The sequence below is a fragment of the Globicephala melas genome, chromosome 15 (genome assembly GCF_963455315.2).
Source record: "Globicephala melas chromosome 15, mGloMel1.2, whole genome shotgun sequence".
NCBI lineage: Eukaryota > Metazoa > Chordata > Mammalia > Artiodactyla > Delphinidae > Globicephala > Globicephala melas.
Genome location: NC_083328.1, coordinates 54,961,431 through 55,105,609, shown reverse-complemented (window position 1 = coordinate 55,105,609; position 144,179 = coordinate 54,961,431). Strand labels below are relative to the sequence as shown.

Genomic DNA, 144,179 nt, shown 5'->3' with positions numbered 1-144,179 from the left:
TTATTTTATTTATTTATTTTTTGGCTGCGTTGGGTTTTCGTTGATGCACGTGGGTTTTCTCTAGTTGTGGTAAGCAGGGAGCTGCTCTTCATTATGGTGCATGGGCTTCTCATTGTGGTGACTTCTCTTGTTGTAGAGCACAGGCTCTAGATGCACAGGCTTCAGTAGTTGTGGCATGTGGGCTCAGTAGTTGTGGTGCACGGGCTTATTGCTCCGCGGCATGTGGGATCTTCCTGGACCAGGGCTCGAACCCATGTTCCCTGCATTGGCAGATGGATTCTTAACCACTGAGCCACCAGGGAAGCCCCATACTGTGGTTTTTTTGGGTTTTGATTTTGTTTTTTAGTCTAGTAAATAGTGTATGTTTCCAGTTTCCCTTGGATGCTGATTATAATCACATATTCTATGCTTCTAAAGGATAGGTGTTGATTTTTAATTCATAAATCATTTTTATTTATTAAGTATGGTATTCAGATCCTCTAGAGTGTTATTTATTGCTAATCTTCCTTGATAGGTTAATACTGAGAGTGAGGTAAATCTCTATAATTATTACCTTTTATTTACTTCCTCTTAAGATTGCAAACAATTTTTATTTCAAACATTTTAATGCATAATAGTAAAATTGTGAATTTTATCAATGTAACAAGACCACATTGAATCTTACCTGTTGATGTCAATTTACTACCTTGTTTTCTTTTTTGGTATTTCCCTGATAGAATTTGTTTTTGAATTTTATTTAATTTATTTTTTTATACAGTAGGTTCTTATTAGTTATCCATTTTATACTTATTAGTGTATATATGTTAATCCCAATCTCCCAATTCATCACACCATCCCCTTGCCCCTGCCGCTTTCCCCCCTTGGTGTCCATACGTTTGTTCGCTACATCTGTGTCTCAATTTCTGCCCTGCAAACTGGTTCATCTGTACCATTTTTCTAGGCTCCACATATGTGCATTAATATACGATATTTTTCTCTTTCTGACATAGTTCACTCTGTATAACAGTCTCTAGATTCATCCACGTCTCTACAAATGACCCAATTTCAGTCCTTTTTAAGGCTGAGTAATATTCCATTGAATATATGTACCACATCTTCTTTATCTATTCATCTATCGATGGGTATTTAGGTTGCATCCATGACCTAACTATTTTAAATAGTGCTGCAATGAACATTGGAGTGCATGTGTCTTTTTGAATTATGGTTTTCTCTTGCTATATGCCCAGTAGTGGGATTGCTGGGTTTTATGGTAATTCTATTTTTAGTTCTTTAAGGAACCTCCATACTGTTCTCCATAGCGGCTGTATCAATTTACATTCCCACCAACAGTAAAAGAGGGTTCCCTTGTCTCCACACTCTCTCCAACATTTGTTGTTTGTAGATTTTGTAGATGATGGCCATTCTGACTGGTGTGAGGTGATACCTCATTGTAGTTTTTATTTGCATTTCTCTAAAAGTTAGTGATGTTGAGCAGCTTTTCATGTGCTTCTTGGCCATCTGTATGTCTTCTTTGGAGAAATGTCTATTTAGGTCTTCTGCCCATTTTTTCATTGGCTTGTTTGTTTTTTTAATATTGAGCTGCATGAACTGTTTATATATTTTGGAGTTTAATCCTTTGTCTGTTGATTCGTTTGCAAATATATTCTCCCATTCTGAAGGTTGTCTTTTTGTCCTGTGTGTAGTTTCCTTTGCTTTGCAAAAGCTTTTAAGTTTCATTAGGTCACACTTGTTTATTTTTGTTTTTATTCCCATTATTCTAGGAGGTGGATCAAAAAAGATCTTTCTGTGATTTATGTCAAAGAGTGTTCTTCCTATGTTTTCCTCTAAGAGTTTTATAGTGTCCAGTCTTACATTTAGGTCTCTAATCCATTTTGTTTTTGTGTATGGTGTTAGAGAGTGTGCTAATTTCATTCTTTTACATGTAGCTGTCTAGTTTTCCCAGAATCACTTATTGAAGAGGCTGTCTTTTCTCCACTGTATATCCTTGCCTCCTTTGACATAGATTAGTTGACCATAGGTGTGAGGGTCTGTCTCTGGGCTTTCTATCCTGTTCCGTTGATCCCTATTTCTGTTTTTGTGCCAGTACCATACTGTCTTGATTACTGTAGCTTTGTAGTATAGTCTGAAGTCAGGGAGCCTGATTCCTTCAGCTCCGTTTTTTTCCCTCAAGACTGCTTTGGCTATTCGGGGTCTTTTCTGACTCCATACAAGTTTTAAGATTTTTTGTTCTAGTTCTGTAAAAAAATGCCATTGGTAATTTCATAGGGAACGCAATCCGTAGATTTCTTTGGGTAGTATAGTCATTTTCACAATATTGATTCATCCAATCCAAGAACATGGTATATCTCTACATCTCTTGGTATCATCTTTAATTTCTTTCATCAGTCTTACAGTTTTCTGCATACAGGTCTTTTGTCTCCCTAGGTAGGTTTACTCCTAGATTTTTTGGGGATTTTTTTGTTTGTTTTGTTTTTTGTGGTACGCGGGCCTCTCACTGTTGTGGCCTCTCCCATTGTGGAGCACAGGCTCTGGACGCGCAGGCTCAGCGGTCATGGCTCAGGGCACAGCCGCTCCATGGCATGTGGGATCTTCCTGGACCAGGGCATGAACCCGTGTCCCCTGCATCAGCAGGCGGACTCTCAACCACTGCACCACCAGGGAAGCTCTATTCCTAGGTATTTATTCTTTTCATTGCAGTAGTAAATGGGAGTGTTTCCTTCATTTCTTTTTCACATTTTTCATCACTCGTGTATAGGAATGCAAGAAATTTCTGTGCATTAATTTTGTATCCTGCAACCTTACCAAATTCATTGATTAGCTCTAGTAGTTTTCTGGTGGCATCTTTAGGATTCTCTATGTATAATATCATGTCATCTGCAAACTGTGACAGTTTTACTTCTTCTTTTCCAATTTGTATTCCCTTTATTTCCTTTTCTTCTCTGATTGCCGTGGCTAGGACTTCCCAAACTATGTTGAAGAATAGTGGTGAGAGTGGACGTACTTGTCTTTTTCCTGAGCTTAGAGGAAATGCTTTCAGTTTTTCACCTTTGAGAATGATGTTTGCTGTGGGTTTGTCATATATGGCCTTTATTATATTGAGGTAAGCTCCCTCTATGCCCACTTTCTGGAGAGTTTTTATCATAAATGGGTGTTGAATTTTGTCAAAACCTTGTCTGCATCTATTGTGATGATTGTATGGTTTTTCTTCTTCAGTTTGTTAATATGGTGTATCACATTGATTGATTTGTGTATATTGAAGAATCCTTGCATCCCTGTGGTAAATCCCACTTGATCATGGTTATGATCCTTTTAATGTGTTGTTGGATTCTGTTTGCTAGTATTTTGTTGAGGATTTTTGCATGTATGTTCAGTGATATTGGCTTGTAATTTTCTTTTTTTGTAGTATCTCTGTCTGCTTTATCAGGGTGGTGGTGGCCTTGTAGAATGAATTTGGAAGTATTCCTTCCTCTGCAAGTTTTTGGAAGAGTTTTAGAAGAATGGGTGTTAGCTCTTCTATAAATGTTTGATAGAATTCACCTGTGAAGCCATCTGGTCCTGGACTTTTATTTGTTGGAAGATTTTTAATCACAGTTTCAATTTCATTACTCGTGATTGGTCTGTTCATATTTTCTATGTCTTCCTGGTTCAGTCTTGGAAGGTTATACCTTTCTAAGAATTTGTCCATTTCTTCCAGGTTGTCCATTTTATTGGCATAGACTTGCTTGTAGTAGTCTCTTAGGATACTTTGTATTTCTGTGGTGTCTGTTGTAACTTCTCCTTTTTCATTACTAATTTTATTAATTTCAGTCCTCTCTTTTTCTCGATGAGTCTTTCGTTTATCTTCTCAAAGAACCGGTTTTAGTTTTATTGATCTTTGCTATTGTTTTCTTTGTTTCTGTTTCATTTATTTCTGCTCTGATCTTTATGATTTCTTTCCTTCTACTAACTTTCAGTTGTGTTTGTTCTTCTTTCTCTAGTTTCTTTAGGTGTAATGTTACATTGCTTATTTGAGATTTTTCTTGTTTCCTGAGGTAGGCTTGTATTGCTATAAACTTCCCTCTTAGAACTGCTTTTGGTGCATCCCATAGGTTTTGGATTGTTGTGCTTTTGTTGTAATTTCTTTCTAGGTATTTTTTGATTTCCTCTTTGATTTCTTCAGTGACCTCTTGGCTATTTAGTAATGTATCGTTTAGCCTCCATGTGTTTGTGTTTTTTACATTTTTTTCCCCTGTAATTGATTTCTAATCTCATAGCCTTGTGGTCAGAAAAGATGCCTGATATGACTTCATTTTTCATAAATTTACTGAGGCTTGATTTGTGACCCAAGATGTGATCTAACCTGTAGAATGTTCTATGTGCACTTGAGAAGAAAGTGCAATCTGCTGTTTTTGGATGGAATGTCCTATAAATATCAATTAAATCTTTCTGGTCTATTTTGTCATTTAAAGCTTGTGTTTCCTTACTAATTTTCTGTTTTCATGATCTTTCCATTGGTTTAAGTGAGGTGTTAAAGTCCCACACTATTACTGTGTTACTGATGATTTCCCCTTTTATAGCTGTTAGCTGTTGCCTTATGTATTGAGGTGCTCCTATGTTGGGTGCATATATATTTATAATTGTTATATCCTCTTTTTGGATTGATCCCTTGATCATTATGTTCTGTCCTTCCTTGTCTCTTGTAACATTCTTTATTTTAGAGTCTATTTTATGTGATATGAGTATTCCTACTCCAGCTTTCTTTTGATTTCCATTTGCATGGAATATCTTTTTCCATCCCCTCACTTTCAGTCTCTATGTGTCCCCAGATCTGAAGTGGGTCTCTTGTAGACAGCATATAGATGGATTCTGTTTTTGTATTAATTCAGCAAGCCTGTTTCTTTTGGTTGGAGCATTTAATCCATTCATGTTTAAGGTAATTATCGATATGTATGTTCCTATTACCATTTTCTTAATTGTTATGGTTTTGTTTTTTGTAGGTCCTTTTCTTCTCTTGCATTTCCCACTTAGAGGAGTTCCTTTAGTATTTGTTGTAGAGTTGGTTTGGTGGTGATGAATTCTCTTAGCTTTCGCTTGTCTGTAAACTTTTGATTTCTCCTTCGAATCTGAATGAAATCCTTGCTGGGTAGAGTAATCTTGTTTGTAGGTTCTTCCCTTTCATCACTTTAAATATATGGTGTCACTCCCTTCTGGCTTGTAGAGTTTCTGCTGAGAAATCAGCTGTTAACCTTATGGGAGTTCCCTGTATGTTATTTTTTGTTTTTCCCTTGTTGCTCTCAATAGTTTTTCTTTGTCTTTAATTTTTGTCAATTTGATTACTATGTGTCTCGGCTGTTTCTCCTTGGGTTTATCTTGCCTGGGACTCTCTGTGCTTCCTGGACTTGGATGGTTATTTCCTTTCCCATGTTAGAGATTTTTTCGACTATAATCTCTTCAAATATTTCCTTGGGTCCTTTCTCTCTCTCTTCTCCTTCTGGGACCCCTATAATGCAAATGTTGTTGCATTTACTGTTGTCCCAGAGGTCTCTTAGGCTGTCTTCATTTCTTTTCATTCTTTTTTCTTTATTCTGTTCTGCAGCAGTGAATTCCACCATTCTGTCTTCCAGGTCACTTATCCGTTCTTCTGCCTCAGTTATTCTGCTGTTGATTCCTTCTAGTGTAGTTTTCATTTCAGTTATTGTATTGTTTATCTCTCTTTGTTTATTCTTTAATTTTTCTAGATGTTTGTTCTTTAACTCTTCTAGGTTCTTGTTAAAAATTTCTTGCATCCTCTCAATCTTTGCCTCCATTCTTTTTCCAAGGTCCTGGATCATCTTCACTATCATTATTCTGAATTGTTTTTCTGGAAGGTTGCCTATCTCCACATTTAGTTTTTTTTCTGGGGTTTTATCTTGTTCCTTTATCTGGTACAAAGTCCTCTGCCTTTTCATTTTGTGTATCTTTCTGTGAATGTGGTTTTCCTTCCACAGCTGCAGAATTGTAGTTCTTCTTGCCTCTGCTGTCTGCCCTCTGGTAGATGAAGATATCTAAGAGGTTTGTTCAAGTTTCCTGATGGGAGGGACTGGTGGTTGGTAGGGCTGTGTGTTGCTCTGGTGGGCAGAGCTCAGTAAAACTTTAATCCACTTGTCTGCTGATGGTTGTTTGGCCTGAAGTGACCCAACACTGGAGCCTACCCAGCTCTTAGGTGGGGCTAATGGTGGGCTCTGGGAGGGCTCATGCCAAGGAGTACTTCACAGAACTTCTGCTTCCACTGTCCTTGTCCCCATGGTGAGCCACATCCACCCCCCGCCTCTGCAGGAGACCCTCCAACACTAGCAGGTAGTTCTGGTTCAGTCTCCTATGGGGTCACTGCTCCTTCCCCTGGGTCCTGATGCACACACTAATTTGTGTGTGCCGTCCAAGAGTGAAGTCTCTGTTTCCTCCAGTCCTGTCAAAGTCCTACAATCAAATCCCTCTAGGCTTCAAAGTCTGATTCTCTAGGAATTCCTCCTCCCATTGCTGGACCCCCAGGTTGGGAAACCTGACATGGGGCTCAGAACCTTCATTCCAGTGGGTGGACTTCTGTGGTATAAGTGTTCTCCATTGTGTGAGTTACCCACCCAGCAGTTATGGGATTTGAGTTTTTTGTGATTGCGCCCCTCGTGCCATCTCATCATGGCTTCTCCTTTGTCTTTGGATGTGGGGTATCTTTTTTGGTGAGTTCCTGTGTCTTCCTGTCGCTGATTGTTCAGCAGTTAGGTGTGATTCCAGTGCTCTCACAAGAGGGAGTGAATGCATGTCCTTTTACACTGCCATCTTCCCTCCTCCCTGATAGAATTTTTACTTGTCTTCCATTTTATACTTTTTTGGTACTTCATTATAGATGTGGCTTGTAAACCAGCATATGGTTATGATTTTGTGTCCCAATCTGCAAAGCATTGTTTTTAATAATATAACTTGGGACTCCCCTGGTGGCGTAGTGGTTAAGAATCTGCCTGCCAATGCAGGAGACACAGGTTTGAGCCCTGGTCTGGGGAGATTGCACATGCTGAGGAGCAACAAAGCCCCTGTGCCACAACTACTGCGCCTGCACTCTAGAGCCCACGAGCCACAACTACTGAAGCCCGCATGCCTAGAGCCCGTGCTCTGCAACAAGGGAAGCCACCACAAGAAGAAGCCCTTGCACCACAACAAAGAGTAGCCCCGCTCGCCACAACTAGAGAAAGCCTGTGCATAGCAAAGAAGAGCCAATGCAACCAAAAGAAAAAAAAGTAAAATAAAATAAAGGATGTATGGCTTAAAATTTATAGATAATAAAATATACAATACTGTTTATTGCAAATTCCACTTAGCCAATTGATTCTAACAGAAAACTTTCATTGATTTTTGCTGAACCCTTGTATCTGTAGCAAAATTATAGTTGCAATTGATGAGTGAGTATAGCTTCAACATGAATGTTTATGAACATGAATTTTCATTTATGTTACCAAGGAAGGTAAAAGTAAAACAACAAAAACATATTTCAAAACTTTACAAAAGGGGGCTTCTCTGGTGGCACAGTAGTTGAGAGTCCGCCTGCCAATGCAGGGGACATGGGTTCTTGCCCTGGTCCGGGAATATCCCACGTGCCATGGAGCAGCTAGGCCCGTGAGCCATGGCCGCTAAGCCTGCGTGTCCGGAGCCTGTGCTCTGCAACGGGAGAGGCCACAACAGTGAGAGGTCCACGTACCACAAAAAAAAAAAAAACTTTACAAAAAAATCTTTATATATTTATCAGTGACATGAGGACTTCTTTGCTGAAAAATATGATGGTTTTTGAACACTGTAAGAATATTTCCTCAAATTTTTGTGCTATTCCCAATGCAAAGCCTACATATATAAAAAATGTAAATTGTATACTATTTTGGAGTTCAAAATACACTATTTTAAGTTTAATTTTTTTTAATATTATTTATTTATTTTTTGGCTGCATCAGGTCTTAGTTGCAGCATGCGGGATCTTTTGTTGCAGCACACACGCTCTTTGTTGTGGTGTGTGGGCTTCACTCTAGTTGTGGCACGCAGGTTCCAGAGCACGTGGACTCTGTAGTTGTGGTGTGTGGGCTTAGTTGCCCAGCAGCATGTGGAATCTTAGTTCCCCGACCAGGGATCAAACCTATGTACCTTGCATTGCGAGACAGTTGGACCACTGGATCACCACGGAAGTCCCATTAAGTTTAATTTTTGAATGGGTAATACTTTCACGTGGTCTACTCTGCATTATTAACATTTTACTATTACTTTCTTAAGTTTTGACAATCAACAAAACAATGAATCAAGTCTTGATGATAATTTTTGCCAGTTTCTGTGGTGTAAATATTCCTATCATGGCCAATTTCAAGCTACAGACATGAAGATAAACCAAATGCAGACTTGGAAATAGATGCACAATGCTATACCATTATATCATATTTCCAACATACAGGTAAAATAGATACAAATAGCCTCCAGAGCATAGACAATAGAAAATGTAGTAAAATACATAATTAGGAATTGATGGCTTTCAAGTATTTATTACTTTCAGTTTTAATAAAATGTATGCTTGTTTTTTGTTTGTTTGTTTTGTTTCTTTGTTTGTTTGTGGTACTTGGGCCTTTCACTGTTGTGGCCTCTCCCGTTGCGGAGCACAGGCTCCGGACACGCAGGCTCAGCGGCCATGGCTCACGGGCCCAGCCGCTCCGCATTATGTGGGATCTTCCTGGACAGGGACATGAACCCGAGTCCCCTGCATTGGCAGGCGGACTCTCAACCACTGCACCACCAGGGAAGGCCAAATGTATGTATTTTTAATTTGTATAATTTAATTTTTAAAATTTATTTATTTTGGCTGCACTGGGTTTTTGTTGCTGTGTGTGGGCTTTCTCTAGTTGCAGCGAGTGGGAGCTTCTCTTTGTTGTGGTGCACGGGCTTCTCATTGTGGTGGCTTTTCTGGTTGGGGAGCACGGGCTCTAACTGCACAGTCTTCAGTAGTTGTGGTACACGAGCTCAGTAGCTGTGGCTCGCAGGCTCTAGAGTGCAGGCTCGGTAGTTCTGGTGCATGGGCTTAGTTGTTCTGCAGCATGTGGGATCTTCCTGGACAAGGGCTCCAACCGTGTCCCCTGCATTGGCAGGTGGATTCTTTTTTTTTTTTTTTAACATCTTTATTGGAGTATAATTGCTTTACAATGGTGTGTTAGTTTCTACTTTATAACAAAGTGAATCAGCTACACATATACATATATCCCCATATCTCCTCCCTCTTGCGTCTCCCTCCCACCCTCCCTTTCCACCCCTCTAGGTGGTCACAAAGAACAGAGCTGATCTCTCTGTGCTATGCGGCTGCTTCCCACTAGCTATGTATTTTACATTTAGTAGTATATATAAGTCTGTACATATACACTCTCATGGAGAGAGTCCATACCACTCTCACACTTTGTCCCAGCTTACTCTTCACCCTCCCTGTGTCCTCAAGTCCATTCTCTACGTCTGTGTCTTTATTCCTGTCCTGCCCCTAGGTTCTTCATAACAGTTTTTTGTTTGTTTGTTTTTTAGATTCCATATATGTTAGCATACGGTATTTGTTTTTCTCTTTCTGACTTACTTCACTCTGTGTGACAGACTTTATGTCCATCCACTTCACTACAAATAACTCAATTTCGTTTCTTTTTATGGTTGAGTAATATTCCATTGTATATATGTGCCACGACTTCTTTATCCTTTCATCTGTTAATGGACACTTAGGTTATTTCCATGTCCTGGCTATTGTAAATACAGCTGCAATGAACATTGTGGTGCGTGACTTTTTTTGAATTATGGTTTTCTCAGGGTATATGGCCAGTAGTGGGATTGCTGGGTTGTATGGTAGTTCTATTTTTAGATTTTTAAGAAACCTCCATACTGTTCTCCATAGTGGCTGTATAAATTTACATTCCCACTAACAGTGCAAGAGGGTTTCCTTTGCTCCACATCCTCTCCAACATTTATTGTTTGTAGATTTTTTGATGATGGCCATTCTGACTGGTGTGAGGTGATACCTCATTGTAGTTTTCATTTGCATTTCTCTAATAATTAGTGATGCTGAGCATTCTTTCATGTGTTTATTGGAAATCTGTATGTCTTCTTTGGAGAAATGTCTATTTAGGTCTTCTGCCCATTTTTGGATTGGGTTGTTTGTTTTTCCTGATATTGAGCTGCATGAGCTGCTTGTAAATTTTGGAGATTAATCCTTTGTCAGTTGCTTCATTTGCAAATATTTTCTCCCATTCTGAGGGTTGTCTTTTGGTTTTGTTTATGGTTTCCTTTGCTGTGCAAAAGCTTTGAAGTTTCATTAGGTCCCATTTGTTTGTTTTTATTTCCATTTCTCTAGGAGGTGGGTCAAAAAGGATCTTGCTGTGATTTATGTCATAGAGTGTTCTGCCTATGGTTTCCTCTAAGAGTGTGATAGTGTCTGGCCTTACATTTAGGTCTTTAATCCACTTTGAGCTTCTTTTTGTGTATGGTGTTAGGGAGTGATCTAGTTTCATTCTTTTACATGTAGCTGTCCAGTTTTCCCAGCACCACTTATTGAAGAGGCTGTCTTTTCTCCATTGAATATTCTTGCCTCCTTTATCAAAAATAAGGTGACCATATGTGTGTGGGTTTATCTCTGGGCTTTCTATCCTGTTCCATTGATCTATATTTCTGTTTTTGTTCCAGTATAATATTGTCTTGATTACTGTAGCTTTGCAGTATAGTCTGAAGTCAGGGAGCCTGATTACTCCAGCTCTTTATTTCTTTCTCAATATTGCTTTGGCTATTCAGGATCTTTTGTGTTTCCATACAAATTGTGAAATTTTTCATTCTAGTTCTGTGAAAAATGCCATTGGTAACTTAATAGGGATTGCATTGAATCTGTAGATTGCTTTGGGTAGTAGAGTCATTTTCACAATATTGATTCTTCCAATCCAAGAACGTGGTATATCTCTCCATCTGTTTGTATCATCTTTAATTTCTTTCATCAGTGTCTTATAGTTTTCTGCATATAGGTCTTTTATTTCCTTAGGTAAGCTTATTCCTAGGTATTTTATTCTTTTTGTTGCAATGGAAAATAGCAGTGTTTCCTTAATTTCTCTTTCTGATTTTTCATCATTAGTATATAGGAATGCAAGAGATTTCTGTGCATTAATTTTGTATCCTTTACTTTACCAAATTCATTGATTAGCTCTAGTAGTTTTCTGGTAGTGTCCTTAGGGTTCTCTATGTCATCTGCAAACAGTGACAGCTTTACCTCTTCTTTTGTGATTTGGATTCCTGTTATTTCTTTTTCTTCTCTGGTTGCTGTGGTTATAACTTCCAAAACTATGTTGAATAATAGTGGTGAGAGTGGGCAACCTTGTCTTGTTCCTGATCTTAGTGGAAATGGTTTCAGTTTTTCACCATGGAGAATGATGTTGGCTGTGGGTTTGTCATATATGGCCTTTATTATGTTGAGGTACATTCCCTCTGCCTACTTTCTGAAGGGTTTTTTTCATAAATGGGTGTTGAATTTTGTTGAAAGCTTTTTCTGCATCTATTGAGATGACCATATGGCTTTTATCCTTCAATTTTTTTATATGGTGTATCACATTGATTGATTTGTGTATATTGAAGAATCCTTGGCTGGTGGATTTTTAACCACTGCACCACCAGGGTAGTCCCTATATAATTTAATTTTTTTAATATACATTTAGTTTATTTATTTATTTTTGGCTGCAGTGGGTCTTTGTTGCTGCGTGCTGGTTTTTCTCTAGTTGTGGAGAGCGGGGTTACTCTTCATTGTGGTGCGTGGGGCTTTCATTGTGGTGGCTTCTCTTGTTGAGGAGCATGGGCTCTATGCACACGGGCTTCAGTAGTTGTGACACGTGGACTTCAGTAGTTGTGGCTTGTGGGCTCTAGAGTGCAGACTCAGTAGTTGTGGCGCACAGGCTTTGTTGCTCTGCAGCATGTGAGATCTTCCCGCACCAGAGCTCGAGCCCATGTCCCCTGCATGGGCAGGTGGATTCTTATCCACTGTGCCACCAGGGAAGCCCTATAATTTAATTTTTAATAATGAGTGTGTTTAAGAGCTAGACTACAAAATTCCTAAAAATAACAATTTTCTTTCAAGAGTCTGTAAGAGCTAGTTCCAGCATACCACTGTAGCCATCAGCAGTAAGGCCTAAGAAGCAGAGAAAGCCAATCTGCAGAGAAGAGAAAGAGAGAAGAAAGAGGGGGAGGAGGAGGAAGAGAAGGAAGACAAAGTAAAAGAGAATGAGAAGAACAAGAATGCAAAGAAAGGTAAAGGTAAGAGAGGTTAAGGGAACTATGGCCTGGATTCCTGACTTGTTCAACTTCTTAGTTCCAGTCCCTTCCTGCAGCCTAGTGCATTTCTGTATTGTAAAGATGTACCTCATATCCTTATAATAAATGCTTCCTTTAAAAAAAAATTTACACTTTACTAGGAACAATTTGCTGAACCCAAACCAGCTTAAGATTAATAATTAATACTTGGTGTTCGTGCGCTCAAATGTATGTCACATTTTTATTAGAATGCAGTGACAAAGATAATATATTTATATCATTAATATATAGAGTTATAGCCACCCAAGGTGCAAATATTCCTAAACATGTTTGACCCAAAGTGCTATACAGTATGTGTAGTGCTTGTTTATAACAGCAAAGTTTACTGTTCATATGTCTTGTTGATATTAATCTATAAATTTTTTTAACTTAGTTTTTGAATAAATTTTTCTCTTTATTAATTCTTCTTTTTAAAAATTAATTAATTAGTCTTATTTTTGGCTGCGTTGGGTCTTCATTGCTGCTCAAGTGCTTTCTCTAGTTGCAGCGAGCTGGGGCTACTCTTCGTTACAGTGCATGGGCTTCTCATTGCAGTGGCTTCTCTTGTTCCGGAGCATGGGCTCTAGGTGTGCAGGATTCAGTAATTGTGTCACGCAGCCTCAGTAGTTATGCCTCCAGGCTCTAGAGTGCAGGCTCAGTAGTTGTGGCACATGGGCTTAGTTGCTCCGGGGCATGTGGGATCTTCCTGGACCAGGGCTTGTACCTGTGTCCCCTGCTTTGGTAGGGGGATTCTTAACCATTGAGCCACCAGGGGAGTCCCTATTAATTCTTCTTGGCTTCAATTAAAGTACAGAAGTGTATGGTGCCTTTTTGTAAAACTATTAGGATTGACTTTGGTCCAGCTTGAAACCTTTTAATACCCACCCAGATTGCTCCTAATATCATCCTGCATCACTTACCCTTCTTTACTTACAGGAGACAGTCCATATTCCTTAGCATGGCTTTCAAGGCCCTTCCCAGACTGGCTCCTTCTCAACCTTCCAGTCCCCTGGACTCATCAGATGGTTGTTAATTCACGTTGCCTGCCCTCTCTGCCTAGAATGAATGCTTGTTTCCTGCCCTTGCATTCCCACTTCACCTGGGAAGACATTGCTTTTTCTCAAGGCCTCACCACCTGTGTGCCCCCATTCTGGTCCAAGCCCTCCAGCCCCATTATCACAGCATGGCAGGAACTGCTGTTTCACTACCCACTTATTAGTTGTATGCGAGGCTGCCTTTTCAGCTAAAATGTGGACTTTTGGAGGAAAAGCAGTATGACTTGTTCTTGGACCCCCAGAATCTCACACAGGACCTGTCACATAGCAGGTGTTCACTAAGTTTCTCATGAATTGAAGTAAACATGTTTTAGGGGCAGAAAGAGCCTGATTTTCCCCACGCATATGGTAGGAAGTCCTGGGATTTAGCCAGAAAAGCTTCTGGGAGAATTTTTTTGGTAAGTCTGGTAAGCAGGGCTTGTCCCTAACCTAACTTTCCATCTGTTTGCTACACTATCCCCTGCCAAATCTTCAACCTTAAGGATATTGATTAATGCCATGAGCTCAAGGACTTGTACATTAGTTACTATCACTGTGTAACAAATACTCTAAATTTAGTGGCTGAAGTGATAAATTTCATCTCCCATGGTTTCTGCCATGCAAGGATTTGGGAGTTGTTTGGCTTTGTGTTCCTGACTCAGGATCTCTTTTGAGGTCACAGATGTCAGCCGGGACTGCAGTGACCTGGAGGCTTGGCCAGGGCTCTCTCATGGCTGGCAAGTTGGTTCCTCTCCTTATGGGTTTCTCCATGAAGTTGCTGAATGGTCTTGTGGCATGGAGGCTGGCTTCTCCCAGAGCAAGCAATGTAAGAGGCCAAGGCAGAAGCTGTGTTGCCTTTTCTGATCTGGCTTTGGAAGACACCCACCATCACTTCTGTCATATTCTATTGATCACACAGGCCAGCCTTACTTCAAGATGGGAGGAGACTACACAAGGGCAAGAATACCATGAGGTGATTATCATGAGGACCCTCCTGAAAGCTGATGACTACAACTAGACTGAAAGATAAGATGTATCTTATTATATAACTACATGATAAAAGAAATAACACAATGTACCAAGTGATTAGCAGACCTTACGTGATACATTCCAAAGGTTGTTCCTAAAATCCTGAGGGCTGGAAAAAATTGTATGCATGTCCAGAAGGAAGAGAGAATTTCAGACACATCACCAGCAGTAATTATAGCTTAATCAATACTATCATTTATTTAACAATACTTCAAGATGCTCATGGATCTCAAAGATAAAAGCCCATAGCCTTACATAGTATCCCCTGCTACAAGCCAAATCCCAATACTTCCCAATACTTTTGTATGGTAATAAGCTATCTGAATTTGAGATAACTTTGTGCGCATAATCAAGAAATTGTGTGGATCCTTTGTTAAAGGAGTCTTACCTTAATACTCTTTAAAAGTGCCCCATGGAGGCCTGTACTGTCCTTGTCTGTTTAACGTATTAATCAGTGGTTTGGAATGAAAAAATGTTTATCAAATTGTAAATGACCCAAGCTTGAAGGAATAGTTACTACATGAGATGATAATACCAGGTTTTAGGGCAATTCCCATGGGCTAGAATGATGGACTGAACAAGTAAAAGCAAACTTAACAGGGACATATGAAGAGGCTGATATTCAGATCCACTTAGTTATGTAAGTCTTCTAAGTCCTCAACTCACATGTCCCTTCCATTAGAGAGCACGCATGGCCCAGTCACTCTTGGGAAATGCCCCCTCTTCCCTATTTCTGATACCCCATTCTGACAGGTAGACCCTCCTCCAGGTTCTGCATCCTTTCTCCAGGGCCAGACTAGGAGGGTCTTCAGGGTTATGGGGAAATAAATGCAGAGGAACTGGGTTAGAAAAACCCCTTCATGACTGAGTAGGCCTCATCAGCATCCTTTGTCCCTCTTCTAACTTCCATTCTTCTCCTCCCCATAAGGAAACATACTATCCCTCACCTAAGTCTACCTATGTGGAAATGTGTAAGATAGTCCTTTCCATAGATGACCATCCTTTTGGATTTTTCTTTAAACTTCACAGGATCTGACTTTCATCTTTTGGACACCTAAAGAAACCACCATGATCACTCATGGTCATTAATCTTTTCCTAGAGGGAATAGGTTAAAAGATGGATGTTTGAGTATGGTCATCAAAAGGAAAATAAGTACTTAGAGCTCAAGCCTTCATGAAACTGTGTGCTTGGAAAAATGAGGGCTCTGTTTTAGTCAGTATAGGTTAGGTAAAGCTGCAGTATCAAACAACAATCTAAGTGGCTCAAAACTAGAGTTTATTTTTCACTCACATAACATGTACATTGCAATTCAGGAAACAAGTTAACAGGGCTGCCCCATCTGAAACACCACTGGTCACCACCACAGAGAGAAAGGAAGATGGAGGACACGTACTGATTGTTAGTTGCTTTTTCCTAGATGTGGCACATGTCACTTTTGTCCTTATTTCATTAGCAAGAGCAAGTTGATGGTCATACCTAACTTTAAGGGGACAGGGAATTGGAATCCTCCCCTATGTCCAGATATGAGGGAGATTAGAAATTGGCAAATGGAATAATGTCAGTCACAGGCTCTATGTATAAGTAGAATGGTGCTATTTTTTAATTTGTGGAGCTGAGGGAGAGGTAGGCAATGGGAGATACTGGTTTCTAATTATTTTTAATAGAAAGAATCCCTCAATCTGAACTAAAGAAATAAAATGAAAAGTCAACCTGTCACTTGGATACTCCAACCACCAGTTCTCCTCTACAGGGCAATCATGATTACCAGTTTTCTGTGTCTCCTTCCCTCCAAATTATCTACAAATAATCACACATGTTTATAAAAATATGAGTTTGTTATATATAGTATGTGTTGTATATAGCATAAAGAAAAATGCAAAACAAGAAACAAAAAAACTTGCATGTAGAGTTTAACTAAAAAAAAAAACTCATCGGGGCTTCTCTGGTGGTGCAGTGGTTGAGAGTCTGCCTGCCGTTGCAGGGGACACTGCCCCGGTCCGGGAGGATACCACATGCCGCAGAGCGGCTGGGCCTGTGAGCCGTGGCCGCTGAGCCTGCGCGTCCGGTGCCTATGCTCCGCAACGGGAGAGGCCACAACAGTGAGAGGCCCGCGTACCGCAAAAAAAAAACAAACAAAAAAACAACTCATCAACACCCAGATGAAGGAATAGAAATGAGAAGTTCCCTTGCCAAATCTCCCTGTGTGCCCCTCCCTGGTCATAACTGACTCATCCTTTTAGGTGCCCATGATTCTGACTTTTGTGATAGTTACTTCCTTGCCTTAAAAAAAAAAAAATTAGCACCTTCATATATATCCCTAAGTGATATAATTTAATTTTTCCTGTTTTCAAAATTTACAAAATGGAGTCTGTATAATCCTTTGAGTCTTGTATTGTCTTTTGAGTCTTGTTTCTTTCAATCAACATTTTGTTTGTGATATTCATCCTCGCATAGCTGTAGTTTTGTCATTTTTATTACCATGTAGTATTTTGTTAGAAATTTACCACAAAACAAAACAATAAAACAACAAAAAAGAAACATCACAATTTCTCCATTTAAAAATTTTCTAATTTTTCCATCTTAATGTCCTCTTGATAGACATTTGAGTTGTCTGCAGTTGGGGCTGTTAAATGCAATGTTGCTGTGAACATCCTTGTCCATGGGTCTTGGTGCATAGGTGCATGAATTTCTCTCATGTGTGTACCCAGAAGGGAAATTACCGGGTTATAGAGTACAAACGCCTTCAACTTTAATAATAATGCCAGCTAGTTCTCCAAAGTGGTTATACCTGCTTATATTCTCACTAGCAGTATAAGAAATTTCTATAGCTTTATCAACTCTTGGTACTGTCAGAGTATATTATTATTTTACACAAATAGGAAAGTAGTGTAAAGTTCATTCTCCAACCTTGCCTTTTTTTTTTTTTTTTTGGTAATATAGCAGCATCATTTTATTTTGAATTCTTTGATTGGATAGTAACAGTTGATAAAAATTCCTATGATAAAACCTAATGACTCACTTCAGAAAAGATAGAGATGGGCCTTCCTAGCAAATATGGCAGAGAAAAGTCCAACTTTGCCTTTTTAAAAATATAAAAATACATCTTGGAATGTATGCCATCTAGAATATATAGACATCCATTTTCATGCTTGCTTAATGTTCTTAGTTATGACTTTTACTTTCTCTACTATCTTAAATAATAAATCATTTTCAACATAGAGAGAGAGCTGTAGGACAAAGATGGCATGTATTCACAACTCATTCCTCTGTTCATGGCACACATTACTAATTGATCATGGCACTCTTTCCCACTGAGCACAAATGTAGCCTTAGAATCCTTCTCAATTCAGTGCTCTAATACCTTACTACTCAAAATGTAGTCCCAGGGCTTGCAGCATTAGCATCACCTGGGAGCTTGTTGGCAATGCAGAATCTCAGACCCTACTCCAAACTTACTGAATCAGAGTCTGCATTTAAGAAATATTCCCAGGTAATTCACCTGCATAAGGAAGTATAAGAAGTTCTGGCTTAGGCAGCATCTACAAAATACCAGTGAAATGTGTGTGTCCTGCCTATTCCAGAGGCACACTGCAAGCCTCTGTCCTTGGTCCTGTTCTTCCAAAGCGTTTATCTGTGCACTTCATGGGAACATAGGTGGCAGGCTGATCTGATGTGTCTACAGTAAGAATTCTAGAGGGGTAGCAGAAACACTGGATTGCAGAATCATGATACAAGCACACCGAGAGGGTGGAGTGAAGTACAGGCTCTAACCATTGAGCTAAATAAAATTTGACCAAGACAAACAAAAGACTTCATAGGAGCATATCTGAAAATAGCAGTGGCATATAAACATTCATGTATGGGGCTTCCCTGGTGGCACAGTGGTTGAGAGTCCACCTGCCGATGCAGGGGACATGGGTTCGTGCCCCGGTCCAGGAAGATCCCACATGCTGTGGAGCAGCTAGGCCCGTGAGCCATGGCCGATGGGCCTGCGCGTCCGGAGCCTGTGCTCCACAACGAGAGAAGCCACAACAGTGAGAGGCCCGCATACCGCAAACACACACACACACACACACACACACACACAAAAATGTATGTATAATAATCATTTTGCTGTACACTTGAAACTAACACAACACTGTAAGTTAACTGTGCTTAAATTTTTAAAAGTAAAAATAAACATCTAATAACAACAACAAAAAAGAGAATAGCAGTGGCATGCAGTGTCTGTTATGAAACATTACCCTTGATGTCACACAGAAAGGCTGGGTTCCAGATTAGGTTGGGACACAAAACCATGCTCTTCCCTGCTCATATTAAGTCAATTAATGCACTAGAAAATACAGAGGCTCTGAGGTACCCATTGTAGTCAGTTCTCTTTGTTTAATTCAGCAGTCCCAAAACAGAACCCTTTCTGTATATCACCTATTAATATCTACAGGACTGATGTTATGGAACACAGTGTGGGAAACACTGGCTTGGGGTTTTAGTTTATGGTCTGGGCCATGAAAAAGACATAGCTGGGAAGAGGGGAAAGATGGCGGAAGAGTAAGACGCAGACATCACCTTCCTCCCCACAGATACATCAGAAATACATCTACACGTGGAACAACTCCTACAGAACATCTACTGAACGCTGGCGGAAGACCTCAGACCTCCCAAAAGGCAAGAAACTCCCCACGTACCTGGGTAGGGCAAAAGAAAAAAGAATAAACAGAGGCAAAAGAATAGGGACGAGACCTGCACCAGCGGTAGCGAGCCGTGAGGAAGAAAGTTTCCACACACTAGAAGCCCCTTTGCGGGCAGAGACTGCGGGTAGCTGAGGGGGAAAGCTTCGGAGCCACGGAGGAGAGCACAGCAACAGGGTGTGGGGGGCAAAGCGGAGAGATTCCCGCACAGAGGATCGGTGCCGACCGGCACTCACCAGCCAGAGAGGCTTGTCTGCTCACCCGCCGGGGCGGGCGGGGCTGGGAGCTGAGGCTTGGGCTTCGGTCGAAGCGCAGGGAGAGGACTGGCGGCATGAACACAGCCTGAAGGGGTTAGTGCACGGCTAGCAGGGAGGGAGTCCGGGAAAAAGTCTGGACCTGCCGAAGTGGCAAGAGACTTTTTCTTCCCTCTTTGTTTCCTGGTGCGCGAGGAGAGGGGATTAAGAGCGCTGCTTAAAGGAGCTCCAGAGACGAGCGCGAGCTGCGGCTAAAAGCGCGGACCCCAGAGACAGGCATGAGACGCTAAGGCCGCTGCTGCCGGCACCAAGAAGCCTGTGTGCGAGCACAGGCCACTATCCCCACCCCCGTTCCGGGGAGCCTGTGCAGCCCGCCACTGCCAGGGTCCCGGGATCCAGTGACAACTTCCCCGGTAGAACTCACGGCGCGCCTCAGGCTGGTGTAACGTCATGTTGGCCTCTGCTGCCGCACGGTCGCCCCGCACTCCGTACCCCTCACTCCCCCGGCCTGAGTGCGCCAGAGCCCCCGAATCAGCGGCTCCTTTAACCCCGTCCTGTCTGAGCGAAGAACAGACGCCCTCCCGGCGACCTACATGCAGAGGAGGGCCAAATCCAAAGGTGAACCTGGGAGCTGTGTGAACAAAGAAGACAAAGGGAAATCTCTCCCAGCAGCCTCAGGAACATCGGATTAAATCTCCACAATCAACTTGATGTACCCTGCATCTGTGGAATACCTGAATAGACAACGAATCATCCCAAATTGAGGAGGTGGACGTTGAGAGCAAGATTTATTATTTTCTCCCCTTCTCTTTTTGTGAGTGTGTATGTGTATGCTTCTGTGTGAGATTTTGTCTGTATAGCTTTGCTTTCACCATTTGTCCTAGGGTTCTATCCATCCTTTTTTTTTTTTTTTTTTACTTAAAAAATTTTTTTCTTCATAATTATTTTTTATTTTAATAAATTTATTTTACCTTACTTTATTTTATCCTCTTTCTTTCTACTTTTTCTCCCTTTTACTCTGAGCTGTGTGGATGAAAACCTCTTGGTGCTGCAGCCAGGAGTCAGTGCTGTGCCTCTGAGGTGGGAGAGCCAACTTCAGGACACTGGTCCACAAGAGACCTCCCAGCTCCTTGTAAAGTCAAACAGTGAAAATCTCCCAGAGATCTCCATCTCAACACCAACACGCAGCTTCACTCAACGACCAGCAAGCTACAGTGCAGGACACCCTATGCCAAACAACTAGCAAGACAGGAACACAACCCCACCCATTAGCAGAGAGGCTGCATAAAATCATAATAAGTCCACAGACACTCCAAAACACAAGACCAGACGTGGAACTGCCCGCCAGAAAGACAAGATCCAGCCTCATCCACCAGAATATAGGCACTAGTCCCCTCCACCAGGAAGCCTACCCAACACACTAAACCAACTTTAGCCACTGGGGACAGACACCCAAAACAACGGAAACTACGAACCTGCAGCCTGCAAAAAGGAGACCCTAAACACAGTAAGATAAGCAAAATGAGAAGACAAAAAACACACAGCAGATGAAGGAGCAACATAAAAACCGACCAGACCTAACAAATGAAGAGGAAATAGGCGGTCCACCTGAAAAAGAATTCAGAGTAAAGATAGCAAAGATGATCCAAAAGCTCAGAAATAGAATAGAGAAAATGCAAGAAACATTTAACAAGGACCTAGAAGAACTAAAGATGAAACAAGCAATGAAGAAAAACACAATAAATGAAATTAAAAATACTCTAGAAGGGATCAATAGCAGAATAACTGAGGCAGAAGAACATATAAGTGACCTAGAAGATAAAATAGTGGAAATAACTACTGCAGAGAAGAATAAAGAAAAAAGAATGAAAAGAACTGAGGACAGTCTCAGAGACCTCTGGGACAACATTAAATGCACCAACATTTGAATTATAGGGGTTCCAGAAGAAGAAGAGAAAAAGAAAGGGACTGAGAAAATATTTGAAGAGATTATAGTTGAAAACTTCCCTAATATGGGAAAGGAAATAGTTAATCAAGTCCAGGAAGCACAGACAGTCCCATACAGGATAAATCTGAGGAGAAACACATCAAGACATATATTAATCAAACTGTCATAAATTAAATACAAAGAAAACATATTAAAAGCAGCAAGGGAAAAACAACAAATAACACACAATGGAATCCCCATAAAGTTAACAGCTGATCTTTCAGCAGAAACTCTGAAAGCAGAAGGGACTGGCAGGACATCTTTAAAGTGATGAAGGAGAAAAAGCTACAACCAAGATTACTCTACCCAGCAAGGATCTCATTAAGATTTGATGGAGAAATTAAATCCCTTACAGACAAGCAAAAGCTGAGAGAGTTCAGCACCACAAAACCAGCTTTACAACAAATGCTACAGGATCTTCTATAGGCAAGAAACACAAGAGAAGGAAAAGACCTACAATAACAAACCCAAAACAATTAAGAAAATGGGAATAGGAACATACATACCAATAATTACCTTAAATGTAAATGGATTAAATTCTCCCACCAAAAGACACAGACTGGCTGAATGGATGCAAAAACAAGACCCATATATATACTGTCTACAAGAGACCCAGTTCAGACCTAGGGACACATACAGACTGAAAGTGAGGGGATGGAAAAAATATTCCATGTAAATGGAAACCAAAAGAAAGCTGGAGTAGCAATTCTCATATCAGCCAAAATAGGCTTTAAAGTAAAGACTATTAGAAGAGACAAAGAAGGACACTATATAATGATGAAGGGATTGATCCAAGAAGAAGATATAACAATTGTAAATATTTATGCACCCAACATAGGGGCACCTCAATACATAAGGCAAATACTAACAGCCATAAAAGGGGAAATCGACAGTAACACATTCATAGTAGAGGACTTTAATACTCCACTTTCACCAATGGATAGATCATCCAAAACGAAAATAAATAAGGAAACACAAGCTTTAAATGATACATGAAACAAGATGGACTTAATTGATGTTTATAGGACATTCCATCCAAAAACAACAGAATACACATTTTTCTCAAGTGCTCATGGAACATTCTCCAGGATAGATCATATAACAGGTCACAAATCAAGCTTTGGTAAATTTAAGAAAATTGAAATTGTATCAAGTATCCTTTCTGACCACAACGCTATGAGACTAGATATCAATTACAGGAAAAGATCTGTAAAAAATACAGATGGAAGCTAAACAATTCACTACTTAATAATGAAGTGATCACTGAAGAAATCAATGAGGAAATCAACAAATACCTAGAAACAAATGACAAAGGAGACACGATGACCCAAAACCTATGGGATGCAGCAAAAGCAGTTCTAAGAGGGAAGTTTATAGCAATACAATCCTAACTTAAGAAACAGGAAACATCTTGAATAAACAACCTAACCTTGCACCTAAAGCAACTAGAGAAAGAAGGAAAAATAACCAAAATTAGCAGAAAGAAAGAAATCATAAAGATCAGATCAGAAATAATTGAAAAATAAATGAAGGAAACGATAGCAAAGATCAATAAAACTAAAAGCTGTTTTTTTGAGAAGATAAACAAAATTGATAAACCATTAGCCAGACTCATCAAGAAAAAAAGGGAGAAGACTCAAATCAATAGAATTAAAAATGAAAAAGGAGAAGTAACAACTGACACTGCAGAAATACAAAAGATCATGAGAGATTACTACAAGCAACTCTATGCCAATAAAATGGACAATCTGGAAGAAATGGACAAACTCTTAGAAATGCACAACTTGACAAGACTGAATCAGGAAGAAATAGAAAATATGAACAGACCAATCACAAGCACAGAAATTGAAACTGTGATTAACAGTCTTACAAAAAACAAAAGCCCAGGACCAGATGGCTTCACAGGCGAATTCTATCAAACATTTAGAGAAGAGATAACACTTATCCTTCTCAAACTCTTCCAAAATATAGCAGAGGGAGGAACACTCCCAAACTCATTCTATGAGGCCACCATCACCCTGATAACAAAACCAGACAAAGATGTCACAAAGAAAGAAAACTACAGGCCAATATCACTGATGAACATAGATGCAAAAATCTTCAATAAAATACTAGCAAACAGAATCCAACAGCACATTAAAAGGATCATACACCATGATCAAGTGGGGTTTATTCCAGGAATGCAAGGATTCTTCAATATATGCAAATCAATCACTGTGATACACCATATAAACAAATTGAAGGAGAACAACCATATGATCATCTGAATAGATGCAGAGAAAGCTTTCAACAAAATTCAACACCCATTTATGATAAAAACCCTCCAGAAAGTAGGCATAGAGGGAACTTTCCTCAACATAATAAAGGCCATATATGACAAGCCCACAGCCAACATCATCCTAAATGGTGAAAAACTGAAAGCATTTCCACTAACATCAGGAACAAGACAAGGTTGCCCACTCTAACCACTCTTATTCAACATAGTTTTGGAAGTTTTAGCCACAGCAATCACAGAATAAAAAGAAATAAAAGGAATCCAAATTGCAAAAGAAGAAGTAAAGCTGTCACTGTTGACAGATGACATGATACTATACATAGAGTATCCTAAAGATGCTACCAGAATACTACTAGAGCTAATCAATGAATTTGGTAAAGTGGCAGGATACAAAATTAATGCACAGAAATCTCTGGCATTCCTATACACTAATGATGAAAAATCTGAAAGTGAAATCAAGAAAACACTCCCATTTACCACTGCAACAAAAAGAATAAAATATCTAGGAATAAACCTACCTAAGGAGACAAAAGACCTGTATGCAGAAAACTATAAGACACTGATGAAAGAAATTAAAGATGATACAAGCAGATGGAGAGATATACCATGTTCTTGGATTGGAAGAATCAACATTGTGAAAATGAATCTACTACACAAAGCAATCTATAGATTCAATGCAATCCCTATCAAACTACCACTGGCATTTTTCACAGAACTAGAACAAATGTTTTCACAATATGCGTGGAAACACAAAAGACCCAGAATAGCCAAAGCAATCTTGAGAACGAAAAACGGAGCTGGAGGAATCAGGCTCCCTGACTACATACTGTACTACAAAGCTACAGTAATCAAGACAGTATGGTACTGGCACAAAAACAGACATATAGATCAATGGAACAGGATAGAAAGCCCAGAGATAAACCCACGCACATATGGTCATCTTATCTTTGATAAAGGAGGCAAGAATATACAGTGGAGAAAAGACAGCCTCTTCAATAAGTGGTGCTGGGAAAACTGGGCAGGTACATGTAAAAGTATGAGATTAAAAAAAAAAAAGTATGAGATTAGATCATTCCTAAAACCATACACAAAAATAAGCTCAAAATGGATTAAAGACCTAAATGTAAGGCCAGAAACTATCAAACTCTTAGAGGAAAACATAGGCAGAACACTCTGTGATATAAATCACAGCAAGATCCTTTTTAACCTACCTCCTAGAGAAATGGAAATAAAAACAAAAATAAACAAATGGGACCCAATGAAACTTCAAAACTTTTGCACAGCAAAGGAAACCATAAACAAGACCAAAAGACAACCCTCAGAATGGGAGAAAATATTTGCAAATGAAGCAACTGACAAAGGATTAATCTCCCAAATTTATAAGCAGCTCATGCAGCTCAATAACAAAAAAACAAACAACCCAATCCAAAAATGGCCAGAAGACCTAGACATTTCTCCAAAGAAGATATACAGACTGCCAACAAACACATGAAAGAATGCTCAACATCATTAGTCATTAGAGAAATGCAAATCAAAACTACAATGAGATATCATCTCACAGCAGTCAGAATGGCCATCATCAAAAAATCTAGAAACAATAAATGCTGGAGAGGGTGTGGAGAGAAGGGAACACTCTTGCACTGCTGGCGGAAATGTGAATTGGTACAGCCACTATGGAGAACAGTATGGAGGTTCCTTAAAAAAACTACAAATAGAACTACCATATGACCCAGCAATCCCACTACTGGGCATATACCCTGAGAAAACCATAATTCAAAAAGAGTCATGTACCAAAATGTTCATTGCAGCTCTATTTACGATAGCCAGGAGATGGAAACAACCTAAGTGCCCATCATCAGATGAATGGATAAAGAAGATGTGGCACATATATGCAATGGACTATTACTCAGCCATAAAAAGAAACGAAATTGAGCTATTTGTAATGAGGTGGATAGACCTAGAGTCTCTCATGCAAAGTGAAGTAAGTCAGAAAGAGAACGACAAATGCCGTATGCTAACACATATATATGGAATTTAAGAAAAAAAAATGTCATGAAGAACCTAGGGGTAAGACAGGAATAAAGACACAGACCTACTAAAGAACGGACTTGAAGATATGGGGAGGGGGAAGGGTGAGCTGTGACAAAGCGAGAGGGAGGTATGGACATATATACACCACCAAACATAAGGTAGATAGCTAGTGGGAAGTAGCCGCATAGCACAGGGAGATCAGCTCGGTGCTTTGTGACCACCTGGAGGGGTGGGATAAGGAGGGTGGGAGGGAGGGAACGCAAGAGGAACTAGATATGGGAACATATGTATATGTATAACTTTGATTCACTTTGTTATAAAGCAGAAACTAACACACCATTGTAAAGCAATTATACCCCAATAAAGATGTTAAAAAAAATAAAATAATAAAGTAAAATAAAGCCCCTCCCAAGAAAAAGAGTAGCTCCCATTCACCGCAACTAGAGAAATCCCACACACAGCAACAAAGACCCAACACAGCCAAAAATTTAAGGAAAAAAAAAAAACTGTAAACACAGCAGGGAAAAAAAAGATGTTTTTAAAAAGCAGAAATGAATACAATGAAGACAAATGAAACCCCTAAATAAAACTAAATACTAATTGTTTGGAAGAAAAACAATAAAATAGACATGTTTGAAAAGTATTATCCAAGAAAAAAAGGAAAAAACAAAAATAACATTTGAAAAATGTTAATTAAGAACAAATTATTGGGACTTCCCTGGCAGTCCAGTGGTTAAGACTTGGCGCTGTGCTCCCTCTGCAGGGGGCATGGGTTCAATCCCTGGTCGGGTATGAATAGATAAAAAAAAATAATAAAAAAATAAATTAAAAAAATTGGCACAACTTTATAACAATAACTTTAAAAATTTGAACAAAATTTATGATATTTTGTGAATGAAATACAAATATACAATAAACATATGAAATGATGGAAAATATAGGAAAGCAGGTTTGGCTTCATTATAAGGAATAACTTCTTAACAAAGTGGAATTATTCATGAATGGCATGACCTATGTTGCTAAAGAAGGGAACATCTCAGGCTCAGATGCCTGAGAGGTGGACCAGACATGCGGTCTGAGAGGTGGACCAGACATTGCTCCTGATAAGGAGAAATGAGGCTGATGCTTTGTGTTGGTGGAGACTGGAAGAGAGAATTCTCTGTTTCTTTGATGTCCCTGATCCACCTCCCTTAGCAGTGTGTTGTTTTTACCAACAGCCCTTATTGTTACGGGCAGCAAAGTTGCTCTGATGATCTCCTAGAGACTAGCAGGCTGGGGACAGGCAGTTGGTATGGCCTGTTTGCCTGGGCCTAGAGGAGGCCAGGTGGCCAGAGCAGAGACCCCTTACTGCCACCAGCTTCTCAGGCTCCCTGGACTCACACGGGGATACTTTCGGAATAACTGGGTTAAAACCAGGGCCTAATGACTGAACTCTGGGGCAGGGCTCCAGAATGAAGGACAGGAAGTGACCAGCCCACGGACTGGACCACATAGGCTGTGACTCACTGGTTGTTCAGGTGCAGGTCATGCCCCTGGCATGCTGACACTACAACTGTAGGTCAGCTTGGAGTTGCACTGGGGATAGGCAATACCATGATGGGGGCTGGGCTGCACTGGAAACCCCATCCCTGTGAGGATCAGAGAAGCAAGAGCAAAACTGAGTAAGGGTAGCAAGAGGCCGCCATGTTGTAGCCCACAAAATTTCCCAGGTTTGGCATTCTGCCCAGGCCTCTGCCCTCACCCCCTGCTCTATTCTGCCTACACACCCACACTGGCCCAGACGGGGAAACTTCACAGCTTTGCTAAGTCATGGTCAGGCTAGTTATGGCCAGTAAACCAAGTAGGTGACACATCATTGCCAACGTGGCAGGCCTCCTTATGGACTGGGCTGGGACTGCCCTTGGGTCACTATGCTGGCCAGTCAGGATGGAGTCATTCTTCCTTGGAGGATGCTGCCTTTCCTGATGGAGGATGTGAAATGCTGCTCTGTCCTCCTAGAGTTCTGGAGCATTCCAGAAAAGGCAAGACTGGGAAGCAGAGGAAAAGAGCATGTGTTCAAAAACAAATATGTCAAAACCCCAAACATAACCAAAGAACCTCCTTCCAGAGTTACACACACCTGTGATTCATGAAATTTACACCTTGAATGTTTCTGGGATCAGACAGAACATCACTGACTTGGGTTGGCTTTCATCACCCCTCTCGGACATGAGCGTCTTCATCTCCTGACTGACCTCTTTGTTTAACATCTCCTGATCGCTAGGGTCCCCAGCTGCCAACTCACACATATCTGAGCCCCTGTTTAAAGCTTCTAGGTGCTCCCATTGACCTCCAGCCAGTCTTAGTTTGAGTTCCTACAAAAGTAGGTTCTGTGTATGTGTAGTTTGTCTGGAAGTGATTCCAGGAAGAAGTGGGGAAGTGATACAGGGAAAGAAGGAAATCTAAGGAAGAGAATCCTGAAGAAGTTGTCTTGATTACCCAGGCATCTGACTGGTGAGAAAGCACAGCCCAGCACCTACTCTGCCATACCCCTGTTCCAGGTGCACTAGCGCTAAGGGCTGTGGCAGGTGACAGGTGGTACTCTTCCACCACATTGGCTCCATTCATCCAGGTAGAAGTGGAAAGCAGTATTTAATTATTGAGTGGGAGAAGACTTAACAAATATTTGCATAAAAGGATTTTACTCCTCTTGGGCAAATAGCTGGCAGGTTTTGTTTGTTTGTTACTATTGTTGCTGGTTGCTCTGGAGCAAATGTGGCAGAGGAAAAGAAATAGACTTCTCAGAAGATGTATGGGATTTTTTGTTTGTTTTTTTGTTCTTTCTTATTTGTTAGGAGCTGACAATGTCTTGTTTCCAGGTGAATGGCAATGGAGTGGTTGTCAGGAGGTACTCAAAAATCAGAAGATCACATCTGTAGATGCCCGGTAAAACTTGGATGGTAAAATTTGGAAGTGGGAATATATTTGACTCCAGTCATTAGGGAATGTCTCAGCTCAGGAAGTATGGATCACTAGACTATGTGTGGCTTAATGCAGGGCAGGAGCAAGTCAAGAACACACAAATACACAGACAGATGCAGAAACGGGTGTGGAGATGGGGAGCTGGAGAAAGACTGGGACCTGAATATACATGTAAGAATATATAGATTCATAATTATAGCAATTATATATATATGTGTGTATATATATATACATATATATCAAGATGAATATAGATATCAATATGTGCATGTAGAGAGATAGACAGAAAAGTATTACGAAGTGTTATATATATGAGAGTTTATTTCCCTACATATGGTGAAATTGCAGGTAAATGTTTTTCCCTTTTGCTCATCTAATATATTCTGTTTTTTGTAAAATGAACTTGCATCATTTATCCAAAAAGAAAGTTGTTTTTTTTTTAAGAAAAGACTAAAGATACAGAAAAAGTATAAAACACTTTGTAGGAAAGGCTTCCGACTAGCAGACACATTTAGTTATCTCCCATCTAGTTAGGGTGTCGAGGCAAATAGAGGGCTTCCAGCATCAGGAAAAAGGGGAAATTTTTAAAGCTATGTCCTAATTATGTAAGCTAATAATGTACCTAGTTATGTTTTATTTCTGTGAAATTTTTCTACTGAAAAATGACTGTCTATGATAAATATCCAGTTTTCAACCAAGCTGTTTCAGGAGTATAGTAGTGATTCTTTGTGGGTATTCCTGATCCAAAAAGGCTTTTTTTACATGCACATTGCTTTCAGAATCTGTGGCACATCGTTTAATTAATGATAACACACAAATAGGTCCATGATAAAATGGATTCACCTTATTGTAAACAATTCTCATCCTTTGCAGAAGGATTTGAAATATGAAGCATCAAAAATTATTACTAACCATATATGAGAACTAAGATGGTTGAGAAGAGGCATTGTATTAGTTGCCTGTTGCTGCATAAAAATTACCATAAACTTAACAGCTTAAAACACCTCTTTATTATCTTACACTTCTCTATAGATCAGGCATCTGGGCAGATTTGGCTGGTTCTTCAGCTCAGGGTCTCACAAGGTTGAAATTGAAGTGTGGGCAGGTCTACATTCCTCTCTGGTGGTTCTACTGGGGCAGAATCTACTTCCAAGCTCCTTCGGGTGTGGGCAGAATTCAATTTCTTGTTGTTAGAGGGCTGAGGACTTGTTCCTCACTGGCTGCTGACTCTCAGTTCTTTAATGCCACTCACATTTTTCTCATGTGGTCCCCACAGTCTTCAAACCAGGAATGACATGTAAAGTCATTCTTATGCGAAGAATCTTTTTTTCTTCTGCCTTCTTCTGCTGCTTTTTAAAGGGCCTGTGGGATTTGATCAGGCTTACCCAGACAACCTCTGTATTTTAACGGTTCTCCAGATTGGGAACTTGAAACAAGACTGGGATAGAAGGTTAAGAGGGCTGGTAATTTTAAAAGTATTTCTAAAAGTTTTTTTTTTTTTTTTTTTACTGTTGTTAGGTTATCTTTTCAAGCAACCTGAAAATTAATTAATGCCAAGTTTAAAAAATGGTACAGAATAGCATGTGTGCTATTAATACAATTACGTACAAAAATACGTTCCAGTGACAAAAACTGGAATCAAATACGAAACATGTGGGATTGTGTTAAGGGAAAGGGCTGAGGGTAATTTTTCTTTTTTTTTTCAGCTGCACTGCGCAGCTTGCAGAATCTTAGTTTCCCAACCAGGGATTGAACCTGGGACCTTGGCAGTGAAAGCACTGAGTCCTAATCACTGGACTGCCAGGGAATTCCCTGAGGGTAATTATTTTTATGCATAATTTTTTAATGTTACATTATTCTTCAATAACAATTTAAAAGCAAAAGGGAAAAAGAAGAAAGAAAATTAAACATTGAAATTTAAAAATCTGGCTCACCCAAGAAGGAGCCGTGGCCTGCCTTGATGCTGCCTCTTATGTGTCTCAAGACCCAGGATTCACTAAGTTTGGCCTCTAAGTTCACTGGAGCAACTTTAGCATGGTGACGGGCAGACTCTGGCCACGTGGAGGTTTTCTGAGTCCTTCTGTAGGAAACCATGCCAAAGAGTAAACACAAGAAAGCTTTGACTCATTCATGCTCTTGTTCCTCCATTTTAGGGGGTTTGACTGGCCTACATTTGGGCTGCACAAAGCCAGCAGACCTTGGCCTTCTGTGGTCTGTGTTGGGACCATCTACATGCCCAGAATAGCCCTTGGACCACCCATCCTTGTGGACCTTTGTGATACTTTCAAGGGCAGCTTAACCTCTCCCAAGGCCCAGGAATCAGGGTCAGGGATGTCAATAATAGGGATGCCCACAGAGACAGAGCTGTGAATGGAGCTGAGGCTAAGAAACAGTGGGAGAAACAGTACCTAGACGTGCCGAACTGCAGACCTGGGGTCACCTTAATTCCAGAAGATAGAAGGTTATCGTCTGAGGACATTCTTAAGGGGCTGTGGCTCTACCCGCTGAATTGCACTGCCCTGTCTTCAAGGTCCCTCCTAACCTGCCAAATCTGCTAGAGGGTACAGAGAAACATTTGGGCCTGGTACCATGTGAACTTGGTTGGCTACAAAAGTGACTTTCATTTACTTTGTACATCCTCTTCCCATCTCCAGTTTGTCACACCTACTACCATGAAATAATCTTGCTAAAATACAAATATACTTATACCACTTCCCTGATCAAAAACCTTCAAGGACTCCTCAGTGCCTGCTGGATAGTCTAATTATTTTCCTAGTCTGTCATCATCTGACACTAACCAACTCTGCATGTACTTGACTTCAGTTAAATCAATCTGGTCAGCACCCCATTGAGGTAGATGCTCTTTCCTCCCTACCTTTGGGACTGTGTGCACAGATCTCTCCACCTCTCCAAAGCTGACCCAGTTTGGGGCCTACACAAAAGTTTTAGTAGAAACAAACTGAAAAATGACCATACGTATAGTAGTTATCTTTGTTAATGTAGGAGTTACAATGGAAAAATGTCAATTAGAGAGCCGGAGAAAAAGATGACCCTTTTTGAAGATAATATTTTCCAACTGGTTTCCTGAAAACACTCCTCATGGAGATGTCAGTAAGTGTGAATGCAATCTGTGTCCTCCCGGGTGTGTCATAGTGTCCATGAGGGCATCACAGAAGTCATGTGATTAAAACAACAACAACAACAAGAACCCCTAGCATTTAGCCCATCATTTCCCAAATGAATTTGATCATGGAACTCTGATTCCCTGTCACACCTATTAGCATGCCTTAGAAGAAGCATTTTGTAAGATGTGACTGAGAAATATTACTTTAAGTTGGTCCTTTTTCACTGTGGCTTATCAACCAATTTTTTTGAATCCCAGTAGTCTTTTCCCTAAATGCCCATAAATATAATATTTGGAAATAGTCTTGGAGACGAGTTGTCTCCCAATATTTCTTCCCTCTTCCTTCCAGAATAACAATTTTTAGTTGGGCACATGGCTGCCAAGAATAAAGTCAGCTCTGCCCAGCTTCCTTTGCAGCTAGATGGGGCCATGGGACTCAGTGCTGGATTGTGCTCATAAAGAGGAGTATACTCTCCCCCTCTTCTTTCCCCCTTCCTCCACTACAGTGATGGAATGCAGAGGGCTGGGGAGCCATATTGAATCATGTGTTCAAAAGCAACACAGAGCAGGAAGGGCAGAGCAAGAAGTGAGAAGGAGCCAGAGCTTCTGGCAACATGATAGAGCTGAGATGTTATACCAACTTGGACCTTTTCATGAGAGAAAAAAAACCATTTCTATCTGTTTAAGGTGGTATTATTTTTGGTCTCTGTCACTTGCAGCCAAGCCTATATTCTCACAGGTGCAGTTACCATTTATTGTTTTGTCTGGCCAGAACAGCTCCACTGTCATTTAGGAAATGCTTCCCTATTTTCTAACTATGTAGTTCTTGGGGAGTTTGCAAAACCCCATTTTCCTGTCCATGGTGATGGTTGCAGGGATGGAGACATGATCCACACTGGCCAAGCAGAACACTCTCTGGGATTTTTCTACCTGAAGCTGGCAGGGAAGAGCCTTTTACTTTTCTGGTCATGAGGCTGTAAGAGCATGAGCTGGAGCTTCCTAAAGATCTAGTTCTGAAACAGGATCGAAGAGGGCAGGGAACAACCTTTAAAAGAATGACATAGCCTTGGGACATGACATAAATGGTTAGAACCAACTAGGTCCAAGATGGCGGACGAGACTTCCACTAGAACTTAAGCCTCAGTAAACACTCCTTGTAACACATCAGCATGCTAAATGACACACCCACAGGCGCCATGACTGTTCCAAGGCCGACCATAAGATGTCAACAAATGGGCGGAGGCCCAATTTCTGGAAATCCCCACCCCTTCCCCAAAATAGCTGGAATACTCCTCCCACTCATTAGCCTATGAAATTACCCACCGCTATAAAAACTGACAACCCCATACCCTAGTGCCTCTCTCGCTTTCTGAGATGGCCCACACTCTATGGAGTGTGTTTCTCTCTAAATAAATCCACTTCTTACCTATCATTTTGTCTCTCACTGAATTCTTTCTGTAACTAGACATCAAGAACCTGAGCTTCATTAAGTCCTGAGACCAGGTGTGTGGTCTCAATCAAAAGACCATGGGTTCAAGCCCCAATCTGAGTTGCACAGTTCCAGCCTCCTTGTGGGGTTGATGCACCAAGGTGAGGGAAACTGGAAAAGGGCTCCCTTGTCCCCCTTGCTCTTGACTGTCCCTCTCGACACCACATTTTGCTCTTCTCCGTTCCACAACTACATTCTTTTTAAAAAAATATTTATTTATTTATTTTTGGCTGAGTTGGGTCTTCCTTGCTGCGCGGGCTTTCTCAAGTTGCGGTGAGCAGGGGCTGCTCTTCGTTGCAGTGCGTGGGCTTCTCATTGCGGTGGCTTCTCTTGTTGCAGAGCGTGGGCTCTAGGCACATGGGCTTCAGAAGTTGTGGCACATGGGCTCAGTAGTTGTGGCTCCCGGGCTCTAGAGCACAGGCTCAGTAGTTGTGGTGCCCAGGCTTAGTTGCTCCACAGCATGTGGGATCTTCCCAGACCAGGGATCAAACCCGTGTCCCCTGCATTGGCAGGCGGATTCTTAACCATTGTGCCACCAGGGAAGTCCCCAAGTCCTTGGAATTTTTAATTTCAAATGTCTACCAGATTTAGAAAAGCATATGTGGAGGTGACCAAGCCTTTGAATCAAGTTACTGATTGTGGCCTCTGGACCATGGCTGGTCCATGAGTTGTTTGTCACTGGCCCATGATGAGTTAAGTACAGATATCAAGAGCAAGCATTTATAACCCTTTACAGCAATTTGTTGCTGCCACAACATCCAAATGCATGATTGGCAGACTCATCTCATTGAACAGTGGTATAAACCAAAATTATTAACTCACGACAATTGGAAGTTAAACTAAAGGTTACTCACTACAAATTATTTGATGTTTAGATGAATGTGCTTTAGTTTAGTGTTTCTTTAGATTAAATAAAAGGCTCTGGATTCAGAGAAAAGAGAAGAGTTAGAGGGAAGCAACTGGGTTCAAAACTTCAATGTGTCCCTGCATCCATCCTGTCCCCCTCTCCCAGAAGCCCAAGCATTGACATAAATGGAGGGTGGGGGGTGGAAGGGAAGAGCTGCCAGCAGGAGAACAAGAGGTATCCTTGATAGACTGGGAAATTGGAATCAGAAGGGATCCATGCCCTTTCTCTAGGTAGAGCCTGAAAAGCAGCATATCTGTATAATTTCTTTGAGAAATGAAAAGGCTATGGGCAGAGCTGGGCAACTGGACTGGAGAAAGCCCACACAATTCCCATGCACCCCAGCATGGGGGTGGGAGCAGCAAAATAATTTGACGTGTGTCCAGAAGGAGCCCAAAGGCAGTGACGAACCTGAGACACTCCCACAATGGAGGCACAAGGGTCACCTAACGTTCTCAGGTGCCCAAATGGGGTGCAGAAGGAGCTGAGAGACAGAACTTAAGAAACTGTGCAGCTGAGAACAAGCAACAACACCACAGCTACATGTATGGACTAACATCTGAGGTTTAGACAAAACAAAGTTCATCACAGCAAATGCCACTGTGGATACACATGGGCCAGATGCTTCCTTTCCCTGGTATTGGATACCTCCCCACTCCAACTGAGATGGCAAATCTGGCAGGAAGGGGAACTCTCATAATGACCAAGAGTAAATTTCGATAATCTGGTATATATAACAGTGACTCATGATTGAAATTCAATGAAATTATTTAAAAAGCAGAAAAAAAAACTGGAACACCTAACTTCTTGCAAACTTGAGTCTATGAGCTGAGATTTATGCCTGCTTTTGCTTTAACCAGAACAACAGGTGTTAGTGAGCACCTTGACCTTATTTCTGATTTTAATTAGAATGCACCTGGTATTTTACTCTATAGCATTTGCTGTTGATTTTTCATATTCTTTATGATGCTAAGGTCTACCTCTTTGAAGCTGAGCAGAGAGTTTTAATTCCTTTTGTTACTAAATCAGGAATACATGTTGAATTTTATCTAATGCCTTTTGGCATCTATCAACAGGGTTATATTATTTTTTTCCTTTAATGTAATGAAGTACATCACAGATTTTTTAACATCTTTATTAGAGTATAACTGCTTTAAAATAGTGTGTTAGTTTCTGCTTTATAACAAAGTGAATCAGTTATACACATACATATGTTCCCATATCTCTTCCCCCTTATATCTCCCTCCCTCCCACCCTATCTATCCCACCCCTCTAGGTGGTCACAAACTACCCAGTTAATCTCCCTGTGCTATGCGGCTGCTTCCCACTAGCTAACTATTTTATATTTGGTAGTGTATATATGTCCTTGCTACTCTCGCACTTTGTCACAGCTTACCCTTACCCCTCCCCATATGAAGTCCCTTCCCTAGTAGGTCTGTGTCTTTATTCCTGGCTTGCCCCTAGGTTCTTCATGAACTTTATTTTTTTTCTTAGATTCCATATATATGTGTTAGCATACGGTATTTGTTTTTCTCTTTCTGACTTAATTCACTCTGTATGACAGATTCTAGGTCCATCCACCTCACTACAAAAAACTCAATTTTGTTTCTTTTTATGACTGAGTAATATTCCATTGTATATATGTGCCACATCTTCTTTATCCATTCATCTGTCGATGGACATTTAGGTTGTTTCCATCTCCTGGCTATTGTAAATAGAGCTGCAATGAACATTTTGGAATATAACTCTTTTTGAATTATGGTTTTCTCAGGGTATATGCCCAGTAGATGGATTGCTGGGTCATATGGTAGTTCTATTTGTAGTTTCTTAAGGAAACTCCATACTGTTCTCCATAGTGGCTGTATCAATTTACATTCCCACCAACAGTGCAAGAGTGTTCCCTTTTCACCACACCCTCTCCAGTAGTTATTGTTTCTAGATTTTTTGATGATGGCTGTTCTGACCGGTGTGAGATGATATCTCATTGTAGTTTTGATTTGCATTTCTCTAATGACTAATGATGCTGAGCATTTGTTCATGTGTTTGTTGGAAATCTGTATATCTTCTTTGGAGAAACGTCTATTTAGGTCTTCTGTCCAGTTTTGAATTGGGTTGTTTGTTTTTCCTGATACTGAGCTGCATGAGCCGCTTGTATATTTTGGAGATTAATCTTTTGTCAGTTGTTTCATTAGCAAATATTTTCTCCCATTCTAAGGGTTGTCTTTTGGTCTTGTTTATGGTTTCCTTTGCTGTGCAAAAGCTTTGAAGTTTCATTAGGTCCCATTTGTTTATTTTTGTTTTTATTTCCATTTCTCTAGGAGGTGGATCAAAAAGGATCTTGCTGTGATTTATGTCATAGAGTGTTCTGCGTATGTTTTCCTCTAAGAGTTTGATAGTTTCTGGCCTTACATTTAGGTCTATATTCCATTTTGAGTTTATTTTTGTGTATGGTGTTAGGGAGTGTTCTAATTTCATACTTTTACATGTACCTGTCCAGTTTTCCCAGAACCACTTACTAAAGAGGCTATCTTTTCTCCACTGTATATTTTTGCCTCCTTTATCAAAGGTAAGGTGACCATATGTGCGTGGGTTTATCTCTGGGCTTTCTATCCTGTTCCATTGAGCTATCTTCTGTTTATGTGCCAGTACCATACTGACTTGATTACTGTAGCTTTGTAGTACAGTCTGAGTCAGGGAGCCTGATTCCTCCAGCTCCATTTTTCTTTCTCAAGATTGCTTTTGCTATTCGGGGTCTTTTGTGTTTTTATATAAATTGTGAAATTATTTTGTTCTACTTCTGTGAAAAATTCCAGTGGTAGTTTGATAGGGATTGCATTAAATCTGTAGATTCCTTTGGGTAGTAGAGTCATTTTCACAGTGTTGATTCTTCCAATATAAGAACATGGTATATCTCTCCATCTATTTGTATCATCTTTAATTTTTTCATCAGTGTTTTATAATTTTCTGCATACAGGCCTTTTGACTCCTTAGGTAGGTTTATTCCTAGATATTTTATTCTTCTTGTTGCAGTGGTAAATGGGAGTGTTTTATAATTTCACTTTCAGATTTTTCATCACTAGTGTATAGGAATGCAAGAGATTTCTCTGCATTAATTTTGTATCCTGCTACTATACCAAATTCATTAATTAGCTCTAGTAGTTTTCTGGTAGCATCTTTAGGATTCTCTATGTATAGTATCATGTCATCTGCAAACAGTGACAGGTTTATTTCTTCTTTTGCAATTTGGATTCCTTTTATTTCTTTTTCTTCTCTGATTGCTGTGGCTAAAACTTCCAAAACCATGTTGAATAAGAGTGGTGAGAGTGGGCAACCTTGTCTTGTTCCTGATCTTAGTGTAAATGGTTTCAGTTTTTCATCATTGAGAACAATGTTGACTGTGGGTTTGTCGTATATGGCCTTTATTATGTTGGGAAAGTTCCCTCTATGCCTACTTTCTGGAGGGTTTTTATCATAAATGGGTGTTGAATTTGTGAAAAGCTTTCTCTGCCTCTATTCAGATGATTATATGGTTGTTCTCCTTCAATTTGTTTATATGGTGTATCACATTGATTGATTTGCATATATTGAAGACCCCTTGCATTCATGTAATAAACCCCACCTGATCATGGTGTATGATCATTTTAATGTGCTGTTGGATTCTGTTTGCTTTGGGGTATTTTTGTTCTTCTTTCTCTAATTGCTTTAGGTGCAAGGTTAGGTTGTTCATTCGAGATGTTTCCTGTTTCTTAAGGTAGGATTCTGTTGCTATAAACTTTCCTCTTAGAACTGCTTTTGCTGCATTCCATAGGTTTTGGGTCGTTTTGTCTCCATTGTCATTTGTTTCTAGGTATTTGTTGATTTCTGCTTTGATTTCTTCACTGATCACTTCGTTATTAAGTAGTGTATTGTTTAGCCTCCATGTGTTTGTATGTTTTACAGATCTTTTCCTGTAATTGATATCTAGTCTCATAGCATTGTGGTCAGAAAAGATACTTGATACAACTTAAATTTTCTTAAATTTACCAAGGCTTCATTTGTGACCCAAGATATGATCTATCCTGGAGAATGTTCCATGAGTATTTGAGAAGAATGTGTATTCTGTTGTTTTTGGATGGAATGTCCTATAAATATCAATTAACTCCATCTTGTTGAATGTATCATTTAAAGCTTTTGTTTCCTTATTTATTTTCGGTTTGGATGATCTGTCCGTTGGTGAAAGTGGGGTGTTAAAGTCCCCTACTATGAATGTGTTACTGTCGATTTCCCCTTTTATGGCTGTTAGTATTTGCCTTATGTATTGAGGTGCTCCTATGTTGGGTGCATAAATATTTACAATTGTTGTATCTTCTTCTTGGATCGATCCCTTGATCATTATGTAGTGTCCTTCTTTGTCTCTTGTAATAGTCTTTATTTTAAAGTCTATTTTGTCTGATATGAGAATTGCTACTCCAGCTTTCTTCTGATTTCCATTTGCATGGAATATCTTTTTCCACCCCCTCACTTTCAGTCTGTATGTGTCCCTAGGTCTGAACTGGGTCTCTTGAAGACAGCATATATACGGGTCTTGTTTCTGTATCCATTCAGTGAGTCTGTGTCTTTTGGTGGGAGTATTTAATCCCTTTACATTTAAGGTAATTATTCATATGTATGTTCCTATTCCCATTTTCTTAATTGTTTTGGGTTTGTTATTGTAGGTCTTTTCCTTCTCTTGTGTTTCTTGCCTATAGAAGATCCTGTAGCATTTGTTGTAAAGCTGGTTTGGTGGTGCTGAACTCTCTCAGCTTTTGCTTGTCTGCAAAGATTTTAATTTCTCCATTAAATCTGAATGAGATCCTTGCTGGGTAATCTTCGTTGTAGTTTTTTCTCCTTCATCACTTTAAATATGTCCTGCCAGTCCCTTTTGGCTTGCAGAGTTTCTGCTGAAAGATCAGCTGTTAACCTTATGGGGATTCCATTGTGTGTTATTTGTTGTTTTTCCCTTGCTGCTTTTAATATGTTTTCTTTGTATTTAATATTTGATAGTTTGATTAGTATGTGTCTTGGTGTGTTTCTCTTTGGATTTACCCTGTATGGGACTGTTTGTGCTTCCTGGACTTGATTAACTATTTCCTTTCCCATATTAGGGAAGTTTTCAACTATAATCTCTTCAAATATTTTCTCAGTCCCTTTCTTTTTCTCTTTTTCTTCTGGGACCCCTATAATTCGAATGCTGGTGTGTTTAATGTTGTCCCAGAGGTCTCTGAGACTGTCCTCAGTTCTTTTCATTCATTTTCTTTATTCTGTTCTGCAGTAGTTATTTCCACTATTTTATCTTCCAGGTCACTTATCCGTTCTTCTGCCTCAGTTATTCTGCCGTTGATCCCTTCTATAGAATTTTTAATTTCATTTGTTTTGTTGTTCATCATTGTTTGTTTGCTCTTTAGTTCTTCTAGGTCATTGTTCAAGTTTTCCTGTATTTTCTCTATTTTATTTCCAAGATTTTGGATCATCTTTACTATCATTATTCTGAATTCTTTTTCAGGTAGACTGACTATTTCCTCTTCATTTATTAGGTCTGGTGAGTTTTTACCTTGCTCCTTCATCTGTTGTGTGTTTTTCTGTCTTTCATTTTGCTTAACTCACTGTTTGGGGTATCCTTTTCGCAGGCTGCAGGGTTGCAGTTCCCATTGTTTTTGGTGTCTGTCCCCAGTGTCTAAGGTTGGTTCAGTGGGTTGTGTAGGCTTGCTGGTGGAGGGGACTACTGCCTGTATTCTGGTGGATAAGCCTGAATCTTGTCCTTCTGTTGGGCAGGTTCATGTCTGGTTGTGTGTTTTGGGGTGTCTGTGGCCTTATTATTACTTTAGGCAGCCTCTGTGCTAATGGATGGGGTTATGTTCCTGTCTTGCTAGTTGTTTGGCATATGGTATCCTGCACTGTAGCTTGCTGGTCATTGAGTGGAGCTGGGTCTGGGCATTGAGATGGAGATCTCTGGGCGATTTTCGCCGTTTGTTATGACATTGAGTTGGGAGGTCTCTTGTGGACCAGTGTCCTGAACTTGGCTCTCCCACCTCAGTGGCACAGCCCTGACGCCTGGCTAGAGCACCAAGAGCCTGTCCTCCACATGGCTCAGAATAAAAGAGAGGAAAAAACAGAAAGAAGAAGGTAAAATAAAATAATATAAAGTAAAATAGTTATTAAAATAAAAATTAAAAAATTATTAAGAAAAAAAATTTTAAGTAATTAAAAAAAACGGACAAATGGAACCCTAGGATAAATGGTAAAAGCAAAGCTATACAGACAAAATCACACACAGAAGCATACACATACACACTCACAAAAAGAGAAAAAGGGGAAAAAATATATATATCTTTGCTCCCAAAGTTCACCTCCTCGATTTGGGATGATTTGTCGTCTATTCAGGTATTCCAAAGATGCAGGGTACATCAAGTTGATTGTGGATATTTAATCCGCTGCTCCTGAGGCTGCTGGGAGAAATTTCCCTTTCTCTTCTTTATTCGCACAGCTTCCAGGGTTCAGCTTTAGATTTGGACCCGCCTCTGCGTGTAGGTCGCCTGAGGGCCTCTGTTCTTCACTCAGATAGGACGGGTTTAAAGGAGCAGCTGATCTGGGGGCTCTGGCTCACTCAAGCCACGGGGAGGGAGGGGTATGGAAGCAGGGCGAGCCTGTGGCTGCAGAGGCCGGCATGACGTTGCACCAGCCTGAAGAGCACCATGCGTTCTCCTGGGAAAGTTGTCCCTGAATCACTGGACCCTGGCAGTGGCGAGCTGCACAGGCTCCCGGGAGGGGAGATGTGGATAGTGACCTGTGCTTGCATACAGGCTTATTGGTGGCGGCAGCAGCAGCCTTAGCGTCTCATGCCTGTCTCTGGGGTCCACGCTGATAGCCGCGGCTTGCGCCCGTCTCTGGAGCTCCTTCAAGCAGCGCTCTTAATCCCCTCTCCTCACGCACCAGGAAACAAAGAGGGAAGAAAAAGTCCCTTGCCTCTTCGGCAGTTCCAGACCTTTTCCCGGACTCCCTCCCGGCTAGCTGTGGCGCACTAGCCTCCTTCAGGCTGTGTTCACGCCGCCAACCCCAGTCCTCTCCCTGGGATCCGACCGAAGCCCAAGCCTCAGCTCCCAGCCCCCCTCCGCCCTGGCGGGTGAGCAGACAAGCCTCTCGGGCTGGTGAGTGCTGCTCGTCACCGGTCCTCTGTGCGGGAATCTCACCGCTTTGCCCTCCGCACCCGTGTTGCTGCGCTCTCCTCCGCGGCTCTGCAGCTCCCCCCTCCACCACCCGCAGTCTCTGCCCACGAAGGGGCTTCCTAGTGTATGGAAACCTTTCCTCCTTCACAGCTGCCTCCCACTGGTGCAGGTCCCGTCCCTATTCTTTGTCTGTTTTTTCATTTTACTTTTGCCCTACCCAGGTACGTGGGGAGCTTCTTGCCTTTTGGGAGGTCTGAGGTCTTCTGCCAGTGTTCAGTGGGTGTTCTATAGGAGCATTTTCCACATGTAGATGTATTTCTGATGTATCTGTGGGGAGGAAGGTGATCTCCGCGTCTTACTCTTCCGCCATCTTGAAGCTGCCCCTCGGATTTTGTTAATATAAATTTGACTTTGCTTATTTGTTTTAATCCACAGCTGGATTTGGTCTTATAATTTATTTACAATTTAAAAATCAATATTCATAAGTAAGATTGATGTATACTTTTTAAAAATATTCATTTGGGGCTTCCCTGGTGGCGCAGTGGTTGAGAGTCCGCCTGCCGATGCAGGGGACACGGGTTCGTTCCCTGGTCTGGGAAGATCCCACGTGCCGTGGAGCGGCTAGGCCCGTGAGCCATGGCTGCTGAGCCTGCGAGTCCGGAGCCTGTGCTCCGCAACGGGAGAGGCCACAACAGTGAGAGGCCCACGTACCTCCAAAAAAAAAAAGAAAATTCATTTGGACAAGCTTTGATATTGGGGTTATACTAGGGTTATAAAATGAATAGTGATGCTTCTAAATTTTTCTCATGCTGTAGATTCTATAACGTAAAATTTATCTTTCTTGAGTGGATAGAGAAGATGCAGTACATGTATACAATGGAATACTACTCAGCCATAAAAAAGAATGAAATAACGCCATTTGTAGCAACGTGGGTGGACCTAGAGATTATCATATCAAGTGAAGTAAGTCAGAGAGACAAATACCATATGGTACCACTTATATGTGGAATCTAAAATATGACACAAGTGAACCTGTCCATGAAACAGAAACAGACTCATAGACATAGAGAACAGACTTGTGGTTGCCAAGGGGGAGTGGGGTGGGGGAAGGGATGGAGTGGGAGTTTGGGGTTTGCCGATGCAAACTAGTATATATAGAATGAGTAAACTATAAGGTCCTACTGATTAGCACAGGGAACTATATTCAGTATCCTGTGATAAACCATAATGAAAAAGAATATGAAAAAGAATGTATATAAATGTATAACTGAATCACTTTGCTGTACAGCAGAAATTAACACAACCTTGTAAATCAACTATATTTCAATAAAATAAATTTTTAAAAAAGAATGAGGAGGACTTCCCTGGTGGTCCAGTGATTAGGACTCTGCGCTTCCACTGCAGGGGCCATGGGTTCAATCCCTGGTCAGGGAACTAAGATCCCTCATGCCACATGGGGTGGCCCCCAAAAAAAAAGAATGAACAAGAAATCACTTTCATGACAAAAATTGTAACTAAAAGGGAAAAAATAATAAAATATGCCTGGGGAAAAATTTTTTTTAATTACCTTTCTTGAAGATTTTGCCAAAAATTTTCCATACTATTGTCCAACCTGAAAATTTGGGCAGCTAAAACCTTTGAGGACCCTTTTCCTATCCTCTAGAGTTAGTGGGTCTATTCAGATTTTCTATTTCTTCCTGGGTCAATTTTAGTAATTTATATTTTTAATAATACATTTCATTTCCATTTATAAACTCTCACATAAAATCGTACCTAATATTCTCTTCTCTGAGTGTCTACCTCTGAATCCTGAGATTCACCTGAAAGTACAATTATGAATCTTCCTTTTGTACAAGTTTCCCCTGTTACTGGAAGCCTCTCTCCTCCACTTCTGATCCATTTTCTTTTGTGTTCTTGAATCTTTTCATGAGCCAAGTGCCTCTTCTCATCTTTTACCCAAAGGAGTCTGTTTTTGTCCAGTGTCAGAGGAGTTTGATGAGCTTGATCAAAAAATGAGGTTTCCTGTTCTAATCTTCTAGTCTCAGACACAGAAGAAAAGTCATACTTTCTCTAGTATGACCTGAGAGTGAAGAGAAGGGCTGGATCCCCAGCTGGGATAGGGGACAGTAAGCTAGACTCTCTCCCATGGCACAGAGAGCTCTCCAAGATCTCACCTGCCTGAATCCTCTCCCAAGGCCTCTCCTATTACAACCTACCAGCCATAAAGAAGCCTGGTAGTTCTCAGGCCATGACTGCTTTGTTGCTTCTTACCATGCTGCCTGTGCTGCTCCATCTCTCTGGGATGCCCATGTCGTGCTTCTTGACCTGGAAGGTACTTCCTCGAGTTTTCACTTTTATGATAAAAATTTAAGCCATACATTTATGTTTTGTGCACTTTTCTTTTTTAAAATTTAATTTAATTATCATTATTTTTTAACATCTTTATTGGAGTATAATTGCTTTACAGTGGTGTATTAAGTTTCTGCTGTATAACAAAGTTAATCAGATATACATATACATATATCCCCATATGGCCTCCCTCTTGCATCTCTCTCCCACCCCACTTTTCTGTATATGTATTATATTTCACAATGAAAAGAGTTTAAAAAGTATCTGTATATAGTTTTATATTTGAATTTTTTTGGAAGAATACAAGGGCATACTGTTTATAAAGGAGGTCTTTACTCTTTTATTTAATATAATTCCACATTTAAATAAATTAAGTTATTAATTTTCAAAGCCTGAAAATTGGCCAGGTAGTAGGAAAACCCTGGGCTGAACCCTGGTGACCAGAAATACTACCACAGTCTTGGCTGTGTCCAGAGAGATTTTAACATGGAGCTGGTTCCTTCAAGATTTTGCTCAAATTGCATATTCTCAGTAAGACCTTCCCTGGCCTCTCTGTTTAATACTGCAGCCTACTCACATTTCCATCACATCCATCCCTAGCATCAGCATTCCTCATCTCCCTTCTGCTCAACTCTTCTTCCGTAGCAATTGTCACTTTCTAACTCACTGTTACTTTTTTCTGCATTCTAGGCAGAAGGAACCGCTAAACCCAAGGCTCTAAGTTGGGAGCAGGCTCAGAGAAGTCAAGGAGCACTGAGAAGGCTGGTGTGGCTGAAGCAGAGTGAACAAGAGGTAGAGCAGCCGATGACAGGGAGGTGAGGGGGAGACCGTGTTGGGCCCCATCGCATTGCAGGGATGCAGGCTTTTCCTGTGAGTCAGATGTGGAGCTGCTGTGGAATTTTAAGAGAAATGACATGATGTGACATATTTTAAAAGGGTCACTCTGACTACTGTGCTGATAAGTGAAGACTTTATGTTGATAGGAGAACATATTGAGATAAGAAAAGATGTTACAGCCACAAAATAAAAATTGCTTGCTACAAAAATAACACCCAGAATGTAAAAGAGTCCTTAGACCTCAAAACCATGATAGCAAAAAAATAAAAAGTATAGCAGAAGAGCTGGAACATAAAGCTGAGGAAATCTTCCATAAAGGAGATCAAAAAGATAAAATATGGAAAAAAGACAAAAATATGGAAAATAGGAGAGAAAAAATAAAGACTAACTTTTAAGGAAACAATTCCAGAAATAGGAAACAGAGACATCTGAGTGAATGAAATTATAGGATGAATTGATTTCAGAAAACTCCTTTACACTGAAAGACAGGAGTTCCTAGACTGAAAGTATCTGGAACACCTGGTGTAATGGATAATGGGTGCTGGATAAAAAATGGACCAACAATAAGACACATCATCGTGAGATTTCAGTACAGTGAAAACAATCCTATAAGCATCTAGAAAGAAAAATAATAGCAAAATAAAGAACCTAGAATCAGAGTGTTACCAGACATCTCCACATATGTCACACAGGACGCCCAAAGGAACTGCAGTCACATCCTCACCTGTGAAGTAGCATGAGCAGGTGGAGAACAGGGCAGCAGGCTCTGGACAGAGCTCTTCAAGATGAAATAGACGAAATACTAGGAGATATATACAAATGGTAACAATTTGAATTAGTGATAGATACATAGAAAATTATGCAAACAAACAAAGCAAGATTGTTAATTCCAGGAAAAACTAAAGTTGTGTCAGAAAGGAGAAGTAAGTCATAAGTATCTGTCCTAGCTTAGCTGCAAATAAGGTCTATGTATTCTTGGTAATATCAACATTTAATATTGATCCAACCAAAATGACACAATTATATGGAGAAAATGGAGGGCCTGGAAGTATGTGAGTATCATGGGAGACGATGAGGGAACAGAGCAAAATCTCCACCTCCCACTGGATAAAATCAATTGATTAGGCCTAATACTGAAATATTGTTAAGTGGTAATATATTTCATGTGGAGATAGTGAAGTCAATACAAAAAGTTTCAGCTGGAAGAATTGAAGGTGATTATTTCTTGGGGAGCAAGGGAAGAGGGGTTGCAGAGTACTACTGATTTTCATGACAAGCCTGGTGGAATCATTTGACTTTTTAAAGTATGTGCATTGATAATTTTGAGAAAAATAAAACGAAATTTAAAAAGAAAGCTATCAAAGTTCCTCATTCCTTAGCTGGTCACAACCTAGTTCTGTGTCACTCTGGCAACCTTAATCCCCAGCTCTCCCAATGCCCAGCCTGGGCACCCAGACCACAGTACCCATTACCAGTTTGGGACCAGGCCAAGTTTCCCTCCCACCTGCCTGTGGTCTAGCTTGAGCCTTGTCTCAGCCAGATGCTTTTCAGAGCCTGCTAAGCCTCCTTTCCTCTCCAATCCACTTAGCAGAGAAAAAACTTTCTAAATTACTCATTTATTAATATTACTTATTGCATTTGTTTAGCTAGTTCACGTATGGACCTCTTTCTCTCTAAGTATGTTGCGAACTTCTGGAGGAAGTGGACATTCCTTTTTGAGGCCTAGCAAATGTTCATAGTGGGTGCCCCAAATATTTCATGGATAAACTTAAAAGTAGAATTCAAGGTGAATTAATAGGCAAATTTAAATCAAAGTCTGGAGATAAAACAAAGGTTAAAGCTGTGACCAATAAGACACATGGAAGATCTAACTGTATCAAGATAGACTTGGGAATACCCTGGCGGTCCAGTGGTTAGGCCTTGGCACTTTCACTGCTGTGGCCCAGGTTCAATCCCTGGTTGGGGAACTAAGATCCTACAAGCCGCATGGTACAATCAAAAACAAACAAACAAACAAAAAGATAGACTTGTTTACAAAGCTTGTGGTCTACTTTTTTGGTTAATGTTTGAGATGTTTTAATAAAGAGATATTTTGCCCCCAAAGTCCTCTCAAGGTTCAAGTTTTGGTGACTGAGGCTTGGTAGGTAAATGTGGATCCACTCTGCCAACACTGCATGTGACTTCATAGACTTTGTGCCTACCTTGCTTTTCTAGACTGCAAAATCTGAATCTTTGCAACTTGAGAAGTTAACTTCTTTTACTTCCATTAATATGAAATGAGACTGGAGGAGAGAGAAGACTCCCTGGCTCCTTCCTGGAGGCAGGATGCAAACAGCTGAGAGAGCAACACAATGGAATGCCACCTTGAGTCAATGCTCAGAATGAGCAGGAGTCCTTGATCTGGGGCCAGCATCATTCCATGGCTCTTTTGGTCTCACTGTGGTTTCAGACTCCATTAAATGGGGAAAAGACTTGGCAATATCTGACATCCCCAAGAAGCAGAAACTTAGAGCTCTCAGCAAGTCTCCTGTCAGTAACCTCTTAAGTTAAAATGTTCAGATCACAGTCCAGGGGCAGGAGCCGGGAGCTATGTCCACAAAGATCTGACTTTCCCCAGCTCCTCAAGGTCATTCCTCCCACCTGCGACAAGTCATCTTCTTAACTCTGCCAGGCCACAAACCCTCCGAGGCTGTGTTGGTGATTCTGCTGCTGCCAGCTTTTTAGTTGTAGGGGGATAGTGGTCCTGTGGGTGGTGATCTCAGAGCAAACTCGGCAGCCATCAATCCGAGAGAAAACCCTTTCAAAGGATTAGCATCTTGGCCAAGAACCTTTATCTCCCAGACTGGAGCATTTTCTAGTGGCTCTTCCCAAGTTAGTGAGAGGAATGAAATACTGGAGGCATTAGAGACCCATGGAGACAGGGAGGAAAGCCAGCACTTCAGTGTTCAGGGTAAATTCCTGAGCCACCAGGTCTGCCTCCCCCAGAAACCGAGACAAAACATCCTGTCTCTCATTGGGTCATAAAGTACACTTTGTCCCTTCCCCTGGCCTTCAGAGCACCAAAGCATGCTTCCACTCCTGCCACAGACCTTCCCCATCTGTGGGACTTCTCTTTTGATTTCTCACTGCTCACAAAAATGGATCTTCACAAAGCTTTCCTGCATTGTTTCTGTGCCATTTCTATGAAGCTTCCCCAAGACACTGGTGGTTACTGTTTTAGCTGGAGAATAATGGTGGATGGAGGAGGAGGGACTAACCTTCTAGGTGCCCCTACTCCTAGCCATTGGCACTACCAGAGGAGGTCCAGTCCTAAAGGGAGGGAATGGACTGAGGCACGGGATACCCCAGATCAGTGCTTCTCAGACACTGACAGGTAATGGTCCCCCAGAGGTCTTGTTGGAATGCAGGTTCTGGTTTAGCAGTCTGGGGCAGGCCCAAGATTCTGCCTACCCAACGAGCTCCAGGATGCTGTTGATGCTGCTGGTCCGCAGACCACACTTTGAATAGCAAGGGGCAAGACTGAGAAGGGGAAGTGCAGGAAGAGAAGAGGTGCAAACAGGGTCCATGGGAGAAAGGGAGGGAAGAACAAGCTCCAGGGAGAGGTGGTCTGACCATACTCCAGCTGCATCATCTCATCTGCACAGCCTTCCCTGCAGGGCCTCTGGTGGCCCACGTGTTGGCTACAGTGGGATGCTTTGGTCCTCCCCTTCCTCTCTTGTTCAACCAGAGAAGGACTGGAGAAGCTGCATGCTGGAGAAGGGCAGGGTCTAGAGACCTCCTCACCCCCTCCCACAGGCAGCTGTCAGGGAAGGGAGCCCTGCCTTGGTGGGACTGACTGCTGTGCTGGCTCTGGCCCCTGGCTCCGGGGTCGCTCCGCCATGGAACAGCAGGTTCTTCAGGTTGGCATCAGGGATAACAGATGGGCTCTCTCCTCCCCTCCTCAGCTTCACCCCAGGCACTACTCCCTGAAGCCAAAGGAGTGAACGTCTTCACTCTCAAACAGCAGCTTCCACTTACTGAGTGCTAGGCTCTGTGCAAAGCACCTTCCCACGTTGTTTTATTTACTCCTCACAATTACCCTACGGGGTAGGAACTGGTTTATCCCCACATTACAAGGTAACTGAGGCTCCAGAAGTAATTTGTGCAATACCTTGTGGCAAATAAGACTCAGTCTATGCCCTTCCCACCCTGGCACTAAGCCATAACTGACCACACATGTGAGGCCAGGAGCCTCGGGATGGGAAATTAGATGACAGAGCAAGGCAAATAAGGTGAGTTGATTTGGTTTATGGCCCTTTGAAGCTCAGCAGAAAATCAAGGCTGTTCTTGTCCCTTTACCAGCTTCCCTCACTGCACCAGTAACGGATGCTCCTCTGTGCCAGCCAGCAGGGACACTGCATGACCCTGGAGGAGGGGACTTGCAGGTGGTTGTGAACTGGGCTCAATGGCCTGAGCAGAGGGTGCCGTGAAGAGAGTTGTCTCACCAGGGAGCACCACATCTGTCTACAGAGTAGCTGCCCTCCCAGGCAGCTGACATAGGGTCATTTAGGAAAGTCTGAATCAAATGGTACCAGCCCATCTGTCGGTACCTCAAAGGAACACTGTGTCCTGGGACAGAAACACACTCTTGACTTTGATTCTTCATTCAATAAACCTAAATCCCCACAAGCACTGTGCTAGACTTTGTGGGACTGTAAGACCCACTCTTTGCCCTTAATGAAGAAAACTAGAAGGTTTGGTACAAAAGTAACCAAGCAGTGGTGGGGCCTGCAGTGAACTAGAGAACTCTGCTCAAAGCTGCTTCACTACTACTTTGCTCCAGTTGGTTGCCTCTCAGCAAGAAAAATCTATTGATTTTCCAGAAAAAGCCCCAAATCAAGATCAGGTGAACTTTACCATTTTTAAAACAATTCTGGCCAACATCTGTGGCCACTAGTTTGCAACCTCTGCTCCTCACCGACCAAGTCTTATCCTTTCCTATTGTACCCTCAGCACCTAAAATTCTGGGCAGAAAGGAAGCAATCAATATGCTTCTGGCACACTGACCAGGTGAATCTTATCCAGAAGAAATGGGTCTGAAACTGCCATCATATGTAGAATAGCTGATGCAACTGGGGAGGACTTAGCTTTGGAAATGACTAATGAAAGACATAATTATTGTTGCAAATAAGAAAATCCTTATATTGGACTTCCCTGGTGGCACAGTGATTAAGAATCAATGCAGGGGACACGGGTTTGAGCCTTGGTCCAGGAAGATCCCACATGCTGCAGAGCAACTGAACCCATACGCCACAACTACTGAGTCTGTGCTCTAGAGCCCGCGAGCCACAACTGCTGAGCCCCCGTGCCACAACTACTGAAGCCCGTGTGCCTAGAGCCCATGCTCTGCAATGAAGAGAAGCCACCACAATGAGAAGCCCATGCACCGCAATGGAGAGTAGCCCCTGCTCAACATAACTAAAGAAAGCCCGCGCACAGCAACGAAGACCCAGTGCAGCCAATAAATAAATAGAAAATCTTTATAAAGCTAGGGCACATGGTTTGGCCAACGCTTTAGAAGGAGCAGGAAGGCTGCTTTTAGATAAAATATACATTTGACAATTGACCTTGGTTCCCGTTGATCCTACCCATCCCTCTGCCCTCCATTCCTTTACTTGTCCAGTCCCTAAAGGTATTTGGCTTTCATACTTGGTAAGGGAAACTCAGGCTTTGCTTAAATGTGAGTCCCAAATATCAACTTACTACCTAAGAATCTTACCCAACTCAGGGCTTTTCCAAGTATTAAAATCAAATAGAGGGACATCCCTGGTGGTCCAGTGGGTAAGACTCTGCATTCCCAAGGCAGGGGGCCTGGGTTCAATCCCTGGTCGGGGAACTAAGATCCCACAAGCCACATGATGCAGCCAAAAAAAAAAAAAAAAAAAGATATGGCTGACCTCTGTGGATATGGCAAGATACACAAAATAGAGTAAGTGGGAAACAATGGAGCTATACAATGCGAGTCCGAGTTTTTGTTTTTGTTTTATGAAAGAAGGATATGTGCTTAGAACATTTCTAGAAGGGTATACAAGAAACTTAATTAGACAACCTTGGGAATGGACTGTTTACCGCCCCCCCCACCGTTCCATTTTGATTTTTTCTCCCCTTTACTAGCAGCATCATTACCCTTATAAAAAGGACCAAATAGCGGCTTCCCTAGTGGCGCAGTGGTTGAGAGTCCACCTGCTGATGCAGGGGACACGGGTTCGTGTCCCGGTCCGGGAAGATCCCACATGCCGCGAAGCGGCTAGGCACGTGAGCCATGGCCGCTGAGCCTGCACGTCCGGAGCCTGGGCTCCGTAACGTGAGAGGCCACAACAGTGAGAGGCGCGCGTACCGCAAAAAAAAAAAAAAAAAAAAAAAAAAAGGACCACATAATTTAGTTTGGCCAAAACCTTCTGGTCTTAGCTTTGCTTTGCAAACACTGGCCAGGATAAAGCTTTATATATTTCCTCACATCTTCACTGTCAAGGCCCAAGAACTTTAATTAGACTACCGGACTCCCCAGCCAACCCTCCCATTACCAAATGTACCTATCCTTGAAGGCTGCTTCCGATCACCCTCTCTTTGTCTCTCACTTCCTGAGTCCTAGCCTAGCTTTTTTTCCCATTTGTACTCACTCCGTGGGTAATCTCATCCAGCCCCACAGCCCTTAGATATTGCCCCAACACTGACTCCCAAATTTCTAACTATAGCATAGACTCCCTTCCTGAACTCCAAACTGCACATTGCAATTGCCTACTCAACATCTCCACTTGGATGTCAAGTAGACATCTAAATTTAATACATCCAAAGTTGAAGTCATCTTCCCCAATAACCTTGCTCTACCCACGGCCCTCCAAATCTCAGCTAATGGCACTTGCAGGCTTCTAATCATCCAAGTCCATAACTTCAGAGTAAAAGAATGACTGGAAAACAGTCTAATGCACAATGCCAGTTATCTAAAAATGAAGGTAGTCCTAGGTATTGGGATCAAAGATATCATATAATCACTAAAATGTTTTCTAAAATAGGTTTAAAGTTATCTTTTAAGTCTAGGATTTAGATTTTGACATTTTAATTTCTTTTGAATACAAGCCACTTTTTGCAAGCTAGGAAACAGAATCAAACTAAGGCAGTCTTGTCCTCTACAGATCCAGGCCAGTTCTTACAATCTTCAGCAGAATGACATCATAATACGAGGTGCTAACAACAGGGTTAAAAACTATAAATAATAACCACTTATCTACATTTTTTCCTTAGGAAACAGCCAAAAGTCTCGTCCTTAAAGGTATGATATACAGAACATCTAGATTTACAAAGGACAGAATGATCCAAATTATATGCTGGCCAACCTGTCAGTGAACCAGATCAGAGCTGGCCAAGGACTGGTGAACAGAGAATGTGTTTACAGTTTGAAAATTTGCTGAGGTTTAAAAAATTCCTAGTTGCTGTTAATAAGAAAGCAAGTAAAAAATATTAGAGATGCACCACACTGATACTTGATTTTACCACGGTTTTACACTAGAACACAAAGTTAGAGTATGGGGATAAGACACTTACGTATTTTCAAAATAAATTACTTAGTAATAAGAAATCTGACATACTGCGTTCTTCCATTTGCCACAAGAACATATTAACAATGAGGACTATTTAAAAGAATGCTCAACTCTAAAAAGGGTGGTGGCAGCAACACCTTCCACTACAGAATAACCTCCCACTTTCCCATACAATTAACATTGCTACTTTTCATGATACATATTCATGTGGAAAAACTTGTCAGGAGCTTTTGCCAGGGCCAGGAGATGAAAAATAGAGACTGTCCTGATGACATGGATAGCTATAAGCTCAGTTAACATCTTTAGGATGGACCCATAAAATCTGGCCACTGTTTTGTTAAACATCTGCAAATCGCAGAACTCCTTAGCCCTTAGCCATAGTATCTGCTCAATGTCTTAAAGCTGGGCTCAGTCCCATCTATCACTCTTTTCTTTAGGGCTGAGGTGTGTGCTAGTCATCAAAGTCTGGAATGTCATCGTAGGAGTATCCCCGGTAGCCTTTGGATGCGTAGTAGGCGATGCGCAGGTGGTAAAATCCTGGCAGGAACACCAGGATGCCAATGATCAGGACGGGAACGGCCCGGTCTGCCCCCTGGTGGCAGAAGGAGGCAAACACATCAGTACCATGCAAGTTATAAATTTTAAAATAAAATAAAGCCATGGGTCCAATCCATGGATCAGTTATCATATACTTTTCAGAGCACTTTATTTTGGTAATACACTACCAAGGCAAAAGATTTACATCTCTTTGCCTCCTTATCAATTGCAGAAAAACTACAAAGTACTAAAAATTATAAAGAAATTATCCATGTTCAACCATAGATATCTACTTCCCATAAAGAAACCAGAGCTCCTTAGAGAAATTGCTGTTTATGAGTTGAGGGGGCAGGGAATGTACAGATGGGCCTGGGATAACTTGCTGAGCCAGAAAACAAGAAAGCTATCAAAGGCTCACCTAGGTCAGCTTTAAAAGACAGGAGTAGGGGGCTTCCCTGGTGGCAGAGTGGTTAACACTCCACGCTCCTAATGCAGGGGACCTGGGTTTGATCCCTGGTCAGGGAACTAGATCCCACATGCATGATGCAATGAACTGCCACAACTAAGGAGCCCACCTGCCACAACTAAGACCCAGCACAACCAAATAAAGAAAGAAAGAAATATTTTTTTTAAAAAAAGGAAAAAAGACAGGAGTAACCTGCAGAGGCTCCTATTGACCAAATATGGGACAATTTATATGTTAAAAAGAATATAGACTACAGTTGACTGAAGCACAAATATGTAAAAAGATGATACGCTTACAGTGATACTAACAATTCTTTGGTTACCTTTTGAGGTTGCTAGGTGTATTTTTATAAAAATTTGATAATTAAAGAGAAATAATCAAACATTTTTCCTACCTTCACTATACTATTGTATTTCAGGGTAACCAAATAATGGTTTTGAGAAAGTTCCAGAAGAATTTTCGCTGACAAACGTGGAAAATGATAGAGCTGGATTCCTTAGTGAAAAGGGTAATGCATTTTATAATAAATGAATTAGGCTGAAGACACTTGAACCCAGTAATCAATCTTAATATCAACTAAAAATTAGGACAACCATTTTGTGCCTCCTAATGTAATGCTATAGCAATGGTTCTCAAAATGTGGCCATGGAACACCAGCATCACCGGGGAACTTGTTAGAAATGCAAATTCTCACACCTCACCCTAGACCTACAAAACTGGAATCTCTGGGAGCAGGGTCAAGGAACCTGTGTGTTAACAAGTCTGCCAAGTGATTCTGATAGATGCTGAAGTTTGAGAACCCATGTGCAATAGCAAATACACAACACCCCTATGAAATATTCTTTCTGAAACAAAGCTAAAGTAGAACTAAATCTAAGCAAGTCCCTAAATCTAACAGCATGCAAGAAATATGAGGAATAGAAAAACAGGTAAATGGTATCAAGACAACACCCCTAGATTAATGTAAAAACTGTTAGAGATGCACACTTACAGATTTACAAGCAAATGTAAATCTGGTATTTGCTTTAGTATACAGGAAAAAAAGTTGGGGATAGATGAAACAAAACATTCATAAATGTTGATGCCTAGTTTTGGATACACGGTGGGGGTTCATATTATTCCATCTACTTGTTTTGTTTGAAATGTCTGCAATAATAGTGAAAAAAACCCCAAACTAAAAACCAAAACAATCTATGGGTGATTTTCTTAATTAACACCTTTATCCTTATTTATAAAGTAGTCTTTTACAAACCACACAAGGTGAAGTGATATTTGTTGCATGTGGATCTCACCTCCACTCTAAATTTTCACATCATTAATAGAACCTTGACTATACCCCTGGGATTAACAATGCATGCTGCAATGAAAGTTAACTGAAGGCACAGTCCTGAAGTTAGATGTTCAAATTTAGATGGCACCAAGTATGCCTCTGGTGGCCACATAATAGTTTAGGACCTGAGGCAACTTGGATACAGGTCTCAAAAGCCAAAAGTAGCCATTTTATTGTGACAGTGTTTAATATTCCCAGTTCCAAGGATAATGCCCAGAGTTTTAGCTCTTGGCTTTGTTCCTTCTGTAGACCAATGTGACCATCATCCCCTGGCCTGGTGTGTGTTGAAGAACAGATGTGAACTATGGTCAGTATTACTTTAGAACAATTTAGACGCTGTGTATAAGCATCTGTATACAATCCAAAAGAAAGAACCACAAAAAACTACTTTAGGTTACTAAGGTATCACAGTGAAGCTCAATAGGAACTCCAACCAAATCCAATTTAAGAAAGATCTGATCCATGAGCCAAAAGTCCTGGCTTGGTCAGTGGCCCCAGACCTATATAAGCCTCACTGCTTCTCCCCAAACACTAAGTACAGCAGTATAACTGCAAAGTCATAATAACAGCATTCTACTCCAGTTATAGCCTTTATCAGTCAGAAATCCTCAACGCTAGGCTCAGTTTTGCTGTTCCAAACTAAGATGGTGGGAAAACTGCCCAACATCTCAGAGGGAAAATTTGCCTACCTGCTACACCCACCTCATAGGAACTGTGGGAGAAGTTTGTTTGAAGCTCAAAGGAAGAAATAAGTCTTGTTATCTGAGAACAAAATCTAAAAAAAGAAACCCTTTTCTCCTTTCTGCTGGAATATACTGAATATAAAAATGTGAGTCCTGGCTCACATTTTAAACATCTCATGGCAATCCCACAAGCCCCTCAGCTTACCCCTTTGCTGATATAGCCTGCCAGCAGGAGGGAGCCTATGATAATGAGGAAGGCGCCAATCAAAAACAGCACCGTAGCAAGAGCAATGGCCTTATATGGAATCTTAGGAGGGCTTTTCTTAAACTGAAAGAGAAACAAAAACAGACAAGGAAGAGCATTATGAATACACCAGGGCTCAGACACTTTAAAGCAGAGAGGATAAGAGGAACCAATCTTGGTGTGTCCTGAAGTAAGTCCTACTACCCAATGCAGCTCTGGGAGAGAAAGGAAAAAGGACTGGCAGGAGATGAAGGTCTAGTTATTGCTCTAACAGTAAGTTGAGGGAGGGAGTCCCAGAATGTTATTCTTTCTCGTTTTAGTCTCATTCCACAGACCATTCACTGTACCGTAAAAAAATTATTTTCTTACAAAAACAAAAGATACTTTACGGTCATTCATTGATTAGACATGTTTTTAATAAACATGTCTTGGCACATGGAAGGCTGTACTAATCTACAGGGATTAAGAGTGTACATCATGCTCTGGAAAATAAGAAAGAAAATAAGTGATTTCTGGCATTCAAAGTTAAGCTGGCATATAGTCAAAGGTTTTAAAAAAAACTTTTTCGGGCTTCCCTGGTGGTGCCGTGGTTGAGAGTCCGCCTACCAATGCAGGGGACACGGGTTCGTGCCCCGGTCTGGTAAGATCCCACATGCCGCAGAGCTGCTGGGCCCGTGAGCCATGGCCGCTGAGCCTGCGCGTCCAGAGCCTGTGCTCCGCGACAGGAGAGGCCACAACAGTGAGAGGCCCGCGTACCGCAAAAAATTTAAAAAAAAAAACAAAAACAACTATTCCTAAAGCATTAGTTGCCTGCCCCACAAGGCAAATAACCTGCCTTATTAACAAGTTCAATTCAAGGTTAAGATTCAGAAACAAATTCCTAAGGTTTGGCTCATGGTTGTGTCTGACCTAACCGACTGGAAGCTTTGCAGACGCACTTAAAAACAAAACAAAAAAAACCCCAAAACTCTCTCCTTCAAGTGTGGGTCCAAAAAGTACAAAGAATAATTGATTTGTTTATATTTAAAAGGATGGGTTCCTGCCACTTCCTCTTCGGTCCTGGTTCCACCTAAAGGGAAGTGGGTAAAAGGAGATGCTACACCATTAACTATTTTATAAACAATGATCAGGGTAGGACACAAACTTAATAAATATTCTCTGTTTTACTTATTGTTTGTCACAAAGAATATCTTTAATAAATTGGATCTCATGACATCAGGAAAGAAGGAAGATTCCCACAATCTGTTGGCTTTAGCAGTTAGTTTCTCCCTTAAAAGATGAACTGGTCTTGACTGAAGTGTAAACAAACTGATTCTACTTAACAAAAGACAATCTGATTATTTCCAGATTAACTAAATAGAATTTGCAACTACTGAACTCTGGCATTACAACTAAAATTTCTTAGACAATATTTATATTGGTTCGAAACTGCTCTGCCAAGGTCCTTCCTTCTGCAGGCTATGGCTGAAAATCTCAGAGCAGAGTTTCTTTCCTGCTGCTCCCTCTAATATCTAGGGACAGTGAGCAAAACCTCTACCTGGAAGGTTTCCCTGCTAACTCAGCAGAAACAGAGCCAGCCAATCTCATCAGGTCCCTTCTGCATTTACCTGAAGGTCAATGTAGCCATCGTCTGTACTGGAGAGCCTTGAGTATTTCACTTTACTACTGGGGATTCCAGTAGCCAGGTTGGTACGAGACGGCATCATAACACGCTGACACAGCTACAGTCTGAAAACAAAGAAAAGTATTATTGTCTGCAGGCTACAACAATGTGTTTGTTATATGTATTGGAGTTCTGGGCTGCAATGTCATACTAGCAACTGGCAATTTAGGCTCCATTGCTCTTAGAACCTGATATTCCTTTGACAAGTGAAAGCATTCTCATTATGCATCTACTGTGGTTTGTCCTGGTAGAATAAGAATCAAGACATTTGCCAAGAACCAGACCTCATGTTTATGTTGCCACCAATGTTTCTCTGCCTCCTAATTTTTCCAAAGTCACACGGCGAGTAGGTGAAAGGGTGGTGACTTAAATCCAAGTCCATCTGACATTTCAACCATTCTGCTATAGTATAGTATTGCCTGTCCTCCGTCCCTGCTTCCAGAAAAAGCAAGAGGAGCATATACTCAAGGATTCTCTTATTTGTCAGGGAGAGAGGAGAGAGGGTGGGAAATGGAATACATTCACATCAGCATTTTGCCTATTTCCCTCTGATAGATATCATCCTTTTAATACAAAAGATCTGTAAAACTTCTTGTTGTAAATTTGGATAAGCTACTGGCTACCAGTGTTGTACCAGTGTCCTCTGATTTGCCTGCCTCTCTGCTCCACCCCAAGCACTGAAAGCAGCGATTGCACTTTCCAGGTTACTTCTACAGCTACATTAAAAACAAATTTAAAAAAACCCTGAATAAATACCTGGTTTTTGTTCAAAATAGTCAAAGCTGACTATAGTAATGAGATCACGGTTATTATGTCACCAGCTTAAACACAGTAGATAAGATTTAAAAACAATGACATTTAAATTGAAAAAACATTTGTAATTTGTGTACTTTTCCTCCATAAAATCACAAAGTTATGCGAATGAAACAAGTAAATCTATTTTAATCATGAAACTATTTGATTTCTAAAAGTGAAACATATCTTTAAAAAAAGAAAATTAAGTATTTCAATAGGGCAACATAAAAAAAAAAAACATAAAGACCGGCCTTCCTCTGGTATGACATTTTGCAAATAATCATCATCATTATAATGGCAGTTAACAATTACCTAGTATTAAGTGACGGGTACTGTTTTAAGTGCTTTATATATACTTAATATTAATGAGCTGTTTTAAGTGGCCCACAGTCAACCTAAACTAACTAGCATTATAAAGGAATTGGTGCTAAATGTTCATGTCCCTTTTTAGTAATTATATACTGGAGCAGAAATCAAGTATTAAAAAAATAAGAGTATGCTTACTTACATGCTTTTCTAAAAGGGTTAGATCAAATTCCGTCAAATACTATGTTTTTAGGTGTTGCGATCCCGACTACACGATAATCTAAATTTAATTCTATAAAACTTAAAGTCCAAACTACCAATAATGGGCGGTTTGAGAGCATTTAATCACCTCTGATTTGTATTAGTCTTAAAAAAATAGTTTACATACTCTGACATTAACTTCATACACCGCATCAAAACATAAAAAAGCGCACGGCGTGCAGGAGAGGGGAGACGAATGCTTATTGGTAGCAAAGAGCAATAATTCTAAAAGAGGGGAAAGGAAAAACGTAAATCAATGTTTTCCGGGTACCAGCCCAAGTTCCCAACAGGCTTTTTTACCAGCCTCACCGCAACCCCAAAATATCCTCAGCACTTGAATGTTGCAAGAATTTTGAAAGCATCAGCAAAGCACTTAGCACAGTGCCTTGCACTACGAGCCTCTACACACTACTTCCCTGCCCGCCTCCAGAGCGAGCCAACAAGAGAAATAAGGACCAACATGATTTTAGAAGGAAAACAAAGTCCAGTTTCTGGAGAAAGGCCAGCCGTGCCCCGGGAGGACGAACGCTCCACACCGAGGACTCGGGGCTTGATTTCGGCAGATAGCGCAGTCTGGGCCGCGCCGCGAACGTGAGTCGAGCTCTTCCGCTCCCGCCCCGCCGCACGAACGCCTTACCGGAGCCCGGGCCCGGCAGCCCTTGCGCAGACAGCTAGCTCACGGTTCGCAGCTGATGAGCCAGAGACCTCACAGTACGCCCCACCACTGCGTCCCCGCCCCAGACCAGCTGGGAGCCGGAAATGGCGTGTCGCAAGGCAGCGCGCCGGACGTGGCGTCACCGGGAGCGACGCCTCCTCGTTCCACTCTCCGTCCGGTTTCGGGCGTGTGCCCGGTGTGCTAGGGCGCCGTGGGGTTTCGGGAGGCGCTGTGGGCTGGGCTGGCTGCCGACCACCTCCGCCGCGGCGGGCGAGTGCCTAGCTAACCGGGCTGCGTGGGTCACAGGTCCAGGGCTAGCCGGCTACGTGTTTCTTTCCGGCCCCTAGGGTAGTGTAGGGAGTTCAGTGGCGCCTCGAGAGGCGGAAGCCGAGCCGGCGAAGCTCCCTGAAGGCCGGGGCTGTCAGGTCTCCCTATGCCCAGGGAAGGCTGCCTTCCCGGGCCGCGCCGCAGCCTCTGCCGCCCTGTACCCCACCCGCAACTCTCGAGTAGCCCCACATTCTTGCGCTTCAGTTTCCCCGCTCCTCGTCTTCAGGCCTTACCCGGGCAAGAGGTCTGGCCACAAGGGACATTTTGCAACACGTGAAACTTTTTAAAATGTCGAGCTTTATTAAGTATAATTTACATATGATAAAGTACAATTGGATTAGTTTTGACAGATACATATAGTCTTGGAGCCATCATCACAATGTAGATAAAATATTTTCATCACTCCAGAAATTTCCATCAGGCCCCTTTGCAGCCAATATCCTTCCCCAACCCCAGGCACACAGAAAGGTAATGAATAGTTACCTACGGGATACAGTGAGTTCTACCGTCACTGCAAGTACGACAGAAATGTCATTTAATCCACCAAACACAAAATACACCGGAAAAAGGACTACAATAAAGGAATTCTCAATATGCAGCATGCCAACTTGTGACCTTGTAGCACAATTACTGCTGGGCCTTTTTCACTTTCTTGGTTGAATCCAACATCCATGGAATTAAGCCACCTTCATCCTTTAAGGGAATAAGTCCCCACAAAAGGCTACTTACGCTAGAGAAATTATTTTTGCACAAACATACTCCTTGGGACCTATCAGATCTACTAAAACTTCCAAGACTCCTGTACAAGGCTCCCTAGGCTAATGAAACACTGCCCTGTAACAATGCTAGTCTTATAAAGCTGACAGAACTCTGGGTACATTAAGCTTCTGTAAATGCAAGCAAAAATGACAAAATATTATATATTTGTTCTACTCTCCCCTTTTCATTTCTTGAGCTCAAGTCAGAATACCAAGTTTGGCAAATAAATCCCCCAAAATACTTTGTCACCTGCTGTATCTGGAATACTTTTTATCACTGTATCTAATGTCATATCAACCTGCTCTAGACTGAAACAATAAGCTCATTTACATGAGCTGCTTGAATTGTGAATTCTCTAGGATACTTGCAACCATCGTGGTCCAAATGAAGGCACTGTCCTGTGATGTTTGAAATTCAAATGACTTTTATTTAAATTGAAAACAATACTTAAAACTGCATTTAGAGTCAAAACCCTTTTGTTTATAAAAATTATAAGGAGTATTCCTAGGTAAGGCAAAGTTGTTACTCAGTTAACAAGACCAGATTTGACTTTGGACTTTACTTTTTGAACAAACTGTAGAGAATGGAGAAAAGAAAAAGTTATTTACAGAAAACAATATCTACATATGTACTCAGAGGTACAAAGACAAAACAGACTTAAGTATGTGCTAGCATCTCAGAAGCAGTTCTCAAAGAGCTTAGTTTTATTTCCTTGAATTTTAAGAATGTCTAAGATCCTTCTTCATCCTCGATCTTGGGAGCCAAATAGTACTTTAAATGTCCCATATCAGCAATTTTATACTCTACGACTGAAAGAAAACAGGAATATAATTAATTACTGAGAAGTACCACATACACTACCTACAAAACAAGATTCAACAAGTTTATTATCTTACCAAGGGGTACATCTGCAGACATACTGAGTGTTACTGTAGGAGAGAGTGGAGTGGCTTTTGTAAAGAAGTTCAGGTACCTCAGTGCAAAAGTTAGCTGAACTGGTTCATTCATGTCTATGGTAACCTTAGGGAGAAAACAAAAAGATTCATCATACTGAAAAACATCAAGAAAGCTGCAACTCATTCATTTCTAATATACATTGACAAATGACTTAGTTTCTTCAACAAATAAAATTGTAATAGAGGGAAAACGAAATTGAAGAGAGAACCAATGGACTAAAAGAAATTTAAGGAGCGTATCTCAATGAACTGTAATGTACGGACCTTATTAAAATCTTGATTCAAACAAACTGAAATAACCAAGGAAGTAGGAACACTGAAAAATTCCTTAATATAATTTTCTTAGATGTCATAAAATGTTTACACTACGAATAAATTAAAATATTTATGAGTGAATTTTTTCTTTTTTTAAAAGTTTCTAGCTGCACGGCTTTAGGGATGTTAGTTCCCTGATGAGGGATCGAACCCACACCCTTGTCAGTGAAAGTGCGGAGTCCTAACCACTGGACCGCCAGAAAATTCCCTATGGGTTAAGTAACATTTGAGAGAAGAACAAAAATCAAGATTGGCAGGGGAGTGAAATGTAATTTAGGAGAAAAGAATCAGCCCCTGGAGTTTTGTTACTAATATATATTTGTTACTAATATATGTATTTTTAAACTGTTTATTTAAAAGTTAATATAAGGATTACACAACAGCTAGATTTTACCCCCAACTAGATCCTACTGGGTTGCTCAATTATTTGGTAAAAACATAGTAAGTACCTCCAGAAAGCTAAAGCTAGCCTCCCAAGCCTATCCTTAAGAGTATGTGTGGGTTTGATACACAAACCCATTGTTCTACAGTTCATAAAGGTTGCACTAAATTTGCATTCCCTTCTCACAAATTTAAGTTAGATGGCATCTATAAGATCACTTGCAGATTTCAAAAGTTTCAATTCTCACATATTAGTTACTTGGAAATGCAAATTCTGTCTGTTTTTCTTTAGAGCTTTCTTTAATTTTAGCAATTACCTTGCTAAAGACTGAATGTTTGTGGCCCCCCCACCACCCCAATTCACGTTAAAGCCAAATTCACAATATGGTGGTATTGGAGGTGGGGCCTTTGGGAGGTGCTTAGTGTTAGGAAGGCAGAGCCCTCATGAATGGGATTAATGCCCTTATAAAAGAGACCCCAGAGAACTCCCTTTCCCTTTCCACCAGGTAAGAAGGCTGCTGTCTGTGAACCAAGAAGCAGGCCCTCGTCAGACAACAAATCTGCCAGCTTCCGAGTCTCCAAAACTGTGAATAATAAACTTCCGTTGTTTAGAAGCCACTCAGTCTATGGTATTTTGTTATAGAAGCCTTAGCAGACTAAGATATAACCTAATATTCTTCTTCAAGGTATTTTGTTTACTTAAAAACTACTTACAGCCTCCTCTTCTTTATCAACATTACTCGTTTGTGACAACTTAATATTTCCATTTCCAAGTTCTCCACTTGCAGAAAATTTCACTCCATCTTTTGCACAAGAAATTACAACAGCATCTCCAATATGACTGAGATCTCGGCATATACGTGCAAATTCACCAGAAGGCATCTTTACTACACAGCTGTACTCTTGTTCCTGTAAAACAAAGAATTTTTTTTTTTTTTTTTTTTGCGGTACGCGGGCCTCTCACTGCTGTGGCCCCTCCCGCTGCGGAGCACAGGCTCCAGATGTGCAGGCTCAGCGGCTGTGGCTCACAGGCCCAGCCGCTCCGCGGCATGCGGGATCCTCCCGGACCGGGGCACGAACCCACGTCCCCTGCATAGGCAGGCAGACTCTGAACCACTGCGCCACCAGGGAAGCCCCAAAACAGAGAAATTTAAATGTCATGGAAATAAAAGATTTGGCACCCTCACTTTCTGAAGACTCAGCATCTAAACAAGAACTCAGAATTCAAGATTTTCTGATTACTTTGAAATATCACTCATTGTGTAATTTCTTAACACTCTAACCACTCAAAAAATAAATGCAGATATAAAACAAGTATGCTGTAAGAATAACCATACTAAAAAAACAAATTAGAGCTTCAACTTTTAACAGTAAATGCACTATCCCGGGAACAAGAGCCTCCACCTAATCACCCTACAGTAGGGCTAAATCAAGAGGCCATTAGGGTATGGCATACAGTGATGATGGCGCAAACAGGTCTGCTTTCCAAAACAAGAGAATATGATGTTAGGCATTTTAAACATACGAACACCTCCTCTCACTTTTGATGTTGATAAACCTAACCATAATGAATTTCTGCTAAAATGGCTTTAAGATCTTCTCTCAATAAAAATCAAGCACTCGGGTTTCTCTGGTGGCACAGTGGTTAAGATCTGCCTGCCAATGCAGGGGACACAGGTTCAAGCCCTGGTCCGGGAAGATCCCACATGCCGTGGAGCAACTAAGCCCGTGCACCACAACTACTGAGCCTGCACTCTAGAGCCCATGAGCCACAACTACTGAACCCGAGTACCACAACTACTGAAGCCTGCACACCTAGAGCCCATGCTCCACAAGAGAAGCCGCCTCAATGAGAAGCCTGCGCACCGCAATGAAGAGTAGCGCCCCCCTCCCCAGCTAGAGAAAAGCCCACATGCAGCAATGAAGACCCAACACAGCCAAAAATAAATTAAAAAAATAAAGATCTACAAAAAAACCAAAAAAAAATCAAGCACTCTAGGAATAATAATTTAAAAAAAGATGCAGAGGTTAATGTAAATATTCACTCGGCAGAAATAAATTCAAACCAATGAGCCACTGTAGAACTCCATAACTTAATAAAATGACAAATATGTCAGTCTTAAACACCCGACTTTGGAACATGCATAAGCAGATATACAGAAAAAGTTCTGTTAGGAAATAGGCTTTAAATTATTATATTAATATATCTTATGTAACTTTCAAGACTGTACAGTATGCTCAATCAGAAACTTTGATACTCACTGGAATTCCAAGTTGTTCAACATCTAAATCCATTAACTTCATTTCATAGTCTGAAACCTTTTCTTGATCTACCAAAAGAAACCAAATGTTGAAGAAGAACATGTAAGTTTACAGATGTCAGGTATATTTTACAGCCATCACAAACATTATCTTAAATTTCTCTCAGCCTTGGGAAATACTGACACTACATTTTAATTTCTTCTAGCATAAGTCAGTAGAAGGGTGCGACTTACTTGGAGCTTCAAATACAAGTGCCAAGGTGTCCGCATTATCTTCAGCCCTTAGTGTAATGATGTCTTCATTGCCAGCACATTTCAGTATTTTGGACATGCTAGAACACAGAAGAACAAAGCGTTTAAAATCAACAAATTAAAACCAGGAGGTACCACTTTTAACCATTAGACCATCTGCCGAATTGGTGAGTTAGGATGTGTAAGCCGGTCCAGCCATTTGGAATGCAATCTGGTAGTATTTATACTTAAACTAAACAGCCCCCCCCCACCAAGAGCAATTTCACTTCTGGATATAAATAAAACAGCAGTATTTTATGAACTGCAAATCCCTTTGGTGGGTGAAGTTAATTATTGGGACAACGATCTTTAAAAACGATTTAATAAACCAGTTAAAACACGCTGTATGTAGTAGGGGTAAATATTTCTCACAAGCTTTAAGATTTAAACATGTGTATGTACTAGACAGGTAGTGGTCAAAAGTTGAAAGCATTGCCCTGGGATAAATTTTCCTCAAACCGGGATCTTGGGGTGCTCAGCGCAACTCTGTAGTAAAAGAAATACTCTTGTCGCTCGTTAGGGCGAATGAACTAGGACACATGATAAAGCAGTTAAAGTCAATCAGGACCAAGGTTTCTCATCCAAGGCCGCCTGCCCTTAATGACCAAAGAGCTCTGCAACAGTCTTTTCCTGGCACCGCAAAGAAGTCCGTCATTTTCCCGCCACCACCCGCTTTGTGACTTTGGCGCGGAAAGAGCCGGTTCGCGCTGCAGCTAGCGCGGGCTTTCCGAACCGCGCGTTTCGCTTGGGTCCCGCCCCACTAGTGCCGCAGGCCAATGAGAAGGCGCAGATGGCCCACTCCAGCCAATGAGGGCCCGGCCCGGAGGCGCTCCCGCCAAGAGCCAGAGGAGGTGGATCACGGCCCGGCTATCCGCTGCTTAGGGGCTCACCTAGTGAGGTTCACGCCCATGGCCAAGTTGCGGTCGCAGCGGTACGTGTCGAAGCCCTCGGAGCGCAGGGTGAGCTGCACCAAAGAGACATGGGACGAGTCCATGCTCTGCAGGTTCACGCCGCTCGAGCTGATGTCCCAGCAGGCCTCGTTGATGAGGTCCTTAAGCGCCTCAAGCACCTTCTTCAAGATGGAGCCCTGGACCAGGCGCGCCTCGAACATGGTGGCGGAGTCGCAACGACACGGCTGCTGGCGGAAGAAAGGAGGAAGGTATAGCCGGCTTAGGCTTCAGAAGATGAGAGCGAGCGACGGAAACAACTCACGAACGGTTGAGACGGAGGAAGCCCACAACCAGCCCGCCGCGCCTGCAGCAGTTTAATACTGCCGCGTCTGCGAGCGCGCGCTACGACCCCGCGCCCCTCGCGGAGACGTCACCACGCTGCCCCGCCTGCTGCCTGGGCGGAGAGACTACAGAGCCAATCGTGTACCCGCTCCGCACGAAGTCCGCCCCACCCCTAACATCTATTGGAGGGTGCGGACTGGGGACGGGGCGTGAGCGCTGCGCCTTCTGAGGGCCGGCTGATAGGCGACCGGCGGGAATCCCCGCCTTTTTGTCACGTTCCGGAACCGGACGTTAGGAAAGTCCGGCCGACTGTGAAGGTCAGGCCTATAGTGGGGGTGGGGGGGGTCGTTGAACTGCGTCTTTGTGGTGCTTCATCTCCCTCTTGAGGGGTAGGGAATTTCCGGCCTCGAAAGTGAAACGCAAATCCAGCCTGCTAGGAGAAAGAGCCACCTTGTAGCCTAAAGAGTTGTCTTGACCACCAGCTCTTAAACCTCCTCCGCCACATACACACCAAACTCGTATCATTTACCGTATGCAACTTTCTAAGCTTTTTTATTTTCTCTACAAATATACTTTTTTTAAAAAAACAAATGACTTTATACCGTAGACCCTTTTGCAAAGTACTTAATAAAGCATGTGTAATTTTATGCCAGGTACATGTTTTCTATATCAGCACCTCTTAAAAAGATGGCATAATATCCTACGTATGTAACTAACTTAAAAAGTGCTTGTAATTTGGGCAACTCCTTGAAGTATTGCTGGATCGAAGAGCATACACATTAAAATTTTGATTAATGTTACTAAATTGACTTCTAAAAGATTGCAATTTACATTTCAGCCAAAACTACGAGCATGCTCATTTCGCCTAATTTTTCTTTCTATAGATATTAGCAATCTCGTTTTTAAATCTGTGCTCATATGGAAATTTCAGTTTGTGTATTAAAAGATTGGCGCAAGTTGGATATCGTTCATATAGTTCTTGACCACTGTCTTATTGATTAAAAGGAGCACTTCATATATTAATAATCTTATTATTATAAATATCCCTCCTTTGTTTCTTTTTTGCTTTGTTTACAGCATTTCTCTTTAGTTGCTTCTAATATTTTACCTTGGTCTGTAGAATTCTTTAGTTTTTCTACCGTGTATCTTGGTGTGGATTTAGTTTTATTTTTCCTGTTCAGGAAATTTTGTATTCCTCAATCAGAAGATTCATGTATTTCATCAAGTCTAGAATATTGTCAACCATTATGGCTTCAAAAATTGCCTTTCTCTACTCTATTCTCTCCCTCTAGAACTTTCTTTTTTTTTTTTAATTTTATTTTTTTGCAGTACGCGGGCCTCTCACCGTTGTGGCCTCTCCCTTTGCGGAGCACAGGCTCCGGACACGCAGGCCCAGCAGCCATGGCTCACGGGCCTAGCCGCTCCGCGGCATGTGGGATCTTCCTGGATCCGGGCACGAACCCGTGTTTCTCTGCATCGGTAGGCGGACTCTCAACCACTGCGCTACCAGGGAAGCCCCTCCCTCTAGCGCTTTTATTAGGTGTATCTATGCACTGAATTTAAGGTACCTTCAATTGTAAGATGCCCCATTTTATGTAGCACAAGAAAATAAAATGTCAAACTATCATATGATTTATCATTTAGAATGTCTATTTTGTAATTATCAAAAGAACTTTTAGACTTTTAAAAACATTTGTATCATATATCATTCATGTGCGTAATATGTACACACTATATATATATTGGTTAAAGCACTTGTAATATATCTTCACATTCAGTCTCTCACTCAGTTACTGATACTGCTGTTTTTCCATATATCATACTCTGTCGTCAATGGTGTGGATGATGCAGCATTCTTAAGAGTGCTCCTCTATTGTCTCTGGAATTTCTTCCAAGTCTCTGCCACCCATTCGTAAATTTTGATACTAGCACTTCCTTTATGTATAATCAACTATCCTTTTGCATACATCTTTATATCAAAACACAACGGTTTCATCTATTTGTAGGTATTTTCCTTTCCAGGTCCTTTTATTTATTTTAAAAAATATTTATTTATTTATTCATTTATTTATGGCTGCGTTGGGTCTTCGTTGCCGCTCACGGGCTTTCTCTAGTTGTGGTGAGCTGGACTACTCTTCATTGCGGTGCTCAGGCTTCTCATTGCAGTGGCTTCTCTTGTTGCAGAGCATGGGCTCTAGGCATGCGGGCTTCAGTAGTTGTGACGCACAGTCTCAGTAGTTGTGGCACATGGGCTTAGCTGCTCTGCAGCATGTGGGATCATCCCAGACCAGGGGTCGAACCCATGTCCCCTGCATTGGCAGGCAGATTCTTAACCACTGCACCACCAGGGAAGTCCCTCCAGGTCCTTTTAGTGTCTCAGTTCCTTTGCAAAATGTGGAATGTATTCATTCCTCCAGTGAGAAACATTTGCTTCACTAATAACGAATGTATACTCTACTACTCTGTTTCTGTGCTTTCTGCTTACATAATAACATTTTGGTTTAATGCCAAATCGAAGTGTTGATTTGAAGGTATTTTAAATGGCAATTAAACTCCACCCATGACTTAAGAATGGCTATGACCTGTCGTCAGGGAAGGCCTTCTGCGGAGGTAGCAGGTTACCAGAGAAACTAGCTGTTTGGAGAGTGGGAGAAAGTATTCTAGGCTGAAAGAATAACATGTTTTAAAAGGACAGCATGCTTAGAAAGTGTTCAGATAGTAGTTTGTTTTAAAATTCAAAGCTTTTTTTATAAGTATTTTTCCCCAGTTTTATTGAGATGTAATTGACATACAATAGGACTCAAAGACTGATGTGTCCAGAACACACTGAACAATGGGGAGAGTGGTGCAAGGTGAGGTTGCAAAGAGAGTCAGGGCTGAGATCTTATAGCCCTTTACAAACCCTCTATAAGTGAAAAGGAAAGTTATCAAAGGGTCTTTGGCATGAGACAATTTCTGTTTTGTTTTTTTAAAAATTAATTAATTAATTAATTAATTTATGGCTGTGTTGGGTCTTTGTTGCTGCTCACGGACTTTCTCTAGTTGCGGAGAGTGGGGGCTACTCTTCATTGCCGTGCGCGGGCTGCTCATCACAGTGGCTTCTCTTGTTGCGGAGCACGGGCTCTAGGCGAGCAGACTTCAGTAGTTGTGGCATGCAGGCTCAGTAGTTGTGGCGTGCGGGCTTAGTTGCTCCGCGGCATGTGAGATCTTCCCCCGCCAGGGATCGAACCCGTGTCCCCTGCATTGGCAGGTGGATTCTTAACCACTGCGCCACTAGGGAAGTCCCCAATTTCGGTTTTAAGAGGATTACTCTAACAACTAGTAAAGGTGCTATTTCAATCAGTGAGAAAAAGAATGAATTAAATTATGACCAAACAATTCGTTAAACTTCTAGGAAAAAGTAAAGCTATAGACTCTTCCTAATAACTGTTTACTGAAATAATTTCCAGATAGATTAAATAATTAAAATTCAAATAAATGTAAACCCAATAAGAAATGGAAAAATATTTTGGTAAATATTTAAGAGATCTTGCTGTGGGCTTCTAAACATAAAAGGAAAAAAAACCCATAAAACATAGGAATGACTACATAAGTTTTAAAACTTCAGTGTGCCTAAAAACTTGTGTTGGTTAATATACTTTGTTTCCACAACAGAGAACCCAATTCAAACTGAATAAAAGGGCACTTTATGTATCTAAACAAAATCCAGAGGTCCCTGGCTTCTAGTGCCTAAGGTCCAGTCTTAGTAAATGTATGAAAAATGGTTAGCATATTAATAAGCAAAGAAACATAAATTGAAGGGAGATAAAATTTTAATCTACCAAATTAATAAAAATTGTGTTAACACCCATTTCTTAGGAAGGATATAAGGAAGTGAGTACTTTCATGACTTGAAGATGAGAGTATAAATTGGTATAATTTTTCCAGTGGGAATTTGGAAATATGTATGAAAATCCTTGGAATTTTTTATTTAGTCTTTGACACAGAAATTCAATCTATAGGATTTTTTTTCCCCAAAGAAGTAATCAGAGTTACTTACCACGATGAGGCATGTTTAAGAATGTTTCTTATAGAATTATTAACAATTCCCCTGAAATTGGAAATAATCTTGAGGTCTAACAATATGGTCTTTGTTAGGTAAATTATGGTAAATCTGTAAGATGGAATACTATAAAGCTGTTCAAGTACCATTCTCGGGCTTCCCTGGTGGCGCAGTGGTTGAGACTCCGCCTGCTGATGCAGGGGACACGGGTGCCCCGGTCCGGGAAGATCCCACATGCCGTGGAGCGGCTAGACCCGTTAGCGATGGGCGCTGAGCCTGCGCGTCCAGAGCCTGTGCTCCACAACGGGAGAGGCCAGAACAGTGAGAGGCCCGCGTACCGCAAAAAAAAAAAAAAAAAAAAAAAAAAGTACCGTTCTCAAAGGGCATTTGATGTTAAAACGTCGAGTTATGAAACGGTATAAACAATAGTATCCCAACTTTCTAAAATTATTATATCTGAGTGTAAGTGCACAGAAAATAGAATAAAAAGGCAATAATATGGATGTTAACAGTAATTATCTATGGCTGATGCTACCACAAATGATCTTAATATTTTTCGTTATGCTTTTCTGCATTTCCCACAATTTCTTCATCAAACATATATTGTTGGTCTGAAAATGTTAATGCATGCTGGGAGAGAAAAATGCTGTGAACTATTTAATATAATTTCTGGCAAATTTCTTTACAAGGTGATATCACATATTAAACTGAGTCTCATTCCTGGCTGCACATTAGACTCATCTGGAGAGCTTAACAAAATGAAAGAAACAAGCCTATTTCCTCTAGGTTCCATCTCTAGAGATTCTTATTTAGTTGGTCTAGGATGGGCCATCCATTGGCATTTTTAGAAGCTCCCCAGGTAATTCTAATAAATAATTAGGACTGAAAAGTACTGTTTCAGCATGTGTGATCAATTGATGAATATTTATGCTTAAAGCCACCTGCACCTCCATATAGACTGTTGGTTTGAAAAAGTAAGACCTATGCTTTGTCAGAGAGAAGACTGAAATTATAGTTTAAATGGACTGTGTAATAATCTAATAGGTCTACAAGTTTGTGGGAATGCAGGATTTGTATTTTTGAAACTTTAAGATGTTATACAGTTCTGCCTAGCCCATTCTCAATTCCATTTTGCATGTCATCTCATTAAACTGAATAAGAAGTTTTAGCTTTCTGAGAACACTTGTCAAGATAAGATCTAGAAAGGCAATATGAAGGACAAGAAAAAGAGCAGATCAAGTCTGTTTTTGTTTATGGACAATTTTTTAAAAAATGTATTGTTTAAATAATTCATTTATTGACAGTTCTTCCCCTCTAAGAGAGGAAAAACACTATTCGGGGAACTGAAGAATTTTCTTGTCACTTGTACCAATGCAGTTTTCAAATTATCAAGAAGGTGGGAGGTGTTTTTATTATAGAATGATAATAATTATAGCAATACCTGCCCACTTATGCTGAGCTTGCAGTCAGCCTGCACACTCTGGGGGACTAAAAATCTCATGCTAGTTACCTATACTAATCCTATACATATACTAAGTATATGTATAGGAGTGCAATAGAAGGAGTACAATGAAAAGAATCACCATATACAAGATATGTCACAAGCCTGGAAGAAATGACCCTAGAGGAAAGAGCTATTATGAGGTATTTCTATTGAAGGGCAAAATCAGGGGTAGAGGAGGAGGTGTAACGTAATGTAAAAGAACAAAATTCTTCTTTGGGCTGGAGGTGAGGGAAATTTTTTACTTTTAATTTCTTCCTACAGTTGAGGGAGAGGCTCTAAAGCTTGCCTAAATACCTGTTAACATGACTTCCAGAGGTCTGAATATCTGATCCCTGTTTACCACAGTACCGACTTCAGAATTGTACCTGGTCTGAGCTCCATTAGCTTGGGAGGGCTGAGTATGACAGATAAGAAGTTTGTTCGGGCCAAACTGTAGGGAGTTATCTACCCTAGTAATTATACTGTGCGTTCTGAAACTCTGATCTACGTGCACTGGTTCTCCAGTTAGGCTGTGTTTCAAAGCAAACAGCTGAGGTTCCAGGAGGACTGATGTGATGCTTACTCGGATGTGACCTATCACAAATATGTTCCATAAAGGTGAGAATCTGGTTACTAACACTTCCACCTGTCTTAAAGGTGTTGACATCCTTCTAGATCCTTTAGATAATAAACCTTGCTTAATTTACCCAAGAAGTGTCTGGTCTTTATTTCAAGAAGTGATCACTGACATTAGTCAAAATGGTGGTCACACAGTCTCCAACAGATTAAAAGAGTTTTAAAATTACCATCAGCATGTTATTTACTTTTTAAAAATAAGTTATTTTTTACTTTTAAAAAATATTTATTTATTTATTTTGGCTGTGCCGGGTCTTAGTTGCGGCACGCGGGATCTTCATTGTAGCATGCAGGCTCATAGTTGCAACGTGTGGACTTCTTAGTTGCGGCATGCATGCGGGATCTAGTTCCCCACCAGGGATGGAACCCAGGTCCCCTGCATTGGGAGCTGGAGTCTTAACCACTGGACCACCAGGGAAGTCCCATGTTATTTACTTTTATAAATAAGATTAAAACAAAAGACAAATAAAACAAAAGAGCACAGCTTTCTCTAAATAAATTATGGCCTAAAGGGGGTGGTCTGTTTCTCTAAAAAAAACAAGTATTTGTGCGTTAATAGGGAACAAAGCATACCCTGAGTTCAGTGTTCCTCTATACCTATTTTATTGTCACTTTGAAGGAGTGTTATAGGCACTTGGGAATATACTTTTATAGAAATCAAGAAAATATAACACCCTTTTCAGAATTCCCACTACTTTCCCCAAACCTTACAGTTCAGGTCAAAATTGCTAACACAAAATTGCAGCTCCTATGTGTGCAAATTTCTCTCCTTGTTAAATTACAATATGCTTAAGGGAAGGGGCCCTGTCTTATACTTGTTTTACATCACTTAAAGGCAGTGAACAGGAACTGTTGAAGGCAATGCTGAGCAACACAGGTATTAACAATGAATTTAGGAAGGCCAGGAGTATGTTAAAGAGTGCGTTGGTAACAGATCTGTGTTCGTATTCTTAGTGGGCACTTTCTAGCCGTGAGACCTTGGTTAAATCATTTTCTTTCAGGAGAAACTTTAAATCTATTAAATAGGTACTTGGGATGCGTCAGGTACATAGGAGATTGGGCTCTGAACAAAGCAGGCAGCATTCCTGTCCAAAAATGTCCTTCAATAGTCCAGAAGAGAGAAAAGAAAGCTGAATAACCGTGGAAGACCCTAGCTGTAAAATAAAAATCATATCCATTTCCAAGCGTTGTACAGATTAAATGAGATGCATTAAAGAGACTACATAGTTCAGTGCCCAGCACATAATTAACGCTCACTAAATAGAAGATAACTTGGCAAAGCAACGCAGACTTAAGTTTGGCTTTCACTTCCTTATCACGTAATCTCCTCCTTTTACACAGGTGCGTTCCCCAGGCCTTTCCGCTCAGGGCCTAACAAGCGTCTACTTATCAGTGAAAGGGAAGAGCCCTGGCTATTGAACACAAAAAGCCGAAGGCAGCAAGCAGTAGGCCGGCTGGAGGCTCGGGGCTGCAGCCCATGGCCCCCAGCAACCTGTTATCTCTAAGACCACGGGCTCCAGTTCCCGAGCTCCCATCGAGTAGTCCCCCTCAGAAAAGCACGCCTTTTCCAGCCCTCTTAGGCTGCTATCCAATGCACGCCTCTCCGATCCTCTCCGCTTGCCCCGCCCCCGCCCCGCCTCCCTGACGGATTCGCGCCATTGGTGTAGTTCCGGGGCTGTGATGGCAGCGGTGCGCGTGCGCGCTTGTTCGGGGCCCTCCCGAGAAAAGGAGTTGGTGGGGCAGGGCTGGAGGAGGTTGGTCGCGCTCTGCCCGGGTGAAAGGGCGGTGGCTGCACCGGGCGGGGCCAAGTTTCAGGGCTGGCGGCCGGGCTGCGGTGGCGTCGGGAGCCGCTGCGAAGCTGCGCGCTGCTTAGGCGACGGGGGGCTGGCCGAGCAGAGTCCGCGCGCGCCCGCGCTGAGCTGCCGGCCTCGGCGGCTGCGCCACTCGGCCGCAGCGACGAAGCGCTGGTGTTTCCAGCATGACGGAGCTAAGGCAGAGGATGGCCCGCGAGCCGGACGCACCGCCCGAGGAAAAGGTAGCGGCAGCATCGGTTGGGCGCGGCCGGGGCAGCGGAGTCCCCCGGAGGTCCGTGCGGGGCGCGCGCAGAGGGGTCGTCTTGCCATCTTCTGCGCGGCCGTCGGCGGCCCCGGGCCTGGTCTGCGGGAAGGGTCCTCGGGTGCTGGGCCCCGCGGAGCTCGCGGCAGGGTTCAGGAGGTCGGGGTCCCGGGGACATGGCTCTGGGGTCCAGTTGGGGGTGGTATCTCCGGGGCCCAGGAAGGAGAGCGCGGGGGTTGCGCACGTCCGCAGCCCTCGCAGGGCTGGTTGCGGGGTCCTACGCCAATCCACTTCCCCGAGGCCTTCCTGGGTGTGAAGACGTCGAGACCCCGGAAAGACTCCTCAGAGCGTGACTTAGCCTCTCTGAACTTCTTTAAAATGTTATTTGGGGGCTGGAGGTGTAACAAGACAAGGCCATGTGATTTGCCTGTTAGGAGATTTAAACTCCTTCTCGAAAGTTAAATCTGTTGGCTTTAAGCAGAGAAGTCTCTTAATTCATGTAGTCAGCAGGTGTTGGAAGGTATATTCCCCAAAGATGGGCTTGTTTACTGCTTCAGATGTGGGCGTTGATGGGGTAGAGGAGGAGGGTAGAACAGAGGCCATCTTGGCAGGGACGTAGCTGGTTGGGGTTGAGATATGAGGGCAGCAGACTTAATTGGTTGAAGTGAAAGGTTGTGTAAGGGAGTTGAGGAAGGTGAGGAGTCATTATGTTACTGTGGACATTGAATGACAGCATAAACTTAGTGGTAGTATTTCGAGCCTGGAGTTAGTGGTCAGGAGCAGTGTTATTTGGTAAATTGATCTGACAGTGATGTGTAGACTGGACTGAGGGAGCATGGACCAGAATGAAACAGATTGGCTGACTCGCGGGTTGCCAACAGGTGACCTGCAGTTGTTTTCTTTGGTCCCTGTGTTGCTTTAAAAACCAGAATATTTCTCCCAACAGTCTGAATTTATTGCCTATTTTGGATCATTGGAAGATCTGCCATCACATTCCCACCTGATTAACGTTTGGCTGGAACTGAGGAACAGCTGTTCCCACCAATCCCTGTTGCTCTACACCAGGTCCACAGCACCCATTTATGTAGCTTTCCATTTTTGGTAACTGGAGGAAAGGAACATTAGGGAGATATCAGGAAGGAGGAAGGCACAAGATTAGGTGTCAGGGTGTCAACAGCAGTTATACTGGAAGGAGTGTTTTGGGTATGGGATGTAATGGGATTTTAAACAATTTTTTTGGTTATGACAGTGGATCACCCAAGGAGAACTCTCCATACTGATGTTTACAATATGTTTTGGAGAAAATTTAGGGCTTGGGTGCAAGTTTAGGAGTCGCTTACAGAGACAAGGTACTTTGAAGTTTCTACTCTTCCCATTAAATACCCTAGCTGGGCCTGGGGGAGTTTACAGATATTTGGAGGCTGTGTAGCCCTGTTTAAGGTTGAGAAATCAGACTTGATGTTAATGGGACTTTGTTGTTTTAGAAGGTGTGAGAAGAGGTAGAAAAAAAGAAGGCATTATACCTAATGGGCTGTACTTTTGAAAGCTATTTGTAATAATTAGACTTACTCAGTGGTAAAAACAAGCAAAGCCACATACCCAAAAACCATGAGATTATGAGGTGAAACAGTTTCTACCCTCCCCACCTAACTACTTGGATCCATCTCCCAGACAAAAGTGCCAGTTGATTCTTTTTTTTTTTACTTCTTTATTAGAGTATAATTGCTTTACAATGGTGTGTTAGTTTCTGCTTTATAACAAAGTGAATCAGTTATACATATACATATGTTCCCATATCTCTTCCCTCTTGCGTCTCCCTCCCGCCCACCCTCCCTATCCCACCCCTCCAGGCGGTCACAAAGCACCAAGTTGATCTCCCTGTGCTACGCAGCTGCTTCCCACTAGCTATCTACCTTACATTTGGTAGTGTATATATATCCATGCCTCTCTTTCGCTTTGTCACAGCTTACCCTTCCCCCTCCCCATATCCTCAAGTCCATTCTCTAGTAGGTCTGTGTCTTTATTCCTGTCTTACCCCTAGGTTCTTCATGACATTTTTTCCCCTTAAATTCCATATATATGTGTTAGCATACGGTATTTGTCTTTCTCTTTCTGACTTACTTCACTCTGCATGACAGACTCTAGGTCTATCCACCTCATTACAAATAGCTCAATTCCGTTTCTTTTTATGGCTGAGTAATATTCCATTGCATATATGTGCCACATCTTCTTTATCCGTTCATCTGATGATGGGCACTTAGGTTGTTTCCATCTTCGGGCTATTGTAAATAGAGCTGCAATGAACATTTTGGTACATGATTCTTTTTGAATTATGGTTTTCTCAGGGTATATGCCCAGTAGTGGGATTGCTGGGTTGTATGGTAGTTCTATTTGTAGTTTTTTAAGGAACCTCCATACTGTTCTCCATAGTGGCTGTACCAATTCACATTCCCACCAGCAGTGCAAGAGTGTTCCCTTTTCTCCACACTCTCTCCAGCATTTATTGTTTCTAGATTTTTTGATGATGGCCATTCTGACTGCTGTGAGATGATATCTCATTGTAGTTTTGATTTGCATTTCTCTAATGACTAATGATGTTGAGCATTCATTCATGTGTTTGTTGGCAGTCTGTATATCTTCTTTGGAGAAATGTCTATTTAGGTCTTCTGGCCATTTTTGGATTGGGTTGTTTGTTTTTTTGTTATTGAGCTGCATGAGCTGCTTATAAATTTAGGAGATTAATCCTTTGTCAGTTGCTTCATTTGCAAATATTTTCTCCCATTCTGAGGGTTGTCTTTTGGTCTTGTTTATGGTCTCCTTTGCTGTGCAAAAGCTTTGAAGTTTCATTAGGTCCCATTTGTTTATTTTTGGTTTTATTTCTATTTCTCTGGGAGGTGGGTCAAAAAGGATCTTGCTGTGATTTATGTCATAGTGTCCTGCCTATGTTTTCCGCTAAGAGTTTGATAGTTTCTGGCCTTACATTTAGGTCTTTAATCCATTTTGAGCTTATTTTTGTGTATGGTGTTAGGGAGTGATCTAATCTCATACTTTTACATGACCTATCCAGTTTTCCCAGCACCACTTATTGAAGAGGCTGTACATTCCTGCCTCCTTTATAAAAGATAAGGTGACCATATGTGCATGGGTTTATCTCTGGGCTTTCTATCCTGTTCCATTGATCTATCTCTCTGTTTTTGTGCCAGTACCATACTGTCTTGATTACTGTAGCTTTGTAGTATAGTCTGAAGTCAGGGAGCCTGATTCCTCCAGATCCTTTTTTCGTTCTCAAGATTGCTTTGGTTATTCGGGGTCTTTTGTGTTTCCATACAAATTGTGAAATGTTTTGTTGTAGTTCTCTGAAAAATGCCATTGGTAGTTTGATAGGGATTGCATTGAATCTGTAGATTGCTTTGGGTAGTAGAGTCATTTTCACAATGTTGATTCTTCCAATCCAAGAACATGGTATATCTCTCCATCTATTTGTATCATCTTTAATTTCTTTCATCAGTGTCTTATAATTTTCTGCATACAGGTCTTTTGACTCTTTAGGTAGGTTTATTCCTAGATATTTTATTCTTTTTGTTGCAATGGTAAATGGGAGTGTTTTCCTGATTTCACTTTCAGATTTTTCATCATTAGTGTATAGGAATGCCAGAGATTTCTGTGCATTAATTTTGTATCTGCTACTTTACCAAATTCATTGATTAGCTCTAGTAGTTTTCTGGTAGCATCTTAAGGATTCTCTATGTATAGTATCATGTCATCTGCAAAGAGTGACAGCTTTACTTCTTCTTTTCCGATTTGGATTCCTTTTATTTCCTTTTATTCTGTGATTGCTGTGGCTAAAACTTCCAAAACTATGTTGAATAAGAGTGGTGAGACTGGGCAACCTTGTCTTCTTCCTGATCTTAGTGGATCTTAGTTTTTCACCATTGAGGATGATGTTGGCTGTGGGTTTGTCGTATATGGCCTTTATTATGTTGAGGAAAGTTCCCTCTATGCCTACTTTCTGCAGGGCTTTTCTCATAAATGGGTGTTGAATTTTGTTGAAAGCTTTCTCTGCATCTGTTGAGGTGATCATATGGTTTTTCTCCTTCAATTTGTTAATATGGTGTATCACATTAATTGTTTTCCGTATATTGAAGAATCCTTGCATTCCTGGAATAAACCCCACTTGATCATGGTGTATGATCCTTTTAATGTGCTGTTGGATTCTGTTTGCTAGTATTTTGTTGAGGATTTTTGCATCTATGTTCATCAGTGATATAGGCCTGTAGTTTTCTTTCTTTGTGACATCCTTGTCTGGTTTTGGTATCAAGGTGATGGTGGCCTCGTAGAATGAGTTTGGGAGTGTTCCTCCCTCTGCTATATTTTGGAAGAGTTTGAGAAGGATAGGTGTTAGCTCTTCTCTAAATGTTTGATAGAATTTGCCTGTGTAGCCATCTGGTCTTGGGTGGTTGATTCTTAAGTACTTTCCCATCCGTTGTTGTAGGTAGGGAGGATATGAGGAACTATCCAGCTAAAGTTACCTTAATTTTTTACAACTGCACTTAAACTGCTTCTATGATGACAGAATGCCTGGGGCTTAGAGGTTCACTAAGTGCTTGTTGCTCTGCTCCACAAACACAGCACCTACTTGCCTTCTGTTAAAAGCCTAATGTAGTCCATTAGCCCAGAACAAGACAGTTGCTCCATTGCTCAATATTTCTGATTATCATGCATGGGATTTCAAACTTCCATGATTCTGGCTTTGCTGATATTCTTAGGTTAAAATTTAAGAAAATTAGAAATAATAAAACAAGGATATCTTTTTAGGGAAATAAATGGTGAAATGGGAACTTTCTTATTTTATAGTAGAAGAATTCAGAAAACAGTATTAGGTCAATTCGTTAAAAGAACTGGAACAAATTTGAAAGATTTAAAAAAATGTTTCAGTTGCTTAACTGTTGTGGCAAAGTGTCCTACAAATAAGCAGACAAAATAATCTGGGGAATGTGTTTATTATAAAAGTCAGAAGGTATTTTGTTACATTTAGCATCCTAGAATGGAATTGTCAAAGCCAGTTGCTAATAAAGGAAACGTTTTCCTCTGGGAACCGTGCTTATAATTTTAAATTCCAAAAGCACAGTGTTGTTGCCAAACTAAGAAACTTGGAATTTAAGCTTTGGAAGTGGTCTTCCTGCCACCGATCCATGTTTTTCCAGTGGTGCTTAGGAAAGACAAGAATGAAATGTGGGCCAAAAGATTGCCATCATAAAATTTATGATTGGGTTGGCATTTCAGGAGACTTTGAATGCATCTAGGAAACTTTTGAAATGACTCTCCTAACTAATTTCACAGTACAAATAATCACCCTTTAAGCTGTTTGAAAAAAATGTGCATCACTATTTCTGATTTGTGCACTCTGCTGTCTTTCCCGGGATCCACACAGGTGAAGTGTATTGAATTCGTTAGTTTTGCAGAGAGCTTGCTGAGTAATTCTGCTGCACACAGCTTCTTAACCTGCTCCCTGTGCTGTGACAGCCTTCCCAGCCTTCCTGACTGGTGCTAGAGGCTGCTGGGGGTGACAGAGCACAGCCTTTCACTTACAGACTGCCTCTGGTTTGGAAAAGAGACTCCTGACTGTTAATTTTGCCAGGCTCTCCTTGGAAGAATACTGATTTGTTCCTGGGGTTGGGCTGAGTTCCTGCCTTCCATGCCTTGCCACGCAGTGGTTGCTTGGTTGGGGCAGTGATGTGGTGCCAACCAGGGCAGACCTGGTCCCCATTAGGCAGCTTGCCCTGCCAGTCCATGATCTTTGTTCTTGTGCTGTTTGCCTCATCAGTGGGGATGGCATAGGGCCCACTCAGTTGAGTGACCTTTTAAAGAAAGTTAAACTTTATGTTATCTTGACTAGACAGTGCGTGCGTGGTTCAGAATTTGAAAGGTGCAGAGCGTACACTGTGAACGTCTCCTTGATGCCTCCCTGGTTCTCCTCCCCAGCAGCAGCACACCCCTGCCAGGGTGCTCACAAGCATCTGCTGCTGGTGTGAAAGGACCTGAACTGTCCTTTGGATTTGTTGCCCTTTGGCAGCAGCTCTTTTATATTAGAGTCACCACAGGGCCAGCCTGGGGCTTCTCTGTGAAGACTTTGCTGCGTTTTTGAAAGAGCTCTTGAGACCTGGGATTTACTGGCAACATTCTCTGCCCTTGCGTGAGATTTTGAGAGGATATCTCTCACTGACCTGGATCCCTCAGTGGACGACTCTCAGAGCCTTGTCCCCACAGTCTGTGTCCTGCTAGTCCTGTGGTTTCGGTGATCTGCAGGAAATTCCTAGGTATACGTCCCTCAGTCAACGCAAACTTAGTTTGTCTCAAATTTGACTTTTCTCGTTTTAGACGTTGACCTTCCTCCTCCCGTCTGCTCTGCTCCAGCTTGAAATCCGTTAGTCCCTGTGTCTCTGCTCCCTCATCCAGTCCAGGTCACAGGTTCTCATCAGATAACACCTGGATTCCTTATCTGTTGCTTTGGCGTATTTCAGATAGTTCAGGACTTGATGCCTGAACTGTTATAAATCCTTCTAATTGAGCTCCCTCCCTTCAGGATTTGTTCTCAGCCCCTTCTAGTCCACCTGACCTTTCTTTGTACAATTCTGAAACTTCCCTATGAGTTACAGAAGGGAAAAAAATTTTTAGCCCCTGTTTCAGATCTCTTAAATTTGGTCCTTTATGGCCTTGTTTCTTAACCAGCCCCTTTTCCTGCTTGGAGCCTCTGTGACTTGGATCTTGGCTCTTGCTATTTCCAACCGTAGGAAATGTGCTCATTTTCTGTCACCCCTCTTTCCACCTCTACCTATTTAAGTCCTATTTTCTCAAAGTCCATTTTAGATCTTCCCCATTTCAATACTTCATCAGGCATGTATGTATTGTAGAAATCACAGGAATGTGTGCAAATGAGAATGAAATCCACCTACAATCCCATCATTCAGAGAAACAACCATTGTTCAAATGCATATCCCTCCTGTGCAGATTGCTACGTGGCTGTAATGCTACCATGCATGGTCTGATAGCTTGCCTTTTTTTCTTTATTAATTGAAATATAGTTGATTTACAATGTTGTGTTAGTTTCAGGTATACAGCAAAGTGATTCATAAATCTATACTGTTTTTTTTAAAATTAATTTTTATTATTTGGGTGCGTTGGGTCTTTGTTGCTGCATGTGGGCTTTCTCTAGTTGTGATGAGCGGGGGCTACTCTTTGTTGCGGTGCGTGGGCTTCCAATTGCGGTGGCTTCTTGTTGCGGAGCATGGGCTCTAGGTACACGGGCTTCAGTAGCTGTAGCGCACAGGCTCAGTAGTTGTGGTTTGTGGGCTCTAGAGTGCAGGCTCAGTAGTTGTGGCACATGGGCTTAGTTGCTCCGCGGCATGTGGGATCTTCCCGGACCAGGGCTCGAACCCGTGTCACCTGCATTGGCAGGCGGATTCTTAGCCACTGCGCCACCAGGGAAGTCCGTATGAATTTTTTACATTCCTTTCCATTATAGGTTATTAGAAAATGTGAAATAGAGTTCCCTGTGCTATACAGTAGGTCCTTGTTGTTTATTTTATATATGGTAGTGTGTATCTGTTAATCCCAAACTCCTAATTTATCCCTCCTCTCCTCCCTTCCCCTTTGGTAACCATAAGTTTGTTTTCTGTATCTGTGAGTCAGTTTCTGCTTTGTAAATAAGTTCATTAATATTATTTATATTATTTTTTTAGATTCCACATATAAGTGATATATGATATTTGTCTTTCTTTTTCTGACTTATTTCACTTAGTATGATAATCTCTCGGTCCATCCACGTTGCTGAAAATGGCATTATTTCATTCTTTTTTATGGCTGATTAATATTCCATTGTATATACGTAACACATCTTCTTTATCCATTCATCTGCCAACGGACATTTAGGTTGCTTCCACGTCTTGGCTATTGTAAAGCTGCAGTGAACATTGGGGTGCATGCATCTTTTTGAGTTAGAGTTTTTGTCTTTTCCAGATAAAGCCCAGGAGTGGGATTGCTGGATAATATGGTAACTCTGTTTTTAGTTTTTTAAGGAACCTCTATACTGTTCTCCATAGTGGCTGCACCAGTTTACATTCCCACCAACAGTGTAGGAAGGTTCCCTTTTCTCCATACCCTCTCCAGCATTTATTATTTTTAGACTTTTTGATGATCGCCATTCTGAATGGTGTGAGATGATACCTCATTGTAGTTTTGATTTGCATTTCTCTAATAATTAGCAATGTTGAGCATCTTTTCATGTGCCTGTTGGCCATCTGTATGTGTTTTTTGGAGAAATGTCTATTTAGGTCTTCTGCCCATTTTTTGATTGGGTTTTTTTTTGATATTGAGCTGTTTGTATATTTTGGAAATGAAGCCCTTGTCAGTTGCATGGTTTGCAAATATTTGCAAATATTTTCTCTCATTCTGTAGGTTGTTTTTTCATTTTGTTTATGGGTTCCTTTGCTGTGCAAGAGCTTATACCTTTGACTAAGTTCCATTTGTTTATTTTTGCATTTATTTCTTGCCTTGAGAGACTGATCGAAGAAAGTATTGCTGGGATTTATGTCAGAATTTTTGCCTTTGGTCTCTATCAAATTACCCATGACATTTTTTTTTGAATTTTATTTTATTTATTTATTTTACAGCAGGTTCTTATTATCTATTTTATTTTTTATTTTTTATTATTTTGCGGTACACGGGCCTCCTCTCACTGTTGTGGCCTCTCCCGTTGCAGAGCACAGGCTCCAGACGCACAGGCTCAGTGGCCATGGCTCACGGGCCTAGCGGCTCCGCGGCATGTGGAATCTTCCCGGACCGGGGCACGAACCCGTGTCTCCTGCATCGGCAGGCGGACTCTCAACCACTGCGCCACCAGGGAAGCCCTAGTTATCTATTTTATACATATTAGTGTATACATGTCAATCAAAGTCATCACACCACCCCCACACACACCCCCCCCCGGCACTTCCCCCCTTGGTGTCCATACGTTTGTTCTCTACATCTGTGTCTCTATTCCTGCCCTGCAAACCGGTTCATCTGTACCATTTTTCAAGGTTCCACGTATATGCATTAATATACGATATTTGTTTTTCTCTTTCTGACTTACTTTGTATGACAGTCTCTAGATCCATCCACATCTCTACAAATGACCCAGTTTCGTTCCTTTTTATGGCTGAGTAATATTCCATTGTATATACGTACCACATCTTTATCCATTTGTCTGTCGATGGTATTGCTTCCATGACCTGGCTATTGTAAATACTGCTGCAGTGAACATTGGGGTGCATGTGTCTTTTTGAATTATGGTGTTCTCTGGGTATATGCCCAGTAGTGGGATTGCTGGGTCATATGGTAATTCTATTTTTAGTTTTTTAAGGAACCTCCATACTGTTCTCCATAGTGACTGTATCAATTTACTTTCCCACCAACAGTGCAGGAGGATTCCCTTTTCTCCACAGTCTCTCCAGCATTTGTTGTTTGTAGATTTTCTGATGATGCCCATTCTAATTGCTGTAAAGTGATACCTCATTGTAGTTTTGATTTGCATTTCTCTAATAATTAGTGACGTTGAGCAGCTTTTCATGTGCTTCTTGGCCATCTGTATGTCTTCTTTGGAGAAATGTGTATTTAGGTCTTCTGCCCATTTTTTGATTGGGTTGTTTATTTAATATTGAGCTGTATGAGCTGTTTATATATTTTGGAGATTAATCCTTTGTCCGTTGATTCATTTGCAAATATTTTCTCCCATTCTGAGGGTTGTATTTTAATCTTGTTTGTAGTTTCCTTTGCTTTGCAAAAGCTTTTAAGTTTCATTAGGTCCCATTTGTTTATTTTTGTTTTTATTTCCATCACTCTAGGAAGTGGATCAAAAAAGATCTTGCTGTGATTTATGTCAAAGAGTGTTCTTCCTATGTTTTCATGCAAGAGTTTTATAGTGTCCAGTTTTACATTTAGGTCTTTAAACCATTTTGAGTTTATTTTTGTGTATGGTGTTAGGGAGTGTTCTAATTTCATTCTTTTACATGTAGTTGTCCAGTTTTCCCAGCACCACTTATTGAAGAAACTGTCTTTTCTCTGTTGTATATCCTTACCTCTTTTGTCATAGATTAGTTGACCATAGGTGCGTGGGTTTATCTCTGGGCTTTCTGTCCTGTTCTGTTGATCTATATTTCTGTTTTTGTGCCAGTACCATATTGTCTTGATTACTGTAGCTTTATAGTATAGTTTGAAGTCAGGGAGTTTGATTCCTCCAACTCCGTATTTTTTTCCTCAAGACCACTTTGACTATTTGGGGTCTTTTGTGTCTCCATACAACTTTTAAGATTTTTTGTTCCACTTCTGTAAAAAAACAAAAATGCCACTGGTAATTTGATAGGGATTGCATTGAATCTGTAGGTTGCTTTGTGTAGTATAGTCATTTTCACCATATTGATTCTTCCAGTCCAAGAACATGGTATGTCTGTCCATAGGTTTGTGTCATCTTTGATTTCTTTCATCAGTGTCTTACAGTTTTCTGAGTACAGGTCTTTTAACTCCTTAGGTAGTTTTTTTTCCTAGGTATTTTATTCTTTTTGTTCAAATGGTGAATGGGATTGTTTCCTTAATTTCTCTTTCTGATCATTCGTTGTTAGTGTATAGGAATGCAAGAGATTTCTGTGCATTAATTTTGTACCCTGCAACTTTACCAAATTCATTGATTACCTCTAGTAGTCTTCTGGTAGCATCTTTAGGATTCCCTATGTATAGTATCATGTCATCTGCAAACAGTGACAGCTTTACTTCTTCTTTTCCAATTTGTATTCCTTTTATTTCTTTTTCTTCTCTGATTGCTGTGGCTAGGACTTCCAAAATTATGTTGAATAATAGTGGTGAGATTGGACATCTTTGTCTTGTTTCTGATCTGAGCGGAAATGCTTTCAGTTTTTCACCGTTGAGAATGAGGTTTGCTGTGGGTTTGTCATATATGGTCTATGTTGAGGTAGGTTCCCTCTGTGCCCACTTTCTGGTGAGTTTTTATCATAAATGGGTGTTGAATTTTGTCAAAAGCTTTTTCTGCATGTATTGAGATGACCATATCCTTTTTTTTCATTTCGTTAATATGGTGTATCACATTGATTTATTTGCATATATTGAAGAATCCTTGTATCCCTGGGATAAATCCCACTTGATCATGAAGTATGATCCTTTTAATGTGTTGTTGGATTCTGTTTGCTAGTATTTTGTTGAGGATTTTTCATCTGTATTCATCAGTGATATTGGTCTGTAATTTCCTTTTTCTGTAGTGTATTTGTCTGATTTTGGTATCAGGGTGATGGTGGCCTCATAGAATGAGTTTGGGAGTGTTCCTCCCTCTGCAATTTTTTGAAGAGTTTAAGAAGGATGGGTGTTAGCTCTTTTCTGAATGTGTGATAGAATTCACCTGTGAAGCCATCTGGTCCTCGACTTTTGTTTGTTGGAAGATTTTTAATCACAGTTTCAATTTCATTACTTGTGATTGGTCTGTTCACGTTTTCTATTTCTTCCTGGTTCAGTCTTGGCAGGTTATACCTTTCTAAGAATCTGTCCATTTCTTCCAGGTTGTCCATTTAATTGGCATAGAGTTTCTTGTAGTAGTCTCTTAGGATGCTTTGTATTTCTGCGCTGTCTGTTGTAACTTCTCCTTTTTCATTTCTAATTTTATTGATTTGAGTCCTCTCCCTCTTTTTCTTGATGAGTTTGGCTAAAGGTTTATCAATTTTATCTACTCAGAGAACCAGTTTTTAGTTTTATTGATCTTTCCTGTTGTGTTCTCTGTTTCATTTATTTCTGCTTTGATCTTTATGATTTCTTTCCTTCTACTAACATTGGGTTTTTTTTTGTTTTTCTTTCCCTAGTTACTTTAGGTGTAAGCTTAGATTGTTTATTTGAGATTTTTCTTGTTTCTTGAGGTAGGCTATAAACTTTTGCTATAAACTTCCTTCTTAGAACTGTCTTTGCTGCATCCCATAGGTTATGGATCGTCATGTTTTCATTGTAATTTGTCTCTAGGTATTTTTTGATTTGCTCTTTGATTTCTTTGGTGATTTCTTGGTTATTTAGTAACGTATTGTTTAGCCTCCATATGTTTGTGTTTTTTATTTTTTTTCCCTGTAACTGATTTCTAATCTCATAGTGTTGTGGTTGGAAAAGATGCTCGTTACGATTTCAGTTTTCTTAAATGTACCGAGGCTTGATTTGTGACCCTAGATGTGATCTATCCTGCAGAAAGTTCTGTGTGCACTTGAGAAGAAAGTGTAATCTGCTGTTTTTGGATGGAATGTCTTAGAAATATCAAATAAATTTATCTGGTCTATTGTGTAATTAATTTTATTTATTTTTATTTAATTTTATTTATTTTTGGCTGCATTGGGTCTTTGTTGCTGCGCGCGAGCTTTTTCTAGTTGTGGCGAGGGGGGCTACTCTTCGTTGTGGTGCGTGGGCTTCTCATTGAGGTGGCTTCTCTTGTTGCAGAGCATGGGCTCTAGATGCACGGGCTTCAGTAGTTGTGGCATGTGGCTCAGTAGTTGTGGCTCTCAGGCTCTAGAGCACAGGCTCAGTATTTGTGGCACACGAGCTTAGTTGCTCCGTGGCATGTGGGATCTTCCTGGACCAGGCCTCCAACCCGTGTTCCCTGCATTGGCAGGTGGATTCTTAACCACTGCACCACCAGGGAAGCCCTATTGTGTCATTTAAAGCTTGTGTTTACTTATTATTTTTCTGTCTGTATGACTTGTCCATTGGTGTAAGTGAGGTGTAAAGTCCCCCACTACTACTGTGTTACTGTTGATTTCCTCTTTTCTAGCTGTTAGCAGTTGTCTTATTTATTGAGGTGCTTCTATGTTGGGTGCATATATATTTATAATTGTTATTTTTTTTTTCTTGGATTGATCCCTTGATCATTATGTAGTGTGCTTCCTTGTCTCTTATAACATTCTTTATTTTAAAGTCTATTTTATCTCATATGAGTATTGCTACTCTTGCTTCCTTTTAATTTCCATTTGCATGGAATATCTTCTTCCATTCCCTCACTTTCAGTATGTATGTGTCGCTAAGGTCTGAAGTGGGTCTGTTGTAGACAGCATATAGATGGGTCTTGTTTTTGTATTCATTCATCAATCGTGTGTCTTTTGGTTGGAGCATTTAATCCATTCACGTTAAAGGTAATTATCGATATGTATTTTCCTCTGACCATTTTCTTAATTGTTTTGGGTTTGTTTTAGTAGGTCCTTTTCTTCTCTTGTGTTTCCCACTTAGAGAAGTTCCTTTAGCATTTGTTGTAGAGCTGGTTTGGTGGTGCTGAATTTTCTTAGCTTTTGCTTCTCGGTAAAGCTTTTGATTTCTCCATCAAATCTGAATGAGATCCTTGCTGGGTAGAGTAATCTTGGTTGTAGGTTCTTCCCTTTCATCACTTGAAGTATATCATGCCACTCCCTTCTGGCTTGTAGTTTCTGCTGAGAAATCAGCTGTTAACTTAACTTTATGGGAGTTCCCTTGTATGTTATTTGTCGTTTTTCCCTTGCTGCTTTTAATAATTTTTCTTTGTCTTTAATTTTTGCCAGTTTGATTACTATGTGTTTTGGAGTGTTTCTCCTTGGGTTTATCCTGTATGGGACTCGCTGAGCTTCCTGGACTTGGGTGGCTGCTTTCTTTCCCATGTTAGGGAAGTTTTCGACTATAATCTCTTCAGATATTTTCTCTGGTCCTTTCTCTCTCTCTTCTCCTTCTGGGACCCCTATAATGCAAATGTTGTTGCGTTTAATGTTGTCCCAGTGGTCTCTTAGGCTGTCTTCATTTCTTTTCATTCTTTTTTCTTTATTCTGTTCTGCAGCAGTGAATTCCACCATTCTGTCTTCCAGGTCACTTATCCATTCTTCTGCCTCAGTTATTCTGCTATTGATTCCTTCTAGTGTAGTTTTCAGTTATTGTATTGTTCATCTCTGTTTGTTTGTTCTTTAATTCTTCAAGGTCTTTATTAAACATTTCTTGCATCTTCTTGATCTTTGCCTCCATTCTTTTTCTGGGGTCCTGGATCATCTTCACTATCATTATTCTGAATTCTTTTTCTGGAAGGTTGCCTATCTCAACTTCATTTAGTGTTTTTTCTGGGGTTTTATCTTGTTCCTTCATTTGGTACATAGCCCTCTGCCTTTTCATCTTGTCTGTCTTTCTGTGAATGTGGTTTTTGTTCCACAGGCTGCAGGATTGTAGTTCTTCTTGCTTCTGCTGTCTCTGTGTTTGTTCTTTAATTCTTCTAGGTCTTTGTTAAACATTTCTTGCATCTTCTTGATCTTTGCCTCCATTCTTTTCCCAAGGTCCTGGATCATCTTCACTGTCATTATTCCGAATTCTTTTTCTGGAAGGTTGCCTATTTCCACTTCATTTAGTTGTTTTTCTGGGGGTTTATCTTGTTCCTTCATCTGGTACAAAGTCTTCTGCATTTTCATTTTGTCTGTCTTTCTGTGAATATGGTTTTCCTTCCACAGGCTGCAGAATTGTAGTTCTTCTTGATTCTGTTGTCTGCTCTCTGGTGGATGAGGCTAACTAAGAGGCTGTGCAGGCTTCCTGATGGGAGGGACTGGTGGTGAGTAGAGCTGGGTGTTGCTCTGGTTCCCAGAGCTCAGTAAAACTTCAATCTGCTTGTCTGCTGATGGTTGTTTGGCCTGAGGTGACCCAACACTGGAGCCTACTTGGCTCTTTGGTGGGACTACTGGGAGGGCTCATGTGAAGGAGTACTTCCCAGAACTTCTGCTTCCAGTGTCCTTGTCCCCATGGTGAGCCACAGCCACCCCCTGCCTCTGCAGGAGACCCTCCAATACTAGCAGGTGGGTCTGGTTCTGTCTGCTGTGGGGTCACTGCTCCTTCTCTTGGGTCCCAGTGCGCACACTACTTTGTGTGTGCCTTCCAAGAGTGGAGTCTCTGTTTACCCCAGTCCTCTCGAAGTCCTGCAGTCAAATCCCACTAGCTTTCAAAGTCTGATTCTCTAGGAATTCCTCCTCCCATTGCTGGACTCCCAGGTTGGGTAGCCTGATGTGAGACTCAGAACCTTCACTCCAGTGGGTGGTCTTTTGTGGTGTAAGTGTTTTCCAGTTTGTGAGTCAGCCACCCAGCAGTTATAGGATTTGATTTTATTGTGATTGCATCCCTCCTACCATCTCATTGTGGCTTCTCCTTCGTCTTTGGATGTGGGGTATCTTTTTTGGTGAGTTCCAGTGTCTTCTTGTCTTTGATTGTTCAGCAGTTAGTTGTGATTCCGGTGCTGTCTCAAGAGGGAGTGATCCCATGACGTTTTTACGGAACTAGAACAGAATAATCCTAAAATTCGTATGGAACCGTACAGGACCCAGAATTGCCAAAGCAATCCTGGAGAAAAAGAACAAAGTTGGAGGCATAACCCTCCCAGACTTCAGACAATACTACAAAGCTACTGTAACCAAAACAGTGTGGTATTGGCACAAAAACAGATATATAGATCAATGGAACAGAATAGAGAGCCCAGAAATAAACCCACGCACCTACAGTCAATTAATCTTCAACAAAAGAGGCAAGTATATACAATGGAGAAAAGACAGTCTCTTCAAGTAGTGTTGGGAAACCTGGACAGCTATACGTAAATCAGTGAAATTAGAACACTCCCTCACACCATACACACGAATAAACTCAAAATTGCTTAAAGACTTAAATATAGGGACTTCCCTGGTGGTGCAGTGGTTAGGAATCTGCCTGCCAATGCAGGGGACGTGGGTTTGAGCCCTGGTCTGGGAAGATCCCACATGCTGTGGAGCACCTAAGCCCGTGAGCCACAAGTACTGAGCCTGCATGCCACAACTACTGAAGCCCGTGTGCCTAGATCCCATGCTCCCCAACAAAAGAAGCCATTACAATGAGAAGCCTGTGCACCGCAATGAAGAGTAGCCCCCACTTGCTGCAACTAGAGAAAGTTTGCACACAGCAATGAAGACCCAACGCAGCCAAAAAAAAAAAAAAAAAAAAAAATTAAAAATCTGTTGGGGGAAAAAAGACTTAAATATAAGATATGACATCATAGAGCTCGTAGATGATAGCTTGCCTTTTTATGCTGTCAGGAACTTTTTCCCACATCGTTAAGGTTCATAAAGGTTCTTTTCAAACAGTATTTCAAACTTTTTTTTTTAATTATGAAAGGCATAGGTGAAAACAAAAGATAATCATTGTAAAAGCACAAAAAAGAAATCACTGTAATCCTGCCACTCAGAGATAACCACTGTTAATATTTATTTTTATACACACTGCGCATTCCTGCACTATGTGTACTATTGTAACTCACTTTTAACAGAAGAATATGCCCTAAATATAGTTCAGGTCTTTAAACATTTTGACCTGCTATCATTTTTAGTGGTTTTGTGTCATTTTGCTGAGGCTGTACCTTAACTTATTGAACCAATCAGGCGTTTAAGTTGTTTTAAGTTTTTTGCTGTTTTAAGCAAGGTGTAGCAAATACCCTCGATTTAACACACACACACACACACACACACACACACACACACACACACCTTTCTGCACATGCATATTCTTAGATAAGTTCTATGTTTAGAACTACCAACTCAAAAAGGATGTACATTATTTAAGCTTTTGTTACAAATAATATATTTTCTTCTGCAGTAAATTTGTAGTCACCGTAACTGCATGAGAGTATTTGACCTTGTGGTCTCCCCCCAGAAAGGAATACTGAGTATTCACTTGTTTCTTGATTTTAGGAGAGGAATTTTGGCCTAGTGGTTACAAGCACAAATCCTCAAGTTGGACTGCTTGGTTTATAACTTGACTCTACCACTAATGTGCTTAAGTTTTCTCATCTCAACAATAGGGCTTAGAGTGGGGTTGTTCTGAGGCATTATGCCTTTCTTGTATGAACTGTACCTTCGAGTAACCAAATAGTTGATTAAAAGTTTCTCTTTATAGAATAATTGGAAAAGGAGTAATAGAATATTAATATTTCCACACCCCATTGGATTAATTGAAATGAGGCAATAACCATCAGTGCTACTACCATCACAGACAACCAGTTATTGTGTATTTCCTGATGGAAGTATACGTACAATACTACTGATGGAGGAATCTTGTCAAAAAAATCATACCCCAAACTCTTCAAGACTCTAGTTCTAACTGCTAGTTTACAGGAGATTCAAGGAACGATGAGAAACAGCACTGGACAAATGACCTGGTAGCTGTAGAAAATAAATGGCAAGGAGACCCACCTCCCCCACTTAAAAAAAAAAAGGGGGGGGGAAGCAATAGATATAGATATATGGAGGATAAAACCTACAAATGAGAAGACTTAAGACAGATTAATGATTTCTGGACCTTATTTGGATCCTGATTCAATCAAACTGCTATAAAGAGAAAAAATGAAATTATTGGGTAAATTCAAATATTGGATACTTAATATAAAGGAATTGTTAACTTTTCAGATGTGATATAATGGTATTGTGATGTTAAGTCCCTATGAAAAAGCACTAACTATAAAGGAAACAATTGAGAATTCGAGCTACATTAAAATTAAGAAATTCTATTTACTGTGCTATTAAGAGAGTGAAAAGGAAGGCCACAGACAATATTTATAAAAAAAAATCTGACACAGGACTCATATCCAGAATCTATAAATAATTCCTACAAAATGAATTTAAAAAAGGAAACTCAGTAGAAAAATGGGTACTTCAAATGGTCAGTAAATATATCCAATGTCATTAGTCATCAGGAAAATCAAAGCAAAACTCACAATAAGATACCACTACACACCCACCAGAATGGCTAAAATTAAAAAGACTGAAAATACTAAGGTTTGACATACTTACTAAGGGGGTAGTGCGCCACGGCTAGCCGGAAGGGAGTCCGGGAAAAAGTCTGGACCTGCTGAAGAGGCAAGAGACTTTTTCTTCCCTCTTTGTTTCCTGGTGGGCGAGGAGAGGGGATTAAGAGCGCTGCTTAAAGGAGCTCCAGAGACGGGCGCGAGCCGCGGCTAAAAGCGTGGACCCCAGAGACGGGCATGAGATGCTAAGGCTGCTGCTGCTGCCACCAAGAAGCCTGTGTGCGAGCACAGGTTACTATCCACACGCCCCTTCTGGGGAGCCTGTCCAGCCCGCCACTGCCAGGGTCCCAGGATCCAGGGACAACTTCCCCTGGAGAACGCACGGCGTGCCTCAGGCAAGACAGAAAAACACACAGCAGATGAAGGAGCAGGATAAAAGCCCACCAGACCTAACAAATAAAGAGGAAATAGGCAGTCTACCTGAAAAAGAATTCAGAATAATGATAGTAAAGGTGATCCAAAATCTTGGAAATAGAATGGACAGAATGCAAGAAACATTTAACAAGGACCTAGAAGAACTAAAAATGAAACAAACAATGATGAACAACACAATAAATGAAATTAAAAATACTCTAGGGCTTCCCTGGTGGTGCAGTGGTTGAGAGTCCACCTGCTGATGCAGGGGACACGGGTTCGTGTCCCGGTCCAGGAAGATCCCATATGCCGCGGAGTGGCTAGGCCCGTGAGCCATGGCCGCTGAGCCTGCGCGTCCGGAGCCTGTGCTCTGCAATGGGAGAGGCCACAGCAGTGAGAGGCCCAGGTACCGCAAAAAAAAAAAAAAAAAAAAAACTCTAGATGGGATCAATAGCAGAATAACTGAGGCAGAAGAACGGATAATTGACCTGGAAGATAAAATAGTGGAAATAACTACTGCAGAGCAAAATAAAGAAAAAAGAATGAAAAGAAGTGAGAACAGTCTCTGAGACCTCTGGGACAACATTAAATGCACCAACATTGAATTATAGGGGTTCCAGAAGAAAAAGAGAAAAAGAAAGGGACTGAGAAAATATTTGAAGAGATTATAGTTGAAAACTTCCCTAATATGGGAAAGGAAATAGTTAATCAAGTCTAGGAAGCACAGAGAGTCCTATACATTATAAATCCAAAGAGAAACATGCCAAGACACATTTATCAAACTGTCAAAAATTAAATACAAAGAAAACATATTAAAAGCAGCAAGGGAAAAACAACAAACAACATGCAAGAGAATCCCCATAAGTTTAACAGCTGATCTTTCAGCAGAAACTCTGCAAGCCAAAAGGGACTGGCAGGACATATTTAAAGTGTTGAAGGAGAAAAATCTACAACCAAGATTACTCTACGCAGCAAGGATCTCATTCAGATTTAATGGAGAAATTAAAACCTTTACAGTCAAGCAAAAGCTGAAAGAGTTCAGCACCAGCAAACCAGCTTTACAACAAATGCTAAAGGATCTTCTCTAGGCAAGAAACACAAGAGAAGGAAAAGACCTACAATAACGAACCCAAAACAATTAAGAAAATGGGAATAGGAACACACATATCGATAATTACCTTAAATGTAAGTGGACTAAATGCTCCCACCAAAAGACACAGATTGGCTGAATGGATACAAAAACAAGACCCATATATTTGCTGTGTACAAGAGACCCACTTCAGACCTAGAGACACATACGGACTGAAAGTAAGGGGATGGAAAAAGATATTTCATGCAAATGGAAACCAAAAGAAAGCTGGAGTAGCAATTCTCATATCAGACAAAGTAGACTTTAAAACAAAGACTATTACAAGAGACAAAGAAGGACACTACATAATGATCAAGGGATCGATCCAAGAAGAAGATACAACAATTGTAAATATTTATGCACCCAACATAGGAGCACCTCAATACATAAGGCAAATACTGACAGTCATAAAAGGGGAAATCGACACTAACACATTCATAGTAGGGAACTTTAACACCCTACTTTCACCAATGGATAGATCATCCAAAATGAAAATAAATAAGGAAACACAAGCTTTAAATGATACATGAAACAAGATGGACTTAATTGATATTTATAGGACATTCCATCCAAGAACAACAGAATACACATTTTTCTCAAGTGCTCATGGAACATTCTCCAGGATAGAACATATCTTGGGTCACAAGTCAAGCCTTGGTAAATATAAGAAAATTGAAATATTTTCAAGTATCTTTTCCGACCACAATGCTATGAGACTAGATATCAATTACAGATAAAGATCTGTAAAAAATACAAACACATGGAGGCTAAACAATACACTACTTAATAACGAAGTGATCACTGAAGAAATCAAAGAGGAAATAAAAAAAATACCTAGAAACAAATGACAATGGACACACAATGACCTAAAATCTATGGGATGCAGCAAAAGCAGTTCTAAGATGGAAGTTTATAGCAATACAATCCTACCTTAAGAAACAGGAAACATCTCGAATAAACAACCTAACCTTGCACCTAAAGCAATTAGAGAAAGAAGAACAAAAAACCCCAAAGTTAGCAGAAGGAAAGAAATCATAAAGATCAGATCAGAAATAAATGAAAAAGAAATGAAGGAAACGATAGCAAAGATCAATAAAACTAAAAGCTGGCTCTTTGAGAAGATAAACAAAATTGATAAATCATTAGCCACACTCATCAAGAAAAAAAGGGAGAAGACCCATCAATAGAATTAGAAATGAAAAAGGAGAAATAACAACTGATACTGCAGAAATACAAAAGATCATGAGAGAATACTACAAGCAACTCTATGCCAATAAAATGGACAACCTGGAAGAAATGGACAAATTCTTAGAAATGCACAACCTACCAAGACTGAATCAGGAAGAAATAGAAAATATGAACAGACCAATCACAGGCACTGAAATTGAAACTGTGATTAAAAATCTTCCAACAAACAAAAGGCCAGGACCAGATGGCTTCACAGGCGAATTCTATCAAACATTTAGAGAAGAGCTAACACCTATCCTTCTCACACTCTTCCAAATATAGCAGAGGGAGGAACACTCCCAAACTCATTCTACGAGGCCACCATCACCTTGATACCAAAACCAGACAAGGATGTCACAAAGAAAGAAAATTACAGGCCAATATCACTGATGAACATAGATGCAAAAATCCTCAGCAAAATACTAGCAAACAGAATCCAACAGCACATTAAAAGGATCATACACCATGATCAAGTGGGGTTTATTCCAGGAATGCAAGCATTCTTCAATATATGGAAAACAATCAATGTAATAAACCATATTAACAAATTGAAGGAGAAAAACCATATGATCATCTCAATAGATGCAGAGAAAGCTTTTGACAAAATTCAACACCCATTTATGATAAAAGCCCTGCATAAAGTAGGCATAGAGGGAACTTTCCTCAACATAATAAAGGCCACATATGACAAACCCACAGCCAACATCGTCTTCAATGGTGAAAAACTGAAAGCATTTCCACTAAGATCAGGAACAAGACAAGGTTGCCCACTCTCACCACTCTTATTCAACATAGTTTTGGAAGTTTTAGCCACAGCAATCACAGAAGAAAAGGAAATAAAAGGAATCCAAATCGGAAAAGAAGAAGTAAAGCTGTCACTGTTTGCAGATGACATGATACAATACATACAGAATCCTAAAGATGCTACCAGAAAACTATTAGAGCTAATCAATGAATTTGGTAAAGTGGCAGGATACAAAATTAATGCACAGAAATCTCTGGCATTCCTATACACTAATGATGAAAAATCTGAAAGTGAAATCAAGAAAACACTCCCATTTACCACTGCAACAAAAAGAATAAAATATCTAGGAATAAACCTACCTAAGGAGACAAAAGACCTGTATGCAGAAAATTATGACACTGATGAAAGAGATTAAAGATGATAGAAATAGATAGATATACCATGTTCTTAGATTGGAAAATCAACATTGTGAAAATGACTCTACTACCCAAAGCAATCTACAGATTCAATGCAATCGCTATCAAACTACCACTGGTAGTTTTCACAGAACGAGAACAAAAAATTTCACAATTTGTATGGAAATACAAAAGACCCCGAATAGCCAAAGCAATCTTGAGAATGATAAACAGAGCTGGAGGAATCAGGCTCCCTGATTTTAGATTATACTACAAAGTTATAATAATCAAGACAGTATGGTACTGGCACAAAAACAGAAAGATAGATCAATGGAACAGGATAGAAAGCCCAGAGATAAACCCACGCACATATGTTCACCTTATCTTTTATAAAGGAGGCAGGAATGTACAGTGGAGAGAGGACAACCTGTTCAATAAGTGGCGCTGGGAAAACTGGACAGGTACACGGAAAAGTATGAGATTAGATCACTCCCTTACACCATACACAAAAATAAGCTCAAAATGGATTAAAGACCTAAATATAAGGCCAGAAACTATCAAACTCTTAGAGGAAAACATACGCAGAACACTCTATGACATAAATCACAGCAAGATCCTTTTTGACCCAACTTCCAGATAAATGGAAATAAAAACAAAAAGAAACAAATGGGACCTAATGAAACATAAAAGCTTTTGCACAGCAAAGGAAACCATAAACAAGACCAAAAGACAACCCTCAGAATGGGAGAAAATATTTGCGAATGAAGCAACTGACAAAGGATTAATCTCCAAAATTTATAAGCAGCTCATGCAGCTCAATAACAAAAAACAAACAACCCAATCCAAAAATGGGCAGAAGACCTAAATAGACATTTCTCCAAAGAAGATATACAGACTGCCAACAAACACATGAAAGAATGCTCAACATCATTAATCATTAGAGAAATGCAAATCAAATCTACAATGAGATATTATCTCACACCAGTCAGAATGGCCATCATCAAAAAATCTAGAAACAATAAATGCTGGAGAGGGTGTGAGAAAAGGGAACGCTCTTGCACTGTTGGTGGGAATGTAAATTGATACAGCCACTGTGGAGAACAGTATGGAGGTTCCTTAAAAAACTATAAATAGAATTACCATATGATCCAGCAATCCCACTACTGGGCATATACCGTGAGAAAACCATAATTCAAAAAGAGTCATGTACCAAAATGTTCATTGCAGCTCTATTTACAATAACCCGGAGATGGAAACAACCTAAGTGTCCATCATCGGATGAATGGATAAAGAAGATGTGGCACATATATGCAATGGAATATTACTCAGCCATAAAAAGAAACGAAATTGAGCTATTTTTAATGAAGTGGATAGACCTAGAGTCTGTCATACAGATTGAAGTAAGTCAGAAAGAGAAAAACAAATACTGTATGCTAACACATATATATGGAATTTAAGGAAAAAAATGTCATGAAGAACCTAGGGGTAAGACAGGAATAAAGACACAGACCTACTAGAGAATGGACTTGAGGATATGGGGAGGGGGAAGGGTAAGCTGTGACAAAGCGAAAGAGAGGCATGGATATATATACACTACCAAATGTAAGGTAGATAGCTAGTGGGAAGCAGCTGCGTAGCACAGGGAGATCAACTTGGTGCTTTGTGACCGCCTGGAGGGGTGGGATAGGGAGGGTGGGAGGGAGGAAGACGCAAGAGGGAAGAGATATGGGAACATATGTATATGTATAACTGATTCACTTTGTTATAAAGCAGAAACTAACACACCATTGTAAAGCAATAAAAAAAATCATTAATAAGAAAATAAAAAAATAAAAGGAGGCTTCTCATCGGATCTTCACAAGGCATGTGTTGCCAATATGACTCTCAAAATATCAGTACCTTTGGAGATCACACATCTCTTGAAATTTAATATACTATTCAAAATGTGTATTGATTCTGATGTTCTCCCAGTGTTGTTTGAAACGTAACTAAAAAATTTCCCCAATGCATTCTTCTGTTAAAATGCTGAATGGATCTTCGGGACGTTAATAGACATTTTTTTCCCTCTGTAAACACTGACTGAAAACATCATGTTGAGGGTCATGTGCAGTCTATGAAGTGTATATTAATCCATGTATGTCTTCCCAGGAAAACATTAGCTGGGGAGGGTTTGCAGGGTGTGCTTGCTTGATCCAGTCTTCTCTTCTGGCTTGCAGAATTCAATTACTTCCTCTCAAAGCCGGCAGCACAAAGCTCCGTTCAGTTACTAGTCATTGTGTTTGGCTCATAGTTCGCATGCAGTTTGATATCCGGCAGTCTCCTCATTGGGTCTGGTGACTGTACATGAAAGGGTTATTATCTATCTGTCATCTCTTGCCCCTTCAAGTAGAGTTGTGGAAGAGGGACAGGATGAAGGTGGGCAGGACAACCCCATTCAGACATGGAGAGAATGGGAGAGACACAGCAGTGTCTTGACTCACCTGTGTCCTGAATGGGAATTGCCTGACCTCTGTGTGCTTAAATGGGGTCTGTTGCCTGATAGGCTTCATTTTAGGTTGAGTGGGTGGGGAGCAGAGCCCCCTAAATCTCATCCGCCATCTTATCTGTCAGACCTCAGTCCAGAGCTCCTCCAGGATTTCAGAGGGCAGAGGGCTCCTACTTTGCCTGGAGCCTTTCTTCCATATAATCTCTTGGCTGCATTTTTTTTTTTTTTCTGTTTTATTCCATCCATCTTAGCTCTTCAGTCTACTTTGTCATCCAGAAATTTGTTGAAATCTCATCCATTGATGATCTCTGTCCCCTAATATTTCGTCTAAGGCCATGGTTTTATTATGTACTGTACCCATTGACATTGATTTCAGTTGGATGTTGAGGTCAAAGGGCATGGGCTCTGTCTGCCCTCTTCAACAGGGAGTTTTGAGTTTTGAGAGACCAAGTTCATCTTACAACATTAGAAGCAGTTAGTTGCAACACTGTTTTTGTTGTTGTTTTATGTGTGTGGCGAAAATAAAATTGGTTCCTCTTGATTGGTGAACACTGAATTCTGGGCTTCTGCTTCTGACAAGCAAGAAAGGCAAAAGAGCTGATAACTGACCCTGGGAAGTGCCTGTGTTTGGTTGGAGTTGTTTGATGAAGGAGAGGAGACGAGACAGGGTAGGAGGCCAATGAAGGAGAGTGTGGTGTGCTACCAAAGCCTGAGAGAACAAGTGCCATGGAGATGTCAAGTAGAATAAGGAGTAAATGTGGTTTATCCTCTGCCTCTATATTTTCTCTCAGTGACCCAAAAATCATTTTATGGAAGATGGTATCTCACAAGGTTATGGGACCTAAGTTTTTTGAACAGTAAATCTTTATACATACATTTGCCATTTTATGGATTTTGCTAAGCTCTTTTTAATGATATTTTTTAGTCTCTATGTAGCTTTTCGAAATGACTAGCACTGTGTGTTTATAACTTATTTCTTTAAACATTCTAGCAAAATCTCAGGCTTCTTGCCCTGTTTAACTCCAAGTGACTGAAAACCAGAAATGATAGAGGATTAAACAAGATGGAAGTGTATTTCTCTCACAAAAAAAAGAAGTCTAGAGGTCAGCATTCCAGCAGCTTCATAGTGTCAAGGATTCAGGTTTCTTCTTTTGCTGTTCCACCACCCTGAGTATGTGACTTTTGCCTCTAGTACAGTATGGCTGCTGCAGTTCTAGCCATCACATCCATGTTTCAGAAAGCAGGAAGAAGGGCAGGAGAAGAAGAGGCCTGCTCCTTTCCTGTAAGGATATTTCCTAGAAAATGCACTCACTGTTTCTGCTTATAGCTTACTGGCCACACTCTGTCACTTGTCCTCGCCTGGTTGCAAGGGAAGCTGGGAAATGGTCATGCACTTGGCTAAGCATTGGGGTTCTATTACAATGGGAAAAAAGGGAGAATGGATGTTGGGGCAACCAGTGACCTCTGAGCACTTCCAAAGGCCTGAAGATGCCTATCAAAAATTGGCAGCAGATCTCCTAAGCAATGAAAAAGAAAAGCTGGGGAAAATGAGGGCAGAGAGGAGAAGAGAACAGTGGTGGCTGAGGGTCTTCTCCAGTGGTGGCAGGCAGCTGATTCATGGGAAGTGAGGAAACAAGAAAAGGGGGACTGTTTTGCAGGTTTGGGGATAGGAAGGAAGGGACTGAGGGTCAAGCACAGGCAGCTGCCTGCTCCTCAGTGGGAGAGCCCTCAAGGCATAGGCATCTTTTGGACGGTGTTACTTGAATGTTTGGTAAACAAAGGAGTAATATGTAGAAAAGTCACTGCATACTAGTATCTCCCAAGATGGATGTCCAGCACCACTTTTCTAAAACTAGAGGAAGAACCAGGCCCTCGGTTTCCTGTCTATCATCATCTAATTTATATCTTTTGATCTCTCTGTAGGATGGAGCAATAATTGTTGTTCAAAATGATGATCTTGAATTCTTACAAAATTGTGTGAGAATAGCCAGAAATGGTGTGGCTTTAACAAGATGCCTTTGGATAAAAGTTATCATTGCACATGCACCCCCTTCCCAATATTGCATCAGAAATGTATGTTTCCTGTGTGTTGGAGCAGTAACTTGCTGGAGGTGGCAGGGCTGGCATTGAAACCTGAGAGAGCCTAAGGAGGATGTGCAATGTGGCAGTTATCTTTGGAGAAACAAATCAGTTATTAATAACTGGATTCTTCAAAATAAGAGGTCCTTGGTGGAAAAATAACTAAAGGATAAGATTGAGAAATAGTCTCATTATGTTACATGTGGAGACTGGCTGGCTGGAGTTCTTATTGCCTCTGGCCATTTTTTTTTGCCATGGGCTTAACTCCAAAGGTATAAATCTTCTCTGTTCCCTTCCATTGTGGTTTATAGTGTCTCATCCTGTGCTCAGTGTGAAGGTGTTTGTAGAAGCCCCTTCATTGCTGATCTTTGGCTACTTTGAATAGAATCTCCCACTAGGTTCCTGTCTGTGCTATGTTTGGGTTGATGTCTTTCCCCTCCTGTAGTTTTGGGAGACCAAGGGCCACACGAGCTTTGTTTTCTTACAGGGATGTCAGCCAAACACCCAGTCTTCTCTTGAACAGTTGCCATTTCTATCTCATGTCTGTTCCACAGAATTCTCTGTACAGACACTTTTCACTTCGCACATAGTGGTCTATCGAAAAGGTGCCCCTGGGGAGTAGTTTTTTTGAGAACTTCTGACAAAGAAACCATTTCTTCTGTAGATATAGCCTCTCTTAGGGACTTTCCATCGGACAAGTGACATCTCATCATTCTGTAGGGTCCTGCTGAGTCCTGGGAGATTTGGTTAGACATCTTGTTTCCTAGATCTCAGGGAAGAGTTATTCTGATTATTCAGTTTGGTGTTCTAACATGACTCTTACATTTCTCATTGGTCTTATTATATCCAAAACACTAGAATGAACCATCATTTGAAATTGAAGAAACAAAGATTTTTAGTGTCCTGGGGATCCAAAAGGGGATAGAATGGTTTGAGATTGGATGGTTTGGGATTTTTCAGGGTCCTTCCTTTTCAGGGAAACTGGCTCAGGATTTCCAGACTTTGTTGTCCACTAATCTCTCTTGGCTTTGATGAGTTCACCACAGGTAATGTGGTTGTGGAAGCTGATCTTAGGGCTGGTTTTTCTGGTTGCTTCGAAGAATCTCATATTGCCTCGTGTGTTCATCTGTGTGTGACTCCAGGGCTCACTCACTCATCATTCTGAGGTGTTTAGCACCGCTTGGGCAGGGGGAGAGGAAAGGGCTTGGTACAGGGGTGGTGACATTGAGTTGCAGGAGCAGGAATCTGCTGGGAAGGATGGACAGAGAATGAGTCAAGGGTCCCAAAGTACAATGGGGAAGCCTTGAGTGCCCTGCCACAGAGTTTAGGGGAAGCCAGTAAAGGTGTCAGCACAGAGGGGTGAGAGGCTTAGATATATCCATTTTGTACTTTTTAAATTATGGAAGCAATACTTGTTTTGTGGAAAATGTGGAGGTGACAGGAAAGTATAAATGAATATAAACTACATTAATTTCACTACCCAGAATATAACTGCTGTTAACATTTTCATCATGTCCTGCTAATCTTTTTCCTGTGGTTTTAAAATGGCTGCTTGGCATTCCTCCCTATCTTTGTTGAATAGATCATGGCAGAATCTTCTATTGTTGGACATATAGCTTGTTTCTTCCTATAAATAATGCTGTGATGAACATTCTCATAAATTGTGTTTCTCTAGACATTCACTTAGGGTAGTGTCTCAGTATGGAATGACTAGATCAGAGGAGATGTGAACCATTTAAAGGCTCTTTGTACCTATTTCCAAATTGCCTTTCGGAAAGGTGGTCCTAATTTACATTTCCATGAGTGCACTGGTTTTTGCCCCCCCACCCCCACCCCCACCCCCCGCCCCCGGTCCACAGTGAATATTCTTTTTATTCTTTCAATCTGATGTGAGGAAAATCGTTTCTCGTGGCCATTTTTTTTACATCATTTACAAATATTTGTAAATATTTATTTGTATTTGGCAAATTGTCTTTCTCTTTTGCTTAATTTTCTATTGGTATGTTCACATTTTTCTTACTAATTATAAGGTTTGTTTTTTTTTTAGTAAAGAAGTTGAAAGATCTAAACTGGTATTGTTCTTAAAGGATTTTTGGAAATGATTATCCATTTTTCACAGACATGCCACTGTGACAGCCTAGCAGGAATTTGGGCAGTGGGGTGCTCAGTAGGCCTGTGACATTATTACAAGGCCTGACCATGCAGTGACCAGCCGGCCACTTGTATACATGTCTAGAAGTGGGCTTGCTGCATTATCAGAAGCTTTGGGCTTTCTGCATTATCAGAAGCTCCTATTTTATAGGGATGAGCAAAAAGGCTTGAAATTCAAGCTATATTCTGAACCCAGGTGGGCTGAATCTGAGTTCCATGCTCTTTGCCTTAGCCTTTTGCCTCCTTGGCCTCCTCGTTTCCTCAGTCATGGTGTGGCCAGAGAGTCCCTAACACAGGAGGACCTATGAATGTCTCAGGGTTAGCCAACAGGGCTGTTGGGAGGGCAGTGGGGAAGCCTTTACCTCACTCTGCACCAGTCTGTGAGAAAGGAGCTGGTGACAGTGGCCACTGAGTTCCTTGGGGCCTGCAAACTGGAATCAGGGACATCTCAGCCAGCGCAGGCCCTGCAGGCTGCAAGCAGGCTGGAAGCTACACTGGTATGAGGCCTGTGTGGCATGGATGCCTTGTCCCCTGAGGCCCGGCTCAGCCCCAGCCTGCTCTGTGGAGCCCTCTTGACTCCTGCACCCCATTTCTTCATCCTCCTCCCTTCTCCATGCTTCTGTGGAAATTGACTGTTCAAATCCTGGTTGCTATCTCCTCAGCAGATGAAGTCCCTGGAGTTGGGCTCCTTGTCTTGAATTTCTGTAGTTCCCATGAGCTGCAGGCAGGTTGATCCGTCATGGGGGTTCCTGGCAGGCTGGCAAAACTGGGGTAACAAAGCAAGCAGAGCCCAAAGGCACAGCTTTCCTTTATGACCTCTTGGTCATATAAACTCCCAGTTGCTGTCAGACTTGGCTGTTCCTAGACGTAAAGTGGTCGGGAGGTTGAGTGGTGTTAAGTCAGCTGTGAAGATTAGCAACTGGCTGGGTGGTCTGAACCAGGCCTCTGGTTTCAGGAGGAATTTGTTGAGCTTAGTGACTAGAGTAGTGGAGCAAAAAGAAAACATTGGCAGGTCAGTGTTTATTTTTAGTATTGAAGTACTATGCTGCATTAATACATGATGTGCTTAGTATCAATCCCAACATTTGTTGAAAAGTGTTTAGAGTTTATGAAAATAAAAAGACAGTAAAACTAAATGGTTCAGATGCACAAAATTTGGACACACTACAGAATATCAGGTAAAAATTTAAATGCATAAAAAGGCTAAACTAAAAATTACTGTTGTCGGTGAGGAGGAAATTTCCCCCTCTACCCCCCTTAAGTTCTGTGGCTGGACTAATAATAAAATTGACACAAGACAGATTAACAGGAGAAAAAGAAATTTTAATTCATGCGCATGGAGGTCCCATAGGAATGGGACCTAAGAAGTGGCCACAGCAGGCAGCTTTTATACTTTTTAGACGGTTTGTGAAGAATTGACAGGATGAAGAAGCTTAGGTTTTCGGTGCCCAATTAGTGAAGAACGTAAACAGCGTTTGGGCTTGGGGTAGTAAATTAAAGAAGTTAACAAGGTTTGTTTATATAGGCTTCTTGGCTGAATTCCCTATCACTTGGCTATAAGGGTGTCCTCCTAAAGCTCCAGATGCAGGGAGTGCACCTTACACATGAGAGATTTCCTGCTTTCAGGGGACAGCAAGGAGGGTCAAAGTGTCCTTCTTGCATTGGCTGTTTCTTAAATAACTAATTCAAAATAATCAATATACCATTGTGACATATTTTGGGGTGGCCTGCCCTGAGTCTCAATGATGGCATGCAGGTGTGACAAGCAACTTGGACTGCATGAACACAGCTTCCACTCTCACCGTGCAGCAGAGCACTGTGGTGACTTGGATTTCCCTCCCTGCCTGTGGAAGCCTATGGGTAGATTTCTTCCTGCCCTGTGTCCTTCTCAGGTTCACCTACCTGTAAGGCCTAAGTACTGAGCTGTCCTTAAGCCTTTCTGGTTAAGAGATTGTTGCTCCCAGCCAGGACCTCTCGGAGTAAATGCTCTGAGAACAGCTGGGGCTGATATCCACAGTCTATGCCCAGAAATCCTTGACTGGGCACTGAGCCTGAGCACTCTCTCAGGCTGTGAACAGTTCACTGGCGCTGTCCATTCTTAGCTCAGGCCTAGTTCTCAGAGCCTTGGATAGAGGCTCTACCCCTGATAGAGTTCTCTGGGAGAGAGGCAGCTTGGAAGTGCTCTCAAGGCAAATATGTCAGTAGCCTGATACTGAGGGAGGATAAACTCTAGGATTCAAACCTGAGCACTAAAGCACAGGGTCTGTATTACTGGGGAAGACAGCCTCTTCATTCATTAGCTCCTGAGATCTGCACAGGTGGAAGAGCAATGGGAATTCAGGGTGTTAAAAACAAGACAATAGGCCCAAAATGGAGTCACTTATGCTAAGCTCCACATCACCAAAGAGACCTAGGTACTGTTTTGGCTCTCCCAGAAATGGAACCTTAGACCAGTCACTCAGGAGTTACCTAATCAGCACTATTTAGGGTAATCTCCTGATAGACCCCTGCCATTCCCTGAAGGAAAGTAATATTGCAATAACCAATCTACCTTTTTTTTTTTGGCCTCACTGCGCACAGCATTTGGGATCTTATTTCCCTGATGAGGGATTGAACCCCTCCCCCTGCAGTGGAAGCGCAGAGTCCTAACCACTGGACTGCCAGGGAATTCCCCCAATCTACTTTTTTGCTAGTATAGTTTCCTTGTTCACACTCCCTTCTTCCTATAAAAGCCTTTCATTTTGTGCAGCTCCTGGGAGCTTATTTCTTTCTGCTGAGTTGGATGCTGCCTGATCATGATTGAATACAACCAAAAAGATCTTTAAAATATACTTTGTTGAATTTTATTTTTTAACAAAGGAAACGTAGAATAATAGGTTAAGCATCCTTTTTGCAGAGGTGGTTAATCATTTTTGGGTAGAAGATTTGCTTTTAAATAGCTTCAAAAGAAAACCATTTTTTATTGATGAAGCAGGTACGTTTTGGTTATCTAGAAATTTCACTATGGATTAGCAGGTTTTTCCTTAATACTAGATAACAGAGATGTTAGAGTTTATTCTGTTCATCAAACCTTCAACCCTCAGCTGAGATCGAGTTGGGTAGAGGTGACAGCCTGCCGGTTCCGTGTGAAGAATAAGTGGCCGCCAGTCACTGTTGCCTATGTTATTAAGGTGGCGAGTAATTTCTTTTTTGGTTGATGCATCTGTCTGTCTGTGCTTGGAGCAGAAACTAGCTTGGTGGAGAACTCAGCTTCTGGAAGCCCAAGCTGCAGGAGGCATGTATTCCTTTTTTGCACGAATGCATGGAGGGAAAGGCAGTCAGCAGCTGCTTGAGATTGTCTTCTCAGTTCTGCTACCCACCTCTCTTCTCCTGTTTGATGGCTCATCCTTATGACATTCTTAAGACTTTCACATTCCTTCCACATAGAACCTGCAGACATGAGATGGAGACATTTTGTGCAAAGTGGTTGGCTATTGTGGTGTGATATTTATGCCTGCCATTTTAACCTACAGACTCAGAAGTGGATAACTCCTTAGTCATTCCTTAAGCTGTCTTCTTTCTTCCCTTCCTCCCTTTGTACAGAGACATTTATTGAGGACCTTCTATGTACCAGGCAGTGTTGTAGGCCATGGGGATATAGCAGTAAATAAAAGTCCCTTCCACATGGAGTTTATGTTCTAGTGGAGGAGACAGAAAAATGTGTAATAATTTCAGGTAGTAATGATCTTACAAAGAAGAATAAAGCAAGTGTTTCTTAATATGAAGGTAGCATTTCAAAGTGTGAGCATTGGAAGGGACCTTCCAGCATGCAGTCCAGTTGGCTTAAAGGACAGATGTGTTCTGATTCTGCCTGGAGTATTTCCCATTATTCAAGAGAAATGAGTGTACCTATATGTTCTTGCAGCATTGAACCATTTTGGGCTTAAAAGGTTTCACTCTGCCAACTTATTCTTTATTCCTGACAACACATTAGTTGCTGTCCAGAAATACAGCTCATTATCACCTGGGTTTTATGGGTGTCCCTCCCCAAATAATTTTAATCTTCGGGAAGGGCTGAAAATTTAGTCCTTTTAGTCATTAGTTGTAATTGTGTAACTGTAGCTCTAAAGTTGTCTTTCCTACCCAAATGGTGGCAGCCATTATTCTAGGTTTTGTAGATAAAGGTTGATGAATTTGATTAAAATTCAGTGAGTTTAAAAAAACACTCATTGAGCTTTAACCAGCTTCTAGGCCAGGAGCACTCAAGGTAAAGAAAGATGAATAGGGCAGTCCTTACTTTTTTTTTTTTTTTTTTTTTTTTGCGGTACGCGGGCCTCTCACTGCTGTGGCCTCTCCCGTTGCGGAGCACAGGCTCCAGACGCGCAGGCTCAGTGGCCATGGCTCACGGGCCCAGCCACTCCGCGGCATGTGGGATCTTCCCAGACCGGGGCACGAACCCGCGTCCCCTGCATTGGCAGGTGGATTCTCAACCACTGCGCCACCAGGGAAGCCCAGTCCTTACTTTTGATGAGCTTGAAATCTAAATTAGATTATGTTAAGATTATGCCCTCTGAACATGACTACAAAGTGCAAAAATTAGTGGGAGGAAGGACACATAATATGCTGTGGGAACTTTATTGAAAGAGGAAACTGGTGAGCAGGGTCGGGTATTAGTTTCCTGGAGCTGTTCTAACAAATTGCCACAAACCCGGTGGCTTAAAACAACAGGAAATTATTCTCTCACAATTTTTGGAGGCTGGAAGCCTGAAATCAAAGTATTGGCAGGACCATACTCCTTTCAGAGGCTCTAGGGGCGAATCCATGCCAGGCCCCTTTCCAGCTTCTGGTGACATCTTGGCATCCCTTGGCTTGTGGCCACATCTCTCTCTCTCTCACTCTCTCTTTCTGGTCTTTCTTCACATTGTCTTCTCCTTTGTTTCTGCATCAGATCTCCCTCTGCCTCTCTCCTATAAGGACACATGTGATTCCATTTAGGGCCCAACTGGATAATCAGGATAAGCACCTCTGTTCAAGATCCTTAACTTAATTAACACACCTTTTGCCATATAAGGTAATATTTACTCTTTTGCCATGTAATGTAATATTCACAGATTTCTAGGAAGTCAATTTATTTTGGGGAGGGGTGTTTTTTTTTTTCCTGTTTGCTGCAGGTGGAAATCAGGGAAGACGTTCTCTGAGGAGTCTTAGTGCTCCTAAGATGGGATCTGAAGGATGAGCAAGGAGGAAAAAAGGCTGGGAACAAAGCTGAAGAAGAGAACAGGGTGGGAGGTAATCAGGGCCAATGAGTAGCTGTGCTTGGTTGGAGCATGTGGCTTGTGCTGGGTGTAGTGGACGGATCTTGGAGGACCTGAGGTGAGAGGCCATTTGTCATTAGTTCACTAGGCAAAAATGAGTGGATGAGGCGTGTAATCAGAGCTGTGCTTTATGAAGATTAATTTGGGAGTGTGTGGGGAATAAGTTAGAGAAGGGAGGAATTAGTGGAGAAATCAATTGGGAGGCCAGTGTAGTAGAGAAGGGCTGACATGCAAACTTTAGCAAGCATACTAGGGGTGAGAGTGGGAATAAAGAGAAACCCTGGAGTGTTAGGATCACACAGTTTGAGGACAGATGGGGTGTAGGGAGGGGGATTTGGAGATGGTGATGAGGTCACTGTTCCCTATGGAGCACATCTCAGGTAGATTCGATTCTGATAGAAACAGGAGGAAGAGCTAGTGTGGGTGGTAAAGGAGGTGGTTCGTTTTGGACCTGTTGAGTTTTGAGGTGCTGGTTGAACATAGAGGTGTCTTGTTGACGGGTTGAAATGTAGTGCTGTAGCTTGGGAGAGAGGATATATCTAGGAAGGTAGGTCCATAGAAGAGAGACTGATGGTACTAAGGGTGCAGTACACTGCACTACAGAAATACAAGCTTGGGGAACACTGGCATTTAGGAAGTGTGGGGAAGAAGAACAGAAGTGTGAGGAGAGGAATAAAATAAGACTGTTTCAGTTATAAATGCAAGAAGCTTCTCAAACTTGATTAAAAGGGAAAAAGGACTCTATTAGCTCATGTAATTTAAAGACCAAGGAGGTTCTAGCTTCAGGCCTAGTTTAATCTAGTGCCTCAATGTCATCAAGCCCCAGTCTCCCTCCATCTCTTGGTTCTCTTTCACGTTGGCTTCATTTCTAGGTTTCACATGGTTACAGGATTTTCCAGCAGGTGGAAGGTCCCATTGACAAGGTTATGCCTTCTTCTTCGGGGCTCCAGAAGTACAAGGAATTGCTATGATTGGATCATGTGTTTACCTCTCACCCAGTGGTTGTGGTCTAGGGAGCACAGTGCTCTAATTAGTTATAAATTACCTGCCTACACTGGGTGGGAGTGGAGAGAGGATTACCCCAAAACAAAATTAAAGAACTGTTATCACAAAAGGGAGAACCAAAGCTGGGTATTAAAACACTACATGTGCAGTATACCAGGATTGATCCAAGCCCAGCAGTATCACCAAAGATCCAGTCCGAGAGGCAATAGATTGATAACTGATACATATGTCAACTGTTTTCAAGCTTTATGTAGTTAAAACCCCATATAGACATAATTTTGCATTCTGCCTTTTTCGTGTTGCTGCATGGTGTTTATAGTTGTATTGTTAATAGCTGCACAGAAAGTTGGTTTACCATAATTTACCTAGTAATTTTCCTTGGCTAGGGACATAAAACCTGTTTCTGCTTTTTTATCAATACAGTGATGCCATGTTCATTTCTCAGTGGTCCCCAGGCTCAGCCTCTCTGGTTTCTTCATCTATTTCTATTACAGTCTTGTTTCTTTTGTATCTCCTTACTGTTTTAACCTTTGTACTGGACATATTTGCCCCTAGGTAAGGTCTCACCAACGCTAAGTAGAGCAGGACCATGCCTGTGTTAATACAACCTAAGGTGTTTTTTTTTTTCTTTCGGTACGCGGGCCTCTCACTGTTGTGGCCTCTCCCGTTGCGGAGCACAGGCTCCGGACCCGCAGGCTCAGCGGCCATGGCTCACGGGCCCAGCCGCTCCGTGGCATGTGGGATCCTCCCAGACCGGGGCACGAACCCGTGTCCCCTGCATCGGTAGGTGGACTCTCAACCACTGCACCACCAGGGAAGCCCAGGTTTGTTTTTTTAAAATAAAAAAGTTCAACTGAGTAAAATTTGAAGATATTATTGGCTTCATTCAATGATCATGAATCAGGCAGCATCCACTGTAGCAGACAGAAATGAGCTCCCAGAGCAGTACAGAATGAAAGACTTTTATAGGCAGGAGAGAGTGGGAACAAGGGACTTAACACTAGGCAGAAAAGTAGATTAGTTACTGCAAAGTTACTTTTCTTTAGGATATGGTAGGGGTCTGTCAGGCACATTACCCAAAATAGTGCTGATTAGGTAACTCCTGACTGACTGGTTTAAGATTCCATTTCTAGGAGAGCCAAAGCTGTAGGTTGTCTCGGTTTGGTGATGGGAACTTAACATAAGTGACTCCATTTTGGGCCTGTTGTCTTGTTTTGAACCGATTGGATCAGTTTTTGTTTTTGTTATTCAAACTAATCTGTGATTGTCAAAGTCCTTAAGTCTTCGGGTGTATATGTTACTGTTAAGCTATATCTCCCTCATTTTATGCTTCTGAACTGGTGGTTGAAGTCTTCTGTTAATTGCAGTCTAATTTTATATTTGTATAATTGGCCCGTCTTTCTAGCACATTGATATTTTTAAGTGTTTGTCTATCTTTCTGAGCTTTGTGTTGCCTGCATGTTTTATCAGTCTGCCATCAGTGGTTTCACCTAAGTCATTGATGACAGAGGTGACTAGGAAGCAAAACAGGACTTGGGTGTGCAGTGTGATTACAGCTGTTATCCCCCCAAAAACATGTATACGTAGAAAAAGACTAGCATGAAATACATCAGAACGTTAATTATTTTGGATAATTTGGAGGTTCTAAAGATGCATATCCCAGTTATCTTTAAGGAATATGTATTACTTTAAGAAAAATGTTTATCAAGACCAGATAAGGGTTGAAGCGGTATGCATTCCCTAGTGCCTTCAAATTTATTGATAATAAATTTCAGGCATTAGTAAGTGCTATAAAGAAAAGAAAGCATTGTAAGGAGATAGAGAATGATGGAGGTGGAGTTGAGCCATTCTTTTATGAGTAGGGTGGTTAGAAAAGCCCTCTTTGAGGAGGGACTGTCTGAATGGCGACTGAGTGAGGTGGCTGATTGAGCAGTGAGAACATTCCAGAGTCGGGGTGAAGGCTCTGAGTCAGGAGTTAGGTCAGTGTATTGAGAGACAGCAGAAAGGCCACTGTGGCTGTGGGTCCATCCTCCCTGGAGATCACTGGTGCAGTGAAGGGCTAGGAGAGGTAGGTTGGGATCTGGTAAGTTAAGTTAAGATAGTGAGAGGTCATTAAAGGGGTTTTAAATGGGGGAGACGCATGCACTGGTAGGTATTTTAGGAAGATCATTGGCTATTTGTGAGGAGAGTGGAGGGTGGAAGGAGCAATTAGGAGACTGTTGCAGATGAGAGATAATGGGGGCTGGGATGAGCCTAGTGACCGAGGAGATAGAAAGGATATGTTCAATATATATTTTGGCTGTAGAACCAACAGAACTTGAATTGTTTTTCAGTTGCAGATAATCATGCAGATCATGCAATTCATTGGCTTAAGCCATTCTTGGTCCTCACTCCACTGTGGCTTTCAGGTGTTGGCATCATCTGAAGACTCCCATGAAGATGCAGGCTAGTGCTGGTAGCACCTGGGGCTCTGCCTCTCCACCTGTTCCCCTTTTCCTCAGGCTGGTGGGGGAAAGAGAGCTCAAGTGTCTCTCCCCACAGTCATCTAACTGATTCTAGAGTTCTAATTTGATTATACTATCTTAGGCCAAGTGCCTACTCCAGAACAGTCATGTTCCCCATTGGGTTATGCTGGGGTTAAATGCCTGTTCGTGAACCTGTCGCTGTGGAAAAGAGCATGGGATTAAAATGATTATTTTGCACAGGCTACTACACACCATGCAAGGGGAGTAGAATGGATTTTAGGAGGGAGTCAGCTGCAGTGTCCAGTACCTGGGGAAAGATGAGGAGAGAGGAATTAAGCATGACTCCCGGGTTTCTGGCTTAGGCAGGATATAGATTGTGGCGCCATCAACTGGCTAGCTAGGCACTTGAGGATCAACAGTTTCGTGGGTAATGTCAGCAGTTTTTTTCAGATATGTTTGAGATGCCTGTGAGAACTTTCTAGTGGAGATGTCAGTAAGTAGTTGGAAATATAGCAGTTGGGTCTGGCGCTGGAGGAGAGGTTGGGGTTGGTGATACAAACATCAGAGTTGTTGGTGTGGTATTGGTAATTAAAGGCAAGGGGCTGGATGGTAATACTTAAGGGAGAGAGTGTAGTGGGTCCAGAATTGAGCCCAGGGCCAGATCAACATTTAGAGGACAGGTAGAGGGAAAAATAGCACAGGAGACTGAGAGCAGCCAGTCAGGTAGAATGAGAACCTGGAAAGTATGTATCGTGGAAGCTGAGAGAAGAATATTGAAGTGGTCAGCTAGATCTAATATTGCCAAGAGGTGAAGAAGACCTGCATAAGATGAAGACTGGAATGTCCATTCGATTTGGCATCTTTGAGGTTGTTTTATTTACTTCATGTGTTAGAAATTTTAGACTCATTTTAGACCCCAGAGTCTGGGACATCACACTTGAGGGCACATTGGTTTTTCTCTGCTGAGGTACTGGATATCTGAAAGTCATATGCAGTTGAGCTGACCAGGCACTCTTTTTTTTAACCTTTGTATTAAAGGAACTTTTCAAAGACAAAAGAGAATAGTTTAATCAATTTCTTTGTACCCATTGTACAGAAGGGGTGCGATAAACATACTTTTCCTTTTAATGATTGGTTTTCAAAAGATGATCTGGTGTCCCAGCAACCTTCAAAGGTGGTCTCTGTGGCTTTGCACAGTTATCATTATGAGCTCAGATTTTCATATTTTTGTGTTTATATCACTTTTGGTTTATTATTTATTTTAATGCTCAAATTGTCTCATCTTTGATCATTAGGAGTATTATATTTCTTAAATGGCTTTCTCATTTTCCTATTTCACCTTTTCCCAGGGATCTTAGTCATTTATCAAAAACTATTTTGCATTGTTGCTCTCATAATTTCTTCTACCACTAATATGGAAATTTTGGGATGAGAACATCGTTAATTTTTTGTCCTCAGTATATTTGATTGGCACTTGTTTCTATGACTGTTGGCTATGAATCAGGAATAGTGACACTAAAATAAAGTGACACTATACTATTCTAATACTGTAAACAGCTCAGGGTGCTTGCCTACCCACAGGGGTAGGGGAGCTTGAGGCATGAGATACTGGGGACATTAGCTCTCATGTCCACTTACCTTGTCTAGTAATCTTTGTAGTAAGAACTGTTGGAGATGCATGACACTGAGGTGCGTACTGGATGTCGGTTTATAGTTTAGGGGTTCATCAGATGTGGAATCCAGCAGCTGGTCCTGGTTTCATTTTCTGGCTGAGGTCTAGGGAGTACACTTGAGCCCAATTTTGAGATTGCAAATATATTTTTCTTTACCATCTTATTAGATCTTTTGGTAATATTTGATAAACTTTCTTCTTTGCAAGAGCCTTATTCTAATAAAGAGGAAACTTAAAAAAAATTACTTTCTCCCCCAGGATGGACTCATTTTTTCTTAAATACTAATAGAGATGCCTGACTAGGTAACTGATGATAAGAGGACCTATTGGACTCCAGCGGGGCTTCTAATTTTTGGTGTCTTGCTTTGACTCTGGAGGACAGTGGAAAACAAGTGGTATCATTAGAACAGAACTGTGGGCAGAGCCTCCCAGGAGACAGAGGTGATTTTTCCAGCTCTGGTAGTCTCTATCCTGAATTAAGTAATATCTTTTGATGATGATTGGTACTAGGTTAGAGTTGTATGCTTGTTCTTTTAGTAAACAAATACATTTACTCCAGAGGGAGGCTTTAATGGGGGGAGGTAGGAGAGTGTTGGGAGAAAGAACAAACAGGAATTATCCTGTGTCATCCAAACTCTTGGTTTAATGTATGAGAGAGCAGTTTTGAGGAGGTTGGGACCTAATCCAGCAGTGTCTGTCTGAATTAGAAAACCTTGTATTCAAGCAGGCTGCATCTTCCTTTTCTGAACTCCTTCTCAGACATATCTCTATCACAAATCCTGTGCTTCTTTTAGTCCCCTCTATCACTTACATATTTGGCCACAAATGACAGAAAACTCAGAATATCACTAGCTTACCAAGATAGAAATGCCCTTCTTTCTCATGTAATAAGCAGTCCAGGACCCATACCATTTTTGTCGTGCTGCATAGTTGTCCTTGATGGTCTCCTCCTTTTATCTTGTTGCTTAGTCATTGGTAATAGGTGGCTTTCACATCATGGGCCAAGATGGTTGCCGGAGCTCCAACTAGCCTTTCCACATTGCAGTCAGCATAAAGGAAAAATGGTAGAATTGCACACAGTGCTTCTGCTAACATCTCATTGACCAGAACTGGAAAATGCAGTCTTGGTTCTAAGCCCAGCTAAAAATCAGGGCTTCTGTTCTAAGAAAGAAGAGGAGATGAACAGTGGGACAATGGGTTGCAGCCCTATAATGCCTCATATAGTGCTTTTAAGAGCGTGGAAAATGTTGAATTGCTGTATGTCGCTTGGCTATCTGCCAATCTAGTAAACCCTGGGTCCTCTCCAAATGATTGTCTGTGGCTGCTTAGGCAGATGTGGTGAGTCTTACTGTCTTCTCTGTAGGCACCATGCCAGATGTAGGGGGTACTGTGGTGAGGAAGTCAATATTTCCCCCTTGCCCCCACCCAGATTGTGGTCTACAGGAGGAGACCATACAGTGTGGGGTGCATTCTTGAGGGAGGATGGGGGCCACTGGGACACATGGCAGAAGGTTTGGAGAGAAAGGTATCTCTTAGCTGAGATCTGAAGTAAATAATAGTTGGCCAGAAGAGAGATGAGTTTCTGAAGAGGGTGATTTGCAGAGACTGTTCTAGGTAGGGACAGAATGAGCAAAAGGCCTAAGGTAAGAAAGTACAGCCTGTTCTAGGAACTGACTGTAGTTCAGAATGGCTGAGAGAGACGAGGCTGGAAGGGTATACAAGACCATGATCCCAAAGGGGCTTGTAGACCATTAAAAAAAAGTTTAGATCTGTCCTGTAGTTTAGTCTATCCTTTAGAGGTGGAAAAATCACCTCAGTTTAGCCCAGAGAGCTCCAGTATTGCACAGGGAGTTGACATGGTCAGATTTTCTTTTTGGAAGGTCCTTCTTGGTGCAGTGTGAAGAGTAGAGTGGAAGTAGGAATAGACTAAGGCCAGAGATGAGGTGGCTGGTTGGGCTGTCACAGTTATCCAGGGGGGACAATGTTGGCTTGAGTTAAGGGGGGTCTAGAGGCAAGGGGAATGAATAGACGGAGCTAAAAGCTGTTTTGGAGGTAGTGATCCCAGACCTGGTGATAGGAGCCAAGGCAGGAAGCACCAAGGATGATGGCCACCTTTCTCAATTGCCAATTCAGGGGAAAGGGAATGAATTTGGTTTTGAACACACAGAAAATTTTAGGTGTCTTTGGGACATCCAAGGTGGGAACATCCAGTATGTTTGGATATGTGGGTCTGAAGCTCAAGAAGAGGCAGTTAGAGGCATCAGAGTGAATGAGATTACTTAGGGAGAGTGGGCAGTAGAACAGGAGGAGTGCCCAGCACAGAACCTCGTGGAGTCCCTCAGTTAAGGGACAGGCTGAAGAAGAGGAAGCTGCCAAGGAGGAGCTGGCTAAAGAAGGCCTGGCTAGAGAGGCAGGTGGGAAACCAGGAGGATGTGCTGCTTGGAAGCCAAAGGAAGAGTGTGTCTCGATAATAGCATCAGAAGCCGCTGCAAGGCTGTGCCGGTCGTGGAGGTCTGGGAATGCCCGGGGATGAAGGTGGCTTGGTGTGGCTTGAGGAATGAAGGTCGGTTGAGGGAGGAATGAAAGCCCATCAAGGGTGAAGGTCAGTCAAGGGAGGGGTTGGGGTGTTCAAAGCTCTTCCCAAAGGTTCATCCTTCCCCAAAGGGGAAGAGGGTGCTTTCCTTGGATGAGCCTGTTTGAATGGTGTAAATGAGGGCCAGGGGTGAGGGGGAGGCGGGAGGACAGAGGGGAGGGAGGGGAGATCAGTGGAGCAAGGTCTCCGAGGAGGGGGAGGAAAGGGGATGGCAGCACGTGGGAGGCTCCAGTGCTGGTGTCCTGGGAACAGTTGTCCTCCCACAGGAGCCCTATCTGGGCCCAAGGCTGGCAGTGGTGTGTTCTCTGTAAAGACCCCTGTGGCTCATTGTAAATAGTATTGTCTGGGGGTGAAACGGTTCAGAGCCAGTTAGGTTTCAAAAGCTGAACCTCCCGCACGTGTGTCTTTCCGTGTCCTCTGGAGAGCTCTTTGGTGTGGAGGTACTTTAAGGAAGCAGTCCATCTGGAGTAGTTGAATGCATTTTCTGTGGATCACGTTACTGATATGAGGCTTTTGAAGGCAGGATATGGCCATGCCAGGGATGATTCTAAACTTTCAGAGCCAGGCTCTTCCCCTTTGATTCTTTGTTCAGACAATTGAACTTGTCAAATGAGGTTAGCGTTAGAAAAAGCTAGAAATATTTTCTTTGCTGTTCCAAACACTAAACACACACACACACACACACACACTTTTTTTTCCCCCAATAGGAACTCAGATGAAAGTCTACTTGGCTTTTTCAGTAAGGACACATAGGTCCCTTACACTCATATTAAGGATAAACCTGTCTCTGGTAATTTCTTTCCTTACAAGTGGGGGAGTCGATTTTCCTGGCAACTGGCCACAGGGCTTGTTTAAGAAGATGGCAGGCATGATACTTAGTGGAAAGGTTAGGCTCAGCCTGAATGACTTTCCTCCAGGACAAGTTTTGTAATTTGCATCTAAAGCAGTACAAAAAATAGTTTGTGTAAGTTGTGAAGTCACTCATTAAATGAAACTTACGAGTTTTAATGCAGCTAAGTATTCTCTAAACTGCTTGGGTTCTCTCTAGGGTTTTCTAAGTAGATTATAACAGTGAAAATGAGTCCTACGGATGCTGTTCCGGACCAAGCCAGGTCCCTTCTCAGGCCAGGAAGCCAGACCTTGACCACAGGGACCTCCCCTCTCCCCACCATTACAGCTCCTTCTGGCCCTGCCTCGCTGCCTTCTCTTGCTTGTGTTGAAGGAAGCCTTCTGTGCTGTTTTGAGCCCTAGTTCATTGGTGTCTGGGCAGCTGTAGGAGGTTGAGGAACCCTGGTAGGCTGGTAGGGGAAGCCTTTCAGGCATGAGTTTCTCTAAGAATGTTGACAGGTCTGAGCCCTTGGTACCCAAGACTCTCCATGTGTCCCTCACCTGAAGTGCTTCTGCCTTTCCCTATAGAGTCTTAGTGAACCAGAAGGAAGGAGGCCTTAGAGATAACTTTTTTTTTCCTTTTAAAGCAATGCTCTTGTTTCCTGTTTACACCAGCACCACAACCCCCTTGAGAAATGGCTGCTGGACTGTGGAAGGATGGGCGGTGACTGAGAGAGAATCTGAGAGACAAGGGTCTGCCCTACTCAGCCTCTGATCTGGGCCCTTGGGTTGAAAAGAAAGAAAGGAAGGAGAAGGGGATGCCTGGGAGCCGTGCTGAGACAGCTTGAAGCAGCAAGGCAGCCTTTCCCCGCCACTGTGTTCTGGCCCCAGAGCTACTGAGCTGAGTCCTCAGACCCACCAGTCAGCAGGGAGAGGGGATGAGAGTGGGCACTAGTCTGGCTCTGCTGCAAGGGCCACACGAGCTGGAAATCCAAGTGGGTTCTGTCATATGCTCAGTGCAAACAGACACTTTGGTCCATGGTAGGTTAAGTAGAATTAATTAGCTCATTAGTCCAACAAATCTTTGGGCGCCTGCTACGTTCCAGGCACTGCTCAGTGCAGTGGGAATCAAGAAGACCACAGTCACTGACACACCACCGTGTCCAACATATATGTGATGCTTTTACCATGTGCCCCAGCTTGCACAGACTCACTCAGTTATATATCTGTGCTGATAGGTCCCTTATAAAGCATGCACAAGAAAGGAAAGCTGAATGAGCTAAATAGAAATAAGTCCTAATATTTCCTCCCACACCTCAGTGGACTGTGCTATACACATCCCACATCAGGGAGCACGGCCATGTACTGCTGCCTGTGTCTCAGACCTCCACCTTTCATGGGAGCTTTGAGAAGTGGATCATTTTTGAGTTGGGGCCGCCTGTTGGATGAATGGAAAACAGGAAAGAGGAAGCAAGGCAGGCAGATGCTGAGCTCACAGAATTGATTAGCCCAGGGCCCCAGCAAAGCCTGATAACCACCATTCTTTCACCACTCTACCCTCCTTGGGAAGGGTGCCCAGGTTGCCTGGGGTAGGTGTTTAGGGTTCTTGGGCTCCTGTCGTGTGTGCCATGGTCAGCCTACTGCGGGGGGGGGGGTGGGTGTGGGTGTGGGTGCAGCAGGTGCCTGTTGCTATTCAGTCCCTTTATAGTTTTAATAGACTTTCACTGATGTTGCATTTGATCATCCCAACAACCGTCTGAGGTGGGGGGGGGTCCTTTCCCCAGTGGTAAGACCAGAGACTGGAGGCCTGTGCTGAGTGTCATGAGCACCAGGGCTGGGATTTGACTGGCTGCCGCCGCCACCTCCTACAGAAAGTCTTCTGTGGCGTCTGCCTGTCTCACCATCTGCTGGAGGAGCAAACCAGTGAAGCGCTTGACATCTCTGACTCTTGGTCCTGCGTGTGCCACTTTCTGCTGGGTGAAAACTTGGGCTCCAGGTTTCTGCCTCCTTCTGGGCCCACTATGGAAGCTGCCGCCAGCATTCGCCTCCTCACTCGGGCATGAGCAGCCCAAGTGGAAGGCCCTGTCCGTGCATGGGGAGGAGCCAGAATGCCGCAGGATTCCAGGTTCTCCAAGGTTTCTGTTCCTTGCCCTGCTTTCTCGACATCTCCACCTGGAGCCCAGAGAGCTGGCTGATTTGCCCCACCCTGATCCATGTCTTCCCAGGCTGTGCTCTTTCCTCCTGCACAGGAATTTGCCCTTCTGCCTTTTTTGGCTCTGTTTCAGCTTGTGGGAGAGTGGCTGCCTGTGTAGGTGTTTGTCTCCTGCTCTGAGGAGACCTCCAGTTAAGGGCTCTGAGGATGCTTATTCAGGAGCCTGGAGTGAGTTACTTGCTTACAGGCAGGTGACACCTGGAAAGTTAATCTCCTTCAGGCTTGTTTCTTTAGGGCATTTACTTCATTTCTTAGTTGTTCATCCCAGGCCCCCTGATGTCTTGACAGTAACAACAGTCACAGCATCTTTGTAACATTTCTCTCTATCCTTTTACTACTTTCTGCTTCAGGATACCTCTCTTCACTGCACTTCCTCCTAGCAAGGAAGGAGAGGAGTCGGATATGGCGATATCTGGGCTAACGTTCGTGAAAGGGCCTGCAAAGTCCAGAGACTTAGTACCGAGCCGGAGGTCCCTGCCCCTCCCCTGCAGGGGCTCTGCCTGGGTTCCTTCCTGCCCTTCCTAGCCTGGGGAACCAGCAGCCTTTGTGAGTTTCCTTGACAACAGGATGGATAAGTTAAAAATAAACTGTGCTAGGGCTTGTGTGTGTGCATGCACGCATGCCTGTGTCCTCTTGTCTGCTGTGCTCACCTCAGCCCCTGTGGCTTCTAGATACTCCTGGAGAACATCTGTGGGAAGCCTTGGTGGGGCTCTGGTACTTGCATTTTGAAGCCCCTTGGTTGAGGGGTCAGATCTAGATAATCCCACAACATCGTTACCTCATATTCCTGATGGTAGCTGATGGGGAGAGGATGATAATGTTAACATGAAGAATGGAAAGCTGTTCCAAATGCCTCAGTCTTCAGGCAGTCTCATCAGAGAGGGATAATCCCACATTATCCATGCATTTCAGAACCTTGTGGGGCAGTGGAATAGGCACAGCTCTGGGTGGGGGTTTGGTTAAATCTTTCTAGGGAACCCCTACCAGATAAGGAGGGTCCTTTCTGGGCTCCTTTTATTAGGTGAGGAAGCACAGTACAAGTCACTTGGGTGACTTGTCCAGAGCCACTGGCTAAGCATGGCGGAGGAAGGAGCACTGACCCCCATCATCGGAAGTTGTGGCTTTTCCCCTCAGGTCCTACGGATGAGGCCACCTCCATAAGTTCTTTCTTTTTTTAAATTGAAGTATAGTTGATTTACAATGTTGTGTTAATTTCTGCTGTACAGCAAAGTGCCTCCATAAGTTCTTTACCAAAGCCTGCTGTCTCTGTATCATCAGTTCTGCACTAAAGCCTCTGTTTTGTGGTGTTATCACAGTTGTGAGTTAATTTAGAAACAGCTATCTCTATGAGGGCAGGGGCAGCTTTACCACACCTGGAATTAATTCCTCTCTTCCTCCCACCATCCTTACATATATTTGTAAGTATTTTATGTAAGTATCTTTGTGCCGGGCATGAGGATATCCTGAGAAAAAGTTGTTATAATCCTTGTCTTTAGGGACCTTATGGTCAGTTGGGGCAGAAGACAGTTATGAAATCTCCCACCAAGTCCCTGTTGTGGCCAGTGCTGAGCCGGAGGGAGAAGGTCTGATTGTAGGAAAGGGAAGGACTGAGGTGGGGCGTGGGGGTTAGAGAAGGCTGGAGGAACAGGTTAGTGACACAAAGTACTTAAATCTGGAACATATTAAAAAAAACTCCTACAAATCAATAAAAAGGAAAGCAAGAAAACTCAGTAGAAAACTGGCCAATGACTTGACAGACACTTCACAGAAGACGATATCCAAATGGCCAAGAAACATGTGAAGGGATCCTCAGTTTCATATATTTATTAGTCATCAGGGAAATTCACATTGTCCAATTTGAAGAAAGATATAACTGTCTTTTTGTTTCCACATATATGTAATGAAATCTTTGACACTTTGGTGAAACCTCCTTTTGCCATTTTCAGTTTACTTTATTCTGAATCTCTTACTGAAGAATAAAATGGATTCCGAGATGCTTACATAAAAGGAAATCTAGTGGGATGAACACACTGAAGTCAGAGACCTGGTTAGTAGGAGATTTGGGGCCAGCCATCGAATTTCTCAGAGCCCCTGTTTCTTCATTTGTAAACAGGGATCTTTCCGTCTTCCTTCCCTTCCTCCCAGAGCTGCTCAGATGTTCACAGGTGTGGGAGATGCTCTCAAAACTGTGAAGGGCTATTCAAATACTGTGTAGTATTGTTACTCTGATTCCAAGTGATTTGATTTCTCCTGCACCTCTTCTCACAGCAGCTATTCTAAATTCTCCTAAGAAATAAAAGCTCTGAGTAGAAGGATGGTCCCTAGGATGTAGAGCAGCCTGCTCCATGGTACTCTGGTTGGAGAACCTGTTGTTGGCATGGCTCTGGTCCCTTCACACAGGCTGGGGAGCAGGGTGAGTTCCTGTGAGCATTTCCTTATATGGCTGGGGTCTGGTGGCAACTCTGTGAGTGACATCAAAGTGTCTGCTGATGCCCAGGCCTGGTGGCTGGGAGAGGGCAGTGGTACACACCAGTCCTGGTGAAGCAGTGACTCGAGTTAGTGGTCCCATAGGGCTTTCACACTGAGTGGGGCTGGCCTCCTTATGGGGTGTTCTTGTGAAGTCTGGAAGTAACACCATGGACTTTGGGGAGCCCTGTTGCAGGGGCAATAGCCTGAACACCCAGCTTTCCCCGAGAGAGCCCGGGCTGTCTTGGTGGTTCTGAGCATCCATGGCTTGTGGCAGAGCAGGGGCTGCTCCCTGTGTGACTTAGGTGTTGATGGAGAGGGGTTCTCAAAGGTGGATGGGTCTTTTTGGATGTCTACACCCAGTATCCTACTCAGCGCTTGTGACCTTTTCCTCTTCTGTTTTTCTGCTATGTAGGAGTCGGAGGCAGAAGCAAAGGCAGATGGAGAGACTGCATCGGACAGTGAGAGTCGAGTGGAAGCTGTCACCCTACCAACCTCTGTAGACGATACCCCAGAGGTCCTCAACAGGGCCCTTTCCAACTTGTCTTCAAGGTAGCTTGACTTAATGATGCAAGTGCTTGCTGGCGTCTTGCACTGTCTCCAAGTGCCATGGAAAACCCGAAGCCCTTAGAGAGCCCACAATCTTGTAGCAGGAGCCCACATCTGTTAGAATGTGAGGTGCAGGCCTGCCCGCTTTCATTGGCCACAGTCTCCCCTGCCTTTGCCTAGGGCTCCATTGAGTATCATCTAGTGTTTAACAGTGACTACGAGCACCGCCTGGGTGGATCTGGCCTTGAAGGGTGCTCTAGGCTGTCTGGGAGGTGCTGTCTAAGGAGGAGGAACGAGTGGACATGGGGGTGGTCACTGACACAGCACATGAAGATGAATGATCCTTGGGGTTTGTGACTAATGGGCAGGTTGCTTTACACTGAGGAGCCCAAGTTTCTAGTTAGGAGTTCAGTTTTCCCTCTCTCACACACATACATTGTGGACATTCCTTGAATTTTCCTATAAGAATTGAGAAACATCTCAACTTGGGTGAATTCAGGGTTAAAATTTTGATCCCTTGAGATTCTAGTCCTTCTGATACCAGCTGCGTGGGCAGATTAAAAAGGCAAACTATAAGACCCCAAAACATTATCTAAGAGTGTTCCTGGGCATGCCTCCCACACATTTGTCCCTTTGAAAGGCTGTATTGTGCAGTGGTTAAGGACATGGGTTCTGGAGCCAGACTCCCAGGATTCAAATCTCAGCTTAAGCACTTCACAGGTGTATGAACTGTGCATCCCTTTCTTCATCTGTTGTAAAAGCTAGTAGTGTTGAGGGTTGAATCAATTAATACATGTAAAGTCCTTATAGAAGTGCCAGGTACATACATATGATAGCTATTATTACCACTGTGTTTGATACTGTTATCACCATAGCAATGCAGGGTCAGAGCAATGTAGGATTCTGCTGCAGGAAAAATGTTTTTTTCCTCAGATAGAGAAGCCCATAGAAGCCGTCCAAGTAGATACAGAAGTAGAGGGCATTGTTCCCTCGGGTCTTTTGCCTGATTCCTTCGTTAAGACACAAGCTGGGTGTGTTTTTCTGTGGACCTTGGAGGACTTGCTGAGTTTAGCATGGATGATGTGATGGCTCTGGTGGCTCTGCACCTCCCAGCATGTGGCTACTGGGCTGCTGCCTCTGTCAAGGTGAAGGACATACTCCTGGAAAGGATTGACCTCAGGGCCCTCTCAACCCAGGAAGAACCATCCCCCTTGGGTTTGTACCTCAGTTCTTTCTGGGCCCCTGACATGTTTTCTCCTTCCCCTCCTCTCTAACTTAGATGGAAGAACTGGTGGGTGAGAGGCATCTTGACTTTGGCCATGATTGCATTTTTCTTCATCATCATTTACCTGGGACCAATGGTTTTAATGATGATTGTAAGTGCCATTTATATGCTGTTTTATAGTTTTGCCTTCACTTTTCCCTACAGGACTGGTCATTTTAAGTGCCAGGTGTTGGGTTGGTTCTGGGAATCACTTGGGGTCCAGGCTCTTCAGACCACATCTGCCTTAGAATAGCTGCGATTTCTCACCTTCCAGCAGCCAACTGGAGGGCTATTTGTGTGTGAATTAAGGATCACTTTAAAATTTGATTTTATTACTTCAGCTCTTTGATCAAACTGGGACCCTGGCTACGATTCTGTGTGACTCTTGGTTTTGTTTCTTGTTTTCCTGGAGTCTCCCTCCTAGGTTTTAGGACTTTTTTGTTAAGAAATCCCAGTCCACAGTACTTTGCTGTTAGTCTTCCCACTGTCATGGACAGGGTCAAATGACTAACAGATGAGTGCTGAGCAGAGCAGTTGGGACTTTTCAAGTATGTATTTCTATTCGAAGTCAAGAATGGAAGATATTGAGTCCCGAGGTGGGGGGGGGTGTTCTACAATAAAAAGTTAATTGAACTTTCAGAAGCATATATTTATTGTGAGTCACTCTGTGTGACTTAAAGGGCCTCACTACCCTGTGGGGTGGTGTGAGAGAGAAAGGAGGAGAGTGGAATCACTGAAGGACCGACATTGTTCTTAAATATAGTGGTTTTTCTTGAAGGCCCATGACCTGTTGGTTTCTGTTTCTAAAGATCATAAGAATTGGGGAGTTGACAAGTGTTCTAATTCTTTTGTGTCCTGCAGGTGATGTGTGTTCAGATTAAGTGTTTCCATGAGATTATCACTATTGGCTACAATGTCTACCACTCCTATGACCTGCCCTGGTTCAGAACCCTCAGCTGGTAAGCTCTTTAGCCCCACAGAAACCCTTAACAGATTTGGACAAGTGTTTTGTGGTAGGTATTTACAATCATGGTGGGAGGGAGGCTGTGATGGCCATGGACCTTCACAGCACCTTTGAGACCCAAGTATTGCATAGGCCGGACTGTATGGTTGGCCTGTGAGGAGCGTTTGAGTAGTTACCCAGAGTCTGGACTCTTCCTCAGAAGAAACCAGACCAGCTGCATCTGTGACTGTGTTTGCATCAGTATTTGGATTCCTTAGACTCTGCACAATGGCCCCCCTTTTCTATATCAGTACATTTTTCATGCTCTAGTATCTCAGCATCCCACAAGAATTATCTGGGAGTTGTCAGTGCTGGTGTTGCTATCTCTGGAACTTGACTTCCTCATCCTTAAAACAGATGATTGAGACCTAGTCAGTGCTTTTCAAACTGTGGTTTTGGAGCCCTAGTTCCTCGGAGGCTCCTTGGGTGCCAGTGAGCAGGAGTGAGACTGAGTGCAGGGGATCGGGGCTCCTCAGAGGAACTCTGTTTTCTCCTCCTAGGAAGGGGCTTGGCTTTTTTTTTTTTCTGGCCACGCCACGCTACATGCAAGATCTTAGTTCCCTGACCAGGGATTGAACCTGGGCCCTCGGCAGTAAGAGCGCAGAGTCCTAACCGCTGGACCACCAGGGAATTCCGGGCTTGGCTATCTTGAAGCAAAAACAGGGTCAAAACCTATAGTGCAGATGATGTCCGAGACCCCTTCCTGATCTGAAACTCGCTGCTGTATTGACCACACTCTTCTCAGGTGGTGACATGTGAGCAGAGTACTGTGTAGTCCTGAGAAGACTTCGGGCAAATACAGATTCTTCTCACCCTGCTGTGCTGGGTCTCGGGCATTGATTTCATTACTTACCAGGCCAGAGAGTAGTGTTTTGGGCCCCAGCAACTTGGTTATGGCCAAGGGAGTTGATGTGCTCAGACTTGGCCTGGACACATCCTCTGAGAGATGCTTCCTCGTCATCCAGCAGCACAAGCTGCCTCGCAGTCTCCACAGGGCCTGTGCTTGCCACCTGGGTTAAGATGTAGGTCTCTCTTGTGGGTCTTCTATAGCTGGAAAGCAATGTTATGAATTTTGTTAACATACTCAGGATGTCTGACCCCTGACTGTGGTCACTGTACAAAGGAAGTGTTTTTCACATAACAGAAAACAAACCCAGTATGGGAGTTCTTGAACTTCCACAATTAAAAAAAAAAAAAAGAAAAAATGGAAGAGAGAAGCTCTCCCTTCTCTTCTTTGTCTGGATCCTTGTTGAGTGTTTAGAGTGGGGCTGCTGGTTCCCATACTCAGAAACACCAGTGAGGCCGCAAAGGTATATGAGCCATGTCTTCTCCCTCCTCAGAGCTCCTTCCAGTAGAGGAGAGAGGTTATAAACAGATGAAGAGTTAGTGCTAGTGAAAGGTTTGTGTGTCAAAGCCAGGCATCAGAGAGGAAGACAGTCTGAAGCATAATTAATTGCTTAGTGGAAGGAGCAAATACTTTGTACTATAGAAATAAATGCAGGGGAGGCAGATATCATGTTAGGTCATGCAAGGTTTTTATGAAGAAAATGGTATTTGAGCAACGAGTGATAAACTGGGTAAGTGAAGAGGATGTTCCAGGCAGGGAAAAGAAGGGAACCAAGCAGACAGGTGGCAAAGCCAGAGAAGTCCATTTTGATAGGTGTGCAAGGTTTGTGTCAGGAAGAGTGGATGTAAGGCTGCGGAGGCAGGATGAGGTGCCTTTCAGAGGGTTGTCTTACAGTTTGAGTGTTAAGTTAGTCCTGGTAATGCTACAGAAGGGGCAAAAACTTGAGTCCCAAGTTTATGATAAATGGAGAGTGAATGAAAGCCACAAATTTCTAGATAAACGTCTCACCTTCAGTGTCACCAGAGAACAGGGAATGGTGATCTGCTTGTCCTGTGTGAGCTGCCCCCGGGGGTCTTGGGGGTCAGGTGGACCTCTGGTCCTCGAAGCTTTCTAACAGCCTCGCTTTAAAGGAGAGGCCACATGTGCTCCCCTTGGCAGTGACCTGTATTCTCTTACAGGTACTTTCTACTGTGTGTAAATTATTTCTTCTATGGCGAAACAGTGACAGATTACTTCTTCACTCTGGTCCAGAGAGAGGAACCTTTGCGGATTCTCAGTAAATACCACCGATTCATTTCCTTTACTCTCTATCTAACAGGTATGAGTCAAGCAGCTCACCAGTTGTGTATGTCTTGCTTTTGCATGTCTGCTGAGTTGGGGCATTTCTTGGTCAATGTAAGGTTTTGATGACATTAACTCTGACCACTTAGGGGAGCAGAGCTAAGGATTCTGCCTTACGTGAGCTGTAGCAGCTCTTTACTAAGAGAAATGAGACCAAGGGGCTTGTGTGGTTGTGGAGGCTGAGTTTGTGCCACCTGTCCTTGTGTTCCAGCCTCTGTTGGAGGACTGCATAGCATGGTCTTGTCCTGACTGTCCTCTTGGCAGAGATTCTGCAGCGTGACTGAAACAAAAACCACCCAGGAACTTGTATATAAAAAGGGACATTGCATTGACATATACACTACTATATATAAAATAGATAACTAACAAGAACCTGCTGTATATATAGCACAGGGAACTCTATTCAGTTCTCTGTAATGACCTATATGGGAATAGCATCTAAAAAAGAGTGGATATATATATATATGTATAACTGATTCACTTTGCTGTACAGCAGAAACTAACACACATTGTAAATCAACTATACTCCAATAAAAATTAATTTAAAAAAAAGGGACATTGCAGTATATTAGAAATTTTATTGATTTGGGTTTTAAAAGACCTGTGACTTCAAAGGAGCCAGGAGCTTACTCTTTGAATCTCAGTTAGCTCTTCTGTAATCTAAAGCTAAAACAGAAGCATTACTGTGAGGATTTGAACAGATACATTGCAACTTGACAAACAGTAAAGTGCTCTGTCAATCTAAACTCAGTTAAGACTGTACAGTAATGCTAGTAATGTGTTCTTCATAGTTACCCTAAAAGCCAGTTTGAGGCATATGAGAAATTTGTTCTGACCTAATAAGTTTCAGTCTTACCTGTTGTTCATCAGCTTGATGGCAATACTCGGCTCCGTGAAAGACACCTGGCTATTAAAATATGAAGTCCCCTTCTGAGAGGTTTGCTGTGTTGAGGATAGAGAGCATGCCTCAGAGCCTGGGAGCAGCCCCACAAAGGGAGGCCAGGGGTCTTGAATAGTGATGTGCTCTCTTCTGGGCAGGGCTACTTTTGAGGGACTCAGCACACTTATGGGTAAAATCCCTTTTCTTCCTGGAGAGTTCGGTCATATGGGTCAGTAGGAGAGAGATGCAAGGATGGCCTTGGCCCCATACCAGGTAGATCTTCCTTCTGCCTGTTCTTTAGGACAGAGGTTGGCAAACTTTTTCTTAAAAGGTCCAGATAATAAATATTATAGGCTTTGGGGGCTATAGGGTCTCTGTTGCAGCTCCTCATTTCTGCCATTGTAGCACAAAAGGAACCCTGGACAATATGTAAACAAATAGGTATGGTTGTGTTCTAATAAAAGTTTGTTTATAAAAACAGGCGGCTGGCCTGACTGTTGTCGGCCCGTGCTCTAGGATCAAAACATTTCTATCTGGTGAACAGTGTCCTAAGTTGAGTGTAGTCTGCAAGATTTTAAAATATTGCCTTCCTTTAATTGTCTTGAAGGAGTCATTTTTTCCTTCTGACTGCTTATCTGGTTTTATTCCCTTGGGCTATGAATTTGTGCCCTGGTTGGTTAACTGCTGCCAGGAAATTAGCAAAGGACTGCTTAACACAGCTAAAGGAAATGACTAGGACAAAGATAAATGCAGAATGTGATTCATTTTGCCCTTTCTCCTCCTCTTCCTCAAACTAGGATTCTGCATGTTTGTGCTGAGTCTGGTCAAGAAGCATTATCGACTGCAGTTCTACATGGTAAGGGAAATATGCGCATCAGTGTCAAAATTCTTGGCATAAGTGAAATTCTGTGGAAACTCCACAGGTCTCTCATCCTTTCAGTGATAAATCAAAACCCTGGAATGCAGTCTGTTTTTATTCATCTGGAACCTAGAGGATGAAGGAGGCATCCCTCGTGAAGTTTGGTGGCTCTTTATCCACCTAGACCCAATCGCTGTTATGTAATTTACACCCTAAGTAGTCTTTGCCCTCTGGACCTGAGGGTGGCCTCCAGGTAAGGCTCAAGGTGAAGCTTTAGGCATTGCCCATAGATATCCTGCCTGCTATATCACTCCCTCAACCTAAAAACATCCCCTCTCTGAGTGTCCTAAGCACTCAATAAATACTTACTAAGAAAATGAGAAGTACCCAGGCTTTTGGAGCATAGAAGGACTAATGGGCCATATGGGCCCTCCTTTTGATGGCAACTGTAGCTGGGGAACATAGTTCTTCCCAGAGGCCTGTTCTATACCTTTTTCACTTCCTGTAAGGCAGGTACAGAAGCAGATATCTTCCCTACCTGTTTCTAAGCAATTTTCTATTTGGTATTAACGGTTATTTGAAGTTCCTTTCAAGCTAAACTGTTAGGTAAAGTTTATCCTTTATCTTCTTTTGCAGTTTGGCTGGACCCATGTAACATTACTGATTGTTGTAACCCAGTCACATCTTGTTATCCACAACCTGTTTGAAGGAATGATCTGGTGAGTGATGTTGGGGGGGGGGTTCCTTTTATTTTGTGGGTGTTTTCATATAGGTGGGCTGAGAAACTGATGAACTGTCTAAACCAGAGATTCTCACCTGAGCTACATCAGAATCCCTTGCAGGCCTAGTTGCAGCACAGGTTGCTGGGCACCCCCACTCCTGAGTTTCTGCTTCAGTAGCTATGGGGTGGGGCCTGAGAACTTGAATTTCTGATACATTCCCAGGTGATGCTGATGCTGCTGGTTGGGACCTACACTTTGAGAACCACTGTTCTAGACTAACAGGTGTAGGGATATTTAAAGAATCAAAGGCAATGTAACTATATGGCAACAAATTTGAAAATCTAGAAGAAAAAATCATGATTTCCTAACAAGAGGTCACCGAGTAAAAATCACGAAGAAGAAAACTTGAATAGATCAGTAACTATAAAAGAACTTTGAAAATTGCATAAGAATCCACACCTGGAAAAAATGACCAATGATAGCAGCTGAGTTTTATCCACCCCTTAATATTAAAGCTGATAAAACCATAGGGAGGGAGAAACAAGAATGATAAACTGATTTCTTTTATGATTATAGATATACTATTCTAAATAAACTATTAGCGAATGGAATCTGGCAATGTGTCAAAAGAATGATATACTTAGTAGATTTTATTCCACATATGCAATGGTTTCAGCAGGAAATCTATCACCATTGACAGAAATCAGTAGGCTGACTGAAGAAGCTATGCTTTTAGTGAAAATGTGAAGGCATATCCTCGTGTATATGAGGAGCTAAAGTACTGTGATTAAGATCCCAAACTGTGCCTCTGTTTCCTGTTCTCAGGGTGAAGGTACAGTAATACCCACTGCCTGAGGAATAAATTAGTAAAAATATGTAAAGTGCTTAGAACAGAGACTAGCTCATCTAAATGTTCGCCTTATGGCATTATTATGTTTAAAATAATGATAATGGCCTGAGGAGATGTACTCTCCCTCTCTTTCAGAGTGTTGTTAAGTAATTCTAAAGAGGGGCTCATGCTAAGTTCTCATCTTCAGGGCTAGACATACCACTTGGCTCTAGAGTGAATCATATTAAAATCTCTAGTTATTGGTTTTTAGACTGAACCTTCAAGATTTAATTATAGTTGTAGAGCAGAGAATGTTGCTAGAAGCCTCAACAAAGTAAATACTATGGGTTGTTGGGTGGATACAGGTGCTCTAAATCCCTACCTTAACAAGCAGGAAGTCAGAAAATATTGCCTGTAGTTGAAGGGCTAGGATTTTTGTATGTTATGTTAAACTGTAATAGAGAAAATTTGAAAAAAGTGACTGTCAGAGAGCAGAAAGTGAGAAGAGAGAGATGGTACAAGTTTGGAAACTGTCCCTTTTTTTTCATGGTGGGGATGACCAGACCAGCAGAGGGAGGCAGAGAAGAAATCTGGCTATATGTACTTGATCTTGCTCTCAGTGTAGTCCTGGGGAAAAGTTGGGCTCACTGGAGCTAGTAGAGCTAGTAAAAAAAAAAAAAGGTAAATTATGAAATAGATAATAAATGTATTACTTAGGATTATGGAAGTAACTACTAGAAGAAGAAAAGTCAGAAATGTTTAAAAGTAGTTATTTTGGAGAATGGAGATAGGGATAGGGGAAACAAGGTAACTTTTTATTTTTTCTTTTCTTTACACTTTAAATTTTTATATTACTTTATAATGAAAAAAGAACAAATGACATTTTATAGGGTACCACCTCCATTTATTCAGTAGTCATTCAGTAAACATTTGAATGCTGCTATGTGCTGGGTACTAGGTATGGCTTATGTGGCATTTTATTTCTTTTAAACTTATTCCTTAATGGTTAATAAGTACTATATGGGTTATTCTGGTACTGAAATTTATGAATGGCATTGTTTTGTGGACTTTTGAGGTATTATCATCTTGGTAGTGTTGATTCTTACTTTGGTTTATTTCCTAGGTTCATTGTCCCCATTTCTTGTGTGATCTGTAATGACATCATGGCCTATATGTTTGGCTTCTTCTTTGGTCGAACCCCACTCATCAAGGTAAGTGGATCACCCTAACATGGACCATCACCGTGAGGGGAGGGTGGTGCTTTCAATATGAGTAGATCAGCTTGGGAGACAGAAGAGATCTAGCTGGTGTGTACATCTTTATGTCATCCTGATGAAAGGCTAGTAATAAATTAGCTTCAAGAGAAAAGCCAGAGGAAGACTTGACAACTACTCATAGGAAAAAAAAGAGCTAATAGGGAAAATATTTTTATAGACGGTGTAGGCACACTTTTGTGGCTTTGATCTGAATTTGAGTGTTATCATTTAAATAGTTTGCTGTTTTATAATATAATTAAATTATTTGGCCAATTGAAACAGAAAGGAAACTGAGGGCTATCAGACAGGGAACAAGGAAACCAAGTATGGGGTACTTTAGAAGGTGAGGTGGTTTAATTGAATGAGTTTTTTTAATAGTAGAAAGACCTTTAACAGTTAATCATTATTCCCAAAGCTAGAGTTATCAAAATGCCTTTTTTTAAGAACTTGCTCTCTGTCCACAGCTGTCCCCGAAGAAGACCTGGGAAGGCTTCATCGGGGGCTGCTTTGCTACTGTGGTATTTGGCCTTCTGGTAGGTGGTGCTCCCAGTTGGGTGGGGGATGGGCAGAGGCCTCCCACCCACCTTCAAAGCCCATCCATGGCTAGTGAGCATGTCCCCCGAGGCCAAGGACTCTGTCCTGCAGAATGGCAACCTTGCCCTATAGCGGGGCATGAACATGGCATGGGCAATGCCAGCTGTCCTTTATCTGCCAGTCTTTAAGCAGTAGAGGAGTGGGGGCCGTGCACACCTTGTACTCCTCTCAGTCTGAGGCCTGGCAACACTCAGGAGATGGCATTCTTGTCCAGGCAATTGATATTTTGCCTGAGAGTAAGAGGTGAGGTGGGATATGCCATTCTAACCCAGATTTTCTCCTGTGCGTGTCTTTCCTGGAGAGGAATGATCTCCCAGCCCTTTCTAGAGCACCATTCACTGCTTTTGACCCTCAGGCCTGTCTCTCCCCTTTTCAAAGTTGTCCAGCTGCCCTTCAGGGCTGACCCCCTACTTACTGCTCTTCAGCCTTCTCTCCTCCTGGTTGTCTCCCTCTCACTATACCACTCCCCTCACCACCTGCCATTTTGAATTAAGGGATCCTGAGAAAAATGGACCGTTGCTCCTCCAAATGGGTGAAACTTCTTGTAGTTCTTTGCCCAAATTCCCTCAGGTCTTTCCTGGATTTATTCAGGGCCTGGTTATTGGAGCAAGTACATTGAAGCCTCAGTGGGCCATCAGCCTCTTTTCCATTTTTTTTTTCCAGATACAGGTAAAATACACATATGGTGAAATATGAACCTCTGATTTAGTGCATAGCTTGCACTTAGGGTGCTAGGCACTGTGAGGGACTTGGCTGAACCAGGCACGTGCTGCCCAGGCAAGATGGCTGGAACTTGTCTCCTTAGTCTGTCTGTTCTCATCCTCAGCTGTCCTATGTGATGTCCGGGTACAGATGCTTTGTCTGCCCCGTGGAGTACAACAATGATACCAACAGCTTCACTGTGGACTGTGAGCCCTCGGACCTGTTTCGTCTGCAGGAGTACAACATTCCTGGGGTGATCCAGTCGGTCATTGGCTGGGTATGTGCCACTCACATGGGGCGAATGATCCTTGGCTGGATAGTGACTACACAGAGAGAGCCCTCTCTCCACCACTGCCTTCCCTCAAAAACAACTAGCTTCCTCCCTCCCCAAAGCTTGTAAGCCCCAGGTTGGAGAATTGCTCAAGTCAGCTCAGGGTGAGGACGGGAGGAGACATTTTCTCCCGCTTCAAATCATTAAGACCAGGATTCTGAAAGTGTGCTTTTGGATCCTGGGGCACCCTGAGGTCCTCTCAGGGGGTCTGTACTTTCTTCATAACATAATGAAGAAAGTTTCACTTTTTCACTTTGTCAACACTTGCCATGATGGTGCAAAAGCAGTGCTGGCACCTTAGCATGAGTGAAGGCAGTGGCACTAAACTGGACTGTCATTGAATTCATTATGCCACATACTCACAGGAAGACTCAGCCAGCTCACTTTAAGAATGTCTTTGATGAGATAGTAAAATTATTAAATTTATTAAATCTTGACCCTTGAATACACACCTTTCTAATGCTCTGGTACCAAAATGGAAATTATACATAAAATGCTCCTGCTAAATGCTGCAGGACAGTGCTTACCTAAAGGAAGACTGCGTGTGCACCTGCTTGAGTTACGAGCTGAACTAGCGGCTTTTTTATGGGGACATAATTTTTACTTGAAAAGAACCGGCAAACTATAATTTTTCAGATTTGGATTTTTGGCAGACATTTTTCTTGAAAAGAAACAAAGTGAGTCTGTCACTTCAAGAAAACAACTGACAGTAGTTGTTACCAATGATAAAATTTGGCTTTCAAGTACAAATTAGAGTTTTGGAAAGTGTATACCTGCCACTGTAAGTTTGACAGCTTCTTAATACTTAAAGGCTTTTCTGAGGGATCTGTGGTGATTTTAACATATGACGTTTTGACATTGTATGGCAAAATTTGTCTACATTTGAAAGATCTGTGTAACTCAGTGAACCAGTATTTTTGAAATGGCCAGTGCATGGTGTTACACAGTCATGCACGGGTAAACGATCCATTCAAATGGTCATTGATAGGCTTTCAGATTCCACATTGCACCAAATTTTTAGAAAACTACGACTCAAGTTCTGATGTAGTATCAGAGAAGAATACCCATAATTATCTGAAAAGACGGTGCTAAAATACGCTTCCTTTTTTCAACAATGTGTCCTTGTAGGGCTAGATTTTCTTCATACACTTCAACCGAAACATCATATTGCTGTAGACTGAATGCGTAGTACCTTAATGTCCTCTATTAAGCCATATATTAGAGATTTACCAAAAACAAACAAAAACCCGCAAACCAGTCTTTTTCCTAAATTATTTTGGGGTGGGGGGAGAGAAATAGTTTCATAAAGAGGTGGTTTTGTTGTTTGTTTTTTAATGTTAACAAGTAATAAGCCTGGGCTTGCAGGCATCTCAACTGACTTCATTTATTCTTTTCAGAAAACAGTCCGGATGTACCCCTTCCAGATTCACAGCATTGCCCTCTCCACTTTTGCTTCACTCATTGGCCCCTTTGGAGGGTTCTTCGCTAGTGGATTCAAGCGAGCCTTTAAAATCAAAGTAGGAAAACCCTTTTCTTTTCCCCTCATTGTCTCCAAGCTGGGCCCCTTTTCACCCGTCTTCTGCCTTCCTCCTCCTATCCCACTTCATCAGCCACCACCCCCTTCAAAATACCAAGCTATGAACTCTGATTATTAATGTGTGCTCTTCTTCACCCATGCATGGAATTTAAGTAGGTTAAAGGAAGATACATTGTTTCTAAGAAAATTCAGTGGTTGGATTTTCAGTATATTTGTTAATATATTCTTTCTTCAAAAGAAACATTTTGTAATTTAATAAGATTGTGTCCTATTATAGCTTCAGCATTTGAATCAATACTTACTTTTCACTTTCTGTTGCCCTCAGCTATTCAGTACAGTAGCTGGACATTGAGGTGGGACCATAAACCAGGCTTTGACTTGGCTGAGGCCAGGCTCATCAATCCTTCCCCTCCTCTAACAGGACTTTGCCAATACCATTCCTGGCCATGGAGGCATCATGGATCGCTTTGACTGCCAGTATCTGATGGCCACCTTTGTCAATGTGTATATTGCCAGTTTTATCAGGTATAGTACCTTTCCATCTGAACCAAGTTAGTGGATTTTTAAGTGGTGAAATTCTAGAATTCTAGCTACTTCTCAGTTTGAGTGAAAAAAACCAAGTGTGAATGCAGTTTTCAGTTGCTATTAGTTATGGATTCCCTGAGGACCCTTACCCTCCATTAGTAGAGAATCCAGAGAGGGAGCAGCTACTTAAATAATCAGGCCCTCGAAGTTGCTTGGCCCCTGCTTTGCTCAGTGCTGTTTCTTCATCCTCTTCTAGGGGCCCTAACCCGAGTAAGCTGGTTCAGCAGTTCCTGACCTTGAGGCCAGATCAGCAGCTCCACATCTTCAACATGCTCAAATCTCACCTGACTGACAAGGGGATGCTGACAGCTGCCACGGAGGACGAATAGGGACCACCAAGGGCCGGAAGAGCAGGAACAGGGCTGAGTGAGGGGCAGGGCTCCAGGGCAAGCCCAGCTGGACAAAGACAAGACTTCAACTCACTGTCTTTTTTTTTTTTTTTTACAGTGTTTTTTATTTGTGGATTTTAAAAAAAAAATCTGTGTGTACAGTCTATGTGCTTATGATTTGGGTTGTAAGTAACCTACAGCTTTGAGTTGGAAAGAAGTCATGGTGGTAAAACCATTTGGGTTTTTAAAACCGAAGTTTTTAACAACCTGGAAGACAGTGTTGCCCAGCTCTGAAGCACCTGCTTGGTGCTTCTAGCTCCCAAGCTGGAGCTTCCATATCTGGGCTTGATCAGAGTGGTCATTCATCTGTGTTCGTCCAGTTTAGCCACCCCGCCACCCCGCCACCCCAAGCTCTCTTTGTAGCTGACCCCCAGCAGGGAAGAGATGCACAGCTTGGATGTCTTTACTACTGGAGCGCTTTCCCTGGGCTTCTCAGTAATCCCTGCCTTGGAGCTACAGGAGTGCTGCCTCCTGAGGCTGGAGGGATGAAGACTTGTTAATCAGATAGGCATTCTGTTCACAAATCCTGTGGAGTATGAGCTCTGCTTTATGATATGGGTTCACCTCGCTTCATCACAGACTGAAAGAAGGTTTCAGTTTTTATTTTTTTCAGAAAGCATGAAAAATTATAATAGTCTGGAGAAAAGCTACACTGTACTATTTCAAGTGTATGCAGTAGGATATACTGTAGTTGGGCCTTTTCCTACAGGGTTTAGGCTCAAGTGGCTCCTATAGGGCAGTCGGTTAACTGGGTCTTTTCAGGGATGATGTCGTTCACGTTTGTGCTGTAGACTTGTTGCTGCTGAATCCCTTCTGGGGGCTTCCCGATTTGACAGGGAGCAGAGGGCTTCTCTTTCACATGCCCATGCCCTTGGCCTTGCTGACCACCCACATAGCTGCTGTGTTGTGTGTGTGTGTGTGTGTATATTATATATATAATATATATATGTATAACTCTTAAGGCAAGTGTGTATCTGTGTGTGTGTTAAAAATCACTTATTTCTTACAGTGATTTCAATTGTACCATGACTTCTTCACTGAAACCACAAAGTCCTGCTTACAACTCTGCATAACCCAACCCAATTAGAGGTTTGAAGCTTCTGAAGATTAAATGCACACTTGTTGTATAATGTGACCAGTTTAAATGTAGTTTATATTTTACAGGGGGACCGTTTTTCTTTTCAACTGTGACTTATTTATTGTTTCCTTTTAAGTAGAGGAGTGAGGTTGACTTTTGGAATATACGTTCTTTGTCAGGACAATAAGCAAGGGGAGAGCTTGGTGGCCAAGTGTGTTCCATTATTCTGTGCCGTATTGGTTCTCATTGCCAAATGGGGGTGTAGCAGCTTGCTTCAGCACCTTGGGCTGGTGCTGCTTTGCTTTATTTCTGTTTATCTCAGCCTCACTGCATCCGTGGATGCTCACAGCCAGCCCAGATCACTAAAGCGTCCAGCACGGACCAGACCCCTCTTGATGTCTCAGCTCACAGTCGCTGTGTGACCTTCCACGTGCAACAGCTTCTTTCTTCTGAACTTTTATTTCCAGTTCATTACATGGCTTTTCTTTTTCAGGTCCAAGGCCCCCTTAAAAACAAAATGTGTTTTTGCATGGGGTTTTAGTGCTGGCTGTGACTCTAGGTAGGACAGACACATCACTCTGTGGGTCCTCATTTTCTGAGGTGTCTTGTAATTCCCATATTCCATGATTCTGGCTGAACAAGTACATGTACCAGAGGCTGCTGCAGGTATTGAGTCATGTCCTGGGCACCCAAAAAGCAAGTACTTACAGGCCTTTTCTAAATACTTGTCCTTAAAATGCTTGTCCTCAGCAATAAATCTTAAAAAGTGGAGGTGATGAGTAATGAATCTAGTTTTCTGATTGCAGAATGAACTTGGTTCCCCAAACCAGAGATGGAATGGTGCCACATTTGTCTCGTGGTGCCCTACTGTGGGCAGATGGTGGATCCTTGGGTGCAGGGAGTCTCAGCTGGGACTCGGCAGCAGAGAGCCACCTTTGAATAGGTCTTCCTTTGGGATCAGGGAGCCTGGCACATTCCTGTGGACATGGCTGCTGATGGGGGTCCTGGGAAACGGCAGCTGGAAGCTCAACAGAGCTGCCATCAAGAAAGCCCGAGGGTCAGCTGGGATTTTGTTTTCTTTTGATTCCCTTCCTGCTTTCTGGTGAAATAGGGGAATTTCATAGTCAGTAGCCAGGAGACTGATGCCACCTTGTGTCTATATAGCACATTGTTTTTCTTTCTCCCATTTATTGAAAATCTTTCACCAAATAGACAAGTTTCCAGAGACTTGTAACACACAGCTGTGCAGATATTAATGAGTGGCATAACTTGCTTCAGATCCATTTTTTTTTTGTGAGAAATAAAATGTGACAAATTGTGTGCCCTCCCTTGTTGTGGATTTAGTTTCTAACTCCCATGCATGGTTTTATGTTTCCCATTTGATTTTGTGTTCATACATATTGTGCAGTCCTGTTTTAGAGATTTTTTTTTTTTTTTTTCCAATTTGAATCCTATACATTCTCACAGCAGCCTTCTGAGGTACCTCAGGTCAGAGGCATGAGCCCTTTGCTGATGAGGAAGCCGAGGGCCGGGGGGCACTTCCCCAGGGTCACGTGGTGGTTGTGCTCACCAGCAGGACAAGGACTTCTCATCCCCGGGCCTCCTCACCTTTGGGAAAGCGCAATATTCCTTCTGGCAAGCTCAGGAGGCCTGACCTGTGTGCCATGTTTAGGGTTTAAGTTGCTGTTAGCTCCTACCTGGTGACATAAGGAGCTGATGGAAAAAGAAACCAGGGAGCATCTGCAGGGGCTGGGCCTGGGCGTCCTCCCTGGCGAGTTCTCGTGACTGCTCGCAGGACACCCACGCCTTTTCCCTTTGCGTGCATGTGCCACCCTCTCAGTTGCTCTCAGCATCGAAAAAGTACACATTTATGTTTTGCTTCTGAAAGTGAAACACTCTAAGGCAGCCTGGGCCTTATTTATGTTTATTACTTCTTGCCTGTTTCATATTCTGAGCATTTTAGTAGGTATAGTTTAACTGTATTTAAGATGTATCTCCTTCTAGTGTTGTACAATTCTGTAATGTATGTTTGAAACTAATGTCTCTTTCAGAAGGGGCAAAATGTAACTTAGCCTTACACAAGTAGACTCTGAAATCATTTTATGGTATTTATTTTTTCCCCGCTGTGCTTTTTATCCTGTAACTTATATTGTATAAGAAGATTCCAAAAATATATTTTAACGGAGACTAAACGGGCCCTTTGATTTGAATGAGCTAGTTGCCGAGTTAGCTGGAGGCTGATTCGAATGGATCCTTAAGTTCACATCTTCAGACTGTCAGTGAGCCCCTGGCAGGCTCAGGAGCATCCCTGACATTGCCAGGGGCAGGGGTGTGTGTGACTGACTCAGGGCAAAGAGCATCATTGCTTGGAAAACTGGACAGCAGTGGCCTTGCTCCGTAAGAAGCCTGCCCAAGGTCAGTTTCCAAGGAAGTAGATTTGCATTACTGTACTAGATGTGGCACCTCTGAAACTTCTTCTTGTGTCACTGATATCTTAGGCACCATCGCCTTTTGTCTTTGGGAGTAACTCTCATCTGTGCCCACCTTTCTTGTGCGTTGTGATTATGTGCTGAGGAAGGGGTGGAGTGGGGAGGGAGCAGTTTCCCTTAGGCCCAGGGTTCCTGTTCTTCCACAGTCAGGGTGGGAAGTTTCCCTTAGGCCCAGGGTGCTGTCCTTCCACAGAAGGATGTCCAGGTGACTGTCACACACACATTGCAAGACAACAAACCATGGGCCGACTCTCACTGTGCTTGTCAGCAGGGGCTCCGAAAGAGTGGCTGGAACAAACCATCAGCTTCCTGAAGAGAGGGTCTGGTTCTTGGGCAGAGCCTCGTTATTCTGTCCTTGTCTTGGTGAAACGAACTTCCTTTTCCCTTGATCACCTTCCATGCTCGCAATTACCCAGCTTTCACTTTTTAAAGAGATTACCCGCTCCCACTTCCTAACTTGTTTTCCCTTGTTGGGTGGGGGCCCTTGTGGCACGACCTACATAGGGTGCTAGGCTTGGACCAAGTGGTGATGAAAGAGGCTAATTTAAGGGCTCTTCTAGGCCTACCTCCTCTTGGTCCTGAACTCTGTTCACCCACATTCCCTGCAGAAGGTGGGCCCGTTCTCAGTGAGGAATGGAGTCCCAGCTGCTGACTGCCTATTTCCATTTGAAGGTGGCCCCGTCTTTCTGTTCCTCCCATCACTGCACACCCCCCCCCCTTTCAGGTTGACCGGCAGTAACCTTATTCACCTGGCCTCTCAGGTGGGTAGAGGCTGCTGTTCTTACGTGGGGCTGCCTCTTGATAGAGTAAGGCTTTCACCTGTCCGTATGTATGGCATGTTTTCAAAGACAAAGAGATCTCAGCTGGGAGGCTGGTTTGGGAGGTATACTTTGGGTGCTGAAGTGTTGGGATTTTAGAACATGTAGATGATTTATGAGAACAGAATGCCAGAATATCTGAAGTCTAGGATTTTATGGCCAGTGGCTTTCAAATCCATTGGCTCTTTGAAAACCCTGCCCCCCTTCCCCTCTTCTACCAAATGCCTATCTGATGAGGCTCCTTTTTATTCTCGAGTCATTAAGTTACCAGCAGTGTGTTTATTAATAATAATTGCAATAATAGTGCTTAATATGTGCCAGGCACAGTGCTAAGGATGCATTATCCCTTTTAATCCAGAAAACAACCTTTGATCAGGTATTATCTCCATTTTATACATGAGGAAAATGAGGTACCATGACAGGCAAAGTGCAGTGGTTAAGATAGACTTTGGGCTCAAATAGCCCTAGGTTTGGGCAGGTTACTAGGTACAATTCCAACCCAGCTGGCTCTGATAATAGCAGCTCCCTTACGGGATTGTTGTGAGGATTTTATGAGGTAATGCATGTAAATATTTGTCAGTGCCTGGCACATAGTAAGCTCAATAAATGGTAGTTGTTTTTATTGAACCCAGCTGGTAATTTGAACCCAGGGTTGTGTGATGCTGGAGACTGTTTCTCAGCCACTACACTGCCCCTTCCCTGCACACAGCCTGGGTGTTCAAAGTCTAGAAAGTGACCACACTCTCCTTCTGAGAGAATCAGTCCAGACCTTACCCATCTACAGTGACTGGGTACTTCCCACTTCATTTAGAAAGCCAGCCTGACGAAAGGAAAGAGGATGTGGACAAGTTCCAGAATTCTCCATTCCTGGTAGGAATGGTTTGCCTGAGATTTTGCTCACCTCCTGCTGCCCCTGGTCTGGACTTGCCACGGGGAAGGAGGCCCTTTCCTCTTGCCTGGTGGTGCCTCCACTTCCTGGGCAGTAATGGCTGATCTGTGAATTGCTGTGGACCCCATGTCCCCCTCTGCCAAGAACTGTGCTCTGTGCACACAGCTCAGGGACCTGCAGCAGTCCTCCGTGTGAGCGGACACCGCGGGGCCCAAGAGGAGTGGGAGAGAGAGAAAGCTGCTCTGTAGTAGATGATAGTACAGAGGGAAGGCCTAAAGCTCTCGCTCATGTCCTTACACATAACACGTCAGGGGCTTTGTGTTTCTTGCTTTCTTAAAAGTGTTAACAGGGTAGACGCAGGTGACCACTTGGGGATAGATAGAGGGTGTTTCTCTTGGATTCTAGGTTAGCAGAGGATCTCAGCGGTGATTCATGAATGAAAGGAGAGTAGGCACCGGATTAATGAAAAATGAAAACTATTTCTTTTAGTTTTCCGAATGCAGACAGAGGAGTTGGGGAGGGTGTGTTTGAGGTGGCTCATTCTTCACTTGGAAGGAATGGTGTTGACGGGGTATCCCGGAAGTTCTCAAGCCAATAGAATAATAATGACCTAGGACCACTGGCTTGACTGTGGGCTGTTTCCTGAGTGAGGGGAATGAAGATTAGACCCAAGGCCCATGTGTTTAAATGGTAGTCTCTCCCCTTCAGTTAGTTGCTTATGACAGGAGCCAGGAGCACAGTTGTGGGGGTTTAGTGAGCAGCTGCTGTGATGGACTGATCCTAGGCCTGCCTCCCACTCCTCTGGACCCATGCTTGCCAGGCCGGGCACTTCCTCCCTCATTGTTGCATCTAATGGACCAAGGCAGCTTTTTATCTGTAGAGAAAACAGCTCCAAACCAGGGGCAAGGGCCCTCTGCACCTTGGGCTGAAGATGCTGCTGCAGTGGTCTCCCAGGTCTCGGGAGACCCTTATGTAGTGCTCAGAGTCTCTAGTTGGGTTTAGCCACCTGGTGACTGTCCTAGGTGAGATTCTCTGCCGACGTCATCCATAGCGCAGTCCCTGTCCTTGGCTGCTGGAGCACCCATTTCTTACCTTTGTTAGTTTCATGTGCTCGTTTTGCTGGCTTTGTGCCAGGGAATGCCAGACTAGAAAGGGGGTTGAGAATGTACCTACCTGTTTTTATAAGGATGTCCTTTGTGTTCTGTTGCATTTGAATCCTCCATACACACAGCACCATGTGGCTGCCACACAGCACTGTGTTGCTGCCTTATGTCACACTGGCTGGGTGTCTGGGAGCTGATTACAAAGGGAAAGAGCTGAGCAGACATCAGGGCCAACATAACCAAAGGACTTGGAGCCAAGAGAACAAAAGGCAGTGTCAGGATACACTGGTTTATTGTCGTCCGGCCAGCGGACTGTTGAGAAGCCATGGGGGCAGCAGCAGGAGGAGTGCAGGCAGAGGAGAGGCCAAGAGTCCTGCAGCTGGCGGAGGCCAGCCCTGAGTGTCTTGTGGGTGCGGGAACAGAAACTGGGCTCAGAAACCCATCCAGGTCTCCCTGGATTCAACGCTCATGCACTGTGGATTCTCTTCTGGAGTCGATGCTGATACCAAGTTTTAAGTTTTATTGGTGTTTAATACTTTCCAAAACAGGAGGGGAAGACCAAAGTGTTAGAGACAAGCGGCCCCTCTGTTGAAGATTGTTGGGAAGCCTGGTGGTGTTGGGTGAGTCAGGCACTTCCTCAGTTCTGTTCACTCTGAAGACCTGTTTAGTGAGAAAGTTCCCCAAAACATAGAAATGGCTTCCCTGGCCCCACTGGGGAGTGCCAGGTAGTCAAATGTAGCCCACTGCAGTGTCTGTGCTGCCAAGATTGGCCCCGAGTTTGTCCTGGCCCTGCCTCTGGCATTTCACTAAATCCATGTGTTTTTGCCCCAGCTGACCTTTCTCTGTGCACTGTCTGATCAGTATTGAACTGATTCTTTTTCAATGAAGTGTCAGATCATGATATACTGTACATTGGAAAGTATTCACCTTATTTATATACCTGAATCTTCCTACTACACAAATAAACATCTGTTAAATTCTGCATCGTTTGTGGTATCTGATGGAGGGTGTGCTGACTTGGTATGAGATGTGGGGGGGGGGGTTGTCTGTATGGAACCAGCATCACTTCCAGGGCGCTGCCGACCACTCCCTCCTGAGGCATCCTCTGCCCTTGGCCTTCACCTGCTCTCTGGCTTTCCACCTTTCCTCATTTTGCCTTGGCTGCTCCTTCTAAGTTGCCTTTCTGGGCATCTCTCCTCCTGCTGGCCCTGCCCTTAGCTGGCAGCATTCTGCTCGAGACACTTCTCCCCACTGAATGCTCTCCTGGGTGTTCTTGCCTACTCTCAGGGCTTCAGTCACCATAATCCTGCGGTTTCCAAGTCCACATTCCTAACCCTCATGGGCCTGTGAGGCCTCTTTGTGTGGACTTTGCATGGCCAGACCCAGGCCCTCCTCCAGTACCTGCCCCAATCCAGTGTTCTTTCACCACCATCAATTCTTCACTAGGAGTGATCTCATCAGTATCCAAGGCCTGCCCATTCTACTTTCTAAATATTCTTCAGATTCATCCTGACTGCCAGTTGGCTCCATGCAGCCTCGTTGCCTCCGCTCATTCATTCCTTACACAATAGCTGGGGTGAGATTTCTCTGCTTGGCGCCTTCCTGTGGCCTTAGTTGAGGCTTGTTGCTGAGACCTGACCCCACGCTCAGGTCCTGCCCTCTCACAGCCACACTCCTGCTGTCCCCTCTTTGTCCCAGGCGCTCTCATCTCCTAGCCTTTGCACGTGCTGTTTCCTCTGCCTGATTCCTCCTCTCTCCCTCCCTGGCTCACCTCGGCTGCCTAACTCCTGCTCATCTTACTGTCCCACCGTCAGCAGCACCCGACCCGGGAGACCTATGTGCTCCCCACCCCAGGACTGCTTTCCTGGTAAGACTGTGGGCCCTGGTGGGAGGGTGGTGGCTGCCCTGGCTCTGAAGTCCGGGGGCTAATGCCTTGGGCCAGTGGGACCTCTAGATAGCTTGCCTTTTGGGTAGGAGCCTCTGCCTTTCTCACCTATAGGGACCCTAAATGGTGGGACTTCTGGAATGAATTGCTTCCCAACACTCAAAGTGTAAAAGATACTGCATTTACTTTCCTAAATCCAACAAAATGTGACTCCAAGCCACCAGTTTCCGCAATTGATGAGAACCCCAACTTTACTTGTCTTCCCTTACTGCCTTGCTCCCACGGGCTCGTGTGGTGCCAGAGACAAGGGGGTCCCATGTCTTCAGTCCATCTACTGAAGGCTTTCCTCATCCAGGCCTGTGAGGTCCATCCACTCACTCCCCAGTCAGTGTGTCAGCACCCACCTCCCTGGGCACCCCTGCAGCTGTCTGCATCTGACATTCTGCCACCTCAGGGCCCCCGCACTCAGGCCTTGACCCTCTCTGTGCATTCGACAAACACTCGTGGAGTGCCTGTCCTGTGCTAGGCCCTGGCTGGACACTGGCGATGCAGCAAAAAATAAAGCTGACACCGTCCCTGTTCTCAAGGTGCTCATTTTGGAGAGGGTGGCAAACATGTGAAAAAGCCATGTTAGATGGAGAAACTGTAGCCAGGAGAGGGGAACAGGGAATGCTGGTGAGGAGAGCTTGCAATTGTAAATAGGGTCCTCAAGGAGGGGCTTGCTACCACAGTGATGTTTGGGCAAATGGACACACACCTGAGGGAGGTGGGGGAGGGTGTTCCAGGCAGGTGCAGAGCAAGTGCAGACACCTGTGCCTTCGAGGAACAGCAGTCATGGATGAAGCAGGGTGAGTTGGGAGGGAGCCGTGGCAGGTAATGAGGTCCCAAAGAGACTAGGTAATTAAGCAGGGCCAAGGCCACTGGCTTTTACTATGAGCAACATGAGAAGTTGTTGGAGAGTTAAGAGCCAATGAGTGACTTGATCTGTTTGTTTTCAAAGGGTCACTTGGCTGCTGCACTCAGACTTGATTTCAGAGGGGGCAAGGGCGGGAGGAGGGTGCAGCGGCAATCTGGGCAAGAGAGGATGGTGGCTGAGCTCCGTTGATGCAGTGAGAAATGATCAGATCATCAGGATGTGTTGAAGGATTCTATGTGGCCTGGGAGAGAAGAGGAGTCAAGGATGGCTGTGACGTTGTTGGCCTTGGCAACTGCAAGAACGGCATTGCTGTTTTTCTGACCTGAAAAAGGCTGTGGTGGGAAGACAGAATTGGGGTGGGAGGTGGAACAGAGAAGGAAGACCAGGATTTTGATTTGGACGCAGTAGGTCTGACATGCCTGTGAAATATCCATTTGGGGATGTCCATTCCAGGGGGGTGGTCACAATGTGGATATTATTCTGCAAGATCCGGGATACTGGATGAGATCACTGATGAAGAGTTGAGGTCTAGGGACTTCCCTGATGGTCTAGTGATTAAGATTTTGCCTTCCAGTGCAGGGGGTGCAGGTTCAATCCC

General features: G+C 42.3%; 3 protein-coding genes and 1 non-coding gene across 7 annotated transcripts; 1 reads left to right on the top strand and 3 right to left on the bottom strand.

The window, feature by feature from the left end:
• Positions 1–43,683: 43,683 nt before the first annotated feature.
• TMEM230 (transmembrane protein 230) lies at positions 43,684–59,099 on the bottom strand. Of its 4 annotated transcripts, none has more exons than XM_060285053.2 (5): positions 58,973–59,099; positions 56,918–57,038; positions 55,272–55,394; positions 45,198–45,275; positions 43,684–44,523 (listed from the first exon to the last, which is right to left on the bottom strand). In XM_060285053.2, exons 2-5 carry the CDS (start codon positions 57,014–57,016, stop codon positions 44,512–44,514), a joined length of 312 nt encoding a protein of 103 aa, XP_060141036.1. In that variant the 5' UTR covers positions 57,017–57,038; positions 58,973–59,099; the 3' UTR covers positions 43,684–44,511. The 4 variants fall into 4 exon arrangements, with proteins under 4 accessions (XP_060141036.1, XP_060141035.1, XP_030728473.2 ...); XM_060285052.2 differs by having other exon boundaries at positions 43,685–44,526; XM_030872613.2 differs by lacking the exons at positions 43,684–44,523; positions 45,198–45,275 and adding an exon at positions 52,139–52,642.
• A 504-nt stretch (positions 59,100–59,603) lies between these two features.
• Positions 59,604–65,596, bottom strand: PCNA (proliferating cell nuclear antigen). Its single transcript, XM_030872612.2, has 6 exons — positions 65,171–65,596; positions 64,224–64,321; positions 63,991–64,058; positions 62,443–62,637; positions 60,973–61,096; positions 59,604–60,885 (listed from the first exon to the last, which is right to left on the bottom strand). The coding sequence occupies exons 1-6, from the start codon at positions 65,389–65,391 to the stop codon at positions 60,806–60,808; spliced, it is 786 nt and encodes a 261-aa protein (XP_030728472.1). The 5' UTR covers positions 65,392–65,596; the 3' UTR covers positions 59,604–60,805.
• Positions 65,597–73,379: 7,783 nt separating this feature from the next.
• Positions 73,380–141,762, top strand: CDS2 (CDP-diacylglycerol synthase 2). Its single transcript, XM_030872610.2, has 13 exons — positions 73,380–73,708; positions 121,131–121,267; positions 122,544–122,640; positions 123,390–123,487; positions 125,557–125,696; positions 127,397–127,455; positions 128,095–128,177; positions 130,133–130,220; positions 130,730–130,798; positions 131,686–131,838; positions 133,290–133,409; positions 133,851–133,954; positions 134,211–141,762. Exons 1-13 carry the CDS (start codon positions 73,652–73,654, stop codon positions 134,341–134,343), a joined length of 1,338 nt encoding a protein of 445 aa, XP_030728470.1. The 5' UTR covers positions 73,380–73,651; the 3' UTR covers positions 134,344–141,762.
• On the bottom strand, positions 124,089–124,161 carry TRNAK-CUU (transfer RNA lysine (anticodon CUU)). Its single transcript has one exon. It is a non-coding gene; the product is annotated as a tRNA-Lys (tRNA).
• Positions 141,763–144,179: the final 2,417 nt, after the last annotated feature.

Bases quoted from the DNA above. Each gene is read 5' to 3' on its own strand.
- TMEM230 (XM_030872613.2), bottom strand. From the start codon at position 57,016: ATGATGCCGTCTCGTACCAACCTGGCTACTGGAATCCCCAGTAGTAAA. The intron at 55,395-56,917 runs GTAAATGCAGAA...TTTCTCTTTCAG, and splicing joins ATGGCTACATTGACCTTCAG to TTTAAGAAAAGCCCTCCTAA. The intron at 52,643-55,271 runs GTAAGCTGAGGG...TTCTGCCACCAG, and splicing joins CAGGCTATATCAGCAAAGGG to GGGGCAGACCGGGCCGTTCC.
- CDS2 (XM_030872610.2), top strand. From the start codon at position 73,652: ATGACGGAGCTAAGGCAGAGGATGGCCCGCGAGCCGGACGCACCGCCC. The intron at 128,178-130,132 runs GTGAGTGATGTT...TTTATTTCCTAG, and splicing joins CTGTTTGAAGGAATGATCTG to GTTCATTGTCCCCATTTCTT. The intron at 133,410-133,850 runs GTAGGAAAACCC...CTCCTCTAACAG, and splicing joins AGCGAGCCTTTAAAATCAAA to GACTTTGCCAATACCATTCC.
- PCNA (XM_030872612.2), bottom strand. From the start codon at position 65,391: ATGTTCGAGGCGCGCCTGGTCCAGGGCTCCATCTTGAAGAAGGTGCTT. The intron at 62,638-63,990 runs GTGAGTATCAAA...TTTGTTTTACAG, and splicing joins TTGAACAACTTGGAATTCCA to GAACAAGAGTACAGCTGTGT. The intron at 60,886-60,972 runs GTAAGATAATAA...GTTTTCTTTCAG, and splicing joins GTCTGCAGATGTACCCCTTG to TCGTAGAGTATAAAATTGCT.